Below are 144,179 nucleotides of genomic sequence, written 5' to 3' on the forward strand. Positions count from 1 at the left end.
GGATATGCTGTGCAATCCATGATCCAGCACATGCAGTACATGAAGTTTCTCTGTTCACTGTGAGAGAGGGAGCTTTGAGCAGCCTATCTGTCCCTGGAGGAGTGGTTTCAGCCCAGAAATTAGTAGTTTACTGGCCATTTTGGGATAATTTTATCTCTTTCATTTCCCTGCTATAAAACCCGCATTTGCAAGGTTTTTGTGCTAGTATACAGCTCAGCAAGCTCCTGCTTGGTGCCCTGCAGAGTTCTACAGCAGCAGAGAGACAAAAGAGACTTTGGAGTGATTAAATATAATTTTACTGCATTTTCTTGCTGCCTTTAGCTAATTCTGTCTAAAATGCTGATTTTCTAGAGTTTCTGTGATTTAAAAAGCTTGTTTCAGCTACATATTGTACTTAGTTTACTGCCTGCACTTTAACAAAGTTGTTTTTGTGTTTAAATTACATGTTTAACTGTTGTAGGCTACACTCTCAAGTGTGACAGCCATTTTTGTGCATTTAAAGTGTTTTTTATTGTATCTGCTTTATTTTCTGAAAAAAAAAAAAAAATACTTGTTTTCAAACCTTTCTAAGCTAGTTTAGTCCAGTTTTCAGGTTAGTGCTGAATTCAGGGTTGTGATACCAGTTTCTGTGTTTGCCCATACCTTACTTGGATAGAAGAATGTTTCTCTGTTCACTGTGAGAGAGGGAACTTTGAGCAGCCTATCCCTCACTGGAGGAGTGGTTTCAGCCCAGTAATTAGTAATTTATTGGCCATTTTGGGCTAATTTCTATCTCATTCATTTTCCTGCTAAAAAACCTGCATTTGCGCGGTTTTGCACGCCGGGCAGCGCCGGTTAGCTAGGGTATAATTATTCCCTGCTCCACAAAGTCTACTCTTCAATTCTTCCCTTGGAACTAGACAAACTTTCAACTTAAGCACTCAAATCATTCACTTTTCATCCCTGCACTTGCCCAAAACTCATAGCTAGCACTAATAAACCTTAGCACTAAACCCCCCTATACTGTAGAGAAGGACAAAACTCTCTATTCGACCTTACCAGCCAATCGGTAAAACAGATCACTGTACATATCCAGGCATGTCCAAAGGGCAGTTTCAGGTGTATTCTCCAGTCCAACTGGTGAATCTAGGCATTCTGAGGCAATGTTACAATTGTCTCATGTACAAAGACAACCCTCTCCTTCTTCCACCAAACACTAATACATGCGAGAGATGCAATTATACAGCCAAACTGGAGGCTAAGCTCTCTCAACCCAAGACTGGACCAGGCAGTCAAGAGGAGAAGGGAATTACTTGCATCATACCACCAGTCTCACACAGACCTATGAAACCAGCACTGGCAAAAAACACACATAAATACACAAAAACATACCCGGAGGCTCTAAATAAAAATCTGCAAAAGCAACAGAGACCTCCAAAGCAGACATCCAAGCAATCTCCACCCCCCAACACAAACCATGAAACACATACTTCACAAAAACCAGTGTGCCACACAATCACAGCCCTTAAGGCAAAATAACATACCCAACACACTAGTAATAAGTGATTCTATAGTCAGGCACACTGATGTCCCACTCACAAGGCTGAACAAGGAGAAGCTTACTGTTAGTTGCCTGTAGGGTGCCAGGATCCGCCACATAACACAAGCACTCAGGTCACTCCAGAATAAGTACAAATATGACTCTGTCATTGTCCATGTTGGTGTGAATGACCTGAGCCGTACCTCCCTGAACTACATGAAAAAAGACATGGAGGAGCTCTCTGATCATGTAGCCCAGGCTAGTATGACCCTGACCCTGAGTTGCATCTTGCCCTCACCAAGAATGATACCACGGTATAAAGAAAATAATATCAATTTCAACAACTGGCTAAGCTTCTGGTGTCATTCAAAGGGGATCCAGTGTTCCAGTGTCTGTCAGCCTGGGATGACATGCTCGACAAGCATGCTGCTTTGCTAGATACGACTTGCACCTGTCACCCTTAGGCTTTCGAATACTGGCCAAGGCTCTTGCCACCCCCATAGTGTCTTTTTTAGGCAAAGTTCAAAAGACAAGCCCACCACCATAAATAGCACAAGTAACAAAAAACTGAGGGTAATGCTGCTCAATGCCAGAAGTCTAAACCTCAAAATGCACACACTCGAGGCACTCCTCAGTATGGAGAAAATTGATATATGTGCAGCAGCAGAAACCTGGTTTAAGGCTCTAGAGAGCACCGCAGCAATAACAGGTTACAACTCATACCATACATTTCGGCCATAAAACCCTGACCGAAATACAAAAGGTGGGGGAGTATCTATATTCATCAAGGATACCCACCCCCTCCAGGTTAGTGGCACAGCATGATGCTTTAGAGATCATCCATGTGCAACTAACAATGAACAAAACTGCTATTCAAATTATAGCTTGCTACAGATCACCCACCATGTCCCAGGACCCCCACTCTGCATTCCTGAAAACACTAGGAAACATAAAGGTCCTACCAAACACCCTGACATTGGGTGATTTCAATTATCCAAACATTAACTGGGAGAACTACTCAAGTACAAACTCCCTGGCCCAACATTTCCTAGACTTTAAATACTCAAATGCACTGGATCAACTGGTTAACACCCCCACCAGAGGTGACAACATATTGGACCTGGTCATCACCAACATGGACGACCGGTGCTCCACACCGGACATCAACACCTCACTGGTTAGATCTGACCATAAACTAATCACTCTGGATATCCACATTCCGCCACCACCCCCGGACAAAGAAACCACTGTGAAAAACTTTTCAAAGGCAAACGTCACGTTAGAGGTGGGAAGTTTCAAAGCCCCATGCTAAAGGATAACGCTGTCCAAGCTGCAAAATCCTTTACTAATGCACTCTATGGGCACCTACAAGAATGCATGGATAGTGCTATCCCAAACAAAACCAAGACTCACTCATCCAAGAAAAGGAAACCAGTCTGGTGGACCCCGGCCATAAACAAGCTATACAACAGAAGGAGGAAACTAGTACAGAAAAGAGTACAATCCCAAGAAGGGAAGACATCCCTGATCAGTATCAGCAAGAAACTATGTTCCCTCATAAATTCATCCAAGGCTAGCTTTGAAAGAAAAATTGCCATGGACTCCAAAGATAACCACAAGGCAGTCTTTAGCTATGTCAAGAATCTAAGTGGCAATTCTCAGATCTGCTCGGTGTTAGTACAGAATGGCACAAAATGCCACTGAACCGACTGATATAGCCAACATCCTGGTAGACATGTTCAGTGCAAACTTCACCCCCCCCTCACCCCCAAAAGGGCCCATAACTATATCAGAAGAATGTAGTGCCCTTGAAATCACAGACACTCAGGTTAAAACAGCCCTCTCCAAAGCCAAAAATACAGCATCAATGGGACCAGATGGTGTCCCAGGCTGCATCCTACATGAGCTCAAAGATGAACTAACCCCTCACCTAAACACACTGTTTAAACTCAGCCTCTCCACAGGCTATGTGCCCATAGAGTGGAGCACAGCAACGGTTATTCTGGTCCACAAAGGTGGAGCCACAACCGACCCCGGGAACTATCACCCAATAAGCCTAACTAGCTTGGTCTGCAAAGCTATGGAGTGCATCATCATGGATCTCATAAACAGAGACATTGGAAACCTCCAAACACTGGACCCAACCTAGTTCGGCTTTGGTAAGGGCAGATCATGCCTCCTAAACCTGTTGGACTTCTTTGAGACAGTCACCAAGGCTATAGACATGGGAAAGGTGGTCCACACAGCCTACCTAGACCTTGCAAAGGCCTTCAACACCATTCCCCACTCAGGCATTATAGACAAGCTCACCAGCCTGAACATAAACCCCCATGTCACAAGATGGGTTGCCAACTGGCTCATGGACAGAACCCACATGGTAAGAGTTGCAGGAGCTAGGTCTGACTCTAAACCGGTTACAAGTGGCGTTCTCCAGGGCTCAGTCCTAGGACCCCTCCTGTTCGGCATATACTTCTCAGAGGTACAGGCAAGCACAGGAGGACTATGGCTCACCAAGTTCGCAGACACCTGCAAACTAGGGGCTATAATTGACTCTCTGGCTGACACAGACATCCTCCAAAAGGGTCTCACTGAGACAGATACCTGGTGTGAAAACCATGCTCTCAAGCTAAATGCCAAAAAGTGCATAGTCATCCACTTGGAAAAAACAAAGTAACCACAAACTACCACATAGGTGGTAGCCCCCTAAATACGGAAGACGTAATAAGGGATCTGGGGACGCAAGTAGATAGTAACCTCTCCTTTGATAATCACATTGCCAAAGAGGTTAGAAGATCCTTCTATGTGGCCGACCTAATCACAAAAAGGTTTGCATCCAGATCGAAAGAGGTCATTGGGCCCCTCTACACATCAATCATCAGACCCATCATAGAGTACAATGCCCCATTTGGGATGTACCTTACAAGATACCTGCAACAACTGGAAAGACCACAGAAGTTCTGCACCAAGAGGATCACTGGCCTCAAGCAGATGCCCTATGCAGCTCGACTGAAGAAACTCCAACTGTACTCGGTTGCATACCGTCTATTGAGAGGTGATCTCTGCCTGACATACAAGGCCATGTCCAACCCAGAATTGATGGACATGCTCCACCTAAAGAAAACCATATCCCCTCGAGCCACATGCTCCAGGGATCTAAACCTCACCACAACAATAAATAGGACATGCTGGAGGGATATATCCCTGTCCCAAAGACTTCCCACCTCTGGAACAAGATTCCAATCTACATTAGGCAGAGCTCCTCGCTAACCCTCTTCAAGAGAAGCCTTGGAGAGTGGATGAGAAACAGAAAGTTTACCCCAGGGATCACTTCAATGGCTCTGCTGGACAGAGGGACAGGGAACTAATCTAAGGAGGTAGCGATAGCCAACACATTCCAGCTAGGCTTATAAATGCCTTCGGGCAGATAGCCTAGTACCTACCTAAGAACCTATGAACCTATGACATCAGGACCCACAACAACACTGCTACAGTGCTCCAACAGTAATCCAAGTCACCTGTACATGTCAGGGCAATATCTGTAACATATCATACAGAAATGTCAGTCTACCATAGGGAATGTACAATGTGGAAGGGGGACACTACAACGGTACAGATATGCACACACATCTATACAGGTATGTTAAGGTATGCATATATATATATATATATATATATATATATATATATATATATATATATATATATATATATATATATATATATATATATATATATATATATCGAGATATATAGATATATATATATATATATATATATATATATATATATATATATATATATATATATATATATATATATTGATAAGATATATGAGATATATAGGTACATACACATATACACAAACAAAAGTTATTAGTAGCCATACATATGTAGAAGTAGTGTGTACGTACTGGGTGCAAAGTATATCCCTCAGCCACAAGCTCTGTAACTGGTACCTGTGACATGTGTAGTGTGGCAACCATTCCCACAAAGGGAATACTTACATTACACATATATCCACTCACAATTCAAAGGACATGAGACAACACACAGGTATGTATGCACAGACAACCTTTATTGGTGTATTTTACAATAATGTATGACATTACTTACAGCACATAGATTTGGACTTATTTAATCAGTGAGGAATGCAAGGCCCACACAAAACAGCAGATGCAGACAGTGCAGATATATAACATATTCTGCTTTCCAGGTAAAGCCCTTCAATTCGTACAACTGTAGACAAAGGATTTGCCATCAAGATAAGTAACAATAAACAATAACAGATGTAGTTCAGCAGCCTCCAGTTACACCCTGTAGTCAAGGCCTAGGGGGACATTTATTACCTGTGGTAATGTCTATGTATCTGTCACATGTATGGATCCTGACCAACAAATATTGTGGACATCCTACAGAAGGGCCTCACTGAGACAGATACCTGGTGTCAGAGCCATGGCCTCAAGCTCAATGCCAAAAAGTGCAGTGTCATCCCCTTTGATAAAAGTGGACAGTAGTCTCTCCTTTGATAGTCACATTGCCACAGTAGTGAGGAAGTCCTTCTACGTGGCACACCTCATCATAAAAGGGTTCTCATCCAGGAAAAAAGAGGTCATTGTTCCTCTCTACTCGACATTCATTAGACCGTTTATAGAGTACAATGCCCCTTTTGGAATGTACCTCACAAGACATCTACAGCAGCTGGAAAGGCCACAGAAGTACCTCACAAAGAGGATTACTGGCCTCAAACAAATGCCCTACACTGACCGCCTCAAAAAACTCCAGCTTTACTCCATAGCATATCGCCTACTCTGAGATGATCTCTGCCTAACATATAAAGCTATGTCAAACCCAGAGCTGTTGGACATGCTACACCTAAAGAAATCCCAATCCCTCTGAGCTACCTGCTCTAGAGACCTAAACCTTGTCAAAACAATAAACGGGACATGCTGGAGGAATAGATTCCTGTCCCAGAGACTTCCTATACTCTGAAACAAGCTACCCATCTATGTCAAGCAAAGTTCTTCATTAGCACTCTTCAAGAAAAATCTTGATGAGTGGATGGGAAATAGGAAATACACCCCGGGGATCACTTCTGTGTCTCTGCTCGATAGTGGCACAGGAAAATAACTTTCTTGGGAGGCATAAGCCATGGAACCTTGCTGGCTAGGCTTATGTAGGTCCTTGGGCCAATAGCCTAGTACCTACCTATGAACCTATGAACCTATGATATGACTGGGATGATAGCAGGAATGCTAGCAGTAAATAATGATAGGCCATTACCGAACAAGCCCTAATTGTATCACAGCAGGACAAAGCCAGCTATATATGTAGAGGACAGAGGCAGGAACATGGGCCATACTCACAATATTGCTGTTACACACCCTGCAAATTGCTGTGTTACAGGATTTCTTGCAACATACCCTTATGCAGGAATAAGACAAAAGGGAACACAAATGGATACAGCCAAGTACTGATAGCATGCAACAGACAGATTGTCGGGGATATATCTAGGACAAGACCTCTGTGCTGCACAGGCAAAAGCAAACAGACAATCCACTGGCCATGATGCAGGGGTGGCTCGTGCTATAGGACTGCAGCTCCCCACCTAGAAAAACCAAAAGAAAAAACTGTGAAACAAGAAAACAAACAAACAAACAAAAATCACGAGTCCCGACTCCTCCACACACACATTGGGAACTCAGACTGCCTTTGTCAGCAGTTCAGATACAGAAGAAGAGATACCCAGGAATCTGTGTGGTGATGACCACACAGAACAGAGGAGCTCCGGACTGCTTCAGCTGCAGGCAGAACCATTGAGGACTGAGAGGTGAGCTCTCGTGGGGATTTCACTGCTGTGTGGGCTTCATTCGTGACTTATGCTGCTGGACTGAATGCTTTGTTTGTGACTTGGATTGTAGGTGTCGAAACAGTCTCTGGACACATTACTGGTGTGTGTGTTGTTGTGTGTAAAATGCCCCAGTTGCTATATAATGGTGGCTAGAGAGAACACATGGTGGTGGGTAGAGATACTCAGGCTTGAACTCTGTACCTTGGATGCAGGTGGCAAGGACTTGAATTCCCTACCCACCACCATTTGCAAAAAGAAATCTTGCAGATTTTTGCCTCATATTTGTTCTGTTCTTCATAAAATCTGTGGTTTCTGTATCTTCATTTTTCCTTGCAAAGTCTGTAGTTCAGTGGTGCACTGGTAGCATTGCTGCCTGACAGCTGCAGGTTCTTTGGTTTGATTCTTGGCTGGAGTGCTTTCTGTGTGGAGTCTGCATGTCCTCCCATCTTACAAAGATGTGCCTGGCATTTCTCCCTGCTCTGATGAAAATTGTCTTTTGTTCCAAGTCAGACTAGTTTCCTGGTTAAATGTTTAAAAATAACAGGCATTTGAATTTCAGACTTCATATTCTTCAGAAAGTAGATGGTTACACAAAACCTTTTATTCTAGCGGTTGTCTAAGTTTATAACATGGATATTTGAAATTTGTCCCTATTTTTGGGACTGTATTCCCCCATTATTAGCTTTGTCCAGGTATTTTGTGCTAAGGTTGAGAGCTATCTATGGTGAGAACTGAATTCATTGAATGTTTGGGGGCTGTATTCCCCCCATTACTGGCTTTGTCCACATGTTTTTTGCTAAGAGGTTGAGCGCTATGGTGAGAACTGAATTCACTGAATATGTTTGGGGGCTGTATTCCCCCATTATTGGCTTTGTTCAGGTGTTTTGAGCTAAGAGGTTGACAGCTCTGGTGAGAACTGAATTCACTAAATGGTAGCCATTTAAGTTTGTCTTCCTCTCTTTCACAAAACAGCTGATTTGGCATAGTGGTATGTTTCTCTGACTGTTTTGCACAGTCCCCTGGGTTAAAGACGTGGCAGTGAAATGTATGGTGGTAACACAGCATTTTATTCTAGCAACTTTCCAACATTATACAAGCAATGTTTAAAATGTGTCCCTGGTTTTTGGGCTTTTGCCCCCCTCCCCAATAAATTTCAGCTTTTTCCAGATTTCTTGTGCTGTAAAGTTCAGAGATACAACTATGTGTCGAGTAGATTTTACAAGGAGCTGAGAGCTGCAGGGGAACAAAACTTTAGTGCTACTTATTCTGAGCTGGCTTGCATTGTTAATAGCACAAAAGGTAGTGTACTTGCTTTTGATGCAGAAAGCTGTGGGTTCTACTCCCACAGTAAATAGATGCATTGCTGATACTATACTGTGTTGTAAAGGGGATGGATGCTGCAGTCCTATTTAGGTGAAGATACCTAGAGTAGTAACTATGAACCTGTTATTAGTTTGCCATACATTCCCTATTGTGATATTACTAGTTTATCATTTTTCTAATGCATGCAACATAGGCAATTTATTCCTCAAGGGCAACAGACACTTTATTTGTAGATGAATAAACAATGACATATAAAGTTGCTTGCTAGCAGCACCCTCTTCATTGTTACAGATTTCTTTAATGTGGAATTATTTAGATGACTTTTACTACTTCAGAGATTGTGCATATTTACTGATACTGGTGGACTGTAGAAGGTTGAGTAGACTTTTATGATGGAAATGTTCTGAACTGGGCAGTTTTATCATTGGTGCATGCATTTTATTTCATTGTTTACTGGAAAAATGTTCAAAACAATAAATTTAAAATACAAAGAACAAAAAAACTGAGAAGGGCCACTTATGCAGACAGCACAAATAGTACCTAGATACAAACGATGCAAATGTCAGTTTGCATACACACAGTACCTATAGTCTATTGTTAGTATCAAAGTTCGATGTTTCACGCTGTTCAGCTTAAACGTTCAACAATAAGCACACCTTGCTTGTCAAGCGCGGTTATAAAAGAGATATTTTCAAGATACAGTTCCAGCTATTCAGCTCCAAGCTCAAATGGGCAACCGAAGCTGCTCACAAATAGTCCTGATAACGTTTAAAACGTAAACCTCCGTCTAACAATGCTTGTACAACATCAACTCCAAAGACAAGCATTAGGCGGATTCTAAAATAAATTGTTTTTATTGTAAAGAACGGCAAGCGCTTTTGACATAAGTCTTTTTCAAGCCAACAAACAGTTTTACAACAGGAAGACACATGCTTTATATTCACATCAATTGTGATGTCATTTCCTATTAAGAATCTTAAAGTCATACTCTCAGCAGAAGTTCATCTAAATCAACTATGTATGTGCTTTGAATGCAATTACCATATTTAACAGTCGTGCACATGATATTAGATTTCTCTGCAAATCAATCTATATATGACTTTAATACATATACTAAAAATTATTTAAAACTTTAAAAGACATTTGGAATATTTGAGAATAAAGTTGTAATAACTAGCATGCTACCTTCAAAGGTGCATGCTGTACTTTATGTTCCAAAAAATTAAAGTGGAATGTATACTGAACTATTTACAGGACTTTTCACTCAAACAATATGTCCAAATATTCCTTTGCATAGAAATGCAAATTCCCTATGGCAATCCTATGCTATTTAGTATGGTATAAAATTTAAAACAATTATATAATTGCACATGTAAAACATGTAAAAAATTTTTATAAAAATTTTTATAAAAAATGTTTCCCTTATCATAATAATAATATTGTTAGTAGTGGTAGTAGTATTATATCTACTGATTTACAGAATAATAGGTAGTATACCATATATCCCTTAGATCACTGGGTAATCAAATCATTTAGTTTAAACTGCCTATATTTATATATAATATATACACACATTTAACATACAAACTATAATTCAAAAAATAATTCACAATATATAAAATATAACTGGTGCCATCATGTATTGTGAACATTTAGTTTAAAGTGCCTATATTTAATATATGCACATTTAACATGCAAAATATAATTCAAAAAATAAATAATTCATAATGTATAGAATGTAACTTGTACAATCATATATTATGGGAAGACAACCCATTATGAAGCAAAAACTGTCTTTGCTCTCTAACTGGCAAATAAAAGGGACGTGCAACATTTAGTACATAATATGGAATGTACACCATATACCAAAGTATACTATATTAAGAGACCAACATTTTAGTAACCAATGCTATCATATTCTCTGCCTTACATGTTAGAGGGAAAATCCCACTTGTGGAGGGTAGATATACTACTCTAATATAAAGGCTTGATCTATAGATTTTATGATAGTCAAATAATTGTCGATCCACTTGGGCATATACGCCACACTAAAACGTTACTGTTGTGATCATCTAGTGGAATCACAACATACCAACATTATGATAAAATTTATGATATAATTGAAGTAGGGCAGACGGTAGGTTCTATACTGGTTATGTGTCAATACCTAGGGTCCCATTTGCCATAGAAAATTAGCTAGTGATTCACTATGCTAGTGGATCTGTCAGCTATAGATAGTCAGTAGTTTTAAGACTATAAGACTATCTTTTTAGTTTTCTAGCTTTTAAGGTAGGTTTTATTGAAACTCTATCATTTATACCTGGTTCTCGATCCGCCCTCAACCTAATTATCCACTTGGATTCCTTCTGTTCTGTCTCATTGAAAACATCTCCACATCTAATAGTCACCAGATTTATTTGAATTACTTGAAATTTAAAATTATGTTCCGTAGAGGTACTCCCAATATGTTTAGACAGAGCATTTCTAGATGAGGCTATCCTGATATGGTAGAGGTGTTCTCTAATTCTATCCCTCAGCCTTCTATCTGTCTTGCCTACATAAAATGCGGCACAGCTGGTGCAGGTAGCCAAGTATATCATGTGCTCAGTATCACATGTTGCTGCTGCTGAGAACTCAAATTGTTGCCCTGGTACTGGGTGTACAAATATGTTAGTCTCTTTAACAAATTCACAATAATTACATCTTCTACATTTTTTAGTTGCACCTTGGGTCCTATTTACAGTCCTATTATTTAGCCTGCCCAGTCCACAAAGTATCCTACACAGATTTAGTTTATTCTTATATGTAAAACGAGGAGATATATCTAATAAAGCTGAGATATTAGGGTCAGTTAATAAGATGTCCCAATGTTTACTATATATACCTCTAATATCTTTTAAATCTTGTGTATAAAAGAGTGGTACCCTAACTGGACAATTCATAGTACTAACCAAAGGTATGACCTCTGCCTTGCTTCTTCCATTCATAAAATAAGGTTGTGCCCTATCATTCCTCAGATTCTCTATCTCCAAGAGGCTTGCATCAATTTCTTCTGAACTATATGACCGATTCAGGAATTTTCATTTAAGTTCATTAATTCCTGTCTGAAATCCTTGCTGATCTGAACTTAACCTGGATACCCTCATTGCTTGGCCCTTTACAATATTGCCAAATATATGATTCGGATGCATGCTACTCCGATATAAATATGTATTCCTATAACAGGTTTTCCTATGTATACCTGTATTTAATAAACCATTTGGTAGACTCTGTACAAATACATCCAAATATGCTATACATTCATATGTCTTAGTCATGGTAAACTTTAAATATTCTGTAGTTGTATTCATATCTTGATGCAATTCCTCTAGTAGTGCTTCTTCAGCTTTCCAAACAAGAAAGAGATCATCTACGAAGCATGTATAGAACAGGGCATTATCTTTAAATTTACTCATTTTAAATAAATACTCCATTTCCCAATCAGCCATGACTAGGTTGGCGTAGCTATTGGCACATGAAGTGTCCATAGCTACGCCATCCCTTTGTAAATAAAATTGATTACAAAAGGTAAACACATTGTTCAACAGAACTATTTCCATGAGTTGACAAATGACTTCTATTTTGCTATCTGTATACGTACCATATTTCTTTAAACATCTCCTGATACTAAGTATACCTTCCTTGTTCGGAATGGTTGTAAAAAGGGACTGGACGTCTAATGTAACCAAAATGTCCCTTCCTTGCTTATATGTATTAAAGGTTTTTTCATACGGAAGCATCAAAAATTGTTTAGTGTCCTTTAGAATGTGCTCAACCTTATCTACTATGGGCCTCAGTAGATGTTCTAAATACAGAGAGATGGGCTCAGTGACCCATCCCCTTCCAGCCACGATAGGTCTCATTGGTGGATCTGTTTCATGTTTGTGTATTTTTGGTATACCTTGTATACATGGAATAGTTGGATATTCAACATGGAAATATTTATATAATTCATCATTGATCTTACCTTCGTATAACATATTTTGCATTTTACTCTCAACATCATTAAATATTTTATCCACAGTGCGCTTATTAATCTTTTTATAGAACCTATCTTCACCTAACATTTTGTTCATACTGACTATATATTTTTCCATGTCCATTATGACAGTTGGTCCACCTTTATCAGCGGGTCTAATCATAATATTCTTATCATTTTTTAGTGTCTTTAGGGCTCTTCTTTGTATTGGTTTAAGATTACCTTGCCATTTCCTACTCTGGTTAATTCTTTCATTCTCATGTAGGTCATTTTCCACCAATTTGGAAAAGGCATCAATAAGAGGATGTAAAGATGGGACATATGTGCTTGGTTTTTTAAAATTGTGCTGATCACTTCCACTATTCCCCATTTCAAGCTTTAGTTGTAAATTTCTTGTAAATAATTTCAAATCCATAATGTTGTCTGAAATATCACTCCTATTAGAGGGAATAAAGCTAAGTCCTTTCTCTAACACGTATATTTCATCCTCAGTTAGTATTCTATTGGATATGTTCCATATTAGGGATTCTTCCCCCCTTGCCACATCTTTTTTCAGAGTGGGGCCTACATGGTTGAAATCTGCTATTCTTTTCTTTGGTCACCCTCTGCTCATCGAACGTTCTCTCCCACCCCCTCCTCTCCAGTGGTCCGCAATGGGGAAAGGGGCTGTACGATGAATGTCAGTTTTAGGTGAAGCCTCTCTGCTAATTATATTGTCTGTGCTAGTTGTATCAGACTTATCTGTTCTAACTACATCTATGTGTTCACATATGTCTACTCTGGCATTGGCATCTTCATACACTGAGATATCATGTACTGTGGTCATTGGGGAGGCACTAGCCTCACTATGAACTTGAGCTGTAGTTACTACTACATTCCTCTTATCAACATTCTTTTTAAATTTCTCAGCTCTATTGGTGTTACTTACATCCAAACTAGGATTAATGATATCTGGGGTTTTTATATTATTAACATTAGAATCATCCTTCCTATTTTTACCTGATCTATCTATTCTGGGCCAAGTGAATACATTACCCCTTCTAAAATCATCTGTATCTCTTTTTATTTTTTCTTGTTTCTGTTGCAGCAATTTATTTTCATATATAAACAGATTATCTAGCAACTTTTCCAAAAGAACATGTAAAATATGATTCGGGTATGCATCATACATATGTAGCTGTTGTTTATGTATTCGTTCCCTAAGGGAGCTTTCCTGTGGCAAGAAATAATTATTAAGCAAGTCCATGTATTTAAAACTTGTATCCAAATTAATCTGTTGCCACATACAAAGCAAATCTGGATAAACAGTACCTGTGGTGGGCATCTTTAATATACAAAGCCCCCTAGGAAAGATTTTACGTTTTATGCACACTTCAAAATGCTGTCTCTATAGTTGTAGTCTCTTCAACTTAAAAAAGTTCATCTCCATTTCTTGGAGGAGTGTCGTAAGGCCTTGGTACTCCTTGTCCTCTCTCTGACAACTGTACTGTATTGTACAAGGAATACAATTTAATATAATCGGGAAGGTGTATCAAATAGCATGTGTATGTTTCATGTTCAAGGGGCCTATGATTTGAAAACAGCCCAAAAGGGGTCTATGATTTGAAAAGAGTCCAAAGTTAATCTTTATCTGCCACTGGCAAAATGTATTTTCTTTGAATGTGTGTTTCAATGCTGTTTCTATGCATGTGAGTTTCAAGGGCAGAGAAGTTTTAATGCTGTCTGTTTTCATTGTGAGACTGTATTGCTTTGTTTAGCAGATATCTATTGGGGTTTGTGCTGTAAAAATGCAAAATAAAACTTTCAAATGAAATCCAAATCATCGCAGAAGTAAAGCAGTATGCACATTACAGTGTTTATGGTAAATGGGGCAAAATAACCAAGGAATGGGACATTGGAATGGCTGCAGGGGGGAGGATCCATTCAACCATGATTTTGGGAGGGGAAGGACAGCAAACTCAGAAAGCCCCAGTTGAACTATACCTCTCAGCTGTCCATATTTTTGCAGAATGAATAGATATTTGCTTCTTATTTTTGGTTTGTTCGTCATAATATGTGTGGTTTTCTGGCAAATCATTTAGGAATGAAGTCACTAAATGACAGACATTGCATTTCAGATGTCATAACCTTCAGAAAAATGCATGCTAAAGCAAGACCTGTTATTCTATCAACTGTCTTAAGTTTATACAAGAACAATTTTTAGTAGCGTTTGTATGTTCCCCCAATATATTTGGCCTTATCCAGATTTCCTGCATTAACAGGTTGAGTGGTATGTGCATATAAATTGCTTTATAGAATTAGGCATATCCAAACCTCTCAACTGTCCCCAATTTTGGCTCAAAATGTTGCTCTTCCCCTAATAATCCCTCTGCAAAATGGCAATTTTGGAAGAAAACATGGAAGGTTTACAATTAATAAATAACTGTAATAATCAGTTATAGATTACGTTTATTTCAGAAATGCATGTAGATTATTTTATTTTGTCAGCTGTTCAAGTTAACAGTACTAATATTAAAAAGTGTCCCTTCTTTGACAGGTTCCCAGCTGTATTGTGTGGTTATTTTATATTTTTGCATCACATTTTTGGTCCATTTTTCATAAAATTGTGTTTTTTTGGCAAATTAGTGGCAAATCATTAAAGACTGAAGTTAGAAAATAATGACAGACATTTCAGTTTCAAATTCCATACCCTTCAGAAAATTCATACTATTGCAAGAACTACTATTCTATTATCTTTCTAAGTTTGTAAGAGCAATATTTAAAAAGTGTCCTTATTTTTGGGCCTTTGTCCCACTTCTATGAATGGCTTTGTCCAGATTTCTTTCTCTGAGGTTGAGAGGTATGACAAATGTGTCAGGGCCATCGCAGTCAGCCAGAGACATTTCAAATTGTGACAAACTTGTTGCACCCCACTCCCCCATATAGTGACTCTGGATGTGTTCAAGCAAGGCAAGGAGCAGTTATGCAGTGTAAATGTGCAGACTACCCCCCCATCCAAGGAAAAGACAAGTACTAAAGTGGCTTTTTATCTATCATTGATTTTGCAGAATGTTCTGGTTTCTGTCATATTTTATACTGTTGATTTATGCTTATTATTATTCAGAAAGTGCCTTTTGCTCTGTGTTTAAGTAGCAGTGCTTTAATGACTATCAGGTAAGCTTGTCTGATATTGTAAGATGCAAGTAAGTTTTAATAAGCAGTATTGCCAACATTGAAAGCATTTCTGTTGTTACCATGCAGAGAATATTTACATAACTAGATAACGTATAAGACTTGGGTATTGAAATGCATATGACAGTATTTGTAATAAAGGACAGGATTACATTATGTTAAGCTCATTACAGGCTTTACCTTCAAACTAAACAGAATGTCAATCTATCATGTGTGGCCCATATCTTGTGCAGTAATCCTTTAAGCAATATATGTTGAGCTTGTTTCTTGTTTGCTTTTAATTTTTTACTTTGATCATGTTTTCCCCATGAAACAAGTAGATAGTTGATGTCAGGGACCAGGTCTTTTTTTGGATAAGAAACATTTTTACAAGTGGGGGTATCACAGAGATTGCTACTTTCAGCATGTTACTTGCTACTTTAATAAAGCTGATTATAAATTATAATTAGAACTGGTGTGCAAGGAGAAGTGATTTGAGTTAAGTGCTGCTTGTTTTTCTTATACTTGATTTTGACTGGCATTCCAGTAATGTATTTAAAAAGTAATTTATTTTTTCATGCCTCACATCCTTTTTGTTTCCATCTAGATATTAAGTAAGCTGTCATGCAGCCAATGGATTGAAATGTTTTTTTCTTCTACACTTCATTTTGTCTTGATTGGACTCTCATAATGATAGTTTGGCACCCAGGGCAGCGTATTTAATTAAAGTTACAGGTTTTGTGGTTTTGAGTATAGCTCCTCCCCTTTCTGGTTGGCCACACCCACCCCCATTGACCCCACCCATTCAGCTGTCTCCTGCAGCCCCCCCCTTTGATTTAAAGTTACCAGCCGCCACTGCCATCATGTGGATAGGCCCACAGCTGAGAGCTATGCAGACAGACTGCATTCTATCCTAAACTACTATGTACACACAAACACTGCAAGACCAGCAATATACAATGAACATAACAGCACTACTCAGTCTGTCTGTAGGTCGAGAAACTCTTACGATTATGTACTTGGCCTGTGTCTGCAAGCCTTGCTGTAATAGGTACTGCAACCTGCCATCTGTAACACTGCTGCCCACATACAGGAAGGATGTCCTCCATATTAGAAAGATGAAGGGACAACGCCCACATGAGTCAGCAATTTATAGTACTGGGTTGCCATGACAGTGGTTAACTGAGTCATTACACAGAAGGGTGCACACAGTTAGCAACTGTTGCACACTGATTGGTGCAGAGCCCATCACCTGATCATGTGCGACACCTACAAAAGCCATGCTGCAATCCATTCAAACCAACTCAATCGCTCTAGTGGAGAAGGAGAGAGAGAGAGGGAAAAAAAAAAAAGATAAAACGAAACACACACACAGTGGGAAAAAAGAAAACCTGCAAGCCAAAACCGGGGGAAAAAAAGGCATGTAAAACATAACTGTATGTAATTTAATGTAGTATGTGGTATAGATTAATATGATATATGATGTTGAATGTTTGATATGTGCCATCTGTAGTTGTCCCTGTAATGATGTTCCACTGAACATCTGCTCTGGAAAGTGCTGTCTGTCCCTGTAGGCAGTGGGACATACCCGCCAACTGTGCAGATCAGCAATGAATAACAAAGATGTCAGCCATAATATCTGTGTGTGTTATGTTAGTATGGACAATAGTTGGTGGCCGAAGTACTGCTGTCATGATAGACACATGGGTGCCAAAGTGCACCACTTGCAGGACAGTGATGCTAATGTGTACTGTAGCATGCACAAATGCCATAGGTGTATAATAGGCATACCAGCAATCTCACACCATATATACCACCCTAATGTTAGTCTGTGTTTACATGTGACACCTGTCTGTGTTGCAGCAAGGCAGAACAGTGCAGCTGTAAATGAAAGACAGTTACAGAATACAGACCAGATGTCTGTATGTGCTCCGCATATAGATAAATATATGTGTGATACAGAATGTGATATGTATGTGTAGAGATACACAGACACTCATATATATAGACATAGGTATATCAACAACGTATAACATATATCTACACTTATATGTACATAGATGTATATTTATACACACATATATAGTAGCACTGACAATGACATGCAGGTAAAATAGTGTGTAACAGGCCAGCAAAGATAGGTGTCCCCACAGGGAGCATGGCTACAAACACATAGTACAAAGTATGGCACATACACATAGCACAGAGCTTAGTACAATACAACATATTTCCCAATGGTAGGTAAGCAGCTGACATAACAATTGCATTCTGTGAACGGTTTGTTGTAGCTGATATGGTGGGGAGAGACAAATATATGTATAAAGAACTATGGTAACCCTGCTGTATGGGTGGCTCAGACCTTTTTCCATCTTTATATCTTCCAGGGAACATCACATAGTTGTCTGCCCGCATACAGCACTGCTGACACAGAGGTTATCGACCACCTCGTACAGCACTACAAACTGCTGTTTGGGTGGACAGCCCACGACCAGCAGGCGAGGACTGCCCTGTGGAATGAGCTAGGCCACGGGGTCAATGATGTCAGATTGCATAACCGCAGCTATGAGCAGGTCCGGCATCATTGCACCAACCTGCTTTGCCATGTATGTCGGCATGCAGCTGCCGTAAGGGGGGGACCACCTCACAACTGGGGGGGGGGCCCACCCATCCACCCCTCACCTGTGTGGAGGAGCTTCTCAGCAGCCTTGTGGCACCTGGCTGCCTGTAGAAACAACACCTGACAGGGCACATTTTGGAAGTGGGTGCCAACAACACACCAGCTGAGGAGCATGCAGGTAAGGCCCCAGGGCACATCAGTACACCACTCTTGTGTATGCATCTGTATCTGTACAGGTACATCATGCAAATCTGAGATGTCATATACATAGTCTGCTGCTTTGTAGTAGTAATAAACAGTTGTATACAAGCTGTAATATTGTGGAATTCTACTGTTGATGTAATGTAATGCTGCACTCACCTTTTTTGAATGCCACAGCTGTGGCCACTGACATCATCTTTCTCACACTCCTATGTAGGTCCCTCCAGTATACCACAATGGCAGCAGCCCATAGCCGGTGAGTATGGTTCTTGTTCATGCATGATAATACACTGGGCATATAATAGCTCTGGGATATCACATGCGCACATCTAACACACCTACCCATACTGCATGCTGTACACATTTACGTTTTGTTACTGCGAAATGCACTGTATCACAGTAGAGACCATGCTGGGGTATTGGAAGGGTACAACAGACACATGCAAGATAAATAACATCCTGTCAATGTGCAATGTGTCCACAGGGATGTGAAGTATGGCAGGACACACAGCCTACAGTAGGGACATGTGTGAAATCAACACCACCATGGCTGTAGCTGCACACAATCAGGTTAAGTAAACATGACAGACATAACCCTGACCCTACAGCACTCATGACAGCAGTGTGTGCACTCCAAGGGATGTGCACATGAGTAGACCTTGCAACCATGCAGAGGTCTGGGACATGTGTAGGGCACCCTCCAGAGCCATGGTAAGGTCCGCTAGTTGTCAGTGTAATAGTCTTGTACTGGTCATACATGCACTCCTGATGTTTTGATCTGTAACACAGACATCAGGCATTCACAAATGATAGCTGTCCGCATATCATCCAAGGTATGAGTTGTTATAACACATAGGGGCTGTGAGCAGTGGAGCTGACATAACTGACACAGTACTACATATGCAGCAATGGTTTCTACACCTGTGAGGTATGGTGCTCAGTGCAAGGCAGGGTGCAGAACAGGTTCCCAGTATCACTTTGTACATGGGTGCAGTGTTAACAAGGGGAAGAGCCAACACCTTCCAACACAGCCCATGCCTCACATACATGTATACTGCTGCTAGTATGAAGTCACTATAGTTGCACTGCATGCTATTAAGCACCATATGTAATGCATGTAGACAGAAGGGTGATGGGAGGACTGTGTGTACAAATATGCAAATACACATGTAGCAGTTTGGGGTGTGTGTGTGTGTGTGTGTGTGTGTGTGTGTGTGTGTGTGTGTGTGTGTGTGTGTGTGTGTGTGTGTGTGTGCATGTATGCGTGTCTCAATTATGTTTGTAAGTGCAATCTAGTAGAGTGTGGATGATGCATGTCAGATGTGTGTATACATGTGTGTGTGTGTGTGTGTAGGTGTCCATGTATGCACAGATGATAGTGGGATTGACCACATGGCAGAACTTCCCCTTGGGATTGTGCTGTACGTGTACATGGAGTCAGACATGGGACACCAGGACAACCTGTCTGGTATGTGAACACAGGACAGCTGATAGCATAACAAGGTCTGAGCATGGAGCATGCATTGGGAGGTGAAGTACATACCAGGTATACACATCATATTGCCAGCGGCAGATAGGTAATCTGCTACCCACATATGCAGCACTACAAATGCAATGGGGAATTACCACAGTACATCAGTGAGTGTATTCAGGTAGTACTGTTGTCCGCATGATGGGTCACTTGTGCAGCAGATGTGGCATGGACTGAGCAAGACTGTAGTATGAGGCTCTGCTGTGTGACATATGTAGTGAATGTAGCAGCCCCAACCATACAGGGGCCTTGTAGACCATTACTGCAAATACACAGGGTAATACGGGATGACAGCAGTGAGGCCATGTACAACCTATTCCACCCAAGTCAGGGAGGTGATGGAGTAACAGGTCAGGTGTTGTAACCACATGTATAGGCATAGAGAGGAATGATATGTTAATGGGCAGCAGTAATGCATGTATCTTAGCATGTGGCATGCAGGATGGGGGCCATATGTAACTGAATGTGGGACTGTCTGTAAACCCAGGGAAAGTGAGGTAGTAAGGTGGCTGTCAGTGTGAGTGTGTGTGTGAGTGTGTGTACTGTTATGTAATGCTGTACAGGTCTTAAAATGTGTATTTGTTTCCCCCACAGGTGGTGAGGTGGGTCAGGGACCCTCCTGCACTCAAACTCAGTTAAGTGTCCCTACAGACACAGATGATGATGATGGTACAGGTGAGGTACAGGTGGCGTTGTCAGAGGCCGACACTGTGCCAACATGTGTCATCACCCTTCTAGCCACCCCAAGCCCACACACAGTTACAGTGCCGCTACAAACCCCATCACGTGGCCATAGCAAAGGGACAGTTGGTGGATAGTGGCAATGACCAGGAAAGTGTGGTGTCCATGCCAACTGTGTCAGGTCACAGTCAGCATAGCCAGATGTCCAGAAGGCCACCACATCAGCAGATGTACCATTGTGCTCATGTGAAGACGGCAGGTCGTCATGCCCCTGGCAGAGGCGCCACAACTGGTAGCACCAGGAGCATGTTTCAGGCCATAATGGAGGCACAGACATGTATGGAAATGCTCAACAGACAGGACCTGAGGCTGCAGAGGTCTGCTTTTGAAGCTGTAAGTGGCAACCTCTATGAACTCGCTTGTGCCTTCCGTGAATATACCAAGGTCATGAATAGACGGTGGGGTGAGATAGTGGGCCTCCTCGACCGTGGTATGTCTGTGCTAGAATGTGTGGTGGGAGTGGTGTGATGGCCACGTGGATGTAGCTCCTGGAAGTCAACATGGACATACCAGGATGCCCAGCCGCTCCTGTAGTGGCAGTACCAGCCCCAGCACACCACTGGGGCTGCTGTCCACACCACACCACAGCAGGCCTCGTGCATGTGGCCCTGGCCAGTCCCAAGTGGGACATGCTTCCAGCGGACATATGTCATCATCAGGGGAGAGTAGCACCTCAAGGTCTGTACCTGCACATGCCCATGGAACCCATGGCAAGGACAGTCAGCACGTCCATGGCCGGATGCAGTGAACTGCACACCCTGCCCGGTATGGTCTGCAGTTGTCCAACATCATCTGTATAGGGCAGCCACATGGCGGAACTGTGTGCATGCATACCCACACACTATGCAACCACACCTAGGGTGACCCCATACCAACATACACCACATCACCACGCCCCAATCAATGAACCACATCCCTCACCCACACACATGGTGAAACATGTTTGGACCACCCTCAGCCTCTGGCACACCAGCAACACACCCTGTGCATATGATGATACCTGTGCCACATCCCTGTCATCCATAACATCGCTGCAGGGACAGGCTAATATGGTTCTGATGCACACGGTGACTGTAACAGAGTGATGCAATGTACTACAGTGTAGAATGTAGTCAAGGGTAATGTGTTCTGCATACATGTCAGGTAGTGTACCCATGCAGCTAAGATGACTTTCACACACACTGTGCATAGGATGATACCTGTGCCACATCCCTGTCATCCATAACATCGATGCAGGGACAGGCTAATATGGTTCTGATGCACATGGTGACTGTAATAAAGTGCTGCAATGTACTGCAGTGTAAGATGTTGACAGGGGTAATGTGTAATGCATACATGTCAGGTAGTGTAGCCATGCAGCTATGATGCATCTAAGATGTTGGTAACACCAATTGTTATCCCCATACTGTTATCCATCTGTGCTGTAGGCATACATGTGTCAGCAGGAGGATGGTCTGCAGTCATATTCTACAAGGGTATGTCAGTGTGGTGACACCATGGCAGCGACATATCTGGTGTACAGTTGCACACATGCTACAGGTATATATAACAGTTATTGCCCATACAAAATTGACCGGAGGCCTGCTGGTACAGGTATAATCTGCACCCTTATGTCAACACATCCACATACACACACATCCTTACGTAGCGACACTGTGTCTAGACCCCTACCCAGGTATGTAATGCTACTGAACTGAGTGGCTGTCATTGCACACATGACACCATCTGTAGGGTGAGGTGTTTACCAGGTCACATGTTACATGCAAACCATCCACAGACACATACAATATGGTAATGGGGGATGTAATGTCTGTATATGGAGAATACATTGTGTGTCATACCATCATATACACATTGACTTTTACATAACAGGTAGACACACATCTTAGAGACCTGGTTGTATTGTTGCTAACTAACTAGTACATGTGTCCAATGTGTTACAGGTAGACTGCATACAGCACATGTGTAACTGGGCTGTATCATGTTATTTGTTACCTGTATGGGTGATGGTGACAGTGGCCATCAGAGAGTGGTACGTGGGCCATATACCAGGTGTACCATGATGTAAAGACAGTGTACACAGCAACCACATCCCCCACTGGATATTGTACACACTGAAACCCACTGACATGGATCTGGGTAATGCAGGACTACTGCACCCTGCCACACAAACTATTCTGTTTGTTGGTGTGCTTGTGATGGTGTCAGTTATTCCATGTTATGTAGCAGTTACAACCCATATGGTCATATGAGGGAGGGTGGCCTAATGGTTAAGGTGTTTGCCTTACAAACACAAGGTGCAGGGTTTGAGTCTCACAAGGGATAACTGGCTAGGCTTAAAATTGCTCACAAGGGCAGTTAGCTTAGTACTAACCTATGAACCTATGAACCTATATATATATATATATATATATATATATATATATATATATATATATATATATATATATAGGTGAAGTACATGGTACTGTACATCCAGATATCTTAAGGCAGCTCAGCTCTGATACCCCCACATTTTGTAGCAGCCTTGGTCATTTATGGTGCTCCCCCTAGACTCAATAATACAGGGCCATATACCACTGTTACATACACTGGGCTGTGCAGTGCATAAGGACACACATGTATTGTGTAGGTGACGACCACAGATTCCATACATTTGGTCAAATTACACTTACTTGAAAATTATTCCATACATTTTACTTCACTGAAAGCTCACTTGACTGAAAGCTCACTTGGTCAAAGTTCACTTGGTTGAAAATGGAATATAGCCCCTGCCCCACTGCAGTGCAACCCTGGAGTGAGAATATTAAATAAGGGGGGCATGGGGGCACAGCCCCCCACATTGTGGGGTGTGGGGGTGTAGCCCCCCACATTATGCCAATAGTTTTTACTAAAGATAGATATATATATATATATATATATATATATATATATATATATATATATATATACATATATATATATAATATCAATGCATTTCTAATAGATATACCTTCTTATAATAGTGAATACAGCAAAATTATGTGGGGAGCTATGCTCCCCACACCCCCATTGTGGGGCGCTGTGCCCTCCACACACCCCTTATTTAATATTCTCACTCCAGGGTTGCACTGCTGTGTGGCAGGGGCTATATTCCTTTTTCGACCAAATGAACTTCGACCAAGTGAGCTTTCAGTCAAGTGAGCTTTCAGTGAAGTGCAATGCCTGGTATCATTTTGACTAATTGTAATTCGACCAAATGTATGAAATCCGATGACCACACATATATGGCCCCAGCTCCACCATATGTGTGGGGGTTACAATGACAGTGGACTGATGGCAGCACTGGTAGTGTGTTATACTCCCAGCCCACTATGGATCAACCACTGACATCATGACATATGTGCAAAGATTGGTATGTAGGTGATGGACAGAGGCTGGAATACAGGCACATATGTGAACAACTGTTGCCATACACTGCACAAGGTGCTGGTGTTACAGGATAGTCTGTAACATACCCTTAGTCAGGGAATTGAGATGGTCATGGATGTAGCCATTTACCGATAACATACAACACACACACACCACCAGTGTAATATCTGACACAAGACCTGTGTGGTGGACAGACAATACATGATAGGCATAGCTCTGGCCAGCATAAGGATAGGCCCACAGTTGTGTGCTATACAGACAGACTGCATTCCTTGGCAAACAAGTATCTACACCCACACCCTGTGACATCAGTACTATACAAAGCATAATACAACACTACTAGCACTCTGTCTGTAGTTCCTGATCCTCCTACAAATATGTGGCTGCCCTGAATGTGCCAGTTCTCCTTTGAGGGGTATTGCTACATACTGTTGGTAGCACTGCTGCCTACACACAGGACAGATGTCCATCACACAGGAGATGTAATGGGACCACGCACACATGATGTGGGGATCTATAGTAGGTGGTTGCCATGAAAGTGTTAATTGGGTGTAATACACATGTGCAATCATGCATATCTGGGTATCTGAATAAGTATATGTACATATATTCCCACCATATATCCTGGACATGAAGTAACCCCACCCCGTATGTTCCCAATGTTGTAGTTGCAGGGGATGTCAGGTATGTACAGCAGGTAGACTATTGCTACTATCATTGGAATTGTCTTCACAGACATGGTGTGTGTCGGAGGTCACATCTGCTTATAACGTGTGCCATTGGTTACTGAAAGACATCCAAAGGACATCATTGTACAGTAATGCCACTGTGGACTGCAGCAGAGATATTGACCAATATATGTGGAGGGTATGACACAGTCTGTACAGTCCAGAGGTATACACATAAGCCCTTAGTGCTACACATGTGTACCATGCCTGACAATATGGATGTAGACAGCCATGTAGATGGATATAAAACATAACAACTGGTATATGATGTCCACATAGGTCATGCATTCACACACCCCTACCTGGCCTGACACAGTATGACAGCTAATACAGGGTGCCATGGCCACATACTACCCAATGCGTATTGACATACATCTGCACTGCATCCCACTGCCCTGTCTGACATACATGACTGTTAAGGGAGGGCTGGCAGTGGGACATCTGGCTAGTATCTGCACATGACATCCCACTGGGTAAGTACACTCAGCTGCTAGGCATTTCACAATGTACTGTGCAGTCTGCAGGCAGACTGGCTCAACATTGGCCTACGTCTCCTAAGGGGGAATGCACATATACCTGCATATAAAGCAGGCTCAACAGGCATGTCACAGCACAGGGTAAGATAAACCTGTGTGAAAGTGCATATCTAGAACCAATGTGAACACAGCCACATATGGTTAGCTAGCATGGTATTACAGTATATGGACTATGTGTTCTACACCATCCTCATATGTGCCATTCACAGACTGACCCTACATATACTGGCCTGCTACACAGTTTGGTCTGGTGGCTGTCTGTGGTATGGGACATGTGTGTTTATGGCCCTACAAACATGTACGCCACTACAGTACCATACAGTGGGGCAGCATGTGACATCTGATAGTAGGGGAACTAGAACAAGGTAATCTACCACAGTCTGTACACATACTGTTGACATTCACCATAGGTACACAGACCTCAGTACCATACGAACATCCACAGAATGCGCAGGTAATGTCATGTAATGTAACCCCTACTGTACATAACATGTGTAGCAGTCGGATATATCAGTGGCTTGTTCTCAGATATGATGCCACAAATTATGGAGAACAGCACATATGCACCACTTCATGCACGACATAAGTACAAAGGTTGACAGAGGTGTGGCTGGAAGCACATGCACAGGGCCAATATTGACATGTTGCTGTGATAACCACATACATTTACTGTTGTTACAGGGTTGTTACAACATATGTCTTTTGAGGGATATGATGTCTGTGACTATCACGGATTACTCCATCTACTGACTGCAATCCTCGCACTACCTTTTGCAGTCAACAGCTAGATGCTCCGTGGGTGACACATGCAATCATGGACAGAACACTGCCCAGGCTGAAGATGAACCTGCAGATGGGGATTCCCCATAAACAAGGAACTGACATGGCAGGTATTGAGACAAGTACAACAGCCATATCCACACTGTTAACCAACATTACTCCAACTGCAGTATAGCGGCACTTACAGTCTGTAGTCAGGTCAGGCTCATCCCCCTCCTGTTTGTTGCACTGTTTCTACAGTGTATGTTGTTAGAGGTACACCACAATCCAGCTGAGATGATGTTTGCCACATGACAGATCTAGTTCCTGCTCACAGTGGATGAAAAGGGCCACCACCACCATGATGTTCCTAGGTATTGGAGTGTGTTTCCATACAATTGGCTATGGGAATGTTACCACAGTGGTTTCACATGCAATCAGGTAGGGAAGGGCTGCAATTCATGCAGAGGCCATCAATTGATCATAAGCATTACTTACATTACACATGCTGCTGCCTAAGCAAAGCAAGTGTAGGTCTCCACGTCCACCTGAAAGGGGGTGAGGGATGCAGACAGAGGCTAATATGTGTCAGGGAGGGGGTGGGAGGGTAAAACTGAAGCATATTTGTGTCATGCACCTACAAGCACAGGGTATCAAACCCCTGGCAACTATTTAGTGCTAGCACAGTTTGATGCAATTATTGGATACTCCACATGGGTTACCTGTTGTGGAGCACTCAGAGCATATATGTGATGGTAAGTGACATCTGCAACAGAGATACAGTAGCTGTACTGCAGGTGACATATACGTGCCTGTCGGCATGAGCAGGTGCCAGCGTCAACACAGCCACACTCTCACAAGGACACACACACTGACACATGTGGCAGGGCCAAGTGTACAACTCATTGGTTATGGGATTGCCACATCACATCACTGTGCAGGTATCCCATGCACCACACAGGTCATACAGGGGCTGTATGGGCGAAGGGTATGGGAAGGTGTCTGACATCAGACAACATGCTGCAGTATGCCCATGGGGGTTGTAGGGAGTGTGGATGTGAACATCTGCAGCATGCAACATACACACAAACACACAGGGTGCCAATACTGACATGCATGGGTGCATGTCTGCACAGGTGTGTGGTGTTCGTCTGTGCCAGACTGCTGTCCAAGGCTAGGTGATGGGTGTACCTTGGCATCAGGCCACATGACGATGGTCTGCATTGTGGCTCAGGGATGTAGTATCTGCATTTGCCTACACAGGCAGTTATTGTATCCCCTATCAAGTCACCTGGAAGACTATTGTGTGTGGCCAATGCTGTGCATCGCTTTCCATATCTGTGTTCCTTCATCCATGACATGGATGGCATCTGGGATGTGCACACCTACCACATGCATGTACAGTGACATATGGAACTGTACCTGGTGTGTCCGGCCCATGTTTTGAACACAGATTATCATCAGATGTGCCAGTCCTGCCCACCTGTGGCAGGAACTGGTAATGGCCAGCAGCTTTACCCTACACCTACATTGAGTGCATGCTATCAGCATTCCCTGGTGTCAGTGGCATCTGTCCATAAATGCATGTTGTCAGGCATGGTATGTCCATTGTGGGTCACGTGATGGCACCACAGGTAGTGTAGGTGTCAATTGGGAAACTGCACTGTCTGCACATATGTACATATTAGACAGATGAACAGGGTGACTTGTCCTCTGTGGCCCACTGCTGTTACTCCATAGTTGCTATCAGTGGCCAATATGCAGTGTACTACCCACATATTGGCTGCTACGTAGGCATATGTGTGTGTGTGTGTGTGTGTGTGTGTGTGTGTGTGTGTGTGTGTGTGTGTGTGTGGGTGTATGTGTGTGTGTGTATGCGTGTGTGTGCATGACACATGGGTTGAAGTGTGTTCTGGGTAATACTGGGGCTGCTAACTGATTGCCTGGCCTTGATGTCACATGTCTGGGTATGGCTTTGCACCCCAGCCTCTCAGCCATACCCAGACATGTGACATCAAGGCCAGGCAATCCGTTAGCGGCCCCAGTATTACCCAGAACACACTTCAACCCATGTGTCATGCACACACACACACACACACACACACACACACACACACACACACACATACAGATGCACACCTGTCATGTTTGGGAGGAGAACCCCTACCAAACTAGTTTATTACACTACAGCACTGCGCAGTTATAGTACACACCATGGATATTACTGCTATAGCCCTTCACCAAAAGTGTATTTCACAATGAGTGACATCAACAGGATTGCCAAAGTAGGACATTTGAAATGACTGCAAGAGACTAGCCTAAAATGCATTGCTCCATACACAGACAGTGACACACACAATATATCCAGAACTGCCATGAGTGGGGATGGAACCCTACCATAGTTCTAATTCACAATACAGCAGTATGCGCTATGGTGATTACTAGTTTATCACCTTCCTAGAGGAGCATGACATCAGCAGCCTTGCCAAAGGTGGGTATATGAAATGTAAGGGGTGTGAGTACCCTGAAAGCATTGCTCTCTACACAGTCAGACATGCACGCACACACACACACACACACACACACACACACACACACACACACACACACACACACACACACACACTTGGCAGGTCTGAGGTTAGAACTCCCAACTAACTCCTTAATCACACTATAGCCACACACTGTTAGAAGACATGCTACAGAGATTATTGGGCTACAATCATCCCAGAGGTGTATTTTAAAGTGTGTGACATCAGCAGCCTAGCCAAAGGTGGGTATTTGAATTGTAAGGGGTGTGAGTAGCCTAAAAAGCATTGTTCTCTACACAGTCAGACATGCACACAAACACAGACACACAACGTTACCAGGTTTAGAATTCCTACCTAACTAGTTTATCACCCTACAGCGGTATGCAGGTACGGTATGCACTACAGCATTTACTGGACTACAGCCTTTCCAGGGGTGTATTTTTAGGTGGGTGACATCAGCAGCCTTGCCAAAGTTGGGTATGTGAACTGTAAGGGGTGTGAGTACCCTAAAGGCATTGCTGTCTACACAGTCAGACATGCACGCATACACACACACACACACACACACACACACACACACACACACACACACACACACACACACACACACACACGCAGTTGGCAGGTCTGGGGTTAGACCTCCCAACTAACTCCTTAATCACATTATAGCCATGCGCTGTTATGGGACGTGCTACAGAGATTACGGGGCTATAATCATCCCAGAGGTGTATATCAAGGTGTGTGACATCAGCAGCCATGCCGAAGGTGGGTATTTGAATTGTAAGGTGTGTGAGTAGCCTAAAAAGCATTGCTCTCTACACAGTCAGACATGCACACATATATACACACTTGGCAGGTCTGGGGTTAGAACTCCCAATTAATTCCTTAATTACACTATGGCCATACACTGTTATGGGATGGGCAATGGAGATTACTGGGCTATAATCATCCCAGAGGTGTATTTCAAGGTGCATGACATCAGCAGCCTTGCCAAAGGTGGGTATATGAAATGTAAGGGGTGTGAGTACCCTGAAAGCATTGCTCTCTACACAGTCAGACATGCACGCACACACACACACACACACACACACACACACACACACACACACACACACACACACACACACACACACACACTTGGCAGGTCTGAGGTTAGAACTCCCAACTAACTCCTTAATCACACTATAGCCACACACTGTTAGAAGACATGCTACAGAGATTATTGGGCTACAATCATCCCAGAGGTGTATTTTAAAGTGTGTGACATCAGCAGCCTAGCCAAAGGTGGGTATTTGAATTGTAAGGGGTGTGAGTAGCCTAAAAAGCATTGTTCTCTACACAGTCAGACATGCACACAAACACAGACACACAACGTTACCAGGTTTGGAATTCCTACCTAACTAGTTTATCACACTACAGCGGTATGCAGGTACGGTATGCACTACAGCATTTACTGGGCTACAGCCTTTCCAGGGGTGTATTTTTAGGTGGGTGACATCAGCAGCCTTGCCAAAGTTGGGTATGTGAACTGTAAGGGGTGTGAGTACCCTAAAGGCATTGCTCTCTACACAGTCAGACATGCACGCATACACACACACACACACACACACACACACACACACACACACACACACACACACACGCAGTTGGCAGGTCTGGCGTTAGACCTCCCAACTAACTCCTTAATCACATTATAGCCATACGCTGTTATGGGACGTGCTACAGAGATTACGGGGCTATAATCATCCCAGAGGTGTATATCAAGGTGTGTGACATCAGCAACCTTGCCGAAGGTGGGTATTTGAATTGTAAGGTGTGTGAGTAGCCTAAAAAGCATTGCTCTCTACACAGTCAGACATGCACACATATATACACACTTGGCAGGTCTGGGGTTAGAACTCCCAATTAACTCCTTAATTACACTATGGCCATACACTGTTATGGGATGGGCAATGGAGATTACTGGGCTATAATCATCCCAGAGGTGTATTTCAAGGTGCATGACATCAGCAGCCTTGCCAAAGTTGGGTATTTGAATTGTAAGGAGTGTGAGTAGCCTAAAAAGCACACATTCAGACATGCACACAAACACAGGCACACACACTCACCAGGTTTGGGGTTGGAACTCCTACCTAGCTAGTTTATCACACTACAGCAGTATGCAGTTATGGGATGTGCTACAGAGTTTACTAGGCTACAGCCTTCCCAGGGTGTATTTCTAGGTGGGTGACATCAGCAGCCATGCCAAAACTGGGTATGTGAAATGTAAGGGGAGTGAGTATCCTAAAAGCATTGCTCTCTACACAGTCAAACATGCACACATACACAGTTGGCGGGTCTGGGGTTAAAACTCCCAACTAACTTCTTAATCACACTGTGGCTATACACTGTGCTACAGAGATTACTGGGCTACAATCGTCCCAGAGGTGTATTTCAAGGTGCATGACATCAGCAGCCTTGCTAAAGGCGGGTATTTGAATTGTAAGGGGTGTGAGTAGCCTAAAAAGCATTGCTCTCTTCACAGTCAGACATGCACACAAACACAGACACCCCCTCAGTTGCCAGGTTTGGGGTTAGAACTCCTACCTAACTAGTTTATCACACTACAGTGGTACACAGTTATGGGAAGCGCTACAGAGATTAGTGAGCTACAGCCTTCCTCGAGGTGTATTTCTAGGTGGGTGACATCAACAGCCTTGCCAAAGTTGGGTATGTGAATTGTAAGGGGTGTGAGTGGCCTAAAAGGCATAGTTCTCTACACAGTCAGTGACAGACAGACATGCACACATATGCACACACAGACTCACAGTTGCCACATCTGAGGTTTGACCTCCTACCTAACTACATTATCACACTATAGCAGTATGCAGTTACAGCATGCACTACAGAGACTACTGGGCTACATTCTTCCCAGGGGAGTATTTCTAGGTGGGTGACATCAGCATCCTTGCCAAAGATGCGTATGTGAATAGTAAGGGGTGTGAGTAGCCTAAAAGGTATTGTTCTCTACACAGTCAGTAAGAGACAGACACACACACACACACACAGTTGCCATGTCTGGGGTTAGGACTCCTACCCAACTAGTTTATCACACTACAGCAGTACACAGTTATGGGATGCGCCACAGAGATTACTGGGCTACAGCTCCCCAAAGATGTATTTCACATTGGATAACCTCAGCAGGCTTGTCAGGGTAGTGCTATGGGGTGGGTGGTGTCTGCATGGCCTATAAACCATTCATGTAGGGGTGACACACCGCAAGCGGCCACACATGGGGTCATATGTCACAGGTACATGCATAGTGTTACTAGATGACTACGTCTTTTTACAGCCATGTTGCACAGCTGGCACGTGGACCACATAGTCTGTGGTGCTGACAGGTACTGGTCGCTAGTAACTGCAGTGAGTGACATCTGCACCAGATGTGTTTGGGGCCCTTTGGCTGTGTGCTGGGTTGGACAGGTGTTGATGGCTCCTTGTCATGGTCACCCTCTTCCACACATCTATATCCATCTACCTTTGGCTTATTATGGTGTGTTGTCCTTACATATATGTCTGTATTCCTAGCCACTGTGTGTGCAAGGCATGAGTGGTGCATACTGACATGTGTCTGCACTAATGATTGCAACCATTGGATGTGTCTGGTCCACTGGTGTTTGCATACATGGCCTTCATGTGTTTAAGTGTGTGAGCATGCCCAGTATGATCTTTCAGTATGTTGATGACTGACATTGCCTTCATTTCTTTAAGTGTGTGAGCATTCCCAGTAAGGCCATCTGTTTTGCATGTGTGGATCATGTTCGGTGGTTTGTACTGCACTGCTGACCTTTGTGTTGTTCACCGACAGGTAGCATGCTGTGTCTGCAGGGTATCCACTTATCATTTGGCATCGACTGTTGCAACTTGTCTGCATAGCGGGGAGAACACCTGACTATGTCTGGATTGGGGGGGGGCGCACCTGAATGTTACTATATTTCTATGTAGGGTGGGGGGCACACCTGACAGTTGTACACATTTGCTTGGACTGTACTGGTATGTCCTGTAGTCCATTTCATTCAGTAGTCTTGCCTATTTTGCTGGCTAAGCCATACCAGTGTACTACCATTCTTATCTTTTGATTACATACACATTAGTTTCTGACTTCCTAGCCATCACAACTGACATTCCACTACCTGGCCTGCTGTAGTCTGTCCGTGTAAGCCTGGGAGGGTGGTTACCAATACCCCTCATTCAGAGGCCATAGTATGGCATTTGTTTTTGTTTGTCTACACCTGTCCTGCTGGCTGTGACTGTTGTTGGGTATGTGACCTCCCCTCCTGACTGGCATGTGTGAGTCCCTTATCTTGTGGGTGTCCCAGTATTGAGGGTGGTGCTGCAGGGCTGCCTATGTTGGATGCACAAGTACACTGCCTATGCATGGTTAGGCACAGGTAGTGTAATGTTTGGCATCCCTTTAACTGTATATGAGAGTCAGAGAGAGGTGCTATTCCCTGGATCCCTCCCATGTCAGAGTATGTGCTATGCATTTCCTCTTTGCCAGGGCCAGGGCATACTGGGCATGCCTCCTTATGTCTACTGGGGCAGGCTCAGGTTGTTCCTCCTCTTCCAAGTCATTCTGTGCCTGTGCAGGCCTTGGCACTGGTGCGGGGCTATGTGGCCCTGACCCTTGCTGCTCCTGCTGCAGCTGTTTCCAAAGAATCATATTGTGTGGTATGGCACATAGAAGGATGATTTGGGTACATGTAGTTGCTGAGTACTGCAAGGCTCCACCGGATGTATCCAGGCACCAGAACCATGATTTGAGCATCCCAAACACATGGTCTATTATGATTCTTGTTTGTGCATGTGCCTCATTATGGCATTCTTGTTCGGGTGTTTGCTCATTTCTAATGGGTGTTATCAGCCATGACTCCAGTGCGTATCCAACATCCCCCACTAGGTGACCGTGTGGTATGTCTCCATTGGCAAATTTCTGGTACAGCTGTGTCAGATGCCAGATGTGGGAATTGTGATAACTTCCAGGGCAGCCAGCACATGCGTTCAGTATTATTATGCCCTGGGCATCGCACATGACCTGGCAGTTGATGGAGGGGAAGCCCTTGTGGTTGATCTAGACCCTAACTGCTCACCGGGTGGTGCTTTGACGCATATGTGCGTGCAGTCTATTGCACTTACTACCTCAGGATATTCGGCTATTTGGTGGAAGATACACATATTGCTGGCCAACACCTCATGGGTGAGGGGGAAATATACATGCTCACCAACATGTGTAGCCATTGCATCCAGGAACTGGTGGAGTACCCTGTATGCTGATGCCTGTGAAATCCCCATCATATCCCCAGTTGGCCTTTGAAATGTACCTGTCGCTAGTATTCTTAGGCCTACACATACCTTCATTTCCACTGGAATGGGTTCCCCTCTGTTAGTTCTGTGTGTCAGGCATGGCCGGCACAGCTCAACAATTTGCTGTAGGAGGTCCCTGTCCACCCTATAGAGCTCCACTATCTCCAGCTCATGTAGCCCTTGGTAGGATACCCTGGGTCTGTACACTCTTCTCCGTCTCCTCACTGTGGGTTGGTCAGCAGCATTCACATCCTCACCACCCTCAGCCTCTTCCACAAGTTGTATGATAGCTATTGCAGCCCCTAACATTTTGCTGTTGTGACTGTTGAAAGTTGGTGTACGGTATGGGAGGGGTAGGTGTTTGCATAGTTTATAGTGGCATTCTGGGCTGGGCTGGTCTGCTGCCTGTGTAATTGTCTGTTTCCGATATGTTTCACCTGGCAGCGAACCTAGTACCCCTTGATTAACTTCCTACTGCTGCTTTCCCTTCCCATTGCCCTTCTGTTTCAGCCCGGGGACACACCGTGCAATCAGTGTACTACAGTGTGCAAACTGCTGCTGTTTCCTGGTTTCACTTCCTTTATCTTCATGTAGATTCTGTTGCACAGCGCACATACCCGCTTACACTTTGTCAAATGTGCTGGGCAGGTTTAGACACACACCCTGGCTTCGCTGTGCTAAGCTGGATGCAACCCCAAGCGACAGGTCTCCAATCCGCTGACAGTATGCCTGACACACCCACCCAAGATGTCACCTACCTCCTAGTCTTGCGGGCAACTATTCATACTCTTACACTGTTGGGACCTGCCTCACATGCTGGGGAAAACTGGGATTCACTGTCCTTCCCCTCATTTGCATAGGATTGCCTGCTAATCCATAGTTACATGTGTCACACTGTGCCTCCCCCTTTAGCAACCACTATTCACTGGTCAGGTTGTCTTTTGCCTGCCATTGACTTGCATGGTGGAATACTGATTTTAGTTAGACTGCTTTTTTTAGGTTTATTTTCTTATTTCCCCACCGATCCCATTTGCGCACCAATGCCCTATGCTTCAATGGCCGTGATCGGTGGACATATAATAAAAGTTGTATTTTGTACATTTTGCATTGTTTCCAATGCCAATGGCCTTCTACTTGGCCATTGGCATGCTTCCTCAATAATATGGAGCTTTTATTTGGGGCTGTCATGTCCCCGTTTTGGATTTTGCAGTACTGTACTCGGTTACTAACCGAGTACACTTCAGCATATTATGCTAGTCCTGCATGCCCTGATTTCTGCTTCCTGGATGGCAGATTTACCTTATTTGTATGGTTTTCACCTGCAAATGGGGTAATTTGCATACAGGGGCTGGGAACGTACAACACTAGTGCTAGAGCACTTGTGCACGTCAAACGAGCACGTACGTTGATTGCTCAGCCGCCATATTGGCAAAATTTCCTCTTACACTAATCGTGCACGCTGTGCAAGCTTTTGAGAACCCTGGGTAATGTTTAATAGTACTGTCAGATTAATTGTGTTGTGGGATGTGGTGAGGGCTATTAGCTGGGAGTGTCATTTTTTAAGGTTTAGTGATGACTCATTGCATGTCAATTAACCAAGATGTGGTTAATAATAGCAAATCGATTTTCTGAAATACCTGAGAGTGTGTTACTAACAGTATTTTATGCAGTGTTCTGTGTATCACAGCAGCTGTCTTATAAAAGAAGTGATCCAAATGGAAGTAGCATACCACAACAAAAGTAGCTGAAATAAAAAGTTTAAGAATTTATTGTGCATTTTATTCATTTTGGTGATATGTTTACCATAGGTTTAAAATGGAGAGAAGCCAAATGAACAAAAAAGGAAGTTTATTTTGAACACAGGTAGACAGCATGGATATATCAATGTCTTGCATAAACAAACGTATTTAGATATTTTATTCAACCCCCCCCCCATCTATCGATAGTCAGTTTACTTTTAATGTGTTTGTTTCTTTCGGCTTTTCCCAGTTAGGGGTAGCCACAGTAGAACTCCGGTCCGCTAATGATTGGTAGTTGATTTTTATGTGCCGAGATACCAGCTCTGATGCACAACCTTCAATGAAGGTATGCCCATTCACGCATGTCTCCACGCAGAAGACGCTTTAGCTGAGAATCAAACCGGACAGCATCTTACTGCGAGGCGACAACGCTACTGCAGCACCATACAGACAGGCAATACAGAGCAATACACTGCTGCTGTCCAAAACACCTGTAGGAAAGGACCAGTGGGAGAGTTCTGCAAGGTCTACACTTTAAACATGGATAACGGTGTCCCTTGCGGGACACCAAAATTTCAGGGTATGAAAGAATCTGCTGACATTATTACGAGCAGGATGTAGGTGTACATGGAACAGTAGGTTATGCAAGTGTGATAATACATGGGTTGACAAAACGTACAACGTGTGTCCCGAGATGGGGAGAGTGGGCAATGTGTAGGGTTGTGCTCATACCCCAGCTGTGCTCGCAGTAAGTATTTGTCACGACTGCTGTAGAGGGGTGCCAGGTAGGTGGACCATGGGTATGCATTAATGGGGTTAAGTGTGCAGGTGCTGGTTGGCAGAGATGTAGTAGGCCCGCCCAGTGGAAGTCATTAATATTCCTATGTGGGCATAGCATATGCCTACACCTCCCAAACCTGAAGAGCACATCTACCGGATAGTTTGTAAACCATCAGGGAATACATAGAGACCTACACAGTGCCGTGTACCCGATTAGCATGGAAGTCCATAGTTATGCATCAGAATGTAACAGAGTCCAACTAAACACTGCTAGAACTACTGATATTAGGTGAACAGGTGGCGGAATACAGGTAATGACAGATGACAACATGTATGAGTCATAAGCGGCATGTACCTCGACAAACGTGAATGAATACATATGTTCTGTGACTGTGAATGTGTCTGGTTAATAGAACCAATCATCTAAATGTGTCCCGCAGGGTGTTATGCATTGTTCCTGGTACAGTGTTCATTCACACCCATTGGTATGTGAGTTCTGCTACTGACGGAAAGTGCATAAGTTGCTGACCACCTCAGGTAGATGATAGCATAATAGAAGAGGTTAAACACTCGTACACCTGTGAGGGACACACCCGTCTGGGCAGCTGTGTCTTGCAAAATGACAGGTTATGGCACATGGCCTGTGAGTTTGGGAATGGAGGTTATATAATGTGTGTAGTGGTGTCAGACATCAATTTGTTGTATCAGTAACAGCTACATGTAATAGGAAACAGTATTATCAATTACAATGCTACATGAATAACCTTAACGTATGCAAACCGTGGAGGTCGTCCCTGTACTACTGGCTGTGGGTCAGACCTCTCAACCAATTGGGGACAAATTTCAACAGAATCACGGACAAGTCAAGAAAACACAAGGACTTTCAGGGACACATTTAAAATATTAGAGCTATTAACTGGAAACATTGACAGAATCAGAGCATATGAATTAATACACATTTTCTGAAGTAAAAAAAGTTTGTAACTCTTAATTATTGTCATTATTCATGAAGTGTAATTCACCACCTTTCCTCCAAACGTCACTAGTTTTAGGAGGGATTAAGAGGGACAGAGTTATAATTTGAGTCAAAATTAGGGACGGCCCTAAAAATCAGGGACAGTTGAGAGGTATGCTGTGGGTATGTTTTGCCTTGACACTTGTGATAGCTCTACATATAGGGTCTATATGGCCACCACCAGTCTGAACAGCCAAAGTGGAACCTGCTCTGTAGAACTGTCAGATGTACCAGGGCAGAACATACTTACAGTCATGCATAGTACAGAAATATACATATCGGTGCAAATCAAAGCGTAGTCTAGCAGCAGTATAGTTGCTTATGCTACTACATATGACATATCAACATGTCAGGTATACAAGACCTGTAACAGGCAACCAGTACAGACACCTACAACATGAGAAGGTCCCCTAATCAGGACAGTTGCAATCGCTAGAGTATATCAAAGCGTAGTCTAGCAGCAGTATAGTTGCTTATGCTACTACATATGACATATCAACATGTCAGGTATACAAGACCTGTAACAGGCAACCAGTACAGACACCTACAACATGAGAAGGTCCCCTAATCAGGACAGTTGCAATCGCTAGAGTATTGTCCATGCCACTCAACTGTCCTTGAATGTCAGGTACGTCCCTGGGTTTGACTGAAAGTCTGTGTCCTTCTTAATCCCTCCTAAAAGTAGTGGCTGTTGAAGGAAAGGTAGTGAATTACACTTACTGACTAATGACAATAAGTAAGAGTTATAAACAACTGTTACGTCAGAATATGTGTATTAAGTCATATGCTCTGATTCTGTCAATGTGTCAAGTTAATAGCACTACTTTTGTGAAAGTGTCCCTGTTTTTCATGACCTGTCCCTGAGTCTGCAGAAAAGTGTCCCTGATTGGTGGAGAGTTCTGGTATTGTCACATGTGATGTGTGATGAGGGACTATACCATGCAAAGTGGGAAAGGTGTCACTCCTACAGTCTCCCGTCGTGCAATCTGAAAGGTGGTCAATGTGCAGTAGGTATGCAGTAGCATGACTTGACAGACAGCTGTGTTAACAAACTCAAGTCACATGTCAGCATTGCAGAGTATCGGTTCCCATGTATCAGGCAGATGGGAGCAGATCGTATGAGGAACACGCATATAGTATGATTACGTCACTGGACAGGCCGCCGAGTCTGTACAGTCGAACGGCTGCCATCACAAAATGGTTACACATACCCAATACTGTAGTCATGTAGTCCGATGTAATACGCATCGCAAGGGATTGCACACACCCAGTGTGTGACAAATGTAAGCGGAAATGTCGGAGAGCGAGTGGCTGCAAGCGTGTTTGTCTACCAGTATGCCAGTAGTGCCCTGTCAAAGAAATGTGGAGTCTAAACGTGTATAAGGTGCTGTGACCAGAGGTCAGCAGTGCTTAACACTGTGCAAACCCACGCACAACAGCTCCCACCTGCTGTACTGTGCCTTACCCGGTTTGTATCCAAAGGTGTCGGCCTGTCCGTAAACAAAGAACCGCCCTATACACGTGATGTAAGAAGTACCTTGCGCACATAGCTCATGTGAATTAACAATAGACCATGGCATATGTACATACAATAGACCGGAAACACCATACAGCGCAGACATCCAACAGTATAGCAATGTACTGGCAGATATGTCCAGACCACTGGTGTGTGCATGCCTGGCCGTCCTGTGTTTCAGCGTGTGAGCATGCCCAGTATGACTGTTACGCATGTTGTAGACTGACAATACCGTCTTGTGTGTGAGCATGCAAAGTATGGTCAACTGCATTGCATGTGTCACATGTCCAGATAGTACTGTGTTGCTGACCCCTCTGTTCTACACAGACAGGTGACATGCTGTGTCTGCAGGGTAGCTAATGGTCATGTGGCATTGACAGTTGCTACATGTCTGTATAATGTGGGGGGACATGCAACCACAACCACAGTCCTACACAGCACCGTGGGTGGTGCACATGACTCTCACATGTGTAGGTGTGATGGGAGGCACAGCCAACAGTTGTACACATCTGCCACTACTGTACTGGTCTGCCGGGTACTCCATGTCAGTGTGTGGACCTACTTAAATTGCTGGTTGGAGGGATACCAGGGTACGTCAGTTCCCAGAATTAATTACCAGCACAGTGGTGTTGGACGTCCTATTACACAACCTACATCAAACAGCCTGGCCTGCTGTCGTCTGTGTGTGTCATAGGGGGTTGGGGTCAGTCATTGGGCATATCCATAGGCCATCATATATCATTTGTCTGTATTGGTCCACATCTGTCCAGCTGCATGGAACATGTGTAGGCTGTATGGACACACATGATGGTCAACCCATAATCTGCAATGGGTTAGGACACCCTGTGTACTACAGGCTACCATTGTGACCCCGTATGTGCTACAGAGGTCATGGTCCCACTATGGATGTGTACTGTCTGCTGCCCTAACATTTGGCCACCACAGTCACTTGTATGCTCACATACATACCATAGCAATGGGTAAGTACACATTCTAATACAACTGCCACTTGTTAGGTCAATAGACATACCCTGGTTGTGTTACAGACTTGAGGACGGTGTTGGAGTGCTGCCTAAGTCGGATGCACACAGTGCACCTCCCATACATGGCCGAGCACAGGTACTGTCATGTTTGGCATCCATTGTACTGTGTGCGGATCAGAGAGGGGAAATCCGTGGGTACCTACTGTGTCAGTGCATATGCCTTGTGTTGCCTCTTTGCCAAGGGGCAGGTCATACTGTGCATGGGCTTTCGCCGACTGTGCCCTACTCAGGTAGTTCCTTCACCAAGTCACACTGTGCCTGTACAGGCCTTGGCAGTGGTGTTGGGCTGTGTGGCCCTGCTCCATGCTGTTCCTGCTGCAACTGTTACTGCAGGATAACATTGTGTAGCATAGCAAATACCATAACAACCTGTATGCATGTAGTTTGTGAATACTGCACAGCCCCAACAGATGTGCCCGGATACCAGAACTGTGAACCAAGCATCCCAAACACATGCACATGTATATGTCTTGCCTGTGCATCCGCCTCAGTATGGTGTGAGTGTTCAGGTGTGTGTGCATTGCTGATGGGTGTTATAAGCCACTACACCAGTGTTTACCTAGCATCCCCCACTAGGAGACTGTAGGGGATGTCCATATAGGCATTGGTGTGCTACAGCTGTGTCAGACTCCATATATTGGACACATCATTGCTGCCAGGGCAGACAGCTCACAAATTCAATATCATGCCCTGGCCATCGCATATGGCCCAGCTGTTGGAGGGTATGCCCCTGCACTGATTATAGGCCCTACCCTGCTCCTCGGGTGGTGCTACATGTGCAGGCTATAGCACCCAGTATCCCAGGATACTCATCCATGTGGTTGAACAGATGCATATTGCTGGTCCACTAATCACATTTGTGGTGGACCTGTACGTGCTCACTAGCATGTGTTGACATGGCATCTGTGAACTGGTGCAATACTCTGGATGCAGATGCCTGTGAGATACCCATGATATCCCCAGTTGTGCTGTGTGAGGTACATGTGGCTAGTACACCTAGGCCAACACATCCCATGGTATCCACTGTGATGCATTTCCCTCGGCCTGTTTGATGTGTTAGGCACAGGTCAACAAGCTGCTGTAGGAGGTCTTTGTCCACCCCATAGTGCTCCAACATCCCCTGCCCAAGTAGATCCTGGTAAGTCACCCTTGGTCTATAAAGTCTTATGTCACCCCAGAAAGGGTTGTTCGGCAGCATACACATCCTCACTGCCCCAGCCTCCTGCACATGTTGGTATATGTTGCTTGCTGCAGCCCGTGTCATTTGGTTGGACTGTGTCGTGAAATGTCCCTGCAGGTATACACCGGTGGTGTAGAGTGTGGACGAAACCTGTGTGTATGCTGCTTGCTCGCATTAATGTACTGTTCATCTGTGGGCTGGCCATGTCAGCACCTGTTTGTGCAGCCTGTACACCCTGACTACCCCACCACTGCTGTCATCCCTCCCAACATCACCAGGCAGGTATAGACACATCCCTAGCTTAGGTGTGCTAAGGCAGAAGCACTCCCGAGGGACAGTTCTGCAATGTACGTACAGTATGCCTGACCCCCCTCCCATGCTGTCAACTATATTCAAGACCTGCACCTGGCTGACTACACACATACACTCCAGGGACCAGCAGCACACCCTGGTGATAAATGTGATACACCATAGTCAACCTCATCTGCATAGTATAGTCTTCTAATGAATAGTTATATGACCCATACCGAACCTGCAACATATTAAACACTGCTCAGTGTCACTCAGATCCACACACAACTGGCAACAGGTGCCTTATCATCACCATATTCGATGTCCCATGGTCTTCCCAGCAACAAAATAACCGGTGTCTACACGACTACAACCCGTGGCCCTGCACACCACAGATGACGGGCATTAATACCACGCCATGGCAAATATACATAGATCCCAGATTATCACGTACAGATCATCTGGCACAAATAGCCAATAGTGCTGATGTCCCCAGACATATGTTCACATCTATGTCCACCTCTACATCTACATATATCACATATATTATTTGTATACATATATACATGGACATATATATATATATATATATATATATATATATATATATATATATAAATACATACACACATATACATGTACACACATATGTAGATATGGCATTTATATCACAACAGCAAACCACATGACAGCAATGCATTAAACAGGAATGGAAAGGAAACTACATGTGCCACCTGCAGCATGTAGTGTTGTTAATATCAAGGCATGTGTGTTATGTTGCGTTACACGGGTCAGACTGTTGCAAGGGTAAGAGTAAGGCTGCTGACAGTTACTCACCAGACCTATTGGTGAATGTATGTGTTGACAACCCAGTGTCTTGGCAGAATATGCGGGCTGTAGACACTATATAGGTCAGCAACAAAACAAACTGAACACATCCTGCAGCTAGCCACCCACAGATACCAACACATACAGTATAACTGCCAAACACACATCTGCCATGCCCCGGAATCGAGCATCTACCTGTCTAGTCTACCACACTACAGCATTATGCAGTAACAGAATGCGCTACTGAGTTCTGGCATCACCTCACTCCCACAGGCATACTTGTAGGCGGATGACATCATCCACAAAGGCAAAGACGCTGATAGGGAATGTATGTGGTGTGAGCCATCTAAAATCATTACTCTGTCCCCAGGCAGCTGGAAACACACACACACAAACAGGCACACACTTGTCAGGGCTGGGAGTTGAACATGCACCTAACTACCTTATCACACTTCAGCATTACGCAGTTATAGAACACGCTACCGAGATTACTGAGCACAACACTCTGTGAGGCATACTTCTAGGTGGATGCCATCATCCGCAAAGGCAATGACGCCGATATGGAATGTATGTGGTGTGAGCCATCTAAAAGCATTACTCTGTCCCCAGGCAGCTGGAAACATATACACACACACACACACACACACACACACACACACACACACACACACACACACAGGGGCACACACTTGGCAGAGCTGGGAGTTGAACATACACCTAACTTCCTTATCACACTACAGCATTACGCAGTTACAGAACGCGCTACCAAGATTAATGAACACAGCACTCCCAGAGGCATACTTCTAGGTGGATGACATCATCCGCAAAGGCAAATATGCCGATAGGGAATGTATGTGGTGTGAGCCATCTAAAAGCATTACTCTGTCCCCAGGCAGCTGGAAACACACACACACACACACACACTTGGCAGGGCTGGGAGTCGAACATACACCTAACTTTCTTATCACACTACAGCATTACGCAGTTACAGAACATGCTACTGAGATTACTGAGCACAGCACTCCCAGAGGCATACTTCTAGGTGGACGACATCATCTGCAAAGGCAAGGACACTGATAGGGAATGTATAGAGAGTGAGCAGTCTAAAACCATATTACTGTCCCAAGGTAGACGTAGACAGACACATGGCAGTGGTGTGATCGGGGCAACTGCCGATCTACAGAGCACTACAACAACACTACATAGATATGGGACATACCACAGACAGTACACCCTTCAAGACAGTCTACCAGTGTGTTCAATGTAGGCATCCATTGTGACATGGAAAATGGACATCTGTTGCCTGGATGACAACCATCGCTATACAGGATGTCAATGGCCAAGCCCATACACAGAGGCACATCTCTGACACAAGGTGTCACTGGGCATGCCCACACACTTAGTACCACACGTCCGTTTGGAATGTACTGTGTGTCCATCTACACAACGGCATACTGGGAATGCTCACACACTTAGCTGTTGCAAAGGGGCGTCTTGCATGCACATGGATTCTAAACACAGAAGGGCGCAGTGTGGAATGTACTGTGTGTCCATGTACACATTGGTGTACTGGGCATGCTCGCACACATAGCAGTTGCAAAGAGTGATCTTGCATGCACACGGATTCTAAACATGGAAGGGCACAGTATGGTGCTACTGTCCCCACGTACATGAAGGCAACTCACATGTACTGACCAGTACACACCCAGGAGCCTTTCCCAGATGTCTCAGGTGCAGATTACAGAGGTACACACCGCAGTCTACTATGTAGCCCTCAGACATCACCATGTCGTTGGACCAGCAATACACAGCCATACATTACCACAACACCGTGTGACTCATGACCAGTGGACTGTACATAGGTCTACAGCAACTGTGAAGACTACACATGTACCAACAGGGTTCCATCATGTGATATGCATTGCAGTGATACCACTGTACATAACCAGGTCGGCTCTACACATAACAGGGGCCCTGGGTCTTACACAGCTGTGACAGATGACTGTCGCTGTACACCAAAGAACACACATGTGTGGATATGACATACATGTGATCACAGTGGATATGTGCATGGACCACACACACAACACATATGTACATAGCATAGCTTTTGCTGTCCTCCATGCAGACAAGTGGCTACAGCAATCACACGCACGCAAATGGAAGGTGGGTCCATGGCTGTTGAATGCTAACAGTACATGAGGTAGCAATGTTGACCGAGGACACATTCCCTCTGTACTAGTTACCGATGACACCCATCATATCATACAATAGTCCATGTGTTATGTATGTCATCATACATGTCCACCAATTGTAATGCATACAGACATAGTTACATGACTGGCATGTAGGACCAACACACATGTACAATTTGTAGTGTGCATGCAGCTACCATGCATGTGCAGCAGCTGATGTATGTAACTCATCTGTGCCTAACTACAACATGCAGTTGCAATGCAGCCCCGTCATTGATACCTGTACATGGTAAAATACTGACAGTACGGTAGGATGTACATCAGGTATGAATGGATGTGTGTACATAAAGTGGTGATCCACCTGTGCAGATGAATGTTTGCCGGGGACGGCTCACAGGTGTGTCACACGCCATCCTACCATTACATGTGCAAACGGTACACTATGTTACTGTTACTTGATGGTGAAGACATAAAACCTACACAGCGGTCAGGTGTTACTGACGGTAAGTCACTTGACACCTGTAACACTTACATCCTCCCATGTGCATATAGCAGCACAATTGCTGGAGGTAGCGTTGGTACACATAATGCGGCCAATACTGCTGCATGTCTGTCAGACGTATCGTCATATAGCAGGTGCATCATTCACAGTACTGCCATGTGTGGTTGCTTGTGTGACCATATATGCCACATAAGGTGGGGAATACATCCCAATTGTTACACACCTCTGTACACTGTTGTAGAGATCTGTACATACTGCAGTGTGGAAAGCATGACGTAGGCAGGGATGGTGTGTGTATCACACACATATCAGCTATCCATATGTGAATGATACTTGTGGTCTCCACAGTGTGTGTGTGTGTGTGTGTGTGTGTGTGTGTGTGTGTGTGTGTGTGTATGTGTGTGTGTATGCATGTATGGCTGTCTGGTGCATGGAGTGAGGGTGTATGCTACCATACAAAAAACACAGGATCCCTAACCCCTCATGGTGATGCAGTCTACTACCCTGTTGACGCCATCTGTCTCAGCTGTACTGGCTACCTGTACATGTTCTTCCTCTGTGTCGCATCGTGTGGGTGCACAGTACTGTGAGGGTGACTACCACATAGGCAGGGGTCCTCACCTCAACACTATGGAGTGTGAGTTATAGTGTTGTTGACCCCATGAGTGTGGGCATGTTCCTGTAATGTGACAGGGTATTACTGCTACACAGTGAGGCCTCATGCTATCAGGTGGCCTCTAATGTTGTCATATGTGGGACCGCTGTGTGCAACCCCTGCACCATGTCAACATACCTGTGATGTGACCTGGTATGGATGTCAGGTCTCTAGCCACTGTAGCCTATTAAACAGCCCACATGCTTCTGGATCAGTATATGTGTGGACATCTGTGGTATGTTAGCCTTTCCAACAGTCAGGTTGAGGTTACGTATAGCATGCTGATATTGCCATACATGCCTGTGAGTACTCCACAGTTACACATGGGAGACTGCAAACACTGCTACCTGTAGGCACATGCAATTAGACCATAAGGAGGGAACCAGGGCATCATTACCTACATGCTGTTACTGTTGTTACCGAGACACATACTGTGAACATATAACAATGCATGCTAAACCTGTACTACATGGTATGTCTGGTGCATGTCAACAATACACAACTAATGTAATATACACTTCTCTCACTATTCTTACACAACTAATGTAATATACACTTCTCTCACTATTCTGTTCACCCTCTGCATCAGTCCATTTGAGCATGTCCCTGCACTGATAGTGTGGATGACAGAGATGTGGCACAGGCATCATCGTATGCACAGGGTGATAATGTTTGCCAGGGGCATAGGCTGCACCAATAGATGACATCATGTGTGTAGGTAAGGGCCAGTGATCTGATTGGACATGTCTGTTCAGTATGCATGTGGGTGTTGTGATGCCCTACAGATGTGTTTGCTGTGTGTGTGTATGTGTGCATACAGTTCTGCCTTTTGTGAGGCCTACACAGTGGTTTTATTGACAGCTCCACATTGTACAGACCAGGATGTACGCTCACTGTGTCCGGTCACGGCCACGTGATCTGTGCCTGCCAGGGGTTGCATGGGCACTACCAGGCGGAGGTACAGATTGGCTACTGTCCGATGACACATGTCCACTGGAACTGTGTCCCCACTGGGAATGTCCAGGGCCACATCCACGTGGCCTGCTGTGTCCTGGTGTGGACAGCGCAGCACCAGCTGCACTGCTACTGCTATCGGCACTATGGGAGTTGCCATGTGAGGTGGCATGCTCACTTTGACCTGCACTAGGTGGTGTAGCTGCCCTATGTCCATGTGGTCTATGCCTCACTCCTACCAGATGTTCCAGCACAGACAGCTCGTGCTTGCAGATTTCCATGCCACAGTCAAGGATTCCGACCATGTCACACAATCGCCTGTCCAGAACATCAGCAATCTGCTGTTGAGCATTTGCCAATGCCTGGATGTTGTCATTTAGAGTATGGATAGCAGCCCTCTGCAGCATCTGCCCTTCTCTTTTCTGCCATTCAGCACGTGCCTGTGTGCCATTACAGTCTGGAACATGCGTCTGGTGATACCAGCTGTTGCGCTTTGTCCTGCAGGTGCATGTCTGCCAGAGGTCCTCTTATGAGCAGCACCGGCCACATGCCTGTGTGGCACATCTGCAGTCATTACACTGACACCATGATGTGGAGACACACCTTCTATAGCCACCACACGTTCCTGTTCCATGCTAACAGACGCTGACTGTTCTTCCTTTATGGCCACTGGTGATGCGGTATATGTTAGCAGCAGAACTGTGTGTGGGGAAGAGGGGGACATAGCTGGGATGGCAACCATTGGCACAGATTCAGCCCCTGACAACCCTGCCTGTACCTCATGCATAAGTTCATCACTGCTAGTATCTGTGGGGACACTAACATCAGATGGACCGCAGGAGGGTAACGCACCTACATCACCTGTGAATGCAAAGAAAGACTCTAAATTACAATAGACACACACATAGACACACACACAGACACACACACACACACACACACACACACACACACACACACACACACAGACACAGACACACAGACACAGACACAGGCACACACACAGAAAAATGCACACAGACACACCATGTATGTGATTTGACAGACGGCATGCAGCATGCATGTGATACAGCAGACGGCATGCAGCTCAGACATTGTGTTAGCATACCTCCCTGGGGTGCACACTACAGCAAGCAGGTGTCATATCAGTAGCCATGCAGTTCACACAATCATGGTAGTAAGCATGCATCCCCGTGATACACCGTGTGGACCAGAACAGGTTAACAGTACACATAGCTGACGTGACCTTGACATGTAATCTGCTGATGTGTGCCTTAACATGCATACATGTCTGACACAATGGTGTCCTGACACATGTACAGCATTGTAATGGGCATCACATTGCAGTGTTGTCTGTATGCCCTACAGATAGAATGCATGTGTAGCAAATGTGCATGAGCGTGGAAGGGTAGTGTGAGCCATCTACATTGCTATACAGTGTGAAGTACAGACACTGTGCCATTGTATGGCATCATGAGGTGTCTATATTACTATACAGTGCATAATATGCACACATTGCATAGTCATAACTGCATGCATACCCATGACATAACTGTGGATTGTGACCCACGATGCTGAGGTGTATACACACCAAACCATGCTGTGGCATGTGACAGGTCACTGGAAGACCTACAGATGACACCCCTGCACAACTACTACAGAGTCTTAGCTGACTGGCAACCATGTCCACACATGGCAGACTTGTCAATTCACCATGTCCCACATGACATTGATGTACCACGCACACGAGGTGCACAGCTAATTTTTATGTCCTACAGCAGCAAGGGAAATGTACAGTATATGTGGCCTGATGTGGTGTCAATGTCTGTGGAAGCTGTACAGGTGACTACTGTCATGCTATGACACAGTCGTGATGTTCAACACATCTTATATGGTAGACTTAAGTGACACCTCCACTAGCTGTGCACAGGCTTTTAGGATGCCCAGTGTACCACATCAACTGTATAATCAGTCAGCTAAGGCTATAATTGGACCATGTGTGGACAATGTGCAACAGGGTGTATATACTTCAAATCTACTGTGTGGCTACATGTCTCTGGCCATCCCCCATGGCCATGTGTGAACATGTGTTGGCCAAATGTTTGTGATGGCCATCTATCTCACATGTCTGTGTTGTCCCATGTGACATACACCCATAGATGTCACATATATCACCATCCACAGGGCTATGCAGACAACAGGTTGTATGTTTGGTATGTGGGGTATGTGTTATGGGATAGTGTGACAACATTGCAACCAGAACACTACGTGTCTGGGACATGTCAGATGGCACATCACAATGTGTGCACCCATTGCAGGGGCATATAACACAATGGTGACTCCTGTGGGCTGCCCATATTCCAGCTCACTGTGTGGTACTGTTTGCTTACCACACGTGTTGTTCCAATGTATAGTACATATGCCTACATTGTACAACACCTCCACTGTTGTATGCACAGCTGTCCACACATGTAGCAATGTCAGATACTGTGGTTTCATGTCAGTGTATCATTTTGTTTGTATATATTGCACATGGGTAGCCAGTGTGAATGATGGGTGATGCGACCTGTATACCATGACTGGACCGAACATCAAGTGTACAAGTGTTAACTGGCCACATGGCGAATAGATCTATGCTTTAACATGCCTGATACTGATGACAGTCTCACCTGCAATGGACTGATGTCTGTGAGGCACACCAGAGGTACCTGTATAGGGGTGACACAGCAGTTTGAACATTATCCATGACTGTATGACAGCCACAGGGTGCACTGTGCATGTTAACACATTCACCTGTACAATAGCATATAGTATGCAAATGTGTGCATACACAAGGTAGCATACTGTAGTATGCAGCATGTGTGTCAACATACCTTGCATATGATGTTACATTACATAATGTACAGTGACACATGCAACTAAATGGGATACAATAGTCATATGTGCAGTACTGACTTAGCAGGCAACTCCAGGCTCATTGGTTGGGAGACACCCACCTCCATGATGGCAGCTAGTGTTTGTGGATGCTGTTCTGAGGGTGTCCCCAGACTGGCCAGTAGCTCTTCGGTGTGTATGAGTGGGGGCTGGGTTGGTAGCCCACCACCGGTTCCACCTTGTTCCCTGGTGATTGCAGTGGCACGCTGTTGTGCATGTCGTATCAAGTCCATGCAGTGTCTGCGCACCTGCTGGTAGGTGTGGTTATGACCACCCACATCATTCACCCTCCTGCGAAGATCCTGCCGCAGGTCATCACGCTGCTGGTCATGCTGTGGCACAAGGCTGAACAACACCTCATAGTTCTCATGGAGGTATGGGATGAGGACATCATCCTCCTGGTGGCTGTACACTGGCAGGCACGAACGAGGCATTATCTGTAAGACATAATGATGGTGACTGGTCACAGTATCAGAGATGTTCAGAGATACTGCTGCACATACATTTCTAGTAAATCTAGTACATCTGCACAGTTATCTTTGCAAATCATCATGACACTGACACGACTGACATGTTTGTGTCACACACATGTAACACCCGTTATGCATTGGATATCATCACCATATATGTTTGTCACCTCATTACATTATTCATACTCCATGTGAATGCTGTCTTGATGTGGGCATGTCTGTTTGCCTGCACTGGTGTCCTTACCTATCAGCACATGCCTGGATGTGTCCACGGTAATGCTGTTGGCCTTGATGCTGTGTATATGTCACATATCAACACATACACTGCCTTAATGGACTTGAGCAGTGACAATGCACACATAAGTATGGAAACCTTTACATGCATGTGTTGTGCCATATACATCGACATGGCACTGTACAGCTGTTCAACATCCTGCCACGGATCGCCTGTGTCGCACATGTGATAGACATGGGACAATGGTTAGTCAGACGTCATTCGCAGGAATGGTTATCAACTATAGCATGTACGGGCAAGGTTTCCTAGCTGTATCTGACAGCCATTTTGTCACTGAGAGGTGCATCAGTGCCACATTACTGATACAGAAAGTTGATAATACATCTACCATGCGGACATCACACCATGTATGACAGAGATAACATGTGCAGCTTTGATAGACAGGGTTGCATGGTATGGCGGGAGTATGTCACATGTATGGCACAGGGATCTGTCCAGCATGTGGCGATCCTAGTAGTAGGATGGTGGCTGTCCATGACGTATGTCTTTCAGATCAGGATATGTACATGTAGCATGTCCAACATCATAGTGTAGCACATGCCTTTATGCAAGGTAGCCAGCATGCTGCATAGTGGAGGTGAGGATTGTGAAGGCTGGTATCGCCCATCCATGCATGGCCAATACCCCTTAAAAGTAATATGTGATCCAATATTGGCCACCCGAGTGTTGAGTATTCCTGTCCAATGATCTCCATGCTCATGGATGGCACCCTGTCATGACATGGGTGCGTTGTATGACTACCTAAGAGGCCTGGAGATGTCACTAACTCAGGGAGGTGAACTGCACAGCACCATCTCTTACACAGTGTCCATAATGTTGACCGCAGCCTAGGTGGTAGTTAATGGGTACAGGGATATTCACCTAGTGGTGACAATGCTGATATCATCTGTCAGAATGTGCACATATGTCACACACCTCACCCACAAAGCCCATTCTGTATGTTGTTCACAACACTGAGACAGCTATTGCTCATAGGTCATGGCCATTCTCATCTTTACATACACAGATGCCTCGCATTTGTCTGTGTGGTATGCGCTACAATGAGGGGGGGATACAACACATTAACCCTGTTTTACTGTGGCTGGCACTGGTGTGATATGCACATGTCACTCTGGCACCTTTTGTAGTGTTGATTCTGTCAACAGGCCACTGGTAGAACACTCCTGTGACATACAAAGGTACATGTAGTCAAGCATCCGTACTGTCATCTACATCTGTACTGCTAACATATATACTGATAATGGTTCATGGACTTGCAGACCATACTCAGCAGGGTAATAGTGCGGTGCACCAATTATGACTGTCGTCACCACTTGTGGGTTGATATCATCCAACACCCTATCTGTATTGTATTTTCATGCTCAGCACTTGTTCAGAACTTGTGAGCACTTCATGAACTACTGATTAATATAGCACCCATTCCACACCATTTCTCACAAGTACACTGTCTGCCCTTACATTTCCAGCTTGCCTACAATACAACAGCTGTTGTACACATGTAACTCACATATAATGTGAGACATGGTTGTATATACAGGCATGTCCAACTGTCACGTACCAGTGATATTGCCTGTCTATATGATGAATATGATGTACATGTGGCAATAGAGCAATTGTCTCATGTACACAGTCAATGCTCACCTCCCAACATACGACACTACAGCCTGTGGGAGATGCACATATGCAGCCATGCTGGGGGTAATGCTGTCACCAACCCTGACTGAACCTGACAATCATGTGGGGATGTGTAACATTTGCAACACATCCCACTCATCACATAGTCTCACAAGATCTCCACCACCACAGGCCACACATATGAGTACAATTTCTGCAGTACTTCTCCATACTCTGTGCAGGCACCAAAGGCTGCCCCCATCACCAAACACAACAACAATAACTTATAGCCCATAGACTCATGAGTGCCCATCACAAACACCCAATAGGGTGTTATAACATACACAACACACCAGTCATAGGTGACTCTGTATGCGGTCACACTGATGTCCCACTTAGCAGGCTACACAAGGCGATAGTCGCTTACATCTTGCTGTCGGGTAACTGATTCTGCAACATAACCTATGCACCCATGCCACACCTCACCAGGTACAATTTGTCATTCTCCATGTTAGTGTGACTGCCCTGAGATGCAACTTTACAGTCTACGTGTGCAGGGACATGCAATAGCTCACCGGTCTTGTAGCCCTGAAGGTATGGGCCAAGCCCTGGGGAGCATTATGCATTCATGTAGACCTGATACCACTGTACAATGACTGACTGTGTCACTTCAACAGTTGCCTGTGCTTCTGCTGTCATTCCACAGGCATCTGGTATCTGTCCGCTTTGACTGACATGGTCAACAAAACACGATGCTTTGGCACAGATGACCTGCACCTGTCAGCCCTGGGTGTACAGATAACATGTAAGGCTCTTGCTGCTTCTATATTGCCTGTATTGCACAGTTTCCAATAACATTCACCACCAGAATGGGAACAGGCAAGCAAAACATGGGGTCATGTGACACAATGCTTGACATCTTCAACTCTGATGCACGCAGGCGATGCACTCCTTATAATGGACCACTTCAATATCACTGCAGTGACTGAGACCTGTCTCTAGGCTCTGCAGAGCACACCTGCAATGACAGGTTATACACAGACCACACCTTTCAGTCATGTAGCCTGGACCGGCACACCCACGGCTGAGGTGTTCCCATATTCCACTATGTTGTACACACATCCTGGCTAGTTACTTAGCACAATGCATCAGAGGTGCTCCATGTGAAACTAACTGTGGCCAGAACTGCTAAACACATTGTAACATGCTACGGATTCAGCAACATACCCCATGGTTACCAGACCTCATTTCTTGGTGTACTGGACAGTAGGGTTCAGACGGGTACTACTGATGTGAGACTGACACTACCGCACACTTAACTGGAATAGCCATTCATGTACCGACACATTAGGCCAACGCTGTCTGGGATTCATAACCTCTACTCGGCTGGAGCAACCCATACATACCACCTCCAATACCAACAATATCCCAGACATGGACACTACCAGCATGTGACTGGTGTTCCACACCTAGGGTTATCCCCTCGTTGGTGGATTCCAAACATATGCTAATCACCCTTGTTATCAACATCCCGGCACCACACCCTCCACGGCATACACAGTACAAGAGTACTACAATGCCTACTACAGACGTCTTATGACTGCAGTAGTTAACGTCATGACACCCATGCAGATGGACAATACACATACAAATGCTGAAACATACCCCAGTGAACTTCATTAGCACATACATGACTGCATGGATCATGCTGTTCCACACAGAGCAATGATGGTACCCACCAGATAATGGACGCCACTCTGGGGGTCCAGTTCCATGGACATAATTTACAACAACAGGTGGAGGCTTTTGCAGAGTGTAGTACAATCCCATGGGTGGGGTAGCTCACTGGTCAGCCTCAGTAGGGCTACGGGATCCCTCATCACATACGCCGAACCGAGCTACGTAAACATTATTGTGACACATTCCAGGGTGTACCACAAGGCATTATGTAAGTATATCAGTAGCCAATGGCAATACCCACATCTGCTCTGACATACAACAGTTACTCAGGAACATTACAGAACCAAGTGATGTTGGCAACATGCTGGCGGATGGGTTCAGTGCTAACATTGCACCCTCTCACTCCCTACAGGGCCACAATCCATGCAGGAACATTGTGGTGTCCCTGCGGTCACAACTACACAGTACTAACCTGCACTCTATAAGGCCTGGAACACTTACTCCATGTGACCATCCAACATCCCAGGCTGTGATTTACACAAACCTCTGAACAACATGTCTCCCCACTTGGCCACCATATTCAGTAACAGCCTTGTATCAGACATTGTGGCCTCTGAATGGCACACAGCAACAGTTATCACACTCCACACAGGTGGCACCACAATGCACCAGCGGGACTATTGCCCTATATGCCTGACTGGACTGTTCTGCAAGGCTATGGGGCACATCATCATGGAAGTCATTCACAGAGACATTGCTGGGCTCCAGTACTTTGATGCCACCGAGTTTGGACTCGTTAGGGCCAGACCATGGCTCCTACACCTGGTGGACTCCTTTGATACAGTTACCAGGGTAGTTGATGATGGTAAGGGGGTCCACACAGCCTACATTGTCCTCTCATTGGCTATCAGCACCGTTCTCCATTCTGGTATTGACAACATACACATTCACCAGCACATCAACCCCTATGTCTCAGGATGTTATGCAAAGTGGCTCACGAACAGGACACACACAATGAGGGTAGCATACCATAGTACCTACTGTATTTTAGTTACACTTGGTGTACCACAGTCCTCAGTCATAGGGTCCCTCATGTTTGGTATATGCTTCCCTGAGGTACATGCTAGCACAGAGGGTCTTTCCCTGACTAGCTTTCCAGACAACTGCATACAAAGCGCTATGATTGATCCACCAACTGATACTGACTCCCTCCATAAGGGTGTCACTGTGATGGATACCTGATATCAATATCATGGCCTCAAGCTGCATGACACAAGGTGCATGAACATCCCCTTTGCATTACACCATTCACCCACTGACTATCACATAGGTGGTAGTCCCCTACATACATGTCACATTGTACATGATCATAGTACACATGTATGTCGCACCCACTCCTTTGATAACCATATTGCCACTGTGGCGTGGATATCCTTCTACGTGGCCACATTTATCTGTACTGGGTTTGTAGCTGGAACATAGGCACCCATTGTACCTCTGAACTCCAGACGTATACACGCATTCAAGGGTACAGCACCCCATTTAGGGTGTACCTTACAGAACAGCTACGGCTTTACATACTACAACATTAACATGCAATGATGTTTATTGAGCTCTGATGGTTGATGTATGTGGCAGAACTATGGACAGCACTTCTGTACACATTTGCATACTACATACTCAGGGGTGACCTCTGCTGAACAGACAGGGCCCATGTCCATAACAATATTCATCGATATACTCCACATAAGCGACATAAGCAAAAGCCACTGTGAGCAACATGCTCATGGATATGTGCACACACTCAATGATGAGTGGGATGTGCTTGAGGGTTACATTCCCAAACCAGACACTCACCATGCTTTGGAACATGATTCCTATGTACATCACGCGGGGACATTCAGTAGCACTGTTCATGTGATACCTCACTTGGTGGATGGGAGACAATCATGTATGCCAGGGATCACTGCAGTGGCTGTACTGTGCAGAGGTGCAGGTAACACATGGCTCTGCTGTTCCCAGACAGGACACTACCCTAGAGAGGTGCCGCTGGTGTAAACACTGTAGTTGGGCTTACACATAGACTTGCCAGACGGCATAGTACCCCACTATGAACCTGTGATGCTATTACATGTCCTTTGTGCATGGTTAATTGAGTAGCTCTTCCATTTAGATTAGCTATCATGCTGTTACAGTGTCCCGTGACTACAAGCCATATGTATCCTGTTATTGTATATTGTACATGCCAATAGATGATACCTTTGGTATGCATGATATGCCTGTTATGCTGTGTAGAATATCTGACATATCTACCTGCAATACTGTACATTACACATATTTTAGATATTATTCCATAATGCAAAGCATACTTGCACAGCGGGACCACCTTAGACATGTCATTGTCATTATATGGCCATACACATGCCTACTGTGACAGTATATCAACATATACTATCCCCTGCTATGGCACGTACTTGTTGGACATACCCTACCACTGATGGCAGGTGGTATAGAATTGTTCTGTTTAAAGCCCTCATGTAGCATCCCTTGTGGTGTCTGTGATGTTTACCTTGTGGCCCACTGCAGGACACACAATTTCTACAAGCGATACTATGCTCAGCAAATCATCACTACATAATACCTTTTCCCACTTTATGCATTGCGGACACTTTTAATTAATACAAAACAGGCTATACATACATGTACATACTGAGTGTTCTACATATTTTGTTATCGTTCCGGACTTTCATAACTATCTGTCTTACACTGTTTAAACAGTTCTATGATATGAGCATACGGTTTGAATGTATGGCAAGTCATCCTTATATACATATGTCGATACCTGTAAGATGTGGTTTTCTGCCGCCAATTGGTGTTCCTGAGTGAATTATTACTTACATATCAGCTGTGCAGCTACTCCATTCACCAATTACGCAGCAACAGTGGGGTATAATTGAATTCTCCACTTGAGCATTGCCCATTTGCCCTACCTTTGGGGAGACGGTCTGTATTGTGTTTTGTTGTGTGTAATTGCAACTGCTATGTGTAGAGACATGGATAGTTTGGATTCATGCCCCCCATGGATTGTGTGTGATGGCTAGAGTATGTGGTTCTACATGTGCGTGTACTTGTCATTCCAACCATCTGATAAGGGACTATTGCAAACAAAACCTGTAACATTGCCGTTTGTTCCATTATACAATGGCTGCGATTTCACATGGCACCTTTAAAATGTGTCTCTCACAAGGTATGTTAACGCTTCTGCAGATGTAATTGACTGACTGGATGTTTGCGCTGTAATTACAGTCTGTATTGCTATAGTTTCATGTGTGGGGGGTGTAGGTGGGTGTATGTAGTATATACAGGTATGTGGGGCTTGCATTTCTACATATTCCATATATATGTGTGGGCTCCTTCCCTAATTAAAGACCTATTAGTTAGTAGACTTTTGTTAAGGGCATATACATTGGGCCGTTGTTAATTGGTTTATATATAGCATGCAGGTGAGGTTGATACTTCCATACCTCCTGAATTACAGTGATATGTAAAGGGATGTTACTAAATGACAGCTGTTCCATATATTTCTGTCTCAGATATTTGCACTCATTGCAGTTGTGTTGGTAACTGAACCTCTTTGGCATGGGTTGCCACCTTTTCAAATAGCCATTGTGGGACACTTGCGGGACACACATCGGTGTTTACAGGCCGACACATACCCATGGTCAGTACACAGGATAGCACATACTTTTATCCTCAATACATACTTATTTCTGTAGGACTTTGGCTACTTATCATATTGCATGTAACATTTATGTTTCTTACATACAGGCATAACTATTTAATGCAACTATTGCATAATATATGGGACATAATAATGTTCTACAATCTCGGACATTTGCCCTTTTTAATGTTTTATGTCAGGACACAACTGCCCAGGGAGGGGCTGTCCCTCCTAATGTGGGACAGGTGGTAACTGTATGCCTATGGCTAGCTATAACCACACCTACCGTAATGATCTACCTCCGAGTTGGCACTAACAGACACACGATGCAGACACACACACAACATTACAGTCACACGGACACACACACGGCACCCTCAACACACACATATACACAGACTATAGCAATCACAAACACAGTTGTACACAGTACCTACGTGGACCGCAACACAGGCAGCAGTATCTAAATGTCCCTTCATATCGTGATAATATTACTCGCGGTTCTAGTGTTCTGGTACTGTGTTCTTTTGGTCTTTCAGCCTCGTGGTTACGTGTGTCGGTATGTGACACATTCCATAGTTGGTGGTATCCTATTTATTTGTACCTCCATGGTTGTGTACATGTCATTGACCTATCTATATTTTGCAGATATCGGTCAATCCGTATATATCAACATATATCTCTCTATCACCCTTTCTGTCTGTATTTTATATATATATATATATATATATATATATATATATATATATATATATATATATAAATCACTGACAGAGAGAGTGACAGGCAGAATACACCTTTCATTGTGTACTTGTCGGTGTATACTGTTTCCTGGACTCCGCACTTTTGTGTTTGAACCTGTCAAATTACACACCTGCCGTAGGTACATCTTGGCTACCGTAGTGTTAGGTGATTGTATACATGATTGCGTGCTCTACTCCTGGCAGTGGTCGTTTTACCCTTCAGAGCAGGCACTATTAGTACAGGGGTGAATAATGCTGGTTTCACCTGTTCTGGACATCATTGACCGTGATCTGCATGATATTCAGAGAAGCTTAGCCCTGTTTCACGCATATCCATATAGTCATATTTAAACTACGCTTACCAGCACTGGGCAACGCATATTCCTGCTAACGTGTGCTAAACATGATCTGATGACCTGCATCCGACATGCATTATTCGTGCCTTCGGGATTACGTTATATCCCTTGCAGGACGTGGGACCGGGAACATGCACGACGGTCACTGCATTTACCACTTGGGCATCTGGGATTTGTACACATGTTATGGCATTTTGTATGTGGAGTATACTACGGCTGTTACTCCATACTGCAATCACATGGGTAACTCAGTTAGTTTACATATGGATGAGTCCAATTAATGGTATGTCCATGTGATGTTTACTGGATGTGCTCCAGAATTGGGTATGTATATCACAATGAGCCACACACGATAATGTGCTACACCTTCAAACGACCATAGGTGGAGCATGCTGGGGTGACGGATACCTGTCATGGGTACACCCCATGCCTTGACACGGCATCCATGATTACATTATGTGGAGCCCCTCATTAACACAGCAAGGAATCCGTGCAGAGTGTGTGGAGAACAGTGCTTACACAAATGTGATCCGCGATTGCCTATGCTCCACTGAGCGACAGTTGGTTACTCGATGTTGTGGCGACAGCAGACACTTTTTGCCTCGTTTGGTGTATGGCCTCTGACAATCGAGCATGTACCTACCGATGTTCCTAGGGACCTATACACACAGCACCAACATATGCTGATAGGTGCATGTACTGTGAAGGTGTTGGCATTCCTTGTTTCAATAGCTGTTGTGTGTACAATGTTTGAAGGCTGCCTATGTAGGATTCACACAGTAGGCCACCTATACATTACAATTTACAGGTGGTCGTATGTGTGTGCCATCCATTTTACTGTGTGTGCAGGTGGAGATGTGTGTCAGTCCATAGGGGCCTACACTGTCAGAGTATGTGCTATACGTTCCCTCTTTGCCAAGGCATAGGCATATTGGGCATGCCTCTGTCTGCCTACTGGGGCTGGCACAGGGTGTTCATGGTCTGAATCCCTCTGTGCCTGTGATGGCTTTGGAAACTGTGGTGGGCTATGAGGGCCTTCACCATTTTGTCCCTGCTGCAGCTGTTTCCACAGGATCATATTATGTAGCATGGCACATACTATGAAGATAGTCAGTTGCTAGCGTCCTCTCCTGTTCAGCTGGTGAATCTGGGCATCTTGAGGCAATGTTACAATTGCCTCATGTACACAGACAACCCACTCCTTCTCCCGCAAAACACAAATACATGTGAGAGATGCAACTATATAGCCAAACTGGAGGCTGAGCTCTCTCAACTCTGGACTGGCAAGACCAGACAGGAGGAGAAGGAAACCACGCATATCACAAACCCAGTTTCACATAGAACTATCACAACTGCAAAACAAACACATAAACACACAAAGACATACTCGGAGGCACTGATCAAAAATCTACCAAAACTACAGAGGCCTCCAAAGCAGACACCCAAGCAACTGCCACCTCAAGACATAAGACATGCAACACATAGTTCTCAAAGTCAGTGTGCTAAACAGTCACAGTCCTTAAGGCCAAACACAATGCCAGACACACTTGTTATAGGTGACTCCATAGTCAGACACACTGATGTCCCACTCACCAGACTGAACAAGGAAAAGATCACAGTAAGCTGCCTGTCAGGTGCTGGAATCCACCACATAACACAAGCACTCAGGTCACTCCACAGCAAGTACAAGTATGACTCGGTCATTGTCCATGCCGGTGTGAACGACCTGAGATGTACCTCCCTGGACTACATGAAAAGAGACATAGAGGAGCTCTCAGATTATGTAGCCCAGGCCGGTATGACCCTGACCCTGAGCAGTATCCTACCCTCACCAAGAATGATGCCACAATACAGAGACAAAATGATCAGCTTTAATAATTGGCTTAATTACTGGTGTCATTCTAAGGGGATCCAATGTCTGTCTGCCTGGGATGACATGCTTGACAAGCCACGCTGCTTCACAAGGGATAGCTTGCACCTGTCACCCCTGGGCTTCCAGATATTGGCAAAGGCTCTTGCCACCCCCATAGTGCCTTTTTTAGGCAAGGCTTAAATGATAAACCTACTGCCCTAGAAAACAAAAATGGAGAAAAACTAAGGGTAATACTGCTCAATGCCAGAAGTCTAAACCTCAAGATGCACGCCCTCAAGCCTCCTCAGTATGGAGAACATCGATGTCTGTGCTGTGACTGAAACCTGGTTCAAGGCTCCTGAGAGCACCCCAGCACTATCAGGTTATACCTCATATCATGTGTTCCGGCCCCAAAATCCGGACCGAACCACAAAGGAGGGGAGTATCCATATTCATAAAGGATACCCACACCTCCAGGTTAGTGGCAATGCACTAAGCATCGGAGAACATCCAGGTGCAATTAACCATAGGTAAAACTGCTACAGTTTGTAGCATGCTACAGACCACCTTCTCAAACTCAGGAAACCCACACAGCCTTCCTGAAGACACTGGAGTATGAATGTCTCCAAACACCATCATATTGGGTGACTTCAACTACCCAAACATAGACTGGGAACAGTACTCAAGCCCCAACACCCTAGCCCAAAGGTTCCTGGAGTTCATAAACTCAAATGCTATGGAACAACTAGTCACCATTCCCACAAGAGGAGAAAATATACTAGACCTGATCATCACAAACATGGGGACAAAATGCTCCACACCGGAAGTATATCCCTCATTGGTGAGATCAGACCATAAATTAATCTCACTGGAGATCCACATCCCGCTCCCACCCCCAGCAAAAAAGACCATAGTGAAGAACTTCTCAAAAGCAAACTTCACACTTCTTAAGACTGGAGTGGTATCCTTCAAGGCCCCCGAGCCAGTGGAAACCACAACCCACGCTGCTGAAACCCTTACAAATGCCTTCTACGAGCACCTCCAGGAATGTATGGATCAAGCAATTCCTAATAAAATCAAGACCCTTTCCACCAAACACAGGCACCCGGTCTGGTGGACCCCAGCCATAAACAAACTCTACAACAAGAGGAGAAAGCTACTACATGACAGAGCAAAATCCCTAAAAAGTAAGGCATCTCTGATCAATACTAGCAAAAAACTACGATCACTCATAAAATCATCCAAGGCCAACTTTGAGAGAAAAATCGCTAATGACACAAAAGACAATCATAAGGCCTTCTTTAGCTATGTTAGAAACCTGGGTGGAAACTCCCAGATATGCTCAGAATTAGTCCAAAATGATAAAAAAATCACTGAACCCACAGACATTGCCAACATACTGGCAGACAGGTTCAGTGCAAATTCTCTCCCTCCTCCCCAGAAGGAGAAATATCTATCCCACCAGAGTCTAGCCTCCCAAACATCTCAGATGCCCAGGTGAGAGCTGCTCTCTAAAGCAAAAAACACAGCATCAATGGGACCGGACGGTGTCCCCGGCTGTGTGCTACATGAACTCAATGAGGAACTAAACCCACACATAAGGCTGCTGTTTAATCTTAGCCTTATTACAGGATATATGCACTCAAAGAATGGCGTACAGCAACTGTGGTCCCACTCCACAAAGGCAGTGCTTCTACGGACCCTGGAAATTACCGCCCCATAAGCTTGATGAGCCTTGTCTGCAAAGCTATGGAGAGGATCATAATGGAACTCATAAATAAAGACATTGGGGACCTACAGACACTGGATCCTACCCAATTTGGCTTTGTCAAGGGCAGATCCTGCCTCTTGAACTTGGTCGACTTTTTCAAAACAGTCACTAAGGCCATTGATGAGGGTAAGGCAGTTCACACAGTCTACCTTGACCTAGCAAAAGTGTTCGACACAATACCCCACACGGGCATCATAGAAAAGCTCACCAGCTTAGATGTAAACCCATATGTCACAAGATGGGTTGCAAACTGGCTCAAGGACAGAACACACAGGGTTAGAGTTGCTGGTGCCATGTCAGACTCTAAGATGTCACGAGCGGTGTCCCACAGGACTCAGTCCTGGGCCCCCTCTTGTTCGGCATTTATTTTTCTGAAGTGCAGGCAAACATAGGGAGATTGTGGCTGACAAAATTTGCAGATGACTGCAAACTGGGCACCATAATTGACACTCCATCAGACACAGACATCCTCCAGAGAGGTCTCATAGAAATGGATAACTGGTGCCAGAGCCATGGCCTTAAGCTAAATGCCAAAAATGTATAGTCATACCCTTTGGGAAAAACAAGGTAACCCCTAATTACCACATAGGTGGTAATCCATTAAACACGGAAGAAGTTATCAGGGACCTGGGGACCCATGTTGACAGTAACCTCTCTTTTGACACTCACATTGCCAAAGTGGTTAGGAAGACCTTCTACATTGCCCACCTGATCATGAAGGGATTCACATCCAGATCAGGAGAGGTCATTGTACCCCTGTACTCTTCACTTATCAGACCAATGATTGAGTACAATGCCCCATTCAGAATGTACCTTACCCAACACCTGCAGCAGTTGCAAAGACCCCAAAAGTTCCTCACCAAAAGGATAAAGGGGCTCAAACATATGTCATACGATGCCCGACTGAAGAAACTCCAGCTCTATTCAGTCGCATACCGTCTGCTCAGAGGTGATCTGTGCCTGACATACAAGGCCATGTCCAACCCGAATTAATGGACATGCTCCACCTCAAAAAATCCAAATCCACCAGAGCCACGAGAGCAAGAGACTTAAACCTCAACACGGATATAAATAGGATGTGCTGGAGGGACAGATTCATCACCCAGAGACTCCCTACACTATGGAACAGAATCCCAGTCCATGTGAGGCAGAGCCCCTCACTGACTCTGTTCAAGAGAAATCTTGACGAGTGGATGGGAGATCGTAGGTTTACCCCGGGAATCATTCTGTGTCACTGCTGGACAGAGGCACAGCAAACTAATGGGTATAGTATTCTCATCCTAAGGGGTGGTGAAAGCCACACACACTCTGGCTAGGCTTATAAATGCCCTAGGGCAGATAGCCTAGTATGAACCTATGAACCTATGAACCTAAGATGTGGGCACATGTGCCTGGAGAGTACTGCAAGGCTCCACCAGATGTGTCCAAGCAATGGAACCATGATTTCAGCATCCCGAACACACTCTCTGTGATGATTCTGGTTTGTGCGTGTGCCTCATTATGGCATTCTTGCATGGGTGTGTGTGCATTTCTGATGGGAGTCATCATCCGCGGCTCCAGTGCATAACCAGCATCCCCCACAAGGTGGCCATGTGGGATGTCCCGCCTGACAAATACCTGATACAGCTGTGAGGCATGCCAGATATGGGAGTCATGATAGCTTCCAGGGCTGCCAGCACACACATCCATGATAATGCCCTGGGCATTGCACATGACCTGGCAGTTGATGGAGTGGAATCCCTTGTGGTTTATGTAGCGCCTACCATGCTCACCGGGTGGTGACTTGATATGTATGTGAGTGCAGTCTATCACACCCAGTACCTCCGGGTAGTGTGCCACATGGTGGAAGTGACGCATATTGCTGGCCAACTCCTCCTGAGTTCAGGGGAAGTATATATGCTCATTGGCATGTGGTAACATGGCATCCAGGAACTGGTGTAGTACCCTGGATGCTGATGCTGGTGAGATCCCCATTATATCTCCAGCTGGCCTTTGAAAGGTACCTGTGACTAGTATTTTCAAGCTTACACATACCTTCGTGTCCACTGGGATGGGTTCCCCTCTGTTGTTTCTGGTTCTCAGGCATGGCCGGCACAGCTCAATTATTTGCTGTAAGAAGTCCCTGTCCACCCTATAATGCTCTACTATCTTCAGATCATGTAGCCTCTGGTAGGTTACCCTTGGTCTGAACACTCTTCTCCTCCTCCATATCCTGCGGTGGTTGTCAGCATCATCCTCCACAACACCGTCAGTCTCTAACATATGGTGATGAATCACAGCTATGACAGCTCCCAACATGTACATTTTAAAAGTTCCCCATGTGTTTACACCTATGGTGCAGTGTTTGGGAATACACAGGTGAGTGTAGGGTGCTTTCACACTTTATACTATTGTGCTGTGAACACCAATGATGTCATAGGGTGTGTATGTATGATCGTAGCTACAGGGTATCTTATGTGTTTTACTACAGGAACTGCTATTGTGGTGCCTTTGGTGTTGAATTACATTTGGCTGCCGTGGATTACCTCTTGTCCTTTCCTTTACATTTCTTCACGTTTCACCTAACATTTTCTGGCATGCACCCTGCAGCCTTCTTTCATTTGTACTTTCCTATACCTGGCTTATCTTGCGTAATGTATTCTATTGCCGGTCTACTGTAGGTTTGCTTTGCTCTGCTATGACAGTTCTCATTTCTTTGCAATCTGACACCTCCCCTACCCTGTTTTGCAAGTTTCTGCAAGCAGACTTGTCAGCTGCCGTTGATTGCCCGCTGTGAGTTAATAGGTGTTAATTTCTCAGTTGTACTCCAATTACCCTACTGTGGCATTTCCTTCTTTTCTTCCCCTGACCTTCCTGTTTGTGCTATGGTTCGTGGCGCGTGTATCTGCTTACCGGGTTTCGGGTATGTTTTCATCCCCGTACACATGCGCTTTCGGGCACCATATGTGATCTCAGCTAAACGATGCTGTACCTACCTCCCCACCCCTGTCCTGTGGCTTTGCTTAGCAACGGCCAGGCCAGATTTGCATTGCTCCAATGTGCTTACAGCTATGGTGGCACACCCCACTGCTGATGTCATATATACCTCTGAGACACTCCTCGGTGTTATAGAGTTGCGCCGTATGGTACATCCTTAATCCAGCAGGACGTTTGTGATTCAGTATTACCTGTCTCATTTGCATGGCATTGACTACTAATTCATAGTTACCATGCCAAACACTGTCACAGACCCTTAGCAACCCTTGCAGCTTAGTTGTGGTGTACCATGCATACCGTTGAGTGTTATGGTGAAATCCTGATTTGTATTACATTGCGATTTTATGACATTTGTATACATTTTCTCTGTGTTCCAGTTTGCGCACACATTCCCTGTGGTTGTACTTTGCGTTACTGTGGATATGACATTAAATGTTGTTTTTTAGGTGTTGTGCATCTTTTCTTATGCCATTGGCTGTGTATTTAGCAATTGGCATATGTTAACTTTGTACTACATGAGTCTGGTCCACTTCCATAGCTCCGATGTTCTGTTTGAGTAAATGTAAACCGTGTTTTTTGGTTTACATTTCTGTGGGCTTACGCTATGCCTGCACCACTTCATGAATCACTATGTACCTTCATTTGCATGGTGCGGCACTGCGCATGGGGTGATTAGCATACCTAAGCTGAGGGCTGCGCATTTCTGGCGTACGCCGGTAGTGCATGTGGAATTGGATCGTACCTGAATCGCTGTATGGCCATATTTGGCATTATACCGCCTACGCTACTGGCGCAAGCTTCATGAATCCCGGGGATATTGCATAACCATTAGAAAATCATTTATTACTTAATATTTGTTATCCATGTCAGTAGCCTGAATGTAATCGACATGTTTTCATTCAGGAACCAAGCCAAAGGCAAAATAACAATAGAGGGTGAAGTCAAAACAAAAATGATTTCAGTCAAACTAAACATTAATAACAATACTAAAAATGTATACACAATATAGTTCCAATTTTTCATGTCACATTCCTATACAAATGCAATAAATATAATTTGCCTGTATGAAATATGACAGAATATTGAATGTAAGTCAGTGCAGAGTGCTATGCCATTTATGTGTGTCTAAGTTCACTGTATATTTGTTTTATAATCTTATGTCATTTTCAAACACAAAATTAGTTAATATAGAAAAGTATGCCTTAAACATTTTGTGATTCTCAAGACTTGTAATGAAGGATTCTAAGATTCACAGAAAAATTAATTCCATAGATTACAGTAGGAAAAGCCATGTACATCTCTAGAAGTGTATTCTGAAAGATGCCAAGACATTTCATCAGCAATAGACATGACAGTAGTCAAGAAATCATAAATGCATATTTGTCAAAAATTTGGTGTTTTAAAATAAAAAAAATATTTGTTATTCATCTTTATCCAGTATCTTCAGATCAAGAAAGTTGCATTTTCAAAATACTGCTTAATTTACTTTGGTTCAAATGTTTAGGATGCAGAAAAAAAGAAAGCTTTTCAATATGTTTAATTACTTGTCTTGGTAGAGTTAGTCGGCCATATGACTTTTATTAGTACTATAGTTGCCAAAAACATATGCTGAACTTAGCCATTTTGCAAGAAGTAGGCTAAATTTGTTGATGCAGACTTTATTTATATAAAACAATCCCCAGGATTCATGAAGCTCGGCGCAAGGACGGCGTTAGCTTTGCGCCAACCGTGCAGTGTAGAGATGGCACAGCAGCACCACATGCATATTAATGAAGGTGCGCTGCCATAACGGCCAAGTGCATAGGAAATGTGTGCGACTGCAGGGGGCATGTCCAAGCTCTGCACGGAGATGTGAACATGTCAGCTGCATACGCACAATCTAAAATGCTGACTGGTACATCCTGCCTCTAATAGTAATCACTCCTTTCAGTGTCCGTGGATAGTGAAATGTATGCAAAGCATACAAGTCATCATTGCGAACACCACAATAAGAAGTAAACACAAAGGCACGTAGCTGAATATTAAGTCCCCGTCCCTTGAACAAATGATATTTAAAACCCCGTGCCCATATTCCACCATAGTGTCACTAGTTATACCAAGTGGAAGCGAAATGCATTGTGTTAGCGCACCGCCAATTGCTAAGCCTAGCCCAATGGTTTGGGTTACCACCTGTCCTACATTGTGAGGGACAGTCCCCCTCTAGGCAGGTGTGTCCATACTAAAACCATAATAAATGTGAAATGTCCTGCGATAGTAGGACATAATTATGTCCCATATGGTATGTAATAGTCCCATACAATACGTATGTCCGTATATAAAATACTTATATGTTACAAGAAGCAGAATAAGCAAGTAAACGAAACAGAATAAGCAACTACACCGCTACAACAATAAAAGCTAATATTTAGGCATAAAACTAAAGTACTATCCTTTGTATTGACCGTGGGTATGTGTTGGCCTGTAAACTCAGATGTGCGTCCCGAAAATATCCCATCCAGGTCATATGAAAAGGTGGCAACCCTACCAATGGTCAGAGAATTTTCCCAATATCTGCCCATTCAAGGTCCAAGTTGTCCTTGTCAGGATGGCCCATAGATGAACGGGTAATACCCGGGTCTACCTACCATGTCATGAAAGATAAGTATTTCCGTGTACCTATGTGTGTGAAGTACAGCATGTGGATAATCAGAAATGCTAGTGTAGACCTCACAACCATATTGGTCCCAGAGATATGTAGTGTACACAATGTGTTCTGTTGACTGTGCCATGTGCCATCAACTAGAGAAGGGATGAATGGTGTCTGTGGAATATGGGGGTGGGGGGGATGACAGGTAATGCAATAATTCACCAAGGGGAGACTGAGTTGGATACACAATAGGTGAACTGGAGGTCTACAAGGGAGCGGTGGGTGAATCAGGAAGATAACCAAAGAATAAATATACACATCCGCAATACAATCCCACAAACATGTGAACATTAAAATGTGCAATACACATGTACAGAAACGTTACCGGCACATACCCACATAATGGTCTGGCCTGAACTGAGCCATCCAACCCCAACACACCTGGATAATAATTGAATACCCATCATCTCCTTCACAACACCCGCCCCCCTCCTGAATATCTACCAAAAACAGCCATACTCGGGCTGCAAGATAGGAGCAGCCATATCTGCACATAGTGACCCCTATCCATATCTAGTAGGCAGTCTCAGGATTGCAAACTATGTATCCCTTGCATGTATACCCCTACCTTATAGCCATAAAGCAAAGAAGGTCATCGGTCCCCACAATTTTTGGATATCCCTCATGGGATATGTATCTGTTCTAAACATTAGATTTGGTGTCACGACACGATGTCCAGTCCTGTATACATCTGGACACAAGTTGTATGAGCAGTAGTTGTCCACAAGACTGCTGAGCCTCCAGCCGGTCCTGCAGAACCTACCACCCAGAATTAAACACCTGACTGTGATGCACGTCTCCCCACGTGCATTATCGGGAATATATACCTTACACATTTGCATACTGGCAGTCAGATATAGGGTGCTTAAGGAGCTTTAAAGCAGACGTAAGTAGGGTTACCACCTGCCCCACCTTGCGAGGGACAGTGCCTTTTTGGGCAGTTGTGTCCAGACCAAATATAATACAATGGCAAATGTCCTGTGATTGCAGGAAATATGTCCCATATTTCATGTAACAGTTGCATAAAACAGTTATTTCTGTATGTAAAATACTTAAAGTTACAAGAAACAGATTAAGCAACTAAACTGCTACAAGAATAAGCTTTCATTTAGGCAAATAAGTAACGTTCTAACCTTTGTACTGACCGTGGGTATGTGTTGGCCTGTAAAATCTGATGTGTGTCCCGAAAATGCCCCCCTTTGGCCATATGAAAAGGTGGCAACCCGAGACGTTAGCAGGTATGCACGCATTTATGTGCAATGGTAAGTGCCGGTGATTCAACAGTATGGGAAATGTAAATGAGCATGTGGGTGTATTTGCATGTGTATGTACAGACCGATATATACACACAGACACACACACACACACACACACACACACACACACACACACACACACACACACACACACACACACACACACACACGCACACACACACACACACACACACACACACACACACACACACACACACACACCACACACACACATACATATATGTGTGTACAGATATTATAGATATATATCTACATACATGAGAAATAAATAAATAAATAAATATATATATATATATATATATATATATATATATATATGAAGAATGGATGCTGTAACAATAAAGCATACACAAGGGATGTGAAGGGAATCAAGAGCAATGTTGGTATTATATAGTGCTTTCAGCATATGTCATAAAAAGCTGCCCAGGAGTGAGCAGAGCACCAATACTCACACCACAGGCAGGGTTTTACCAGTGGGAGTAACATCATTGAAATGCTAAGTCTATTTTACACACAGATGGAATGTAGTCCCATGCTGGGAGCTCCAAAAAATTGGAAAGCGCAAATGACCATATTCCATAACCGCAGGAAAGGCATATATATGTACAAATATACATGGTGGAAGACCCTATGAACACACGAGGAGGGACAGAATGTGTGTAGGGCCCCAAAAGCTCTGGAGAGGGCAATATGTAAAGGTGTGTCATGGCTGCGATAACAAGTGAATAATGGATGTTACGTGTGTAAATTTAACATGAGTGGGGTGGAGGAACTATGGGTATGCAATTATGGATCCAGGCATGCCAGGGTTGGATGGGCCAGTTCTAATGGACCACCCCATGGAGGTAAGATTGGTCAGAATAGGTATATATGCATACTCACATGCAGACAACAATATATGCTGAAGTACAAATTCTGTAACATACGCATTCCATTTGTTGACATAAATAATAGGAATGTGCCCATACAAACATTGACAGTAGATGGAAAAATAGGCTGTGCAGAAGAGGGACGGGTCGAATCACACTATCATATTTCAATTACCATTGGTAATCCATACATGAACATATAGCGACGTCTGTCCACTGTATAATGTACTACATACTGATTACAAGATAACTGGAGTGTGTCGGTGTTATAATGAATAAGGCACTAGTATGCTGGTGAAGCTTATAAACACCATTACGCATGTGTAAGTGTGCATGAGCGGGGAATGTATTGACACACTGATGTACATATATATAATCATATCTATATATATATATATATATATATATATACATATATATATATATGTATATATATATAAAAAACAGCAAGATATGAATATACATGTATGAATACATATGCAGATATGTCTGTATATATTAATGTAAATAGTTATATATATATATATATATATATATATATATATATATATATATATATATGTATGTTACAGTAAATATACACATGTGTATACCTAGTTTATGTTACAGCAGTTACGGGTAACATGTTTAGACCGGGCATATGTTGGTGGGAGGTCCACTCAACAAACGTCTACCTCCCACCCCCCCAGCTAGGCTGGTGAGACATACAGACACTTAATAAATGTAAATACAACACTGCTTCCCAGACCACCGGCAGGAAACTACCAGTGGGAGAGATCTACAAGGTCTACACTTTAAACATGGACAGCGACGTCCCTTGTGGGACACCAAAAATTTGGTACATCCAACCAATGGGGTAACACTATTATGACCAGGATGTAGCTGTACATGGAACAGTAGGTTGTGCAAGCCTGATAACACATAGGTTGACACAACGTACGACATGTGTCCCAACATGGGGAGAGTGGGCAGTGTGTAGGGGTGTGTTCATATCCCACCTGCGTCCGCCTGCACCCACAGTAAGGATGAGTGCTGTAGAGTAGTGGCAGGTGGGGGAACTATGGGTATGCGATTATGGGGCTAGGCGTGCAGGTGTTGGGTGGCAGACATGTATTAGGACCGCCCCGTGGGTGTAATTAATATTCCGAAGTGGGTATAGCAGAAGCCCATACCTCCCAAACCTTAAGAGTACATCTACTGGACAGTCCATAAACCATTGGGGGAACACATAGGGATCATATCATTGAACTGTCCCCGATTATGAGGGACGTCCATGATTACGAATCAGAATCTAACACAGTCCCAACTAAACCCTCCTAGAATAGTGATATTAGGAGGAAAGGTGGCAGAATACACGTAATGAATAATGACAACATGTAAGAGTCATAAACAGCATGTACCTCAGACAATGTGTATGAATACATATGTGTTCTGTGTCCATCAATGTGTCAGGTTAATAACACCAACCTTCTAAATGTGTCCCTGAGGTCGTTATGCAGTGTCCCTGATTCAGTGTTCATTCTTCCCCATTCGTATGAGAGGTCTGATAGTGAGAGAATGCGCATGTTCCGCCGACTACCTTAGAAAGTTGATAGAATAATAGGGTTGGGGTTACCACCTGTCCACCTTTGCAAGGGACACTGCCCTTTGGGCAGTTGTGTCCTGCATAATAACTGTAATTAAGGCAAATGTCCTGTGATTTAGGACAAAGATTACCTATATTGTCTGTAGTAGTAGCATAAAACAATTATGTTCCTCTAAATCATCTAAATGTTATAGGTAACAGAATAAGCAACTATAATGCTTCAAGAGTAACCTTTTATTTAGGCAAAACAGTGAAGTACTCCCCTTTCTACTGGCAGTTGGTGTGTTGCCCTGCAAAGTCTGACATTTCTACATACAGGTCCTATAGGGTTGCCAACTTTCCAAATGGCCAGAGTGGGACATGCTTTTGTAGAAATGTCAGACATTCCAAGACTAAACATACCTACAGCCATGCATAGTACAAAATTATACTTATTTGCACAAATAAAAGCTTAATCTAGTTGCATTTGAATTGTTTATGCTACTTCACATAACATATAGAAGTGTCATATATAAAATAACTGTTGTATGCAATTATTAATGAAATGTAGAATATAATAATGTCCTGTAATCTGGACATGTGCTATGTCTTGATTATTTTCACAGTGTCCCTCGCAAAGTGGGACAGGTGGTAACCCTAAAGTCCTACCCTGGCCAATTGAGAAGGTGGCAAACCTATAATAGGTATGCGGTAGCATGACCCGTCCAATGGATGTGGCTACCACAACCCAACTACTTGTTTGTAGTGCAGGGTCTTGATTCCCATGTATCAGCCAGACGGGAGCAGAGTGTATACGGAACACACAAATATGATTAATTCACTGAACAGGCCACTGATTCTGTACAGTCGAATGCCATGCCATCGCCTAATGGGCAGCCATTCACGATACTGTAGTCATGTAGTCCGATGTGATAGGCATTACAATCTGGGAGCAGATTGTAAGAGGAACACACAAATATGAATGATTCACCAGACAGGCCGCTGATTTTGTACAGTCGAACGCCATGCCTTTGCCTAATGGGCAGCCATTCCCGATACTGTAGTCAGGAGTGGCCTTAGGTCAACTGGTGCCCTAGGCAGAGGGCTCAATGGCACCCCCCACCACATCACCCAGTGCAGTGCCCCCATCCTGGTCTACCTACACCAAATAAATACTGGTAAAATTCCCCCACTAAAGCGGCACCCTAGGCGGCCACTTAATAGGGCTATGCCTAAGGCCAGCTATGACTGCAGTCATGTAGTCCGATGTGATTGGCATCAAAAGGTGGGAGCAGATTGTAAGAGGAACACACAAATATGAATGATTCACTGGACAGGCCGCTGATTCCATACAGTTGAATGCCATGCTGTCGCCTAATATTCAGCTATTCCCGACACTGTATTCATGTATTCCGATGTAAAAGGCATCACAAGGTGGGAGCACATTGCATAAGGTACGCACAAATATGATTGTGTCACTGGACAGGCCGCTGATTCCGTACAGTCGAACGTGATGCCGTCGCCTAATGGGCGGCCAATTCCGATACTGTATTCATGTAGTCTGATGTAATAGGATTCACAATGTAATATTGTCATCCTCGCTCACACCCAGGGGTGTGAGTGAGAGACAGATGCAAGCACCAATGTCGGTGCATTAGCAAGTGCGGGATCGAGCGGGTGTAAGCAAGTTTGGCTACCAGTATGCTAGAATTGCACTGGTTAAGCAATGTAGAGGCTAATCGAACATAAGAGGCTGTAACCAGAGGATATCATACAGTGCAGTCATTCAACAGTATAGGAATGTATCCAATCGTGTGGATGTACATGTGAGTGTTTATGTCCTGGATATAGCTACATACATATATAGAGATGTATCAGGAACATATCATGTGGCAACAAAGCATTACAAATGAATGAAATGGGAAACACCAGCGATGCCAGTATTATGTAGTGGTGTTGCTCTATGTGATCACAAGACTCCCTCAGACAGACATGTGTCAGTCATACACGCAAATAATTTTACATTGGCCATATACATCACTCTGTGCATGTAATGTACATTAACACAACAGTACCTGTCCAATCATTATGTGTGAACAGTACTCCTGCAATGTGCTGTGTGCAACATCATCATCATGATAAAGGTAAATAGGATAACCATAGAGAGACCGGTAGTGTTTTGTGTACAATGGGGTCGTCCGCCTCATGTGTACCTGGACTATGTAGGAGTGATGTGCATACCAGGATCGTATGCCTGAGGGACAGGGGTGAGGGTAACAGTAGTATGTTATGATGTATATTGCAAGGGTTTCATGTGTCCAATGAGCACGTGTGTGTAATGGACAGCTATGTATAGGGCAGATGGTGTCCTAGGAGCCGAATGGTCTTATGTGTCCGTAGGTGAGGGTCAGATGTTGGGGAAGGAGTGTAGGTATGGCCGTGGAGGATAGGTAGGAGCACAGAAATTACAGCATATGGGGTTGGTATATGACACGTGGGGGATACACCCTGGATGGGGATGGGTCTTTGGAAATCAAAAGCCCATGGGAACAGTGGGACGGAGGTCCCCAGCCATTGGCAATTGCCACTGCATCTACACAGCTGCAAAGGAGGCAGTGCTGGGGGCTGTCCAGGAAGGGCAGCATCACCCTGTAAATGTGACTCTCCACCCTTGAACTGGTGTATCTGACTTTGTAACCCCTTAGGGAGCCACCAACACAACATGCCCGGGACTGCACAACAGCAGAATTGTACCTGTCTGGTCCCAATCCCAAGGAGGACATGCTCCATCCTCAGTGGTGGTACCACCAGAAGGTGGTGCAGAGCCAACAGAGGTTGATGTTAATGGCTGGGCCCCAGATGTGCTAGTGTCCGGTGCCATGGTCAGCTGAAGTGGAACAGGAGGATCTGCCAGGACCTACCAACCCATTCAGCCTATGGTGTTGCATTTTAAACCCACATATGACTTAGTGATAGACAACAGCATACAGAATTACCTACGACAGTATGCATAGATATCACCAGCAATCCAACACAATAGATGGTATACATTTGCATTGGGAGCACAACACATGCATATATCCTGCATGCCAACTGTACAATGTATAGTAAACGTGTGACCGCAGCTATGAACAGTTGTCCATCATTGGCTTGTCACTGGGAATCCCAGACAGTGTCAGTCATACCACTGTCTCATGTGACACATGTCCAGTCAGGGATGTGATGGCAGTAACACATCCCTATCATCATGTACTGTCTGGAGTCCTTACACCATGCTTCTGCTGTGCACAGACATGTGTTCAGTGCATAACACAGGAAACAAATGGTTGAACACACTGATCAGTTCACAGATGGCCCTACAGATGGGGTTCCCTCATGAACAGAGTACTGTCATGTCTGTATTATAACATGCAGAATAGCCATTACCACACACATGTTAAACAGGCAGTAGTCTCAATGCAGCATAGCTATACTTACATGCTATAGTTGTGTGGCACATCACTCTCGTGTCATTAGGCTATTTCCCACTGTGGAAAATGATTGAGGTACATTCAGATATCATCTGCGATGCCATGTCAGAACACCGCATCCAGGTACCACTCACAGTGACTGTCATGGCCAGATAATAACATGTTTCCCTAGATAGTGTACTGTGTTTATCATGCAGATGGCTATGGGAACACCATCACAGCTGTACCACATGCAATCAGCTAGAGGAGGGCTGCAATAGGTGCAGAGGCCATCACCTGATCATGTCCATCTCTTACAATACACATGCTGCTGCTGTGCAGGTGTACACCTTCACATCCACCAGAGAGTGTGTGTGCGGGACAGGCAATGTCCTTCAGGGAAGGGCTTGGAGACTTAACCATAAGCATCATCTGCCACATGTTGAATAGTACAGAGACAAACCCCTGACTACTCATTACTATTACATGTGCATGACGTTACTAAATGTACCACAAAGGAGATATGTTGCTGTGCTGTAAGAACATGTGTGTAGGTGAATGAGTGCCATATGCAACAGATATAGCAGACATACATTAGGTGTGGCACACTTCTGTCCACGTGAATGGATGCCATTGTCACCACAACCACACTGTAATGGACACGCATTGACACCTTTCCCAGGGCAGCAAATACACAATGTAACTACTTAGTTTGCCACACCACAGTAATGCACAGGACCACATGCACCGCAGGGAATATCTGGAGGTTCTATGGGCTAGGGAATGTGAAAGTGCTTGACAACTGTTGGTATGCAAACGAGGTTTATACTGGGAGTGACTGTGGTTGTGAGCATCAAAACCCACATGCAGACACAGGGTGCCAGTACTGGCATGCAGGTATGAATTGCTCCATGGGTGAGTAGTGTTTGGCTGTGCAAGATGGCTGTACAAGGCTGGGTGAGGGGTAATCCTTGCCACCTCCTCACCCAACAATGGTGTGCAGTGCAGGGGTGTAGTGTCTGCAATGTCCCACACAGATGGGTACTGCATTATCTGGCCTGACATCCTGGTTACCAATGTGTAGGGGCATAGTTTTGCAATGCATGCCATGTCTGTGTTTAATAGTCCTTCACATGGACATTGCCTGGGATGTGCATGTCCCACAATACTGTACAGTGGCATGTACAGGTGTACCTGGTTTGGCAGACACATGTAGTGAACACAGCCTGTTATACCCCAGTATGCCATTACTGGCCTGGTGTGGCATAACCTGCTTATAGTGTGCAGGTCGGTCCTGCACCTGCATGGATAGAATGATACAGGTATTCCATGGTGTCAGTGGCATGGGTCCATACAGGGCACATATGTACAGCATTGTCTGGCCTTAATGGATCACATTTGATGGTACCACATATGTTGCAGCCATTCAGTGTGGAACATAGTGAAGGCACAATGTCCGCATACATGTGCCTATTGTACCACTGTACAGGGTGCCATGTCCTCTGCAGGCCACTGCAGTCACACCATGCCTACTATCTGTCCTCAATGTGCATGTTACTAGCAACATAGTGGGATATCCTAGGCAAGGTTGTATGTGCATGGCACATGGGTGCGGGACATATACTGGGTGTTAGTAGAGCTGCATACTTAGTTCACCAACCCTTTTTCCAGATGTATGAGTATGGCTTGCCAACACAGTGGCGTGGCTGACTGACAGCTGTACTCCTCTTGAGGAGGCCAGTGTGTCATAAGACAGATGCTGTATAGGAAAACTACAAACCCCGCTCCCAAACATGTCCAATGGTCAGACAATCATGGCCACCTCTACATAGGCCCTGACAGACAAACACACACTTGCCATGTCCTGTATGAAAATCCCTACTGTATCACACTGCAGCAACACGCATTTAGGGCAAGCACTACGGCAAATACTACAAAGCACTTTACTTGTCTCACACACACACACACACACACACACACACACACACACACACACACACACACACACACACACACACTTTGCATGTCTGGGATTGGAACACTGACCTAACTACTTTACTACACGACAGCATTATGCAGTTACAGAACGCACTACTGAGATTACTGGGACACAGCACTCCCAGATGTGTATTTGTAGATGGGTGACGTCATCGTCCTTGATAACAGTGGGTATAGGAAATGTATGGAGCGTGAGTAGTATTCAGAAAGACCAGGCTAGCAAGTACGGTAGATGCACGGACCAAACAACCTTGATACTGAACAAGAAAAGACCAGCACCGGGAAGGCAAGAGCAAAATGTTTAATGAGAACCAGACCGGTTTCAGCAAAATGCTTTCATCAGTGGTTGAACAATAATGGCAATTCAAATACTGTAATTTATAAGGAATCCAACAGAGCAGTCTTGACATCACTTCCTGTAGGAAAAAATGTGAATAAAAAAATTAAAGAATATTTGAAATTCAAGTAATCATATATTAAAAAGCAAATATGCACTGAATATAGGTCATTATTATGAAAATGTGTTATCCACTAAGAGTAAAGAAATATTATAATTTATCATTTAAAACCGGTGGAAAAAGACCACCTAATTTAACAATCCATATCTTTTCTTTGTTGTTTAATAAATTATGCCATCCAGTTTAAAAGATCTGTTTCCTGAAATTTTATCAATAACCGTGAAGGAAAATTTGGCTGTTTTATGGATCAAACAATGTCTATATAAGGCATTAGTGGGTCTGGCATTCCTAATGTCCCCTAGATGTTCGGACATACAGATTCTGAATTGTCTGGAGGTTTGTCCTATATAAAAAGCTTGACATGAGCATGTGGCCAGATATATAACCCAATCTGTACCACAATTGGCAAAACAATTGATATTGTACAGTTGTCCCGTATTTTTACTAGTGAAGTTTCTGGTCTTAAAAACATATTTACAAAAAGAACAATGACCACAGGAGTAACATCCAACCAGGTTTTTCCCCAGATAATGTAGTTTGTTGTAATCCAGTATCCTGGTGTGTGATTTTCTTATAATGGGATAAATGAGACCCAAGAGTTTTTCCTTTACGATAGGAAAAAAGGCATCTGTCCCCTAAACCAGTCATCCAAACGTGTATTGGTTTTAAGTATGTTCCAGTGCTTGTCAATAACATCCATCAGTTGACCCGTATTTCTACCGAAGGTGGCAACCAGCCTGAGCTTATCCTGGTTTGAACTATTACCTTTTTGTTTGTATGTCAAAAGGTTATCCCTGGATAAATTTTTGGTCCATTGTAAAACTGAGTTGACATTATGTTTGTCGTAACCCCTCTGCAGAAATCTATTAGAGAGGTCATTCTGGCAATGAGCAAGGTCCTGCTGTGATGAGCATATTCTCTTAATTCTCATGAACTGTGATTTGGGAATATTTTTAATAATGTGCTTGGGATGAAGACTGGAGGCATGTAATAAGCTATTGTATTGGGGATATTTCCTGTGAACCGTGGTACGCAAAGTATTATCCGGTTCCCTTTGTAGATGGACATCCAAGAAATCAATCTCTTGCAGGCTGTGGTTTACAGTAAACTCAATCCCCCACTTGTTACCATTGAGGTATTCAATAAATTCCATAAGATACTCACTACCCCCTCTCCACACAAGCCAACAGTCATCTAGGTAACGTCTCCATATATCTACCTCAGGCAAATACAGATTGTGTAGTTCATTGTAAATAATATGTTCTTCAACATACCCCATGAATTGATCAGCATATATTGGTGCAAATGATGCTCCCATGGCAGTGCCTTGAATCTGCCAATAGCATTGGTTTTGAAAGTAAAAAATATTCTTGGTAAGAACATGCTCTGCCATACATATTAGCAAGGTGTTGAAGCCCGGATCGTAGATGTTAGTTCTGTGAAGCCAATATTCCAATGTTGTCAAACCTGCCCAATGTGAGATGCAGGTGTATAATGATTTGACATCTAAAGTGCACATCAACCAGTGTGATTCCAATTGGCATTCCGAGACAATTTGTAAAAACTCAGTCATGTCTTGCAATCTAGCCCTGACATAAGGTAGTAAAGGTTTCAGATATTGCGTCAAAAAGACAGACAGGGGCTCAGTGAGTGAGCCCATGCCTGAAACTATAGGTATGCCTGGTGATGTATTGTAAGACTCATGGATCTTGGACAATAAATATAAATATTGTTTGACAGGATCATTGACTGTCAACTGAAATCTGGTTTTATCACTGATGATACCTTCTTCTACTGCTAATTGTAAAAAAAACGTCAATTTCCTTTTTGAAATTAGGAGTGGGGTCAGTAGGCATGTTCATATAACGCTGAGTGTTAGAAACCTGTCTAATTCCCTCTGCCCAGTAATAACTGGAATCAATGACTACTATTGCCCTACCTTTGTCTGCAGGAAGAACGGTGATATCAGTATTCCCCCTAAGATCCATAAGGGCCTGTTTCTTGATTCTATTCAAATTATGTCTAAGAGTATGCCAAGATCCAAATCGGTGATGTAAGTCCTCAATGACAGCGTGTTGAAATATGGCAACATGTTTATCCATGGGTGGACTGAAATTAGATTTGAGAAATCTGAATTCAGTAGATCTTTGAGTTTGTTCCTGTTGGTCAAAAAATAGTTTAAGATTAATTTTTCTACAAAAGGCCAGTATGTCTGAAACAAAAGTACTCTCATCTACAAAAAAACCCGGGATAAAACCTAGACCTTTATTTAACAAAGTTTCCTGAGTGGATGTTAAAACATGACTAGATATATTGTGCACATTGGAACAATCAGAATTTATTTGACAATGGATTGAAAAAGCTCCTCTATAGTTCTGACTTCTCTGTTTTCGTCCCGCCCTGTGTCTCTTGTTCCTAAAGGGTGCCCTAAACTACGGCCTCTCTTGGAGACAGGGGAATCACTGATGTTGATGGAGGATTCCTCTCCTGAGCTTATACTCAGAGATGTGCTCTTTTTTAAAATAGATCTAGGCCTCTTTTTTCGTGTATGGGTAGGATTTTTAGTACCCTCCGCAAACCTGACACTTCTCTGTGATTCAAACGGTTTCCCCCTCTCATAATCCTCCATGTCCCTGGAAAATTTGTGTAGTTTTTTTATCTTTTAAACCATTTACAAAGATGGTCAGTTCCCTAGGTAGTCTGCTCAAGAGCTCCTTAAAGTTGGATGAATCCTCATATTTCTTTAATTCTTCACAAACCCGTTGTACATCACAGATATTGACCTGTATAGTTCTGTCATAGTAGGAAGATAGTATATTGATGAACGACATTGAAGCATTTTGTTGAGCCAAATTTCAATCTCTTAATAGTATCTCATCTGGTTTACTGACTAATGGTTGTAGTTTTGTTCTGAGTCCTCTGGGGGTAATGTATTGATGTTGATAGGCCTTAAAAAGCATGGAATGCCAAATTTTAGTTCTTAATATCTTAACCTTTTTACCATGTTGTGTAAACAGCAAACTGCAAATGTCAACTGGATCTAATATTCTATCCTCAGTGGATCCATTCTTAGGTTCAATTCCAAATATTTGGATATCGTCTTTATCAGCACATAATCCCTGATGCAGTTGGTTGAGATCCATGACTATAAGTTGCCAATGTGCTGCTGTCAGATGTGATGTGGAAATGCCAGATTCAAAGTAATGAAAAAATCCAACCTAATGCTTGTTGAGCCAGATTGTCAGGAGAGCAGATGACACAGATAACTAATAAAAAATACCCAAAACTGGAAGTAGGAACCTGATAAGAATCACAGAAAAGTGTCAGGAATGCACAGAAAGGGCATCTCTCCCTTCTAAAAAATAGGGCTTACCCCTTGGTCAGCCCACAAGAGGCTAATACTGTTTATAACTGGTGCACAACTATCTATATGGATGTAGCAGATATCCACTAACAAATGCACCATATACCTAATTCAAATTAGCTTTAATGGTTAATATAATAAAGCCATGAAATAAACCTGGCAACTGATATTCAGAACCGTAATGGTAATTCACAATTGTGGTATCATAACCCTGAAAAAGTGGTCCAGATGCCCTCATAAATAGCACTGATGCTCTTGACTAATAAATGAAATCTAAACTAGAACTGTATATTTTGAAATGTTCATATAAATAGGGCCAGAATCCGCCAACCAGTACACAATGTCCCTAATTCCAATATGATTCTAATAGTTGAAATGATCCAACTGTACATGATATTAACATTTGGAAATGGCAGAATCTGTCGGCCCAATAATTATTCCAAGATGACAACAAGGACCAGATCATCTAAGTATGAGATCCAAGGTTGTATGTGCCTATGATGTCAACCTGTATATAAAAAAATAAAGAAATATATATGGTTGCTGGTGTATTTATAAATCCCAAATGTGGGACAGATGCCCTTTAGTTTTGCTCATGAGGGCAAGAAGCCTATTTGAAATATATTTAGATAACAAGACTATTCAATGTCAAGAACAATTGTGTATGTTGACTGTAGATAGAAAATGGTGTTAGTGCTGGTAGTCTACAGCCCATAAACCGTTAAGGTCATTTGGTATCAATAACTTATTGATACTGTGCCCAAATGTAAATTCACGTTTTTGAAAAACACAATTGCTACCAATGGTATGCCTAAACAATAAGAGCTGTTGTGAAAAACATTTAGACACTACATACAGTAATAAGTCTGAGCCGAGGCTCCTCAAGACAATATTAATGACTGAAACTAGTGACTGTAAAGCATGTTTCAACAGTACATCATATAAAAAATAAGACTCTTGAGGTTGTCAGCAATTGTCCATGATGATAATAGTGTATATATTGCAAAAAAGTCCAGGTTTCAGATATTGTGTCAAAAAGACAGACAGGGCTCAGTGAGTGAGCCCATGCCTGAAACTATAGGTCTGCCTGGTGGTGTATTGTAAGACTTATGGATCTTGGGCAATAAATATAAATGTTGTTTAACAGGATCATTGACTGTCAACTGAAATCTGGTTTTATCACTGATGATACCTTCTTCCACTGCTTTCTTTAATTTTTTATTCACATTTTTTCCCACAGGAAGTGATGTCAACACTGCTCTGTTGGATTCTTTATAAATTACAGTATTTGAATTGCCATTATTGTTCAACCACTGATGAAAGCATTTTGCTGAAACCGGTCTGGTTCTCATTAAATGTTTTGCTCTTGCCTTCCGGGTGCTGGTCTTTTCTTGTTCAGTGTGAGCAGTATAAACACATTACTCAGTCCTCAGGCAAATGGACACACACACACACACACACACACACTGCAGGTGTGGGACTAGAACACCGACCTAACTACTTTATTACACTACAGCATTATGCAGTTACAGAACGCACTACCAAGATTATTGGCATACAGCACTCCCAGAGGTGTATTTGTAGATGGGTGATATCATTGGCCTTGCTAACGGTGGGTATAAGAAATGTATGGAATATGGGCAGTATGTAAGTATTATTCAGCTCTCAGGCAAACTGGGACACACACACACACACACACACACACACACACACACACACACACACACACACACACACACACACACACACACCAAGTGTGGGACTAGAACACTGATCTAACTACTTTATTACACTACAGCATTATGCAGTTACAGAATGTACTACCGAGATTACTGGGACACACCATTCCCAGAGGTGTATTTGTAGATGGGTGACATCATCGGTCTTGCTAACACTGGATATAAGAAATGTATGGAGAGTGGGCAGTCTAAAAGCAATTTAGAGTCCGCTGGAAAATGGGGACAGACATAAACACACACACACACACACAGCAGTGGCAGGTACGGAATTCCTGCCTATTTACAGATTACTATTACAATACTATGTACTTATGAATTGTGCCACACAGACTACACATGTCAAGGCTGTCATTATAACCATCTGGGAATGCGGACATCAACAGGAATGCTGGCAGTTAAGATGTACATACCTGTGAACCTGTGTGTTTAAAGTAGGAATCCATCCTGACCTGGAGTATGCCCATCTGTGGAATAGATGACTATTACCACTATACAGGGTTACAATGGCCACGCCCATACACAGAGGCACATAACCGACACAAGGTGTCACTGGGCATGCAAACACACTTAGTAGCACAGGGCTGTTCAGAATGCACTATGTGTCCATCTACACAAGGGTATACTGAGCATGCTCATACACTTAGTAGCACAGGGGGCATGCTCACGCAATAGCACAGGGCTGGTTGGAATGCACTACTATGTGTCCATCTACACAAAGATATACTGGGCATGCTCATACTCCTAGTAGCACAGGGTTGACTGGGATGCACTCTGATGCTAAACATGGAAGGCCACAGTGGCCATGTTATTACAGGTAGACGTAAAGAACACATTGTAATGGGCTCTGGTGTTAGTAATTGTCATTGTTAGCAGGAATGCTGCTCTACATATATTTGACACCTGTCTTTTACACAACATCATCTGCCATTCTGGGATGACATGGCTAACAGTAGGCAGGCCTTTGTCACATATCACATGCATCCATGATACAAGGGAGTGTGGATATTACCCAAGTCGCATCCGCCCACACAGTGCCATTCCAAGGCAAATGTCCTAAACACAGGTTAACTCCCATACACCTACAGAATAACTGCATTGTTTTCTTATGCTAACCAGTGCTAGATGTGTAGCATCCATATTCACAGCTGGTCACTGTAGATCCAACAATGGAGAGTACTGACATCTTTGCAGTGAGGAACACCTGGCTGATGGCTCTGTAGTGCACAATAGCACTACCACCATATACCTCAGAAACTAGCACTACCATCATATATCTCAGAACCAGACATGTGGGCCATAACACAGTTGCGGACCACACCAGGTGGTGTACCCAAATACATAAAGGCCACTCACATGTACTGACCTGTCCCCCCATGAAAGGTATCACAGATGACCCATGTGCAGGACACAGTGTCACATGCTGCATTCTAGGATGTAAACCTCAGACACCACCATGCCCTTGGACCACCAACATGCAACCATACATGTATGATATAGAAGAGTACACCACCATGTGACCCTTGACCTGTGTATTGTACTAAGCTCTACATCAACTGTAGAGAGTACCCATGTACTGGCAGAGTTGCATCATGTGATATGCAATGCAGTGATACCACTGTCTGTGACCAGGTCAGCTGTACACATACCAGGGGCCCTCGGTACTTTCCACCATTAGCAGATGACTGTTGCTGTACACCAGTACACACCCTCATGTATGGATATGACATACATGTACCTGGCCTGGGTTTGTACATTCCACACACACAACATACCTGTAAATAGCATAGCTGTTGTTGTCCTTTGTGCAAACAGGTGGCTACAGCCATTACACACATGCACATGGAATGTAGGTCCATGGCTGCTGAATGCTAACAGTACAAAAGTTGTGATATCAATGTTGACAGAGGTAACATCCCCACTGTACTGGTCACCCATCATATCATACAACAGTCCATGTGTCATGTATGTCATTACACATATCCACCAATTGCAATGCCTACAAACATGACCAAATGTCAGGATTGTAGGACCTACACACCTGTACACGTATTATTGTGCATTCAGATAACATGCATGTGAAGTTGCTGATGTATGCAGGTGACGTGTATCCTAGTCCATCATGCAGTTGCAATGCAGCCTCAACATTGTCAACTGTATATGGTGATATGCTGAATGTACATAAGGATGTACCACAGGTATGGACAGATGTGTGGAAATAACTAAGTGATGGAGCATCTTTGCAGATGGATGTTTGCTGTGGACAGCTCAGAGGTGTGTCACAAGTGGTCCTACAATACCCTGTGTAACTGGTAAGCAATGGTTTCGTTAATTGAAGGACATAACACACAACTTAGACAGCAGTCAGAGTGACAGCGAAGGTAAATCACTTGACACCTGTTAATAGATATGACGTCCCTAGTGCATATATCAGCAATGTTGCCACAGGAAGCGTCAGTACAGTTTGTAAGACATGCAATACTGCTGTACGTCTGGCATAAATAACATGAGCTAGGCAGGTCTGAGATTTACAGTACTGGCACGTGTGGTTGCGTGTGTGTCCTTATAAGTCACGTATTGTGGGGAATACATCTCAACCCCAAAACAAAACACGTGCAACACATAGCTCACAAAGCCAGTGTGCCGAACAGTCACAGCCCTTAAGGCTAAACAACACACCTGATACACTTGTAATAGGTGACTCTATCGTCAGGCACACTGACGTCCCGCTCACCAGGCTGAACAAGGAGAAGGTCATGGTGAGCTGCCTGTCGGGCGCTAAGATCCGCCACATAACACAAGCACTCTGGTCACTCCAAGACAAGTACAAATATGACTCAGTCATTGTCCATGCTGGTGTGAATGACCTGAGACGTACCTCCCTGGACTACATGAAAAGAGACATAGAGGAGCTCTCTGAGCATGTAGCCCAGGCCGGTATGACCCTGACCTTGAGTAGCATCTTACCCTCACCAAGAATGATGCCACAATATGAAGACAAGATGATCAATTTCAACAATTGGCTTAAGTGTTGGTGTCATTCAAAGGGGATCCAATGCCTGTCAGCCTGGGATGACATGCTCAACAAGCCACGATGCTTCGCTAGGGACGGGTTGCACCTGTCACCCCTGGGCTTTTGGATATTGGCAAAGGCTCTTGCTACCCCCATAGTGCCTTTTTTAGGCAAGGCTCAAAGACAAACCCACCTCCATAGGTATCACAAGGGATAAGAAACTAAGAGTAATGCTACTCAATGCCAGAAGTCTAAACCTCAAGATGCGCTCGAAACTCTCCTTAGCATGGAGAACATCGATATCTGTGCAGTAACAGAAACCTGGTTCAAGGCTCCCGAGAGCACCCCAGCACTACCAGGTTATACCTCATACCATGCTTTTGCCCCAAAACTTGGACCAAACCACAAAAGGAGGGAGTATCAATATTAAGTCAAAGATACCCACACCTCCAGGTTGGTGGCACAGCACGAAGCATCAGAGACTATCCTTGTGCAACTAACTGTGGGTAAAACTGCCTTCCAGTTTATAGCCTGCTACAGACCACCCTCCCAAACACAGGAACCCCACTTGGCCTTCCTGAGAATACTGGAAAATATGAAGGTCTCTCCAAACACCATTATATTGGGCGACTTCAACTACCCAAACAGACTGGGAGCATTACTCTAGCTCCAACACCCTAGCCCAAAGGTTCCTAGAATTTATAAACTCAAATGCTATGGAACAACTTGTTACCACTCCCACAAGAGGGGAAAACATACTGGACCTGATCATCACAAACATGGGGACACTATGCTCCAGACCAGAAGTGTATCCCTCACTGGTAAGATCAGACCATAAACTAATCTCACTGGATATTCACATCCCGACCCCACCCCCCTGCCCAGAAAACCACATTGAAAAACTTCTCTAAAGCAAATTTCACATGCCTCAAAACTGAGGCGAAATCCTTCAAAGCCCCCGGGCCTGTGGAAAATACGTCCCAGACCACAGAATCCTTTATAAACGCATTCTATGAACACCTTCAGGAATGCATGGATCATGCAATCCCAAATAAAACCAAGACCCAATCCTCCAAAGGCAGATGTCCTGTCTGGTGGACCCCAGCCATAAACAAACTATACAACAGAAGGAGGAAGCTACTACATGATAGAGCAAAATCCCAAAAAGGGAAGACATCTCTGATCAGTATTAGCAAAAAACTACGGGCACTCATAAAATCGTCTAAGGCCAGATTTGAGAGAAAAATTGCACAGGACACTAAGGATAATCACAAGGCTTTCTTTAGTTATGTTAGGAACCTGGGTGGTAATTCCCAGATATGCTCAGAATTAGCCCAAAATGACAAAAAATACACCGAGCCCACAGACATTGCCAACATCCTAGCTGACAGGTTCAGTGCAAACTTCTCTCCCCTCTCCCCACCAAAAGGGCAAATATCTATCCCAACAGAGTGCTGCCCCCCTGACATCTCAGATGCTCAGGTAAGAGCCGCCCTCTCCAAAGCAAAAAACACAGCATCAATGGGACCAGATGGTGTCCTGGGCTGCGTCCTACATGAACTCCAAGAAGAGCTAAACCCAAACATAAAACTACTATTCAATCTTAGCCTTACTACAGGATATCTACCCAAAGAGTGGCGTACAGCAAGAGTGGTCCCTCTCCACAAAGGTCGTGCCTCAACGGATCCTGGAAACTATCACCCCATAAGCCTGACTAGCTTGGTCTGCAAAGCTATGGAAAGGATCATCATGGACCTCATAAATAAATATATTGGGGACCTACAGACACTGGATCCTACCCAGTTTGGCTTTGTTAAGGGCAGATCCTGCCTCTTAAAAAACCTGGTCGATTTCTTTGAAACAGTCACCAAGGCCATTGACGAGGGGAAGGTGGTCCACACAGCCTACCTGGACCTCGCAAACGCCTTCGATACAATACCCCACTCGGGCATTATAGATAAGCTCACCAGCTTAAATATAAACCCCTATGTCACTAGATGGGTTGCAAACTGGCTGAAGGACAGAACCCACATGGTTAGAATTGCTGGAGCCATGTCAGACTCCAAACCAGTTACAAGTGGCGTCCCACAAGGCTCAGTCCTGGGACCTCACTTGTTCGGTATATATTTCTCGGCGGTACAGGCCAACACGGAAGGACTGTGGCTGACCAAGTTCGCAGATGACTGCAAACTGGGCGCCATAATCAACTCTCCAGCCGACACAAGCATCCTCCAAAGGGCCTCATAGAAATAGACAACTGGTGCCAGAGCCATGGCCTCAAGCTAAACGCCAAAAAGTGCATAGTCATCCCCTTTGGCAAAAACAAAGTGCCCACAAATTACCACATAGGTGGTAATCCATTAAGTACAGAAGAAGTCATTAGGGACCTGGGGACCCAAGTTGATAGCAATCTCTCATTTGACAACCACGTGGCTAAAGTGGTTAGAAAAACATTTTATACAGCCCACCTAATCATGAAGGGATTCACATCTAGATCAGGGGAGGTCATCGTGCCTCTTTACTCATCCCTCATCAGGCCCATAATTGAGTACAATGCCCCTTTTGGGATGTACCTTACCAGACACCTGCAGCAACTCGAAAGACCCCAAAAGTACCTCACCAAGAGGATCAAAGGGCTCAAACAGATGCCATATGCTGCTCGGTTAAAGAAACACCAGCTCTACTCAGTGGCATACCGCCTGCTCAGAGGCGATCTGTGCCTGACGTATAAAGCCATGTCCAACCCGGAATTAATGGACATGCTGCACCTCAGAAAATCCAAATCCCATCGAGCTCCTTTTCGAGAGACTTGAACCTCAGCACTGAAATAAATAGGACATGCTGGAGGGACAGATTCATAACCCAGAGACTCCCTTCACTCTGGAATAAAATCCCAGTCCAGGTTAGGCAGAGTCCCACATTGACTCTCTTCAAGAGGAATCTTGATGAGTGGATGGGAGATCGTAGGTTTACCCCGGCTATCACTTCTGTGTCACTGTTAGACAGAGGCACAGTACACTATTCTCAAAAAAAGGCATATCAAAATTAATTTAAAATGGGTGGCGAAAGCCAAACACACTCTGGCTAGGCTTATAAATGCCCTAGGGCAGATAGCCTAGTATGAACCTATGAACCTATGATCCTATGAATTGTTACTCATTATCCTGCACACTAGTGTACACATCTGTACAGACTGCAATGTAGAAATCATGACATAGACAGGGGCATGTATCTCACACATGTGAGGTATCTGTATGTGCATGACATAGGTGTAGTAATTACTGAATGCCACAGTGTGTGTGTATGTAGGGCTGACTGGTTCCTGAGGTGAGGATGTATGTTACCATACTAAACTGATAAGACCCCTCCCACATTCCAGGTGATGCAGTGTACTATCCGTGTTGATGTCCCCGATCTTAGGCCGTACTGACTATTTTATTTATTTTATTTTTATTTATTTATTTTACATTTGTTGACCGGGCTAGTCCAACTGGATACATGTCCATTTTCAGTGGAGGCCCGGGGAGAAAAGCTCCAAGGTCATAGTTAGATTAACAAAACAAAAACATTGATGTTGATACACAAGATAATCTACTGGTTAATACATATACAATTATAAACCTATAACAAGTGAGTACAATAAATACACTGATGCTTACAGACCAAATAAGAGAAAACAAGAATTATTAAATGATTTCATGAGGTACAGATTTGAACAGCCAGACAAGGAGGGCTAAAATAGGGTGATCTTTGGTTTTGGGTTAGGCAGAGGCTGTAGGAGCCTAGGCAGCTGAGTCAATTGCTTATTACTCTGGACTGGAGCAAGGGCATAACCATTTGGATTTCAAGTATGCTCTAAGATGTAATTTAAATTGGTGCTGAGAGGGCATAAGTCTTAGGTTGTTTGGTAGGGGCGTTCCAGGATTTGCCAATGGAATTGGCAAAAAGTGCAACACCACCAGCATAGTAGGATTTAATGGTCGTAACTTGTAGACTTTTGGAAGACCAGAGGGAGTTAAGGTTGGAGTCTGAGGGTAAGTATTTTTGTACAGTGAGGGAGTTTTACTTGGATGGTTAATAATTTTAACGCCTCAGTTAGTTGGTTGAATTTGAGTAAATTGGGGAGTTCCAGCCATTCGAGAGACCTTAAATTTAGGCAGTGATGAGTGCGATAGGCGTTCTATTATGAATCTGGCTATGTGATTATAGGTATGCGTTAGTTTAATGAGTTCTTTCTTGTTTATGGAGGAGAATATCGGGAGGCATAAAGGAGAGTGGAGAGGAGGTGGGTTCGGGCAATAGTCAGTTTGGTGTCTCGGAGTTAGGAAGGCCTTTATTCTATACATCGACCCAAGTTTTCTGTTAACCGATTTAACAGTTAAGTTTATATGCATATCAAATTTAAGTTTATGATCAATGGTCACCCTAGTAGTTTGGTATTGGAGTGCAGGGGTAGATAATGGTCCCATTGTTGGAGGACACATGGAAAGTAGAATTGCTGGTGTTGAAGGGTTCTATAGTTTGAGCAGTCACTGAGGTGGGAAAAGAAGTAATTTGGTTTTGGCAGGGATAAGTAAGAGTTTAAGTTCCGAGAACCATTTTTCTACAGCAGAGAAGCAGTTTTGGGTTGTAGCTTGGAGTTTGGTGAGAGATTCATCAGAGCAGATCAGGGTAGAGTCATCTGCATATTGAATACAGGTGGCTTTGGGAATAATTGAGTGTAGGCCATTTATGAAAATGGAGAAAAGAAGGGGACCAAGGATAGATCCTTGGGAACACCAATGTTAGTAGGGAGTAGGTCTGATAGGCTGTTTTGCCACTGGACTGCCTGTTTTCTACTAGAGATAGGCATTAAACCAACTTATGGTTAGTTTACTAAGATGTAATGTTTCCAGTGCCTGAAGCAGAAGTTGGTGGTTGACCATATCGAAGGCTTTGACAGGTCTAGAAAGAGCGCAGAGGATATTAGTTTATTATTGCGATTGTGGTTGACTGAGTCTACAAAGGAGAGAAGAGCTGTGGTTGTGCTGTGATGGGGGCGGAAGCCATGTTGGGTATTTGATAGGAGGTTGTGATTTATGAGGTAGGAAATGAGTTGTTTATGGACACAGCGTTCCATAATTTTGGCTAAGGGAGACAGTATGGCTATGGGCCTATAGTTGGAGGTTTCTGTGGAGGGCCCTCCTTTGTGGAGGGGGATGATGTAAGAGATTTTCCAGATAGAGGGAATAGATGCTTCAGAAATGGTCCGGTTGATCAAGATTGATACAGGGTAGGCTATGGCATCAGATGCTATTTGTAGGTATTTGGCAGGGAGCTGATCAGACTACCTGTACATGTGTATTCTCTGTGACATGTCATGTAGATGCACAGTACTGTAATGATGATTTGCATATAGGCAGGGGTCCTCATCCCACCAGTAGCAACTGTGTGCGAGTGTGCGTTACTGTGTCGGAGAATCTGTGAGTGTGTGGGTGTGTTACTGTGTCACTGAATACATGTGTGTCAATACTTGAGTGTGTGGGTGCAATTGTGTGTTGGCATCCTGTCATGGGAACGTGAATTACTGATTCCCAATGAGGCATCACACTTCCCACTGGCCTCTACCCTTGTAATCAGCTAGACCACTCTCTTACCTCACCGCTCCATTTAACTGTACCTGTGATGTTACCCTTTATCGATGTCACATCTGTGGCCACAGTAGCTTAATACACAGCTATCATGCTCTTGGAATGGTAGACATGTTTGTAAACTGGGACATTCTCACTGGTATGTGGCAGCTACATGGTGCATGCTGCTATATTCATACATACCTGTGAGTAGTCCACATTGACATATGGGACACTAACTGCAAACACTGACATCCACCGGCATGTGCAATTAGACCTGAAGAAGGACAGCAGAACATCATGACCAACATGCAGTTACTGTTGTTACACAAGACACATACTGTTAACAGTATTGTACACATGTACTACATGGTATATCTGCTGCCTGTCAACAGTCCTCAACATTTGTAAACTACACGCATCATCCTAGTCTGTTCACCCTGTGCATCAGACCATATGAGCATGTCCCTGCACCGATGGTGTGGATGTCAAGGATGTGGCACAGGCATCATCATATGCACAGAGTGTTAATGTTTGTTGGAGGCCTAGGCTGCACCATTGGGTGGCATCATGTGTGTGGGTTTGGGCCTTTGATCTAATTGGGCGTGTGTGGTTGTTATGCATGTGTGTGTTGCATTGCCCTACATATGTTTCCAGTGTATGCATGTATGTATGCACACAGTTCTCCCATGTGTCTGGTCTACACAGGGGTATTATTGACAGCTGCAGACTGTACAGGTGAGGTTTTACAGTTCACGGTGTCTGGCCACGGACATGTGACCTGTGCCTTGCCAGGTGTTGCACGGGCACTACCAAGCAGAGGTGCAGATTGGGTATTGTTTGATGCCACTTCTCCACTGGAACTGTGTTGCTGTTGGGACCATCCTGGGCCGCGTGCACATAGCCTGTTGTGTTGTGGTGTGGACAGCACAGCACCAGATGCACTGCTGCTGCTACCACCACTATGGTAGCGGACATGTGAGGTAGCTCGTACACGTAGACCTGACACAGGTGATGTAGCAGGCCTATGTCCATGTGCCCGACGCCTCACTCCTACCAGATGTTCCAACGCAGACAGCTCACGCTCGTGGATTGTCATGCCACGGTCAAGGACTCCAACCATGTCACCCACCCATCTATCCAAAGCTTCAGCAATCTGCTGTTGAGCATTTAACATTGCCTGGATGTTGTTGTTTAAAGAACGGACAGCAGCCTTCTGTAGCCTCTTATCTTCTCTGTTGGGCTATTCAGCATGTGCCTGTGCCTCCATTACAGCCTGAAACATGCATCTGGTGACACCAGCTGCTGCGATCTGTCGTGCAGGAGCATGTTGGCCAGAGGTCCTCCTACAAGCAGCACTGGCCAGTGCCTGTGTGGGGCACCACCAGTCATTTGGCTGACACCATAGTGTGCAGGCACACCTTCTATAGCCCCCACACATTCCTGTTTCAAGCTACCACGCACCAACTGTCCTTCCTCTATGGCCACTGGTGATGGGGTATGTGCAGTTATGGGATCTGTGTGTAGGGATGGGGGTGTATAGATAGAATGTCAACCAATGGCACAGTTTCAGCCCCTGACAACTCTGCCTGTGTCTCAATCATACATTCATCTTCACTGCTAGAGTCTGTAGGGACACTAACATCAGATGTACCACAGGAGGGCAATGCACCTACATCACCTGAGAGGGCAGACAAGAACTATACATTACACTCTATACAATAGACACACACACACACACACACACACACACACACACACACACGCATGTGATATGACAGAAGGCATGCAACATGCATGTGATATGGCAGATGGCATGCAGCACAGACAATAATAGTGGTAGTCATCATACATCCCTGGGTTGCACACAACGGCATGCATGTGTCATAGCAGATGGCATGCAAATTACACAATCATAGTAGTAATTAGCATACATCTCTGTGTTACACCATGTGGACCAGCACAGGTTAACAGTACACCTGCCTGATGTGTGGCATATGACCTTGATAATCACATGTAGTATGACATGTAATCTGCTGACGTGTGCAATGACATGCATACATGTTTAACACAATGGTGTCCTGTCAAATATACAGTGGGGCAATGGTGTACCAATGCAGTGTTGTCTGTATGCCCTACAGATATACTGCACATTTAGCTGATGTGCATGGCCATTGCAGGGAATCATGAGGCATCTCTAGTGCTATACAGTGTGAGTTACAGACAGGGCTCATAGCCATGACTGTGTTCAGATACAATACATATATTCTGTGGAATGTGACCCACGTCAGTGAGGTGTATACACACTAAACCATGATGTGGAAGCTGTGACACAGGTCACTGATGGGTATACGGATGACACCCCTGCACATCTGCAACCATATTGCTGCTGCCTGGCAACTATGGCCAGACATGTTGAACACGTTGGTACACTATGTCCCACATAACATCTGTGTACTACACACACACACACACACACACACACACACACACACACACACACACACACACACACACACACGAGGTGCTAGTATGACATTGATGTCCAACACCAGCAATGGAAATGTACTGTATCTGTGACCTGATGTGGATACTATACAGGTGACTGCTGTCATGTCGTAAGACCATCAAGATGTTCAACACATCGTGTGTGGTGGATTGATGTTATGCCTACACAAGATATGCACAGGCCTGTAGGCTGTCTAGTGTTCCACATCTACAATATGACCATTATATAAAGGCCATGGTTGAACCATGTGTAGCCATTGTATGACAGGGTGTACACACAAGCCAACATGTCTACTGTGTGTGTTGTTCCATATCTCTGGCCATCCTCCATGGCCATGTGTGTACATGTGATGTCCAAATTATCGTGATGGGCATCTATTTCACATGTCTGTGTTGTCCCATATGACATATATGCTCCACTGACAACAGGGTTATGCAGATAAAGGGTGGTATGTGGGATATGTTTTCAGGTTAGGTAGGCAGTGTAGCATTCAGGCCACTAGATGTCATGGACATGTCAAGATAGCACATCACATTGTGTGACATTCATAGCAGGGCTATGATCCACACCAGTGAATCCTGTGTGCTGGCAATACTCCAGCCCACTGTGTAGTACTGTTTGTATTCACCACATGTGTAGATCTGATCTGTAGTATGTCCCTAAAGTGAACAGCACCTCCACCATTATATGCCCAGCTGTCCACACATCTGGCAATGACAGTTTGTGAGGATTCATGTCAGTGAGATGATTCACATAGTTTGCAAGTGTTGCACATGGGTAGTCATTGTGATGCATTGCAGGTCTGACCTGTATATTGTGACAGGATCATACATTATGTGTACATGTTGTAAACGGCCACATGGCAGATAGATTTGTGCATTATGGTTCCTGATAAATAATAACATTCTCACCTGCAACGGGCTGCTGTCACAGCGGAATGCCAGAGGTACCTAAATAGTAGTAACACAGCAGTATGAGCATAATCCACCCCCGTATAAAGGCCACAGGATGCAATGTGCATAACACATACACCAGTGCATTAGACTACACTATGGTGTATGCACATGTGTGCATACACAGAGTAGCATACTATAGTATGTGGCATGTGTGTATACTTGCCTTGCATATGATGTTACATTACATGTTGTACAGTGACACATGCAACTATATGGAATATAGTTGTTATAGGTCAGTACTGACTTACCAGGCAACTCCAGGCTCAGTGGTTGAGAGACACCCACCTCCACAATATTGGCTAAGGTTTGTGGATGTGGCTCTGCAGGTGTACCCAGGTTAGCCAGTAGCTCCTTGGTACGTGTGAGTGGGGGCTGGGTTGGTGGTCCACCACTTGTTGCACCTTGTTCCCTGGCAATTGCATTTGCATGCTGTTTCACCCATCTAATGAGGTCTGTACAGTGTCTGCGCACCTGCTATTATGTGCGGTTATGGCCACCCACATCATTAACCCTCCTGTGAAGTTCCATCTACAGGGCATCCTGATGCTGTGAATCCTGTGGTACATGGCTGAACAGGATATCGTGATTGTCGAGTAGGTATGGGATGAGGGCCTCATCCTCCAAGCAGGTAAAAGGGGGTAGCCTTGCATGCGGCATACCTGGAAGACATAATGATTTAGACAGGTCACAGTAACTCACAGAGACATACAGAGCTACAGCTGAACATACATATGTATCGCATTAATTAAGTTTAAATAGTTGTATTTGCAAACCCACATAACACTGATGTGTTTGTGTCACACACATATAACACTCAATGTTGAGTGGCTATTATCACCATATATGTGTGTGTCACCTGATTACATTGCTCATACTCCATGTGGTTGCTGTCTTGATGTAGGCATGTCTGTTTGCCTGTACTGGTGTTACTACCTATCAGCACATTGCTGGATGTGTCCACATTAATGCAGTCGATCTTGATGCTGTGTATATGTCACATATAAGGACTTACACTGCCTTAACAGACATGACCTGTGATCCTGAAGACATGCTCACATAAGGTTTTACATGTATGTGTTCTTCCATATACATCTACATGGCACTGTACAGTGATTCAACATCCTGCCATGTATCATCTGTGTTGCACATGTGATACACATGTGACACTGGCTAGCCAGATGGTATTTGCAGGGATGGATATCAACTATAGCATGTACAGTCAAAGTCAACTAGTGGGCTATATGCCATGGGCCATGTATGAATCTAGGATGAAAGGTTACTTGGCAGTAGCTGACAGGTGGGTCTGTGGGGCCAGGTGGAGCAATGCCACATTACTGATCTACAGGGTTAATGGTACATATGCTATGTATTACCATGCGGTCATCACACCATGTCTGAGAGGGGAGCGATGTGCAGCTTTGATGGACAGGAATGCATAGTATGGCAGCACTATGTCAAGTGTACGGGACAAGGATCTGTCTAGCATGTGGAAGGTGGATGTCCATGTAGTATGTGTTCGAGATCAGGATGAGTACGTGTAGCATGTCCAACATCACTGGGTTGGACATGGATTTATTCAGGGTATGCATCATCGTACATAATGGCGATGGGGAATGGGAAGGCTGGTGTAGGCCATCTGCACATGGCCAATACCCCTTAAAGGAAATATGTGATCTGATATGGGTCACTTGAGTGTTGTGTATGGCTGGACAATGATCTCTGTATTTATGAATGGCACCCTATCATTATTAGGGTTGCCACATATGACTACCTGTCAGGTGTGGCGACGTAGCTATCACAGGAAAGACAACTGCCCAGCTGCATCCCTCACACACAAGTGTCCATTATGTTGACCGCTGCCTAGGTGGTAGTTCATGGGTACAGGTTTATTAACATAGGAGTGACAATGCAATATGTAGCTGTCAGATTGTAGCCATATGTCACACACACCTCACCCACACAGCCCCTTCTGTATGTTGTCCACAACACTCCTGAGTCAGCTATTGCTCCTAGGTAATAGTTATTTGCATACTTCAATAGGCAGATGCCTTCTGTTTGTCTGTGAGCTATGGACTACAATGAGGGGGAATAAAATTCATTAACCCTGACATACTGTAGCTGCCACTGGTGTGATGATCATGTATTATTCAGACACCTTCTGTAGTGTTGGTTCTGCCAGCAGTCCTGTTGCAAAACACTCCTATGACATAGGAATGTACATCTAGTATACCGAATGTAGGTGGTACACAGTATGGGTGATAATGTCATATGACCTGGCAAGGTTATGATATGCAGTGTGACATCAACCATACTCTCATCTACATCTGTCCTTCTGACATCACTTAATTGATCAAGGTTCATGGCCTTCCAGACCAGACTCAGCAGGGTAGTAGTAAAGTACTTCCTATTATCAGTGGTGTCTCCTCCTTTGTGGATTGTGATACCTGTTGGTGTGCACCATTCAGTGTTTACACAACCTGACATGGAGCTAATTTTTACATGATGTGTACATGGAGAGCATCTTATTTTGCCATATGTGTATGATACAACCTGTGATGTGGACAGGTCCCATGCAGCCTGAGTGCAGCATGTACCTGCATAGTTGTGGGTACAGGGGCCCTGTGGTGTACATGGATATATGCTTGTGTACCTGTTGGGGGGAGGGGGCCATGTGTTTATGTTATCCAAGACCCTATCTGGATTGCTTATTCATGCTAAGCACTTGTTCAGGACTTGTAAGCACTACATAAGCTAACAATTACTATAACACTCAATATTCCTCATTACCTAGAGTTAAGGGTGAACAGGTTGTGCACATACATTTCTCACTTGCTTAGAGTAATTTATCTCTTGTACTCACTTTCCTCACTTATCTAGGTGAATGTAGTTCTATATTCAGGCATGTCCAAGAGTCAACTGCCAGTGTTCTCACCTGTCTATCTGATGAATCTGGACATCTTGAGGCAATGTACAGATTGCCTCATGTACACAGAGAAGCATCTCCGCCTACCACCCAACACAACAACCTGTGAGAGATGTACTCATCTAGCCAAACTGGAGGTAAAGGTCTCTCCAACCAAGCCTGACCCTGACTATCATGTGGAGAAGGTACACATTCGTACAACACCACACTCATCACATAAGTCTCACTGAATCTGCCCCACCATTAACTGGGCAAACTACTCATGTACCAACACATTAGCTCAATGGTTTCTGGAATTCATAAACACCAATGGTCTGACTCAACATATCCACACACCCACCAGGGGCAACAATATCCTAGACCTAGGCATTACCAACATGAGTGACTGGTGCTCCACACATGAAGCCAACTCCTCATTGGTCCGATCAGACCATGTGCTGAACACCACTGATATCCACATCCTGCACCCCCCCCCATTAAGAGAACCACAGTATAATATGTCTACAAGGCCAACTACATGCTTCTTAAGACAGACGTGGTGGATGTCATGACACCCATGCAGATGGACAGTACTGTTATAACTGCTGAATCCTACACAAATGCACTCTATAAGCACTTACACGATTGCATGGCTTGTGCTATCCCAAACAGAACCAGGACACTATACTCCTAATTAACAAAACCAATTTGGTGATCCCCTGCCATAAACAAAATGTACTACAGGAGGAAGACACTGTTGCAAACAAGAGTACAATCCCATGAGTAGAGGAGCTCCCTGGCCAGCCTCAGTAAGAAGGTGAGATCCCTTATAAGATCCTCCAAAGCTAGCTACGAAAACTAAAATGAAACTAATACCAACAGCAACCACAAAGCATTCTATAGCTATGTCACATATCTCAATGTCAGCAACCAGATCTGGTCTAAGTTACAGCGCAAAGGCACGAACATTACAGAAACAATTGATATCGGCAACATCCTGGCAGATCCCTCTCAAAGCTGCACACTCTAAAGGCAATATCACAGCATCCATGAGACCGGACAACATCTCAGGCTGCATTTTACATGAACTTCAGAATGTACTGTCTCCCCACCTACGCACCATGTTCAATAATAGCCTCACATCGGGCATAGTGCCCCCTGAATGGTGCACAGCAACAGTTATCCCACTCCACAAAGGTGGCACCACAACGGACCACGGGACCTATTTCCCTATAGGCCTGACTAGCCTGGTTTGCAAGGCTATGGTGTACATCATGGATCACAGTCACAGAGAAATTGGGTACCTCCAAACCTTTAACCCTTCCAAGTTTGGCATTCTTAAGGGCAGACCATGCCTCCTAAACCTGGTGGACTTCTTAGAGACAGTTACCAAGGCATTAGATGAGGGTAAGGAGGTCCACACAGCCTACCTAGATCTCTCATAGGCTTTCAACACCATTCCTCCTTCTAGTATTATCAATATACCCATCCGCCTGAACATTAACCCCTATGTCATGTGATGGTTTTCAAAGTGGCTCATGGACAGAACCCACACAGCGGGAGTTGCATACCCTAAGTCCGACTGTATACCAGTTACAAGTGGCGTCCCCCAGGGCTCAGTCCTAGGAGCGCTCATGTTCGGTATATACTTCTCTGATGTACATACAAGCACAGGAGGGCTTTCGATGAAAAGGTTTGCAGATGACTGCAAACTACGGGACATAATTGTTTCCCCAGCTGTTACAGACACCCTCTGGAGGGGTCACACTGAGATGGATACCTAGTGTTAATATCATGGCGTCAAGCTGAATGCCTAAAAGTGCATAGTCATCCCCTTTGGATATAACTAATTACCCATGGACTACCACATAGGTGCTAGTCCCCTACATACAGAAAAGGTAATAAAGGATCCGGGAACCCCAGTAGATAGCAATCTCTCCTTCGATACCCATAATGACAAGATGGTTAGAATATCCGTCTACATGGCCCCCCTAATCTCTAATGGGTTCGCATCCAGATCAGAGGGGCCATTGTGAGTATACTCATGACATATTAGACCCATTAAAGGATACAACACCCCATTTGGTATATACCTTACAAGACCACTGCAACAGCTTGGAAGACTACACCAGTATCACACCAAGAGGATTACTGACCTCAAATAGATGACCTATGCAGCCCAACCTAAGAAACTCCAGCTGTACTCAGTTGCATACCGCATACTCACAGGTGATCTCTGCTTGACATACAAGGCCCATGTCCAACCCTGTATTGCTGGATATGCTCCACCTAAACAGAGGCCCCTGAGAGCCATATGCTCTAGGGATATACACCTTACCACAATGATGAGTAGGACGTGCTGGATGGATAGATTCCTGAACCAGACAGTCCCCATGTTTTGGAACATGATTCCAATGTACATCAGGCAGGGCCCCTCACTAGCACTCTTCAAGGGAAACCTTGACATGTGGATGGGAGACAGACATGTACCCCGGGGATCACTGCAGTGGCTCTGCTGGACAGAGGCACAGGGAACTAATGGCTCTGACATTTAGAGGCACAGGGAACCAACCTATGGGGGTGGCAAAAGACAACACACTCTAGCTAGGCTTACAAATACCCTTGGTAAGACAGCCTAGTACCTAACTTTACACATATTACATGTCTTATGTGCAAGGAAAGTTAAATAGCTCTTCCATTTTACTTTGTTATCATGCTGATAAACTGTCAGCTGACTAAAAGACATATGTATCCTGTTATTCTGTATTGTAAATGCCAATTGACATAACTAATGTTCGCCTAACATTACAGTAATGCTATGTAGCTTGTAATACATATCTGCCTACAATACTGTACATTACACAGTTAATGGCACAATATCCCACAATGTAAATCATAATTGCACAGTGGCCCAACCTTCCACATGTTATTCTCTGTAATACACCCATACATATGGCTATAGTTACAATATATTAACATATACTATCCCCTGTTATAGCACATACTTGTTGGACCAGCCCTGCCACTGACATCGGCTGGTGAGGAGTATTTCCATTCAAAGCCCTTATTTAGCATCCCTTGTGGTGCATGCGGTGTTTGCCTTGTAACCTACAGCAGTACACACAATTACTACAAGTGTTACTATGCTCAACAGTACATCACTACAAGATAACTGTTTTCACTATATGGATTGCATGCACTTTAAATACTACAGAAAGGTACTACACACACAGACATAATGACTGTTCTACATTTCTTATTAGTAACCCGAGGTGTCAACTGTTGATTCAATTCTTTTCAGTTTGTGTTTCAATGTTCTTTGAAATGTTCCGCTGGTATATACGGATGGTTTGAATGTGTGATAACACATCCTTTTCTAGTTATATATTGGTAACATGTGGTATCCTGTCCACCAATTGCTGTTCCAAAGTAGTTAATTAGATTCACATCAGCTGTGCAGCTACTCCTTTAGCCGATACCATGGCAAAAGTGGTGTATAACTGAGTACTCCTTTTGGGTGTTGTCCGTTTGCCTTACTTTCGAGGGAGATGACCTAGATGTGTTGTTTGTGATATATTTCAACAGCTATATGGAGACACACAGAGATATATTAGCTTCATGACTCCCATGGACTGTGTGTAATGGCTAGATGATTTAGTTCTAAATGTGAGTACAGCTGTTATATTTTGGAACAGTGCTACTTATGCAGGGTTTGTTTGTACCTGATACTTCTGCAGATGTTTAAGTCTGGCAAGGATGTTTGGCTAATTCAAGGTCGTATGGCTATGCATGAACTGTTATGTGGTGTACAGTGTGCTCACCAGACATCCTTGATTTGGTGTACAAGTGTACTATACTGTGCTGTTACTCACTAATTGCTAAAACATCCCGGTATATGCACAACCCTCTGAAACAGGATTAGTGCAAAAAAACCCTGTTACATCAGCAGCTTTTCCATTGTATAACAGCAGCTATTTCACATAGGACCATGTTAGTGTGTCTCTGACAAGGTATATTAAGGCTTCCACAGATGTCATACAGTGAGTGAATGATTTGTGATGTTATTACAGTTTGTATTGTAATATGTTTGGGTGTGGGGGTGATGTTGGTGGGTGTGCATAGCAGATGCAGGTGTGTAGGAAATGCTTTTATACATAATCGCTATGTGCATGAGGGTTCCTTCCCTATTTGAGCACCTATCCTTTTGTGGACTGATACAATGGTAATTGCAGGCTGATTCATTAAGGCACTGTTATGTGGTTCCTGTATAGCATGCAGGTGATGTTAGTCTTTGAATCCCTTCGGTAATACATCTGAATGTAATAATGTATTGCTACATGATAGTTGTGTATTTCTGTCAAAGGTATTTGCAGTCATCGTAGTTGTGTTGGTGACTGACCCTCTTTGGCTAGGGTTGCCACCTTTTCATATGGCCATAGTGGGAACTTTTCGGGACACACATCCAATTTTACAGGCTGACACAAACCCACAGTCAGTGCAAGGGATAGAACTTTCCTTTCTTGCCTAAATATAAGCTTATTCTTGTAGCAGTTTAGTTGCTTATCCTGTTTCCTGTAACATGTAGGTATTTTAGATACACAAATAACTATTGTATGCAACTATTACAGTACATATGGGACATAATTATGTCCTACAACCCCAGGACATTTACCACATTTAATATATTTGGTCAGGACACAACCGCCCAAAGAGGGAGTGTCCCTGGCAAAGTGGGACAGGTGATAACACTATAATTTGCTTATGTCCATAGCACATATTTGTAATAATGTATAGGCATATACTCTCCATATCCTTTGTTCATAACTGTTGCTAGTGGCAGAATGTGTGATTGCTATGGTCCATGTTATACACATATATGAACACTTCATCTTCTGTATACGGGAGACCTATGGAATCCCAAAACCACAGAGTTCCGACGCACAGAGTACTGGGACCAGACTCCCATACCCCACATTACCGACATTGACAGTAACTCGTGAAAGTAACACGAACATGGAACACACACACGCACACACAGACACACTGCTACCCAACACATCCAAACAAACCTTCCTACACTATATATGAGCAGGTGGCCAAACCCCCCTACACCCCCCCCCCATGTAGGTGTCTGCATCCCCCACACCACCCCCTACTTTAATATTCTACCTCCTAGGTTGCGCATGCAGATGCACAAAGCTAACCCACATCCACATATTACAGTCCTCCAAGAACACACACCACACACAAGAACACACACCACACACAGAACACACACTTACACACACTACAGCCCTAAGAAACACACTTACTCACAGTAACCTACCTGAACCGCAGCACCAGAAGCACTGACTAACTGTCCATTAACATCATGAGTTTACACCTTGCGTATCTGGTGTTTCGGTACTGTGTTGTTTCGGACCTTAAGCCTCGGGATTACACATGTTGGTATGTAAAGCAGTCAGTATGTGGTTGGTATCCCATTTATATGTACCTCCATGGTTATGTAGATGTTGTTAACCTATCTATATATCTACATATATATGTATATCCCCATATATCGACATCTCTCTCTCTCTCTCTCTATATATATATATATATATATATATATATATATATATATATATATATATGTATATGTATATATATATATATATATATATATATATATATATATATATATATATATATATATATATATATATATATATATATATATATATATATATATATATATAAATATATATAAAAACATACACCTTTCATTGGGTACATGCCGGTTTGTCCTATTTCAACACATTCCTACCTTTTGTGTTTTATCCTGTCAGTATGCACGACTGCCATTGGTACATCTCACATAACTTAGTAGCATGTTATTGTGATGAATGTGTACATGGTTGAATGTAGAGCAGGTACTGGTAGTGCAAATGTGATTAACGCACATTTCAGCGGTTGTGTGTTCCACGTTTATTATTTTGTGGAGAACTACCTATATATGCAAGCTGTGTTTAAGGTATACTATGTAACATGTACGAAGATTACTGTCAGGGATACTCCCCATTATTTGGAACTACATCCCTGATTACATTATACAAAACCTCTCACTAACACTCCGGGGAATCCTTGCAGAGTGGGTGGTGAACAGTGGCTACACCCCTGTGATCCCACAGGTGGCTCTGCTCCACAGAGGGACAGTTTGTTAATCAGTGGGGTGGCGACAGTAGACACGTTTTGCCTATGCTTATGATTGGCTTTGGTAGTTGAGCATGTACCTACCTATGTATCTATGAACCTGTACATACAGTATGGACACATGCTGATAGCTTAATTTACTGTTTAGCTATTGACTTACCTTGTGCCAATGGCGGTTGTGTGTACAATAGTTGAAGGCTACCTATGTAGGATGCACACAGTAGACCACCTATACATGACAATTTACAGGTGGTCGTGTGTGTGTGCCATCCATGTTTGCTGTGTGTGCAGGGTGTCAGTCCATGAGTGCCTACACTGTCAGTGTGTGTGCTATACGTTCCCTCTTTGCCAAGGCATGGGCATACTGGGCACACCTCTGTCTGCCTACTGGGGCTAACACAGGGTGTTCGTGGTATGAGTCCCCCTGTGCTTGTGGGTCCCTTGGCAATGGTGGTGGGCTGTATTGGCCTTCACCATTCTGTGCCTGCTGCAGCTGTTTCCACAGGATCATATTGTGTAGCATGGCACATACTATGAAGATGTGGGCACACATTCCTGGAGAGTACTACAAGGCTCCACCAGATATGTCCAAGCAACGGAACCGTGATTTCAACATCCCAAACACTCATTCTATGATGATTCTGGTTTCTGTGTGTGCCTCATTATGGCGTTCTTGCATGGCTGTGTGTGCATTTCTGATGGGAGTCATCATCCATGATTCCAGTGCATAGCCAGCATCCCCCAACAGGTGGCCATATGGGATGTCCCCCCTAGCAAATATCTGATACAACTGTGCGGCATGCCAGATGTGGGAGTCGTGATAACTTCCAGGGCTGCCAACACACACATCCATGATAATGCCCTGGGGATTGCACATGACCTGGCAGTTGATGGAGGGGAATCCCTTGCAGTTTATGTAGCACCTACCTTGCTCACCGGGTGGTGACTTGATGTGTACGTGCATGCAGTCTATTGCACCCAGTACCTCTGGGTAGTCTGCCACATGGTGGAAGAGACGCATATTGCTGGCCAACTCCTCCTGTGTTCGGGGGAAGTATGTGTGCTCATTGGCATGTGGTAACATGGCATCCAGGAACTGGTGGAGTATCCTGGATGCTGATGCCTTTGAGATCCCCATGATATCACCAGCTGGCCTTTGGAAGGTACCTGTGGCTAGTATTCTCAAACTTACATATACCTTTGTGTCCACTGGGATGGGTTCCCCTGTGTTACTTCTGGCTCTGAGGCATGGCCAGCACAACTCAACAAGTTGCTGTATGATGTCCCTGTCCACCCTGTAATGCTCTACTATCTCCAGATCATGTAGCCCCTGGTAGGTTACCCTGGGTCTGAACACTCTTCTCCTCCTCCATTGCCTGAGATGGTTGTCAGCATCATCCTCCACACCACCGTCAGTTTCTAACACATGCTGGTGAATCAAGGCTATGGCGGCCCCTAACATGTACATATTAAAAATTCCCCGTCTGTATACATCAATGGTGCAGAGTGTCTGGGAATACACAAGTGTGTGTGTGTGGGGCTTTCACACCTTATACTATTGTGCAATGGATGATGCTGGTGTAATTGGGTGTGTTTGTGCTATTCCAGCTGCATGGTATCTTAATTATTGGTTTTGCAGCAGGTACTGCTATTATGGGGTCTTTGGTGTTGACTTACGCTTGTCTGCCCTGATTCATCTATTGCCCTTTACTTCTATTTTCAACCCGATTCCCCTCCCATTGTCAGGCATGCATCCAGCTGCCACCTTTCTTGTTTTATGCTTTCACAACCCAGGATTGTGTTGGGAAATGTGTCATGTAGCTGATCTACTGCAAGTTTGCTTTGTTCTGCTGTGACAGCTCTCTTTTCTTTGCTGTACGGCACCTCCCCTTTTCTTGCCTGCAGGTAGCTGCTAGCAGCCTTGTTAGCTGTTGTCTATGGCCCACTGTGAGTTTCTAGGTGTTAATTACTCATTTATACTCCAATTACCATGCTGCAGCATTTCCTTATTGTCTTGCCGTATCCTTCCTGTTTCAGCTGTGGTGTGTGCCGGGCACAGTCATTTACCGGATTTCGTGTGCGTTTTCATCCAAGTTCACATGAACTTTCAGTTACCTTGTGTGCTCTCAGCTAAGCAAAGCTATGGCTACTTTCACACCCCTATCCTGCGGCTTTACTTAGCAGCATGCAACATGGATTAGCAATGATCCAATGTGCTTACAGCTACAGTGGCACGCCCCTCTCTTGATGTCATGTTTACCTCCTGGCCACTCCTTGGTGTTCTACTGCTATGCCATGTGGTACATCCTTACGCCGGCGGAGCATTTGCAATTCACTATTACTTGACTCATTTGCATGGCATTGACTGTTAATTCCTAGTTACTGCACGGAACACTGTCACAGACTCTTAGCAACCCTTGTGCCATGGTTGTGGTGTAGCATGCGCGCCATTGACTATTATAGGGATATCATGAATTGTGTTACATTGCAGCTTTACGACATCTAAATATATTTTCCTTGTGATCCCGTTTGCAGACCGATGCACTGCGGATTTACTTTGCATTGGTGTGGCCATGACATTAAATGTTACTTTTTATATGTTGTGCATGTTGTTTTATGCCATTGACTATATATTTAGCCATTGGCATATATTATCATTATAATACATAAGTCTGGTCCACTTTCATGGCTCTGATTTTAAGTTTGACAAAATGTAAACCGTTTTTTTTTTTTTTTTGGTTTACATTTCTACATGCTTACGTTACGCCTGCACCACTTCATGAATTGCTATATACCTTCATTTGCATGCTACACTGCTGTAAATGGGGTAATTAGCATACATGCACCAGGAGCTGCACAGCTCTGCCATACGCTAGTATTGCACGTGGAAACAGCTCTTACCTGAATCACTCGGCGGTCATATTTTACACATTAGATCGCCGACGCTACCCCTTGCATGGTGCAAGCTTCATGATTCCCGGGGAATATTTTTAAAAAGTTTGTAATTTAGGGAAGGACATTTGTCGTCTATAGAGGAGACCAATGATACCCTAAGTTAAGGCCTAGTAGGGTAAATTTGTACATTTTTGTTGAATAATTTAAAACATTCTAAGATTTTCTAACCTATTACACAGACGTTATACACCATGAGCAAGATTCAATAAAGCATACTCTAACTGTATATGATATGTATTCAAGAAGAATCATTGTGTTTTCTTGTCACTCAGAAAGATTACACTAAGTGTACATGTAGTCTACACTTTGTGGTAACCTATATGAATCCCTGTAAATATTTAAAGCTGCAAGAATATCAATAGGAAAACTAAAATTAGGAGGAAGAAGGTGTGAGTTATCTCTGTGTTGTCTGTTCAATCAGAAGGGTGTACACTTAGTGTAGGCATTGTTTAATCCTGGGGCATATGTGAATATCCTTTTTAGGCAGTAACTTTCCTAGTCAGAGAGAGAATACCAACACTATAATAGTCTCATATGCATCAGTTCTTTACTGATGCTACTTTACAGGTGGTTAGATAAAGGGCAAAATTAACATCTGAATCCTACTGGTGAATGAACATTCTCCCTCAGGGTGTTAATGTGTGGATATTGCCCAGTAAAAAACAAGTCTGTAGCTTCACTTCAACATATTAAGCTGTTAAAAAGCACAGACTGAAAAAAATCAAATGGCCACTATATTTTCATTTTCATAGGTTCATAACTTCATAGGATGATACTAGGCTATTGGCCCAGAGGCCCTCATAAGCCTAACCAAGAATTTTTCCCATGTTCCCACAAAGTCAGCACCTGATTCCCCTGTCCAGCAGGGGCACAGATGGGTGCGAGGGGTGTATTTTCTTTTTCCCATCCAGTCATCCAGGTTCTTCTTAAAGATGGCTAGTGAGGTACTCTGCTTGACATGGAGTGTAAGTCTATTCCACAGATGGGGGAGTCTTTGGGACACAAATCTATCCTGCCAACAAGATCTATTAATGTCACAGACCAGGTTGAGGCCTTGCATGTGGGTTCGACAAGTGGAATTTGACTTACGGATATGCAACAAATCCATCAAGGCTGGGTCTGAGTTGGCCTTGTATGCCAGACATAGGTCACCTATGAGCAGTCTGTATGAGACTGTGTAGAGGGACTGGGATTTTAGCCTATCTGTATAAGATAGGTGTTTGAGAACCTATATTTTCCTCATCAGGAACCTCCGGTCTCTCCAGCTGCAGCATCTGCTTGGCAAGGTACATGCTAAAGGGGGGCATTGTACTCACTAATGGGTCTGATAAGGGAGGAGCACAGATATGTTATGACCTCCTTGTTCCTGGATGAAATACCCTTACTTATGAGGTGGGCATGTTGAAAGCCATCCATACAATGAAGGCAACGTGGTGGTCAAAATTCAGGTTGCTATCAACTGGGTGCCCAGGTCCCTCATGACTGTTTACGTGCTTAGTATGTTGTTATTAATGTGATAATTAGTGGGGGGACCATTTCCCCAAAGGGGATAATAATGTATCTCTTGTTATTCGGTTTGAGGTCATGCCTCTGGCACCAGTCATTAGTTTGGGTAAGGCCCTCTTGGAGGATGTTCAAATCACTAGGGAAATTTAAGACAGCACCCAACTTGCAGTCATCTGCAAACTTGGTTAGCCACAGACCACTGGTTTTGACTTGCGCCTCAGAAAAGTATATCCCAAACAGTAGAGGCCCTAAGACTGAACCTTGGGCTACACTGCTCATTACAGGTCTACTACTAGAGGTGGTTTTTCATATTTTGACTGAGTGGGTTCTATCTGGGAGCCAGTCAGCTACACATGTGGTAACATACAGGTCGATGCCAAGCTGGGAGAGTTTATCTGTTATGCCCATGTGGGGAATAGTGTCAAAGGCTTTGGCTAGGACACGGTGGGTGGTGTGCACTGTCTTCCCCTCATCCATGGCTTTGGTGACTGTTTCAAAGAAGTTGACCAAGTTTAACAGGCATGAACCTGTCTGCTATCAGGTTGGCTATATCTATGGCTTTTGTGTATGTGGTGTTCATGACCAACAGTTCAGAGCAGATTTGGGTGTTACCTTTGAAATTACGGATTTATGTAAAGAAGACCTTGTGATTGTCCTTAGTGGATGTGGCCAGTTTGGACTCAAAGTTAGCCTTAGAAGATTTCACCAGTGACCTTATTTTCTTATACAAAGGAGAGATTGCTTCCAACTTGACATCTGCTCCTTCTTGGCCCTGGATAGCATTTTTTTCCTTTTCTTCTAGAGTTTGTTTATTGTTGCTGTCCACCAGACAGGTTTACTCTTCCTTGAGGAAGATGATTTTGTCCTGTCAGGAGTTGCTGAGCCCATACAGCTATTTAGGTGCTCATGTAGTTTATCGGTGTCGGCTTGGACATTAGTGCTAGTTTCAAATGAAGGGATGGTGGCTGTGAAGCTGCTTATACCTGCTTTCAGGAGATTGTAGTCAACTTTGGAAAAGATTTTTTTTTGTTTTTTGTTTGACCCTGACAATGGGAATTCAGTGGAGATGGTGAATTCAAAAGTGATCTCTTTATGGTCAGATCTTATCAAGGAGGATGACATTGTAGGGGTGTTATAGTGGCTACTCATGTTGGTCAGTACTAGGTACAGGATATTTTCACCTCTTGCAGGAGTGTCGACTAGCTGATCCAATGCATTGGCATTGATGAAGTCGAGGAATCTCTGGGCATTCATGTTTAGTCTAGAATAGATTTTCTACTCTATGGTTCAGTAGTTAAAGTCACCCAGGATCAGGGTAGAGGGCCAAATCTTAATGGATTCAAGCAAGTCCAGATAGGTGGAGTGGATGTCTTGAGTCATGGTTGGAGGTCTGTAGCTAGCTATGATTTTAATAGGGTTATTGTCATTAATTAACTGCACTTGGAGTGTCTCCTGTGCATCATACTGTTTGACCAGCCTGGAGTGCGTATGTCTTTGATAAATATTGAAATTCCACCTCCTTTGGCTTTGTAGCCCTCTGCTTGGGGTCTGATAGAATGGTAGGATGAGTAACCTGGTAAGGCTGGGGTGTTCTCTGCAACTTTAAACCAGGTTTCAATGACTGCACAAATGACAGCATTCTCCAGGATGAGGAATGCTTGCAATGATTGCAGTTTCATGCTAAGACTCCTAGCATTTAGCAGCATGGCCTTTAAATTTCATTTAGAAGAATTTATCATGTTAGTAATTTTGTGCTAATCACTTTGCCTAAAAAAGGTACTATGGAGGAGGCAAGAGCCTTTGCAAGAAGCCTGAAGCCCAGGGGAGACAGATGAAGGCAATCTCTGGCAAAGCATTGTGGTCTGACTTTCATGTCCTCCCAGGTTGTCAGGTACTGGATCTCCTTGAAATGACACCAGAAACTAAGTCAATTGTTAAAATCAATAATTTTCTGTTTGTATTTAGGCATCATTCTGGGTGAAGGTAAAATGTTGCTTAAGGCTAGGGGCATACCTGCCTGGGACACATATTCAGCAAGCTCAATCATGTCTCTCTTCATATAGTCTAGAGACATACATGTAGAACCGAGAGTGTGTGTGTAACTTTAAGAAGCATTTCCAGATGTAGGTACGTGCATATAAATAGTGAGCACATGCAGACAGCAGTGCCATTTTGAGAGAACAGCCAATGTGTTAACATGTATGAGGGTAGTAGTCAATCTGTTTATAAGTTTATTTAAGTTTAAGTTACTAAGCCTCATCCCTGATGTTTGTGTGTAATAAAGCTGCTTGTACCATCCCACAACTGTTCCCCTGTTTTATCCTGACTGGACAAGTGACAGTACATCTCAAGTCATTCACAACAACATGGACTATGACAAAGTCACAACAGTACCCGTTGTTAAGAGACTTGAGTGTGTGCATGATTTGGTGGAGTCTAGCACCTGACAAGCAACTCACCCTGACTGTCTTCTAGTCTAGCCTGGTGAGTGGCATATCTGTGTGTCATACGATAGAGTCTCCCATGAGTAGTATGTTGGGTTTGTGGCTGGGCCTTAGAGGTTGTAAGACACAGGTGTGTGTACTATGTGTAGTGCTTGGTGCTGTGGGTTGTGATGTGCATGCATATTTTTGCTTTGGAGGTCTCTTTTGTTTATGTATGTTTTTGTTGAGAACCTCTGCATATGTAGGAGTGTGTTGTACAGGTGTGGATGTTGTTGGAGGTATGATGCTTGTAGTTTTTGAGCAGATAGCCTTCTCAGTGCCAAATGTACTGGCTTGTGATTGAGACAGTAAGGATTCCAGGTTTTTAATGTAATTGCGTCTGTCAGATGTTGTTTTCCTAGGTGGTAGTAATAGATGGTTGCTACACTGTCTCAGGATACCCATATCAACCAGATTAGCAGGAGAAACCATAGGAAATTGTCTGTCCATGGTTGTCAAAATCTGTGGAGTAGAGGTCAGGGATAGTAGAGTGGGTACTATCGGAGGAGAGTATTTACTGGTGTGAGTAGGGCTCGATAAAATTAACACAGTAGCTGCAAGTGAGGGTCTCAGTTACACAGGAGTGATGGTAAGGGAAAAATGCAGCTGAGATACCTCACAAAGGGTTAAAACAGCGACACACAAAGAAGCACAAATCCATGCAGACACAGGGTTTAAATACTACAAAAATGAAAATAAAATAGAAATGCTGGAATTGACCAATCAAGTCTTGTCCCTCAGCTCTTAGCTGAACACCCTATGCCAGACCAGTTCCAACCGGTTCACTTATTTCCACTAAGTGCAGGCAGGCCCCAGCCAACACAAGATTACATAGCAGGAAACACAGGAATCACACAAACAGATCTGGATACAGCAAAACCTGTAACCAGACTATGCTAAAGATATTTAAACTCTGTTTAGGTTGATTTAACATAGGAGAACAGATACACACTTAAATATAACAGTCACAAACCAGAGCAAACTGATTTAAACAAATTAACCAATTAACCAATAAAAAAGCTCAAAACTGAGCCCTGTTCCAGCAACCTTCAATCAGACAAGTTCTAACTGCACACTCCTGCCACTAAGGTGCAGGAGAACCCTCTCCAACAAAGGATGGTCTGGTTTAGTGCTCAAGTTATACAAACAAACCCAAATCCAGCAGGTCTGAATCTAGTCTATGCTACAGAAAACAAGGTGCACCGATTTGAGAAAGAAACAGTTCAAATAAGAAGGCACAATAAGACTTCAACCAGCAATTCCCAACTCAGAATGGCAGAATCTACCCTTTCCTCCCACAAGAGTGTAGATCACAAACCTTCTTAATGTAAAATAACTGCCCTGAAGCCCAAGTGCTTAAACCAGAACTAAGACATTTTAGACTAACAGACACACTAAGCCTTCAACCAGCAATTCCTACCTTAGAAGGATGTAAGCTACCTCTACTGCCATAAGAGTGTAGACCACAAACTTTCCTAATGTAAAACATCTGGCCTGAAGCCCAAGTTCTTAAACCAAAAGGCTTAGAATGACACTTACAATTTAATCAGGCTACTAACAAGCAGTAATAAATGCAGCAGAGTAAATGCAATTGAATAATTTTAAGAACAAGCAGCAAAAGCAAAATAAACAAATAAAGTATGAAGAAGTTCAAATACAGAATGAGCAGATGAATAAAGTGCAATGTTTTTTGTTTAGGTTAAGTGGGAAGGGAGAAAACAAGATAATTCAAGGTTGAGAAACTAAGGGGGTGGGCCTTCCCAAATGAGCTTTCTTTGCTTAGTAGAATGAGCTGATAAGATGATGAGATAGGATTGGGAAGAGTGTCCAAAATTAGATTTATAGTAGGGGAGGGCAACTCAAAAGCCAACAAATTTAAGAATACAGTGAGAACGGGGTGGGTGGCAAAGGAAAAATACAGCCAGAGATCAGCAATATTCTGAGCAAGCAGGCCAACAAGCAGGCCAAACACTTCTGCTAAATAGAGATATTTCTAAACAAAAGAGCAATGCTGTTTCTCAGCACCTCCCACTAATTAACTGGTGTTATTCACATTTTACAAAGGAATTCTTTGGCAACTTTTTCTTAAATGACCCTAGTCAAGAACTCTTAAAACTCCAACAGAACAGAAAACTTAAAACAAATCAAATGTAATACTAGAATAAGATACAAAATAGAAGTGATCAAATCTTAAATGAAGAGCTGCAATTCAAAATAAACTGCAGCGAGAGATCAGCAATATTCAGAGTAAGCAGGCCAAACACTTAAGCTAAATAGTCATCTTAACATTACTTTGCTCTTTAGACAGCATAACATAATAAAAAATGTAAATACATAAATAAATCATCTAGCAAAAGTAACTGCAGGAGCAGTTCCAAGGATGTACCATTTTACTTTCACCTTGACACATTTCATGAGGAGAAAAAATAAAGAAAAAACAATGCAAGTATGTGTGTGTGCATTTGTGGATGTGTGTTAAGACAGAGAGTGAGGGGGGCAAGAACATCCCTTGCATCTTTTTTGTTTATGAATTCTGAGAAAAAACTCAGAAAGAATGTTTATGTATAGAACAAGAGGCTTTTAACCAATACACATTGACTGAAAAATATGAAGTATGAAATTATAATGTCTAACATTACTGAATGGCTGTAATCCACAGAGATTTACCAGAAAATCAACTGTTTTTGACTGACACTGCAAACATGTGTGGTAAAATCAGGGATATTTTATAGAATCAAGCTCAGCTGAAATGCTTTGGTGTTTTGGCTATTGCAATACCTTACACTGTATGGAATTTTCATTCATTTTATCACAATGAGACATCTGAGGTGTATTCAGTCATGAAAGTATCTGTAATTGCAGGAATTGTATTCAGCCAAGAGAGAGGCTGTAATTGCTGACTACATTTGTATATTTAGTAAAGAAAGTAGTAGTAACTGTTGGAACATGTGAGTGTCTCTGACTATGTGTTCACACATTTATGCCCTGCATGTGTGTGTGTGTGTGTGTGTGTGTGTGTGTGTGTGTGTGTGTGTGTGTGTATGAGTGCGACTTTTCTTTTGGAATTTGCCTTGCTCCCTTGCTTTATTTTGACAGCCACCCCAAGTGTCCTATATCCAACAGTGGCTTAATCCTCACTCCATTCCACTCTCAGGCTATGAACACTATCACATTTGGGGTCAATGTGAAACTTAATGACAACTTGGGGATTTTCTCATATTTCCTGCCCTGGTTACCTTTCCCTGCCGACAGATATCTGGTTATGTCCTGAGGGTGTGAATGCAAATGGAATGTGCAGGGTTTCTCCCAACCTTTGAAGTAGCTTAGCTATGTCCCCACCCTAATTCCCCGCTTTGGACTACACCATGCTCATATCAACCCCAGCAACCATTAGGGAACACAATGAGCAATGCTGATGCAACTGTCCTGCCCCTCAAGAGGGACATCCCCGATCCCTCCCTTGCCAGTGCATCAAGCACCTGAGCCACTAATCAGACATGGATCACCTAGGCCATAGTCAGAGCTTTATCTCTTTATGCCATGGTGCTAGCATATGTGTGTGTGTATGTGTGTGTGTGTGTGTGTGTGTGTGTGTGTGTGTGTTTAGACACTAAATACTTACATAAGTTATTTTAATATAAAATTCTTCCTCTTACAACAAATGCATATACTATATCAGCTTTGAAACATTAAGCAAAAGAGCTATTTTACATAAAATATCTATATATATATATATATATATATATATATATATATATATATATATATATATATACATATATATATATATATATATATTTAACAATTTAACAGATAGCCCATTATTTAAGCACAATTGTGCCCTTCAGGATTGTGTTAAAGGAAAAATAAGTGGCCTTCCAAGGCTCACAACATCCATGGATGGTCTGTTAGATCCCCAATAAACCCACACTGCCAGGTGTTATTGTTTGCTTAACATAAATGCTTAACATATATTCAAAATGATTATGAAAAATACATATGCATAACCAAGTATTTAGAAGTGTGCACAGTGCCTAAGTTCTCTTTGTCATTTCAGTATATTTTCAGTACTTTCAGATGTCCTGAGCAGTATTATTGTTTTCTTTGCCTTTCAGATGTTAATCTGTACCTTTTTTGTTTGGTAACATCAATGTATTTAGGACACTTTCCTTAGTGCTTGCTAACAGCAGGGTGGTGTAATGGTTACTTCAGCTTTTCAAGCCACTTGCATAATGGGCAATCTCAGAAATTTGGTTGCAAGAAAAACAAAAAAAAAAATAGTAACATGCCAAACAGTTATCCTCACAGGAATTTTAGCTGGGCAGAAAAGAGAACCACCATCTATACAAAACATTTCCTTCCGATAATATTATTAGTGAACCACATGTTGCATGTTTACTAAGGCTGTTCTGCTGTACCACCTTCAGAAGTACAGAAAGATCAACACAAGCACATGACCTCTTTCAGATTTATAAATAGACTACCAGTGAATTCGCCTACAAGGATATTTCCATGTGTATCTTCAGAGACAAGTAAGGGAAACTGTAACTTTGTTATGGAGCCTAAGCTATATATATATATATATATATATATATATATATATATATATATATATATATATTTTTTTTTTTTTTTTTAAAGTACTTTCTCTGACTGTTTGCTATATGACAAACATTTGATGTTGCTCTCAAATTATTAGAGCCTGCAGCAATGTCTGTTCAGGGAGTGGTTTGATAAGTGCAGTATTTAGAATATTAGAAATCATTCATATCATTAAGATTTTTTTTACCAGCAAATGATGTGATAAACTTAATTAAAAAAAAGCTACAATACTATGTCAACTACCATCTGGCACATTCTATGTAATAACCATGATAAGTTAGAGCCCACAAGCCCACAAGCCATTTAAAGTATTTAGATATGGGACTGGACTAACTTTTACCCCAAGATTTAATAAAATTCATATAGACACTGTGTAGAGCCTACACAAAATGCATCCATGTACACAGCCGCGGTTCCCCCTTGGCAGCAAGCCATGCATATCAGTGATGGCATGCTGCCGATGGAGAGCATAGGAACAGGGATATTGAATCTGTGTAGCGAGAAGTGTAGAGGCTACCCGGGGTTGTGGATGCCTGCTCAGATGTTATGTACAGGTGAGGCACCCTGTAATGCTCCCAACTACTGCTGAAATGCTGTGAATAGTTTTAAATGTGTATTATTTCATTTTTATGAATTTATTTCCTGTCTGTATGTTTGTGTGCCATGGCACAGAGCATAGCAATGCCAAGCTGTGCTCACATATAGACAGCTGAAACCTGCTACACATCTAAAAATAGAAACTGTATGTAATTAATTAATTTTATTTTTTTTTAAATTGGTGTTTGCATGGTATGGTGCATGCCACAGTCAACTGGTGCTTATACATACATATCCAACAGCTACCAGACATCTAAAAATAGAAACTGGATGTAATTAATTAATTATTTCTGGGTCTGTTTAAGCATGTTTGCATGGCATAGTGCATTGTTCAGCAACGCTAACCGGTAGCCCAGTAGTATATATGAATATATATTAGTTTTTATAATATCCAAGTAGCTAAATGGGTAAAGTTGCAGCCTACTACTTAGTAGGTTCTGGGTTCAAGTCTGCAGCAGTCATAACATGTCTGTAATTTAATTTAGTATATATTTTTAATTTTAAAAATAAATTTGTGAAATATGGCACTGCTGAGCTGTGCTGAGCACTACTTAAACATGCTAATGGCTACTACTGTTTAAGCAGTGCTAAGCTTTGCTAAAACCTTGGTTATGTGTGTTTTCATGCTGCTTAGCTCTGCTTAGCTGGTTTGCATGCTACTAAGTCACACAGTGCATTTTTGAATGTTGATCAATGTGAAATAGGCAGGAATTCTGCACCATTCTTTGGAATCTGCATATCTGTGGATATGCTAGGTGGTGTTGGAGAGGGTTCATGCTTTCAGGTGCAGAGATGGGGTGTGCAGGAGTCCAGGGTCTTTCTTGGGCTCTTGGTAAAAGAAATTATGAACCCAGGCTGATGCAGAGCAGTTTCCAGGGCTCAGAATGTAAGGCAGAGGCCTGGGACTGGTGGCCAGGGAACATACCAGTGCTACTGGCATCCCCTGCACTGATGAGCAATGTAGTCATCATCATGATGACCTGAAGAGGAGAAAGAGTGGAACCTTGGACATCTGGGTTCAAGAGGCAAGAGCTGGGCTTGCACTGCAAATATGCATGTATGTTTTCCACTGTTTTATCAGAATGCTAGCTGAATGTCTGCAAAACCAGTATGCAATATTGGTGTTCTTCTCTCCCAACAGCTGCATCTGAGTGGACTTGCAATGTTGAGTCCCATGCCAGGCCCCTGGCCTGGTTACGCCATGAGTGTGGTATGTACAGATTTATTATGCTAACTGCACTGCAATAAGCAAGATAGAGTAAAGCATTTACTGCAACAAAGTATAGACAATAAAAACTGTAGAACAATAAATGGGCAAGTAGAATGGTAGTGCAATAAATGGGCAATTAGAGCTGTAGTGCAATAAATGAACAATAACAACTGTATCACAATAAACAATAAACAATACCAATAACATTAACCAAAATGGTGTAGAGCAGGATAGTGTTGTCATAACCATTGCAGTAGAGCTGTATGCATTGCTTATCTATGGTAAATTTGCTGCAGGTTAAGAGTAACACTGTAATAGCTGTAGAATGCAAAAGTAATGGCCTGAAAACTGTATTTCTAACTCATAGTATGGTCAAGGCTGTCTCCTGACCAGTATTCATCACATAATGCTCTCTGTTCCTCGTAATCCATGTAATAAAGGTATATGGATGATGTAGCTCACTCTATGGGCAGATATTGTGTATGGACTTCACAGACATTTATCCGCAATACCAATAAAGTGTTAAGCAGCGTTGTTGATTCCTAAATACATCTACCTTAATATATGCAGTACTGCTGTATTCCATGCATGTGTGTTCTACTGTTACTGTAGTCAAGTATAACACTGTAATAGTTCTAGAATGCAAAACAAATGTCTTGTAACATGCATTCCTCAACTCTTAGTATGGTTCAAGGTTGTCTTAAAGCCAATATCAGTCACATAATGCTCTAATTTTCTCCTACTCCAGGAACAAAATTTATATGGTTGAGGTAGCTCATGTTATGAGCAGATATTGTATTTAGAGTTCACAGACACATATCAGCAATACCAATCAAGTGTTAAGCTGTATTGTTGATTCCTAAATACATCTGTCTAAATATTTCCAGTACGGCTGTATTCCCCCCATGTCTGTACTAAGTTGCTGCAGTCAGTTGTTACATTATTTGCAGATGTCCCCTGCAGTCACAGCTATGGGATCCATTCCCATGCCTACCAACTAAGGCATGATGGCTGTCTAGTTTATGTATGTGCACAACCATGATTTCTTGTAATGAAATTAAAATTGCCTAATCTGTCAATCACAGGATTACCAGAAAAATGATGACCTGGAATGCAATGTATTGCCAAATCTGCTTACAGAACACCTTGGTAGTAATATAAGACCACATTATTTGAAACTGTTCTGTGTAGTTGTGTACCTGCATTTGTTATTGTTTGTCCCATACTGACCTCTGCTAACAACTTGAGAGGTATGTACGTGCTACATCAGCTATAGGAAAATTGTAGTCACTGTACTCAAAACTGACACTACACACCTGTAGAATATTTTTTATCAGTGTTTTCAGGGATATAGTCTGCATTGTCAGTAATGGAATGCTTCTCTCTCTCTCTCCCCCCCTTTTCTTCATTTATTTATTATTTATTTTTATGATTTAATATTAACATATTTTATTAAACTAACTATATTTTGGTAAAATGTGATTTAGTATTGCTATGTTTTATTATGATTCAATATTAACATATTTTGATAAACTAACTATTTTGTCAGCCTTGTGGTTTACTTCTTACTGGCATGCTGTTAACAGGCTGACTGTCGTGTTACTTAATGTTGTGTTGCACATAATATACATAACATGTATTTGGACTGATAAATACAATGCTCCATTCTGTTAATACTAACAATGGTTTGGTTATTACTAATCTTAACTTATTGCTATATGTCATTTATCACAACACATCAAGGTAGACCAGTTTTGGCTGATCTACCGACCTTGCCTCCTACAACTGTGGCACCGGGTCCCAGCACGCATGGGACCCAGACAGGTGGTACCCCCTCTGATGCCCTTGCACTACCTGCAGTGTCGAGTAGTACTACCCCATGAGATGGGGCCAGGCCCCCCTCTGGGAACAGTGGTGGAGGGGAAGTTGTCACCAGGGCTGAGCTGCCGGTTTTGGTGTGCAGGATAGTCTACAGTGGTTTTGACTGCCACCTGTGCCAGATTGAGGACATGCCGGTCAATCTGATGGAACAATCTTGCCCTGCTGCCCAGCCTCCACTACTGCCACCCAAGAGCAGTGATGGAGCAGTGCTGGCAGTCCCATGGGTGGGGATTTGAGTCACCCTGCTGTCTTGTGGAGGCAAAAGACAGCACCCTCCCTATCCAAGGTCTTCACCCCCTCATGTGTCACAAACTGCCCTGTCTGCTATCTTGTCTATCTTGTCTGTCTGCAAATTAATCCTTACCTACCCAACTTACCTCTCCCACATGTACCTCTGTCCCTTCCCCAACATTCCACTCTCACCTTAAAAAAAATGGGTACATATCCTACCCCCAAAAAAAATATTGTCCTACATATAGCTCTTCATTTTGCACATGTGTCTACTGAACACATGTAATTCAGTCCAGTTAGCTTGACAATGCAGTTATGTTGTCCTCACCCCTCTTTCTGTCTCTCTCTCTCCCTCTCTCTCTCGGGGTGAGAGTTCAAAGTCATGTACACATTCTGTCAAATTCCACAGTTGATGCTGCACAAGAAATGGATAGCTATGGTTCTTTCCTCTCCCCTTCCTGCACATCCCTCTCCCCTTTCACTATGTTTTTACCCCTGCTTCCACAGCATTTCACCACTTTCTTATCTCCCCATTTTTCTTTTCTTTATATTTTTTTAGCTGCTTCACTAAGCTCAGCTAAAAAGAGTGATATTGACTATATGTGTTTTTAAAATTGTAATACAAACTTACAGAATAAATACCTGTCCCATATTTCAAACCTTTGACCATTGCACCTGCAGACCACTGGATTAACCTGCCACGCCCCACAACTCTTAATTAAAACAGGTGGTTTAAACAAAACACAGTAATTGCCAGTTACATTCATTAAGCATGTTTCTGCAGAGCTGTGCACCATGCCGTGTAAACTTGATTAAACAGTAATGGAAAAATGAGAGTGTACCTTGAAATCTGGTGCATTAGTACACCACTAGAAAACCAAAGACATAATAATGGATGCAAATGAGGCCTGTGATAGTGAGTAAATGTGCCATTTTATCAGCAACATGTAGAAAGGCACCTGCTAAGGCACTAATGGCAAAATACATATTCAATTGGGACCCTGGTGCAGATATACATCCAAATAAAGCCATGCACATACTGTTGGATATAGAAAATGTTTGTCAGAGTCTATATATGTGAACATATATCTTGCAAATACACCTCCTGTAAGAAAGACTCATAGCTCAGTTTGCTAAATGCCTTGTAAACAGTACATTTTGCCTCACACAGTCCTGGGTTCAAATCCAGTGGTATACAGCAGTGGAATTATAGTATTGTGAAGCCAGCAAATAATGACTAAGTCATGCACTCTTTATCCACACAATGCATATCAAATTAAATATCTGCATTTCGCTGATGGAAGTCACAGACTTGCAGATAGAACCACACTTCACATATCCCTATATCAAAAGTATAAGTGCATAAAGTGTCACATCATGTATTAATATGTATTCACAGAGACATTCAACTCAGGTACTGCAAATGAGGGCCACTAATATCAGAGTGAACCACACAATCCTTTCAAACTCACAGTGCAGATTAGCACAGCTAACATACACATTTGAAGTAACAGTTTGTAAGAGGGACTGCTCTCATATAAATTACTACCAGACTGTAACATATGGCCTGACAGTCATCCAAATGGTGGATGTATTGTTATATTTATCCCCCATGTTGCTCAAGGATACAACAAACATGCGGCCTAGTACTTTGTTAGTGATACCATTGCCTAACATACTTACCTTAAACACATGCCTTTCTTGGATTGTAAAAAGTAGCCTCACTCTGGCTCTGCCTCTAAAACAAGGCTGACACAGCTTCCACAGTTACTCCTACAGCTTGTTGTCCTCCAAAGTGTTCACACTCTCTACCTATGCCTATTATCTGCAGCAGCAGCAGCAGCAGCAGCTGCAGCCTGTAGCACACCCATCTCAATGTAAAAGTTGCTGCTACAGACCTACCCTCTACAATGAAGGAGTCTCCTCACCCCAGTAATGTTCAGCACAACATATCAGAAACTGCTGTTAATCTGCATGAAGGCCTTGTATATTGCACTGTGGTTGCACGTGTCTACTGATGATAGGGAAAAATCAACTGTGTTGGCTGCGATTAACATTTCAGAACCACAGATTGGTTAAAAGGCAATCACCTGCTGATGAAAAGCATGTTGAAAAGGCAAGCAGCTGGCTATGAAGAACCATTCTGTATGAGACTTTCCTCACACAGACCATGTACATGCAAAGTATTAACTATCAACATATATTAGCAGAAGAGTACTGCACTCCATCAGGTATGTAAATATTTTGTTTACATCAGGATGCAGATGTCTGACTATACTTACAGGGAACAGGGATTGCAGCATTAAGCCTTTCTTAGAAGTGTGATAATGACATGTCAATGATCTCCAGATTTGTTACACATACAGAGGATGTGGAAGACATCAAGGGTGGAATGTATATTGTCAATATGGCACACTGGGCTCATGGAACCCTCCCTTTACAGTGGTTGTAATAGCACACTTCTATTTGTTTGGCACAGCTGGTTTGACATATTATCAGGGGGTTTCCCCTTTAGGACACACTACAATAAACTCCAGTGTCAGCTATATGAACATATAGCAGTATCTGTCATGGCACACATGGGAATACCTGACTATTGGTAGTATCCTAGTTGCATCCACAATCTTAGTATGTTTGCACACTGTGGACTATGATGTGTTATCAAGCAGTGGATATTGCCAGCAATTCTGTCCTTGCTGTATCTCTACATAGTGTACATCCATGTATGTGATCCTGCATGTGTTCCAATGTTGTTGTCTTTCAGGGAACATGTATGCAAGACACTGTACTGCTTTTGCTGATGTAGAGAATGAGTTAATACTGGAAGGGCTCTGTCAACACCATGAACTCCTACTGTCCAGGGGGAGGCACAACAGGGAACAGCGGGAGGCACTGTAGGCTGCCCTTGTCTGTGATGTCAATGACACTGGTCATCAGAACAGGACATATGAGCAAGTATGACACTGCGTGATGGGTGTGATCAATACTACACACAGAAGAGCAGCAGATGAAGCCAGGGATTGTCGCACCACCGTTGGAGGGTCTGCAGCAGAACAACCACTCTCAGCCACTGAGGAATTCCTGCAAATCTAGGCACACACGGCAGCTCTCAGGCATCCATCACACCCTACATCATGCATGTGGGTGCCACAGTGTCCATGTCAGAGGAGTGTGCAGGTAAGCTTAATTTGATCAGCATTGCAATACTGTAGCATTCAGTGTGTCAGGGCATACAGAGTCTTACGTGCATGTCAGGTCTGTCTGCTTTTGGGGGGGGGGTTTCACTGCAGTTTGACTATTTTCAGATTATGACCAATATAACAATGAACACAGTAACTACTGTAAATGTGAGATATATAGATGTATTACTTTGTGGTGGTAGTACATGTAGTGTTTACTGACATTACCTCTCCCTCAACTTTTCACAAATCCTTCAGATATCGGCCAAGCCTGTGGTCCTGCTCCTGGTAAGCATAACACTGTTTGTTATAGATGTAGGTTTACAGCAGTGTAATCCCTAGACTGTCATCCCAGGCCTTCTGTCTGCATTGCTGTACTTTAAGCATGACTGCCAACTGCACACATATATTTTAACTGTACACATGTTTGACTCATACCTATACCTTGTAGGTGTGACTACACTGATAGATGTGACGGTATTGTCAGGACACTACAGAGTGTCATATGTGTCAACTGTGCATAGTCTACACAAATGTTAACAGTTTAACTCACTGTTGCTGATGAGACTGCAGTGTAATGAGAGGTCATTTTTAAGTAACTACAGCTGTTTGTGGGAAGAGTACTTTCCTCATGTCCTACTATATGAGGTTGGAGGATTTTCAAAAAGTCTGTCATTGTGATGACAGTGTATAGATCCTTACATATATCACACCATACTACTGCAGAACATAATAGTTCAGGTATTAATGTACTGCTTTTTCCTTTCTTATCACAGGTGACTGGGGGAGTTGGTGTCTGTCCCCTACACAACCTGATGTCAGTGTCTCCTCACAGTCTGATGATGATGGTGGCCACAATGTGGCACAGGTGGGGGTTTTGAGGGCTGAGTCTGTTCCAGAGGTTGACATTCTTCTTCTGCCCCCCATTGTCACCACTCACAGTCAGTATGCCCACACATGCCCTGTCCCCAGAGGCAACAAATATTGAAAAGTGGGAACATTGAACAGGAAAGTGTGGCAACTATGGCTCCAGTGAGTGTAGACACTAGCCATAGCCAGCGAGCTGGTGAGGACCCACACAGTTTGATTGATAGGGGTAGGAGGCCTGCTGTCTGTACACCACCTGTTGCAGGTGTCACATCATGGGTCACTCAGCTCATGTTTTGGGTCATCATGGAGGCACAGGCACATTCCGCATGGAACACCAGATGTATGTTTATGGTTATGGATGCTGCACATTCTGACATCTGTGACTACCTCCACTGCATTCGGGACACCCTGATTCGGTTCATTGATGCAGTGAATTGAAGATGGGCTGTGACAGTGTCTGTCTTGGACCACACATTGTCTGTGCTGGAACATGTGGTTGGAGTTGAGCATCGAACTCATGGACGTAGGTCAGCAACCCCATCTACTGAGAATCCATGTGGCCATGCACAATCATGCTGCTGTAGTGGCTGTACATCCAGCACTACAGAAGGGAGTGTGCTATCCCCACTGTTACTTGGCAGGCCATGGGCTCATGGTCCTGGGCAATCCTGTGGGGGACACAGTCCCAGCAGACAGCAGTCATTGTCAGGTACTAGTACTGCTTCTGACCTTGGGCATGGAGGTGCCAGTCTAAATCCTGGCAGAGCCAGTTCCCATGTTCAGGGCCAAAGACAGTGAACAGCCAACTCTACCATGTAGGGTCCAAAGCTCTCCAACATGCACACATGCAGGGCTAGCATTGAGCTTGACTGTGTTCATGCACACACTCACACACTACTGTGAAATACAGGTCACCTACAAACACACGCAGAACCATTGCATGGTCCATCTTACCTGCTTCCCTTTCTGACACACACACATGCTGTCAACCATTTGGGGCAGCCTAGGCCTCCTTCACCTCCCACAACACCCTGTGCAAGTGATCATACCTGTGTCACATCCCTGTCATCCTTGCCATAGATGCAGGGAAATGAAGCTATGTGTTTGATGCACAGGGTGACTATATTAGTTAACATGTACTTGTGTAATGCAGTGATGTTTTGCCATGCCATTTACAGTGGTTACCGACAGATACTGCATGCTGGCATTTGTCATGATAACACCACATACTTTATGATGTTGTAATGGCTGTATAATTACACAATGAAAGGTGTGTCATGGACCTGTTTCTGTTTGAGGAATCTGTTGGGAAAACCTATGGATATACAGCAGCAATAAGGCAGCACAGGATGGCATACCAGCACAGAAGAAATATGTCTTCAGGAAGGTACAGCACTATAAATGCATAACATGCATAGCTCCATAGGTTTATAAGTATATAACAGGCTAACAAGATCAATGGTGGCATTCTGCATACTCATGCATACCTAATCTGTGAAAAGGTCTGCTACCCATGATAAGTGCCACCAGGGTTTTAGGAATTAATTCATCTACAAGTTGTGGTGATGGAAATGACCCATCTACAAATATCCTGTGTCCAGTACAGACAATTGTCCAACACCAGTTATGATTGTCATGCTCTGCATCCCATTGTGTAACCTGCACATGATGTGTGTCACAGCAGATGTTTGCTTCACATGCATGGGGGGCCTGTTACATGTAGGGTGTACTGTATGTGTTGCATACTTCTCTCTCCAACATGTACTATGTAAACCACAGTGATGTTGTAGGCATGTAGAACAGGTAAGACATGTGTTAGTCCTGTCATGGATATGTGGGAGGTACACAGTGATCCAACACCTCCCTGTATGGAGCCATATACATGCCCTCCAAAGCATTTAGGAGACAGACTACACATGTATGGTCACTACATGGACTCCATAGGACATGTTATCTACACTGTGCATTGTTCTACCATGAAATCTGTGTGGCTGCTACAGTTGTACAACATGCCTGTGTAGTGAAAGTCAAAGGCTACATTACTCTGTGTGTCCAGACCTCCATGTGTAATGGCTCAACTGTGTGCAGTCTGTGGACCCTACAATATTTTGCAGGGGTGGATGATTTCCCATAAGATAGAATCATGGCATCATTGGCATTTAGTCTTTGTCAGTGATTCAGAGAACAACTGACTGTGTCTTAGGCTATCCTGGATAACTGTTGGTTCTGTGTGAGATTCTGTGATAGCTCCTAATGTGCAATCACCTCCTAATGTACTCAGTCAGAGGTCACAGACAGTGGCTGTGACTGCAGAGAGGAAATAGGTAGATGGGATACACCAAAAATGGAGGATGGTAAACTCCACTGGTTACTGGTTTCATTGCAGCATAGATCTCCCAGTGCTATCTTCCCAGAATATGACTGTCAGATACTTGCCTATCAACCAGCTGCCATAACACTCTGTACATGATGTACACAGTTTCCAGCAAGGCCTGCTGGCCTAATATTGTCATACACCTTGTCAGACCATGATTGGTGAAGTAAGACATATGTCCAACATCCATTGCATAGTGTAACAGTCAAGGGACGCCACCAGTTACAACCGGTAGGCATAATCTGGCCTTGAGCAAAAGTAACAGTATTTGATCCAGTGTCAGTAGGAATATGACAGTGTTAGTGCTCGTATCCATGCTAACTCCTATCATGGCATTTCAGGTGACAAGACTCAGAGATCTGGGGACACTGCTTGCACTACATGCAAGTTGTCCTTTGTGCAAGTAACTATTTCAGTTACTTCTAGCATGTTAAAAGAAGAGAGTCATGCAAGGTGTCTGTACAGAGCACAGACGAACATGTTAGGGAATTGTAGTTTGTACACACTGTGTTTCTTAGTGATGCTGTGGCTCACTTGCCCAGAGGATGGTCCAGATCCTTATCTACAATTCCCTGCAGCAGTGTCGTGACATTTCCACATGGGGAACCAACATATTGCATCATGTGTTTACCAATATGGGTGACCAGTACAGCCCCCCCGATGTGAGGTCCTCCCTGGTGGGATCTGGCCACAGATCAGTCTCCACTGAACTACCAGCATGTACCACCCCCTTGCAGACAATACAGACATATATATATTAAGAAAGTCATTTATTTTCTCCTGTGGGATGGTTGACATAGCATGACTGCACTTCCCCCTTCAGATGAGACAGGCAAGCATGCAGAGTTCTACACCCATGCATTATGTCAGCAGCATTACAACTGCATGAACTCAGCTGAATGTGACAGGAGGGACACAGGTCATCATGGCTCAGCAAATCTGACTGCTGGGCAACTGCCATTTTCAGGCTGTACAACAACAGGTGGATAGTGATGTGTGACAGTTGGGGTGAGGGTGCCTCCCAACATGAATGGACTACCTCCTCAGCTAAAAGACGCACATAGTACTGTTGTGATGTTCTGTAGACATGGTAGGTGACAAAAGTAGCCACCCACACAAAGCAGAACCACAATGCACAGTGTAGTGACATTTGTGAGCACAAGGAACAGTCCCAGATTGTCAGTGGCCTCATATGTCATGATGCCACATATGATGGGTCTGTACTCATACCTAACCTGTACTCCCACACTGTCTGTGTCAGCTACACTCCCTTGTCCCCACCAAATGTGTTTACCAATATGGGTGACCACACAAGACATTCCTACAACCTGTCCCATAACTTCCATATTTACAGAACAGTTCGTAAATGGCCTCTCATTGGAACATACACAGCATCTATTGCATATGCTAACATTCCAGGCTGCATCCCACGTGTGATCTGACAAGGATTACTAACACCATTGGGGAAACCTTTGCAATCATACAGACAACACTGGCTGCACACCAACTGAGTGGATAACGGCAACTGTTATACCCTTGCACAGAGGTGGTGCATCCACTGACTAACATAACTATACACCTCTTTGTCTAAGTATCCATATCTGTATGCCCATAGGGCAATCATCATGGAGCTGATCATTACACATATATGTGATTTACACAGAGTTGACTGTACACAGTTTGGATGTGTGAAAGGGGGAGCATGACTGTTACACATGGTGGGCATTCCTGAGTTAGTCACCAAGGACCTGAGTGAGGGTACATCAGGGTGTACAACCCCCTAGACTGAGCCAAGCTGTCTGAATATATCCCCCACTCTGGCAATATTTACAAAGCACCCACTTAGGCATCCATGAAATTGTCATTGTAGGGGACACTAAGTGGTCCATTGATGGCACACATATGTGACATAGGGACATCTGCCTCCAATAGCTGATCTGTAAGCAGCAGTGCTCAACAGGGCACAGTCCTGGGTCCTCTACTGCTTGGAATCCATTTAACAACAATACACATGACTACTGAATAACTGTGACTAACAATGCTGGCTGATGCCTGCAAATTGTGAGCAGTCGTAGAGCCTCTGTGGTATGTCACTATCCTGCAAGAGGGTATTGTGAACATGTGCCTGTTGACATACCAATGGGCATAAACTCCATGCAAATATATATGTAGTATCATTTCCATCAGTTAGACCTATGTACCTGATAAGCATCACATCAGTCGCAACATGCGATGTACATACTCAAGGGTGAAAGACCTGGGCACACAGATCTGGCCACACAGGTCTGCATCTAATGTGCCTCAGATCACCATGTCTCTACAGTGGTACAGCAGGGATCATATGGCATAGCTGAGGCCACAGTCACCTGTAAGTGGCATACACATAACCTCTGAGTACTTTTCTCTTAGTATGCCAATATCTAAGTGCAATGACAATTTGTTGATGTACCTTTCCAAGCAGAACTGGCAATCGCACACAACAGTATGGTCCCTCACAAGGACACTTCACATCTTCAGTATGTGTTCAATGGGGATCGTTTGCAATGAGTGTCATTGTCGCATGTGGGGTATAGACTACTGAGAGGTGATCTGTGCCTTGCATACAGGGCAATGTGTGACCCTGCTTGATTACATATGATGTCTATCTGTAGGAACTATAGTAGATGGATTACTCAATGTAAGGACATTAACCTCATATGTGACGTTAGAACTACATGCTTGTGGAAGAGATTTGTCTAGCAGACTTAAACATGCCCTTGAAACAGAAGTCTGCCTAATGGTACACAGAGGAGCTCAGTGCACCTCAGCACATGCCATCTGTATGATTGGCTAGGCGACCATGATCTCAACATATGGCATCTGCCTGTGTCCCTCTTGGACTGGAGCAATACATGCTGATCCTGGAACTGTGGGTATAAAGATACCTATGACTGTGAGGGCTGTAAGGTCATTATGCAAGTGAAGTTCAAATGTGCTATGGTTCCATAACATAATATAAAATGCTCTAACAGGCTCACACAGAAACATGGCTTCATTGAGGCTAGCACCAGTTCCAATCACTGTGTACAGGACACACCAAGGCACACACATTGTGCAAGTTTATGTAGATGAGAAGCCTTACATATGTAATGGTGCACACTACAGATCAAAGTACTTGATACATGCAACACACCTCGTGTCTGCTAGTACTATCAGTTTAGGACATATTATGCTTGATGACATTAGCAGGCCTTGTTGTGGTAATTCCTTGGGGGGGCATATCACATGCTACAAATAATATACTGCAAAATCTTACCTATTTCTAAGTTACCAAAATGATCATATTCATGTCAAATGGACATACACATACATACCAAGAAGCCTGGAGTGAGATTAGAACCCCTATCTAGCTAGTCTTTTACACTATAGCTCACAGTAGTTTCTGCACACACCACAATGTATGTCTCTTACTGCACTCTCAGCTGGTAGTATTATGGTGGATGACATAATCAGGCCTTGTAGAAGAGGGCAGTTTGGAAACCAGCAGCAAGTTACAGGGCCAAAAAGTGCATAAACATTACAGGTGGATAGCCCTTGAGGGCATGTCAGTTGTTTTGCAAGGGAATACACATACATGCACACACACCAAGTTGCCTGGAGTGAGATTAGAACCCCTACCTATCTATTTTTATACACTGCAGATCACAGTACTTATTGCACGCACCAGAGGTTAAGACTTTGGTATATGGGATTGCAAGCACAGTTCTTGTGCATTACACAAACTCGGTTTGTGTTGAGCAGCATCTGTGGCCTCCAGAGTGATATTGCTTCATACTGTTTTATCTGCATCTTGTATCCTAGCAGTGAGATAACTGTTATCATCCTAGCTATGTGTCTACTGTTACTAGTATTTCCTATGTGGTTGTTTGCACTTAGATAAGCAAACCTATGGGCAGGAACAATGTGTTCTGTCCACGCATGTGTTGACAACATTATACATTACACCACCTGCTCACCTGTGTCTGTCTACATGATGACATCTAGCAGGCACAGGTGTCTGTAGGTAAGTGGATTATGTACTGTTGCATCCTTAGTTTGGATCCTTTGAGCAACAGTATGGATGTGTGATAGTGCAGATTTACTCACCATTATTAGGATATGCACGACAATGCAGACATCCACACACATATTTATGTATATAACAGGGATGTATATATAAATATAACTGTGTGTGTGTTTGATATGTATTTGTGTTATGTAGATATATGGGGAGATCATTTGTATCATTTTAATATATATAACTATATATATATCAGTATATATCTACTTGACAATACATAGACACTACATGTGAGAGAGAGATAGTGACAGACGGATATGTCTACATATATGTCATTATGTATAGACATATCAATACATAGCAGATCATTTAGATGAAGGGGCAACAGAACTGCGCTCATTTTAACTAAGTGTCTGGGTATGTCCAGTGGGACTGTCAGTACTTATAAAGTGACACACCTACCTGTACTCCAGTCAGGGATTTTGTGTGTTACAGACATTGACAGCTGTCCCTGTTTCTGCAGTATGCACTTTACTCAAAATGTCCACAGCTTTCCCCAGCTGTCTGCTGCACTTAATATGTGACTGAGGTTCATATTGTAACATCACACACAGACTGACAGTCTGTGAAAACACCATCATAACAATGCCTCACATGCAAAAGATGGGACTACTTCCAGATTAGAACCATCAACAGCATCACCCATACTAACTTCCTTAGGTGACTGAGCCACACAGGTTGCCTGACACTAGTATTTCTTTCATCACGCAATCAACAGCATAAACATGTACATTTTTATTCCTGCAATATGTGTGACATATAATGTGTGATTGAGTTCTATGTCATAGCCATGAGATTGCCTGGTCTGCTGAAATACCATTGCTGACTTACTGTTAAAGCAGCTATATGATGATACTGCTGTGTTGGGGGTGGGGTACAACAACACATGATCTTCTGGAGAAGACAATAGTCAACATAACGTGACTCAACTGTTTTACATCTCCCTTGACTGATGTGATGAATATTCCAGCCATGAGGATTAGTGATTATTAGGGAACACATACTATTGGACTAGGTATCTGTAGTCCCATGGGTATGTTGCTTCTGTTCACATACCCACTATATTTCCTTGCATAAATCCAGTAGGTCTATACATACAATACCATATTATAGTAATCCTTACAAGTAGTGTGTAGGTTAGAGATATACCTTGCGAATGCAGCTGTTGACAGAACTGCAGTTTAGGGCTGACTCTGTATGATGCAAGCAGTAAACAGCCGATACATGGATAGGTAAAGGTTGTATGGGTTGCCTGGCATCAACAATTTTAATATATGTACATGAGTAGGAGTAAGGTGTCAGTCCCTAGGGCCCTAGGTTGTCAGTGAATGTGCTATGCATTGTCCCTTAGCCAAAGCAAGGGCACACTGGGCATGCCTACAGGGACATCATCAGGGGGGTTCATCCTCTGAGTCCTCCTGTGACTGTAGCTATGGTGACCTAGGCACTGGTGGAGGGCTTTGTATCAGTTCCCTTTGCTGATCCTGCTGCAGCTGTTTCCACAGGATTATATTGTGTACCATGGCACATACTGTGAACACATGTGCACATGTGGCTGGAGAGTACTGCATGGCTCTACCAGATATATCAAGGCACTGAAGCCATGATGTCATAAGCCCAAACACATACTCTATGATGTTCCTAGTTTGTACATCTGCCTTAGTATGGCATTCTTCTGTGGGTGTGGGTGAATTTCTGATGGGTGTCATCATCCACAGTTCTAGGGCATAGCCAGCATCCCCCAGCACATTGCCATGTGGGATGTCCCCCCAAGCAAACATCGGGTACAGCTGTAATGTGTGCCAGATGTGGGAGTTTTGATAACTGCCAGGGCTGCTAGCACACACATTCATGATAATCTCCTAGGTATTGTTTATAACCTGGCAGTTGATGGAGTGGTACCCCTTGTGGTTGACGAGTCTGCCCGCCTCACTGACTGGTGACTTGTGTAAATGAGTGCAATCTATGGCACCCAGTACCTCAGGGTAGTGTGCTACATAGGAGAAGTGTTGCATATTGCTGGCCCTCACCTCAGGGGTGATGGGTAAATAAATGTGCTCACTGGCATGTGGTAGCATGGCATCCAGGAACTGGTGGAGTACACTCGGTGCTGATGCCAGTGAGACCCCCATCACATCACCAGTTGGTCTTTGGAAAGTACATGTTGCAAGTATCCTAAGGACTGCACATAGATTTGTTTCCACTGAGATGGGTTCCTGTCTGTTGGCTCTGGGTCTGAGTTTTGGGTGACAGAGCTCAGTGATTTCTTGTAGTATGTCCCTGTCCACTCTGTAGTACTCTACAATCTCCATCTCATGTAGCTCCTGGAAAGTTATCCTAGGCCTGAAAACTCTTTTCTTTCTCTGTCTAGGCCTATTGTCAGCAGCAACAGCAGCATTGACCTTAGCATTTAGCACATACAGATGTAGCAGACCTGCAGCAGCCCCTAACATTCATTCAGTTAAAACTGCCAAGTCTGTACTCCACTGGTGCAGAGTATGGGGGGGGGGGGAAATCAGATTGTAGGTTGTATGCATACTTTATAGTGCTCTGCTGTAGGTGTTGACTGTGTCATTGGCTACCTATGATGTATTCCATCTGCCTAGTATATCATTAACATCATTTAATGGCCCTAGTTTAAGTTAAACAGGGGTTAAAACTAATTAATATGTAATTGGCTTTTAGATACACTCAGCACAATGGCACAACTCGCAAACACATGCCCCGTAGGTAAACAAAGCTTAGCACTTAGTGTACACCCCCCGACTTCCATGCTCAGCATACCGTTGTGCCACACAAACATGGAAAAACATGCACTGGTTTGCTAAACAGAGCTTAGAAGTTAGTGCACAATGGTATGCTGAGCATGGAAGTCGGGGGAGGTATACACTAAGTGCTAAGCATACCGCTGTGCCACACAAACATGCAAAAACATCCACCCCTTTGCTAAACAGAGCTTAGAAGTTAGTGCAGACCCCCCCCCCCAAAAGGACATGCTCAGCACAGTGGCGCACCATGCAAACAGGCACAGCTAAGCTGAAATAAGCTTAGAGGTCATTGGACACACCCTCCCATGATGTCAGCTACCTCCTTTGTAAACAATGATATAGTTCTCTGCCTACACGAAGGGGATATGCGGACATGGTTACCCCTTTATGCTATTCAGTATCACCACCTCATTTGTATAGGGATCCATACTCACAGCCTGGCAACTACACACCTCACAGTACTATCATGTTAGCAACAGCACCAATTCACCATTGTAGATACTCCACATAACGTCCTGTAATACATTTCTGTCACATAAAATTAATTTTGTTTTTTCCATTTTTTTTTATAAAGCATGTTCACGCACTGCAGCACACTACACAAACATGCCCAGATTTTTAAAAAAAATAACATTAATTTAACTTATTCCCTTTCATTTTTCAGACACATGGGAGGATAGTTTCACTCATATCTGTATGTGGTATGCCATTTCTGTCCATATATCTACATTTTTACAACACCTTTTGTCTGTCTACACTCCTGTATATGGAATTTTTCTGTGTACACTACAAACACTGACATGGGGTCTGAAGTGCTGCCTTTCTGCTTGCTGGATTACTCTACATGACTCATTTGCATGAGACTCACATGCTTATGAGGTGATTTGCATGACATGGAACTTCCCATGTTGGTGGGTGCATGCACGCCGCTCAGCAGTGTTTACTGAATCGAAAACCTGCTTACTTTCGTGTAAGCAGTGCAGCACAATGCCTACATGGTAAATAAAACCATGTAGGCTTTATTAAATTCCTCCTTAGAATTTTACTACCTTGTTAATATAACAAGGCCCAAAATTAACACACAATTATTTGGGTTAACACACATTTTCTACTTTCTCTCACCAAAAAGCAGATGTGCAACTAACAAGTTAGGTCCAACAAGCATAAGTAAAATATGTCCTCTCTGTGATCATTTGCAGCAACATTAAAGAAATTATATATGTATTTCAAGCCTATGCCAAATCAGTAACAGTATTTGCAGGCTTATTACCATATCCCACAACAGGAAACACCATTGTTAATAGCAACTAGTAGAACAAAGGTCTCATCTAATTCTATGCGCCCTTGTTTTCAGACTGTTAAAACTGTTTTTTCTTCTCTAGCTGTCCATCCAAACCCAACATCATCAAGATATCAGCTTAGTTTAATTCTACTGCACTCACAACCTGCACCCTAAACTATATGATCAAAGCTATATATTATAGAACATCACTTATGTTTTTATTCCTCCAAAACAATGGAAATTGCTTCACTCCACTGTCAGAATAATTCAGTCATACTCGGAATAAAGCCAGAAGTAAAATGAAATCTCTGCTTGCAAATGTCAAATATTACCTGGTCCCCACTTCCCAAATCTCACCCAGACTTTGTCATGTATTTATAAAAATAAATATCATGTAGCATTCCAAACAGCTGATCGGCAGCATATGTTCCCTCAGTTCATCTGCTTCCCCATTCCTTTTCTCTTTTTTTTTCGTCCAAAGTATTCTTACTGTAAATACTGTATGTGCTTTTGTTTGTAAAGTACTGTTTGCAATCTCCTGAATGTACTATAATGTTTTTATTATGTTCATTGTATACATATACACAAACATCTAAATGTGAATCTACTAAAAGGCTGACATTAGCATTCAGATACATTTTGGCCATGATCTCACTAGGCTAGCTGTTGTTTTCCTACCAGTGTGATGTGGCACAAATCTCATTAAGGATTAACATCATGAAACAGCAGTGCAAACACAATGACTATTTAAGAATCCCACCATGACCAGAGCAGAGCTTGTAGTGAGGTCATGTATCCCCCAGTGCTGATCAAGGAATGCAAAGAGAAATGCTTTTGAACTTGATGCATTTACAGACCTTGATGTGACGCAGCATGTTCACATGTGCACAGAAACAGCAAGAAGGAAAAGGCAGCTAGCAGCCTTAAAGGGCAAATGCAGTGTGCTTCCGTCTATTTTTGACCAAATTAAAGGGTGGAAATGGCAGTGCGTGTAGGACAGATATTAAAAAGCAGGAAGCAGTCAGAGGGAAGCACATGTAAGGGGAAATCCTAAGAAATTAAAAGGATGGTAGTGGAAAAGGTATAGCAACATTTTTTTTAGGGGAGGGGCAGGCATCCATTTTATTTATATATATATATCAAAAATATAAGGTTAGGGAAGGAGGCAAGGAAAGTTAAAAGAAGTTGAAAGGTTTATGGTAGGTAGAAGGGGCACATGAACAAACATATAGGCCAGGTGAGACTGAGAGGGAGGTGTTGACTCACTGGGGGAAGGGGAGTGGTGTAAAGTAGAAGAAATTAAACACTTGGAAAACAATGGTGATGGGGAGGATTTGTCAATAAACAAGGGAAGGCAAAAACACAAAAGAGAGAGGGAACATTGGGATAGGATGGGTATAACAGTATCACCTTGCCCATACCAGACCCAGTGAAGGATCAGATCTCACCCTGGAAACTCAGCACTGGTTGTGATGATATGGACAGTGCTGGGTAGGGACAAAACTCTGCAAACAGCAAAAGTAATCTCTCCAGGTAGATGATGCCATCATCAAATCACTGGTACTAGCTTCCCTATTGTATCTGCTAGATGACGCCTCCAAATGAAACAGTCTTCACCCTGGCAGAGCCACCAAAATGAACCACAGTGTCCCTGCTCAGTGAAGCCACACTGGGGGAGTGGTTTGAGGATCTAAAAGACTCCTCTTCCTCATCCACAGACACCTTTCCTGGAGGCAGCTCTGTAAGCCTGGGCTCAGGATGGGGCAAACAATGCTGGTCATTGGAAGCTTATGGTGCACAGCAGGGCAACAGGGGGTGTTTTAAATTATGCTGCTGTACAACAAAGGAAAATAGATGAGAGACTGAACAAACCAAACTAAAAAGAAATATAATAAACAGAAAGGATAGCAGCAAGGAGGATGGGGAGAGAAATGCAAACATGCAATTAAATACATTACTGCAAAATTAAGAGAATGTATAACCTTAACTATATCTGCATTAATCTGAGAAAAAGCAACAGTAACAGTTGTCTACTACAACTCCAAACATATGTGATTGCAGTTGTTCAACCTCTCTAACCTGTATAAATTGTATGTGCTACTGCATTAAATACAGGTGATGAATGTGTGTGCTAAAAATAGGATGTCTAACAGAGATGTACATGCATGCATGCACATATACCTCTGCATACGTGTTCCTTTATGTACTATAGAAGTTGTCTTGTCTGTTGTACACAGCTGTGCATCCCCAGGGCAGCAGTCAATGTTCTCCTGCAGTTTAATGTGCATTGTGTAGATGGTAATGAAGCACCTCCTGTCGCAACAGAACAAAAATCTTTCTTATTGAGAACCAGAAAAAGGCACATTCACTATGTGTTAAGCTACTTTGGTAGAACTACTACTGTACAATGCATGTGAATTCTTTTACTGCAAAGTGAATGTGTATGCTGTGTATAATATTTCATACAGTAATGTGTCTACATATGTAGGTACATATGCATATGTGCTTCACTGTGCACAATAAAATGTATCCTGTCTATCATATGCAGCTGCCACACATTCAGTTAGACAGTGCCCCACAGAGTTATCATTCACAGAACATCAGCTGATGTGGTGCTCCCCAGGCTGCAATTTAGTGTGTCAGGAAGGTACCTACTGGGAGAAAATAACTCAGATCCTTGCTATCATGAACCAAAAGAAGCAGGACTGCAGTCTGTTGAAACACTGTGGCAGCACTACTATCCTCACTTATCTGACAAAAGCATCTGGCAGGTAATAACAAGCAATATATGTTAATATATTCACCACAATGAGGCTGCATAAGAAGTTTAAACACCTGGTAGCGTCTCCTATAAATACAGTAAGTCTGCAGTTGTAACAACTTTACTGCCTAGACAGCACGGTGTAAAACAGTGTACTCATCTCTGTGCCTGGAAAGGCAAACCAGCCTACCTTGATATTGCTGGTAATTGCTACATTGGCCTCTGGAACTGTGGGATCAAAAACATCAGACATGAACACAGGTCATACTGGAAAGGTTAGCATTTAAAAAAGTTTAAAATCTTCTTACACTACTTCTCAGGAGCTCTCACTCTAATCTCTTCTCTGGATGGCACCTCTTCAGGTCACCCTGGTAAAATAGTGCCAGGCATCCAATTTATACTGGGGGTCCTCAGAAGAGTTCAATAGCAAAGGAACCTGGTGGTCTCTATGCAAGAAATGTAGGAATATTTTAGTCTCCTTAGGGCTCCCTTATTGAAGCCATATCTATTCACTAGATCTTATACCAGAGAAAAAAGTGGTTATTTTCTGGTGACACTTATTTCTTATTGCAAGAATTGTCATGCAACATTGAGTTCCTCCGTAGCTTAGTCAGTGGCAGGGTTTGAAATGGAACATGGCATTTCTGAATGTGCACAATACAGGGCTAAAGGAATAAAACATCACAATCAGTTTATCTGTATATCACGTTGTTGCAACATTTACAATTACGGTGTGCTTTGGTGACCGCATGCCTAGCATGCTGAAACTGGGAACTGCAGAAAATCTCCTACAATATTCTCATGCCCACACATGTGTAATGTGCCTTATACATGCTTGGCATGCATGCATGAGGCTTTGTAGAGCTTTTTGCTTTATTCTGATCAAGTTTTGGTTACAAAAATCATTTATTTGTTTGCTATAGTTTATATACTGTGTGCACAGAGTGCTATGATGCTCAGATTTTAGTTAAAAAAAATTATTTTAAACTGTTTGCTACAAATGTAACAAGTAGTTATTGCAGTTTATACCCTGCAAAGAGCACTACAGTACTAAGGTTTTAGCTTAAAAAAATAAGATTTTCTTTTTACTTTTAAATGTAGCAAACTGCTTGCTGCAATGTAGCAATTGTTTGCTACAGTTTAGACCAGAAACAGAGCGCTACAATGCTCAGGTTTGACACAAAATGCAATGTTAACTTTTAAGCTGGTATTGCACTAAAGAGTGATCGGGATGATGGATGGCTGATCATGCCTCTTAACACTTTGTGCCCTGGACAGTTGTCCCTTTCACCTCACCTTAGCTATGCTTCTGATGCCCATACAGTGGCACCTTATATAGTAATGTGCACATGGCTACATATGTGTGTGAGTGCACACTTGTGTGTGTGTTGAAAGTAACCACAGCAGGTCTTTCCCTGTGATGTCCTTAGGGAAGGGCATGTGCCAGACTTTACACAAGAAAGTTCTGTGGTGTTGGGTTGAGGCCAGGATGTTGAAGGAGCAGCAGCATTTTGAATAAGCTCTAAATGAACATATTTATACTAGCAGGGGAAATGTAAGTCTAGAAAATAGTAAAATCGCATATCCTGATTGAAACAGTGAGGGGAATTTATTAAAGCTTGCATGTTTTTTTCTGTGTAGATATTGTGCCATGCTGCTAACACATTTTTAGATTCAGTAAGCACTGCTAAGTAGCACGCATGAAACATTCATTGCATGAAAATCACCTCATAAGCCGGTGAATCTCATGCAAATGAGGCAGGTAGAGCAACCCAGCAAGCAGATAGGCAGCCCTGCAGACCCCATGTCAGTGTCTGTAGTGTACACAAAAAAAGTCCGTGTACAGGAATGCAGACAGACAAAAGGGGCTGGAAAAATGTATGTAGACAGACAGAAATGGCATAGCACACACACATATGAGTGAAACTATCCTCTGTGTGTTCCAAAAGTTAAAGTAAATATGTTAAAATAATTTAATTTTTTAATAATCTTGGCATGTTTGCACGGCATGCTGCAGTGCACAAACATGCCTTATTAAAAAAAATCTGGAATAATCCAATATTAATATCATGAGACAAAAATGTAATACAGGACCCTACGCACAGTATCTGCAATGGTGCATTGGTGCTGTTGCTTTGAAGTGTGTAGTACCCAGGCTGTGAGCATGGATGCCTATGCAAATGAGATGTAGTTAGTGAACAGCATAATGGGGTAATTGAGTCAGCAGATCCCATCTGTGTAGGCAGAGAACCATGCTGGTGTCCACAGAGGAGGTAACTGACATCAGAAGAGGGTGTGTCCACTGTCTTCTTAGCTCATTGGAGCATAGCTGCTCCTGTTTGCTCAGTGTGCCGCCAAGCTGAATGTGCAAGTTTGGGGGGAGGTGCACTGACTGCTAAGCATTGTTTATCTATGGGGCATATGTTTTTGCAGTGTGCTGTAGTGCTCAGCGTATCTAAAAAGTCAATGATGTATTACTTAGTGTTGATCTTTGCTTAACTTAAAATAGGCCCATTAAATGATGTCAGTGATATACCTGGCAGATGCAATGCATCATAGGTAGCCACATTTACACATATGTTCACAGTATGTGCCATGCCACACAATATGATCCTGTAGAAGCAGCTGCAGCAGGATCAGCATATGGAAAGGATACACAGTCCCCCACCAGTGCCTAGGTCAGCACAGCCACACTCACAGGTGGACTCAGAGGAGAAGCCTTGATGTCCCTGTAGGCAAACATAGGCGTGCCCAGTACACCCTGGCATTGGCTAAGAGACAACGCATAGCACATTCATTGACAACCTAGGATCCTAGGGACTGACACCTTACTCCTACTCACATACAAAAATTAAAATATCTGATGCCAGGCCAACTACACAACCTATACCTATCCATATATTGGCTGTGTACTGCTTGCATCACACAAAGTCAGCCCTGAACTACAGTTCTGTGAACTGGTGCATTCTCAAGTTACATCTCTAACCTACACACTAATTGTAAGGATTCCTATAATAAGGTATCATATGTATGGATCTGCTACAGTTATGCAAGGAAATATAGTAGGCTATTTGGTCAGATTTAACATCCACATGAGACAACTGAAACCCAATCCAATAGTATGTGTTCCTTAATATTCACTAGGCCTCATGGCTGGAATATTCACAACATCAGGCAAGGGAGATGTCAAATAGTGGGCTCACATGACATTTGGACTACTGTCTACCCAAGCTGATCATGTGCTATTGTTCCCCCAGCCCCAACACAGCAGTGTACTCATATATCTGCTTTAATAGAAAATCAGCTATGATATATCAGTGGACCAGGAAATCTCACGGCTGTAACATAGATATCACTCACACATTGTATGTCTATCTTCATGCAGAATAACAATGTACATATGTATTCTGTTGATTGTGTTACAAATGACCCCTCTCTGCCTGGCGACCTGTGTGGCTCAGTGGACTAGGGAAGCTAGCATGGGTGATGGTGTTGATGGTTGTAATCTGGAATTTCTCACAACTTTTGCATGTAAGGAAGCAGTATGTTGGTGTTTTCACAGAATATCATACCTCCCAACCTCTTAGTGCAAGACATCTGGACAAAGCCAGAAAGATTGGGAGGGGGCTCAAAGTTCCAAACATATGGACAAATTTTAAATATTGATCATGGAATTAAAGATTTTGCAGTGGTACATATTTTCTGATGGATATAAAGTCTTACACACAATTGTCTGTGTTTAGTTAGTAGAATGTATTGATGTCAACATTCAATAAAGCACCAGAAGACCACAAATGTGTGAGGAACAGACCAAACATATGAGGCAAAACTGGACATTCTGTGAAAATCAGGACAGCTGAGAGCTATGCAGACTGCCAGTCTGTTGGTGGTGTAACATTACCAATGTCAGTCACATATTAAGTACAGCAGACAGTCGGGGAATGCTGTGGACATGTTCATTGAAGTACAGTAGTGCAGAAACAGGTGTGGATGTTAATGTCTGTAACATACAAAATCCTGGACTGGAATCACATTATAAGTACAGGCAGTCTCACTGGGCATGCCCATAGACTTGGTAAAAATGAGAGCAATTCTTTTGGACCTTCATTGAAATGACCTGCTATGTATAAATGTGTATACATGCAGACATATACGTATGCATATCCATCTGTCAGTATCTCTGTCTCTCACATGCATAGTATATCTATTGCTATGTAGTGTCACATAAATATATCCTGATATATATAGCTATATATATTAAAATGATACATAGACTTCCCCCAAATATCTGCATAACACATATACATATCATACACACGTACAGCTACATTTATATATACAGCCCTGTTATAAACAGAAATATGTGTGTGGATGTCTGCATCGTCTGACATACCCTAAAAATGGTGAATAAACTGCACTATCACACAGCCATAATGTAGCTCAAAGGATACAAACTAAGGGCACAACAGTACATAATCCACTTACCTACAGATCCCTATGCCTACTGGATGTCACCACATAGAAAGAAACAGGTGAGCAGGTGGTGTAATGTATAATGGTGTCAACACACGTATGGGCAGGGCATGTTGTCCCTGACCATGGTGTCTCCTATTTAACTGCAAGCAGCCACATATGGCCATACTGGCAACTGTACACACATAGCTAGGATAACAGTTATCTCACTGCTTGGATACTAGATGCAGATAACAGTACAAACCAATATCTCTCTGCCGGCCACAGATGCTGTTCAACACAAGCCTACTTTGTGTAATGCACAAGTACTGTCCCTAAAACCACAAATACAACAGACTTAAACTGTGGTGCATGTGGTAGATACTGTAATCTATAATTTATAAGCCTAGATAGGTAGGGGCTCTAATCTCATTGTAGCCCACATTGTGTGTGTGTGTGTGTGTGTGTGTGTGTGTGTGTGTGTGTGTGTGTGTGTGTGTGTGTGTGTGTGTGTGTGTATGTATGTAAACCTTTGCAAAACAACTGACATGTCCTTCTGGATTATCCAGCAGCAATGATTATGCACTCTTTGAGCCCATACTTTTTTTCTGGCTTCCTAACTTCCCTCTTCTATAAGACCTAATTATGTCAACTACCTGAAGACTATCAGCTGACGGAGTCATATCAGACGTAAGCTGTTGCACATGTGATAAGTCATGTGATCTATAGTGTGTAAACCTAGATAGGTAGGAGTTCTAATCTCACTCTGACCAACATGGTGTGTGTGTATATCCATATGGCATACTTGTGATAACCTTTGTAACTTAGACATAGTTAGGGTTTTACATCATTTTTTCATAGTGGGTGATGTGTACCCCCCAAATGACTGACCACAACAATGCTTGCTGATATCACCAAGAATCATAAGTTCTAAACTGATAATATTAGCAGACATCTGTTGTGTTGCATGCATCGGGTACTGTGATTTGTAGTGTGTACCAGTACATAGGTAAGTGTTCTAATCTGCATACAGCCATCTTGCAGTATGCGTGTGCCTTAGCCTGTCCTGTATGCAGTGAGTGGAAGTGGTGCTAGCCTGAATGTGGCCATGTTTGTGTGTGAGGCTGTTACAGCAGTATACATCATGTTATGGACCCATAAGACATATGATCTTAACTAGCATAATGGCCATACAATCCTCACAATCAGAGACAGCTGTATACTACTCAGTACAGAGCCAGCACATATTGCCCCAGTCCAAGAGGGATGCAGGCAGATGCTGTATATTCAAATGATGGCTGGGTAGCTAATCAAACAGATGACATGTGCTGAGGTACACTGAGGTGCTCTGTGTAGCATTGGGCAGGGTCTGATTCAAGGGTATGTTTATGTCTGCTAGACAAATGTTTCTCATAAGCATGTAGTACTGTCATCACATAGGTTAATTTCCTTACAGTGAGTCATCCATCTGCTATGTTCCCTACAGATAGGCAGCAAATGCACTCCAACAAGGTCACATATTGCTCTGTAGCAGACCTTATCATAAATTATGAATACATGAGTATGCTGACCATCACCATTGTCCTTGGTAGACTGTCATACAGATGTGAACCTATGGAGCCATGCATGTATACTGCTTGCCTTGCTGAAGTCATATTTCTGCTGTGTTGCCATGCCATGCTGTGGCACTTCACTGCTGCCATGTGTCCATAGGTTATCCCCTCAGACTACTAGAACAGGAACATACAAATATCCATGACATACCTGCCATTGTGTAACAATACCACCAGTACAACATCATACACCAAAAGGTCCACAAAAGTATGTTGTGTATTCATGACACATGCCAGCATACAGTGCATGTTGTTGACCACTACAAGTGGCATGACAAAACAATACTGCATTACGCAAGTACATGCCAAGTAATATAGTCACCCTGTGCATCAGACACATAGCTTCATTCCTCTGCATCAATGGAAACAGTGACAGGGATGTGGTACAGGTATCATCACTTGCACAGAGTGATGTGTGTGGGTGCTGGAGGCCTAGACTGGCCCAAATGGTTGACAGCATGTGTGTGGGGAGCTGGTTATATGGACCATGGAGAGGTGCCAAGTGTGTCTTTAGGTGACCTGCATGTGACAGTGGTGTGTGAGTGTGTGTGTGTGTGTGTGTGTGTGTGTGTGTGTGTGTGTGTGTGTGTGTGTGTGTGTGTGTGTGTGTGTGTGTGTGTGTGTGTGTGTGTGTGTGTATGTGTATGTGTGTAGATACACAGTCAAGCTCAGTGCTAGCCCTACACATGTGTATCTTGGACAGCTTTGGACTGTACATGGTAGAGTTGACATTTTACTGTCTCCAGCTCTGAACATGAGAACTGTCTCTACCAGGAATTGTACTGCCACCACCCTACCCTAGATCAGATGCGGTGCTAGTACCTAGCATTGACTTCTGTCTGCTGGTACCCTGTCCTCCATGGGACCACCCAGGACCATGTGTCCATGGCCTGCCATGTCATTGTGTGGACAGCACACTCCCATCTGTAGTGCTAGATGTATTGCCACTATGGGAGTGTAAGTGAGCATGGCAGTGTGGACTCTCAGCAGATGGTGCTGCTGACCTACAGCCACAGATCTGATGCCCAAATCCAACCACATGTTCCATGACAGACAATGTGGGGTCCAAGACAGACACTGCCTCAGCCCACCGTCTTTCCACTCCATCAGTCAACCGATCCAAGGTGTCCCCAGTGCAGTGGAGGCAGTCATGGATGTCAGACTGTGCTGCATCTATAACCCTAAGCATACATCTGGTGTTCCAGTCAGAACTTGCCTGTCCATGACAGCCCAAAACATGCACCAAGTGACCCATGATGTGACACCTACAACAGGTGGTGGACAGACAGCAGTTCTCAAATGAGCACCCCTGTCAATATGCCTGTGTGGGACCTAACCAGCTCTGTGGCTACGGCCATTTTCTACACT

This window comes from Protopterus annectens, chromosome 2.part2 (genome assembly GCF_019279795.1).
Source record: "Protopterus annectens isolate FY-2018-M chromosome 2.part2, PAN1.0, whole genome shotgun sequence".
In the NCBI taxonomy this organism is placed as follows: domain Eukaryota; kingdom Metazoa; phylum Chordata; order Ceratodontiformes; family Protopteridae; genus Protopterus; species Protopterus annectens.